We start from the raw sequence: 136,471 nt of genomic DNA on the forward strand, positions 1-136,471 counted from the left end.
ACTTTTTGTGCTACCTTTGGGGTAATTTCCTCTGATCTTTCAGTTCACTAATTCTCTGCTCAGCTTTGTCTAATCTGTTGTCCGACACATCCTTTGAGCTTTTACAAGTATTTCAATGACTATCTTTTTCATTTCTAGAAAGTTCTATTTGGTTCTTTTTATAAACTTGCCTGTTTTTTTTCAGAATATCCTATCCTCTATGATTTCTATTTTTAAAAATCTTTCTAATATTTTTAAATATTAAAAAGATTGTTATATTATTTTATATTATTAGAATGTAAACTAGTTTGATATGTGCTGACTTCCTAATGGCACATTATTTCCTCATGTTGTCTGTAATTTTTTATGTTAGGACAACTTCAAAGGGGATTATATTTTGCAAAAGAATGCTGTTGCTCTCAAGGACATTCCTCCAGAATCGTTTTGTATTTCCTTCTCTTGATACCCCATGAGATTTACTGATCTGGGACCTATTTTTACATTTATTTTCTCAGCTTGAAAATTCCAAAAGTGGAAATCCAGACACTATAGTCACATATGGTTCAGGCCTGGAGCTTCTATTTCTCACAGAAGACTTTTTTTCTTTTCAGAACCTCAGTAGAGACAAGCTTGTCATTACCCTAAGCCTCTGAGTGATATTTTTCTAGTCTTGGTCTCTCTGAGAATGTGTTCCTTATAGGGTCCCAGTTTAGGCAAAGGTCTCCATTAGAGCTGTCTGCCTCTTATGGACTAGAGATCATGTCACCTGCCCTCAGGTCAGCCTCAAAACCATAGTCCCTAGCACGTAGGGCTCCATTCAATGTGACATCACCCATGGAACCATCACCATGGCGTCAACTTGTAGAACTCACCATTCAGAATTTAAGTTCTATGTTTACCTACTGGTAACTTTTTCACTGTGCTTTGCGTTCTAGTCCATGAGTTTCTGCAAACAGATCAAGCACTCCTTGAAAAGCCTAATTCATCTTTGTTTCTCCTACAGTGCCTGGCATGGGGCTCGGTCACAAGCCTCCTTACTTAAGCATTCAAACACACAACATTTAGACACTCACACGTTGACTCCTTCATCTATGCAGAACCCATAAGCCCCGAGGGCATGAGAGATGATGGAAAGAGGGGGCACAAGGAGGGGGAAGAGGAGAAACGGCAGAGTGAGCACATGCCCAGAGCAGGACGCTCCCCCACTCTCTTCCAGGTTACTGCTTCTTTCCTAGGAGGTAGTGCAGGTCCTGGGGAAAGATTTGGACCAAGAGCTGGACCTCCTTCTAGCCTCATCTCAGGCACTTATGAGCTGGGTGAACTTGGAAAAGTCACTTGGCCTCCCTGGGGCATCAGATTCTGCATCTGCAAAGTGGAGGCGGGGCACTGGTCTGGGCAATGTCCAACAGCCTCTTCAGGGCCTTTGGATACTCAAGATCATAAACTAGATATAAGCAGCCAGGTTCTCATTCAGGTCACCTGCCCCCAGGTCAGCCTCAAAACCATAGTACCTAGCACCTAGGGCCCACCCCAAATTACCCACTGGAGTTTCTGGCTCTCCCTTCCCCTCCTCCCTCTGGCACCTAAGCCTCACTTCCCCTAGCCGCCGTTCAATCTTCCCTGCTGCTCTTCCACACCTCTTCTCCCTGCTGAGGCCTTTGCCTGTGCTGTGTCCTAGGAAAGGGGGGTGGGGGCTGTGGTGGCAATTGGTATCCTCTCCAGTGGTGGGGTGATGAGCCTCGCGGGGGATCAGACGGCAAGGCGGATGACACAGTGACCCAGCGCCTGGGTGCGCAGAAGCCCCATCTGCCTCCAGCTTTAGGGGTTTCCTGAGCCTCGGACTGGAGACCCTGTGTCTTAATGAGCCTCTTGAGCTGGTTGAGAAACAATGAATCAAAACCAGCTGGAAGCTGCCCTCCGACCCAGCTAATGACTTGTTTATTGTCAGAGCAGCAGTGCGTCATATAAGGGAATTTCAAAGTGTCACTAATTGGCAGAGGGCCAGTAAATAGCACCATATAAATCTGAAGGCACTTCCAGTAGGGCTGAGGATTGCAGAATAGATACAGATGCGGCGAAGGGAAAAAGGGGGTTGCCCGGCACGGTGGCAGGCACAAGCGTACCTCACCAGCTGCTGCTGCCTCTGCCCCGGTCTCTGCTGCCCCATGGAGATGGGAGTGTGTGTTCTGTGATCAGGGAAGAAGGCAGGGCCCTGCAATGGCCTTAGTCCCATGCAGTCCTACTGGGAGCAGGAACTGAAGATGGGCCAAGATGGGCAATCAATGAAAGAAATGGACATTCCTTCCTTGCCTCCCTGCTCCTCCCACATGGACAGTCTTGTTGTCTGCTCCCACCCAGCTAGAGTCGCAAACTAACAGATAATCTGGAGAAGAGGAAGCAAGAGTAAATGAGAAAGGAGGAAAAGTATAAAGTGGGACACGAAAGAGGGGGTTAGAGGGGAAGACATGAGGTGGGCATTTCAAGTGGGATTAACCTGCTCCAAAATCCAAGCACTGCCCCTTCCTGATGCTCTGTGGGGAATGCAGTGATGAGCGAGAGGGGTCAAAGGCCAATTCCTTGGGGTTGACCACCTTGTGTCTGGGGCAGGATGAGGCTGAGTCTAGGCCCAGCCTACTACTGGCTAAGATTATGACCTGTGACATCAAGAAGCCATGTGGGGAACAGTAAGAAGGCAAGCTCGGTATGCAGTAGAGCTGACAAGTCCAAAGACACCTGGGGTTTCACATTTATGGGGCATCCATCAGGGCCAATGGTGCAGCAGAGCACTCCGGGCATGCCCTAGCTGAGCTCTCACGGGGGGTTCCGTTGTTGCACTCCCGTTATTGCAATCAGGTGAAACGGAGGCTCAGCCAATCAGGACACATCAGGGCCTCTGTAGGAGGCACTGAGGCCTCAAAGCTCCTTCTCACTCACTCATGCACCCACAAGCACTGCTGGAGAGCTCATGGTGTTCTGGGCACTTGGCTAGGAACTCACAGATGTGAGTGAGCTGTGGTCTCTGTCCTTGAGGGGCTTCAAAGCAAAAAGTGATCAGCTGACTCCAAACAGATACTCTTGACCTCCCCATGGCCTTGGGCCCCACACTCCCAGATCTCCACACTTTTTCCCCTTCCAAAGACTCCCTCACAATTAGCCCTTTGCCTGACTCTGGTAGCCAAACACCTTGAGACCTCAAGAATTAAAGCTTCAGGAACTTCCTCTCCCAGTAGACCTACTTTGTCATTTTTCTTAACATTAAAGTTTTTGATTGTATTAATTTTTTAAATTGCCTTTATATGATGGAGACACAGAATAAGAGTCAAAATGACACATAATGAAAAGTATTCCTCCCACCCTTGCAACTACCCACTTAGCTCCTCTTCCCAGTGTTACCAGAGCCTTGCATAGCCTCTCTGAGATTTTCAACCTGTATGTCTTCTTCAAAAACAAAATTAGTTTTCCGCACTGAAACAAACTTTCTGGGCTGTTTTGGAACTTCCCTGCATGGGGACAAAAGAGAGTAGCGCATAATTCCTGGCCCATGGACAATAGCAAAATCCTCAAGACTCTGCTTACAAATGCACCATGTTTGTCCTCAGGATAACAGTAGCTAATGCCATGTGTGTTACGTGCATCCTCTTTTATAATGCTCATGGTGACCTTATGGTCAGTGTCACTATTGCCACTCCCATTTCCCAGATATAGAAGCAGAGGCTCAGAGAGGTTCGGAAACTTTCCCTGTCACCCAGTTAGAGGATGACAGCACCAGGATTTGAACCCAGGCCCATCTGACTGTACACCTATGACTCAACCACTACACAATTGTTTCTAGAAAGAGGAAGGGGAAAGCGCTTGGGATTTTGCAGACTGAAGTCTATACAGAAGGTGTCCTGCACAGAGAAGAACCTAAAATCCAGTCTCTCACTCAGATGTCCAGGGTGAAATCCACCTGCAAAGAACATCCAAGTGTCCTCATGAGATTTTTCTCACCCAGTGAGATTTTTCTCACCCAGCTCAGGGTTTGCACTAAAGTTGAAGGAGGGAGAGAGCCATAGCAGGGAACAGAACCGATGTACACAGAGAAACACCTCTGGGCAGCCTGAGTTACAGGTCGCCTGTTGGCAAATGCCACAAGGAAAGGAACCTCTTTGCAAAGAAGATCAGAGGTGGCTTTCAGGGTGGAGGCACTGAGAGACCCGCCATTCCTGGATCTGACCCATCAGCAGCTGCCTTAGTATGGGCCTGAAAAGACCTACATAAGCCCCTACACCTACAGCCACTTTGTGCTAATGACCACAGGGGAGAAATGCCCTGGCCACTCTGAGGACGCAGTGTTTTCGAGCAGCCAAGGGCCCTCTGGACAGACAAGCTTCTAGGAGGAGATCGGCCATCACTCCACACACAGATGATTGCGCTAACAAGGAGAGAGGTGGCCAGCCAGAGCCCTGTCTTGGCCCCAAGCCTCCAGTTAATGAGACTTCACAGGGAGAAAGACCTCTTGGGTGAGAGGGGGTGGGGCTGTGGGGCTGCAGAACAGCTGGAGGCCAGCAATTGGTGAGGCTGTTTATTAGGAGACAAAGAAAGAACTTTGCTCCCTGTGCTGAGGTCAAACTCAAGGTATCCCGGGGAAATGGCAGGGGAATTTATGAAGTGAGGAGGCAGCTGGTTTGACAAGCTGTTGGCTGGCCTCTGCCCCAGCACTGCTGTCTCAACCCCAACCCCCAAAGTTCTGGAAAGCATTCACCTTGATGGAACAAATTCCTCTCCAGCAAGTGGGGCAAGCATCCAGGGCTCCAGCCATGCGAGGGGCTTCTGGAACACGATGCACACAAGATCACCAGGCAGGTCCTAGAACCACTTGGAAGGGGAGAAGACAGTGACAGCTACTTCCTGGGTTCTCGCAAAAGTCCCAAACATCCACCACACACTTCCCAGATCTCCTCCAACTCAGACTCATGCAGATTTCACCCAGGGCTGGACACTCCCCCGAAGTAAGTGGAGTCTCTCATGGTGGCTGCGGCACTCTCTGCCTTCAAGGACAGGCAGCTGTGGCCCACTTTTGTGACCAAGAGGAAGAACAAGCAGGACTGCCCTGCTTGTCATTCCCACCCCAAAATTCTTGGACGTGTAAGGAAGGCGGGGTGTAGAGCTTGTATAGGAGAGAGTGGACTCTCTGGGACTCTGAGCAGGGGGGACTTCAAGCATTGCATTAGGACACTGGAGAAACAAGTGGCAGGAAAGAGATTCACATTATTACATTATTTAGATTTACATTATTTGCAGAATGTAAATCCAGACACTTCAGGTACACAAGTGGCCAGGTTATCACAGAAGTTAGGTTCCTATTTGGTTTTTTTAGTGAATGAAGGGACCGTGGGGGGGGGGAGGGCCGAGGATGTGACAAGAAATGCAGTGTCTGCTTTGCCTGCATTCCACACCTGAGACCTTCCCCTCCTCAGCACATGCAGCCCGATGCCCACACAAAACACAAAGCCTTTCATCTCTAGGAAGACTGGAAGCACGACCCAAGCTGCACTTCCCTGGCTGTGTCCCCAAAGTGTAGCTTTTTCCCTTCTCCCACATGGGTGCTCTTCCTCTCCTTCTCCCAGCTCTCAGCTGAGAAACACCCTGACACCCACCTGCCAACCTGCCAGCCCCAGCCCCTCCTAAGCTGCCTGGGTCTCCCTCCACCCTCAGCCTGACCCTGCTGTGCAGAGCAGTGGCGGGGGCGGGGGGGGGGGGATCCTGGCCCCCAGCAGGGTGGCTAAAGCTGCTGCCAGGCACATCCATAAGGCCCAGCACGCCCCTACCACACCTGGCCTATAAGTGTCAGTGCTGCCAGGAGGGCCCACTGGGAGAGACCCCAGGGTCTATCTGCCACCACTGCTCCCTTGACAGCCCCCTTGGTGTGACAACTACTGGGCAGAGGAAAGTGAGGCTTCCTCCCCTTCCCATCCCCTAAGGCTGAAGGCCTCCCCCTCCCCCTGGTGACCTGCTGGGATCTAGGAGACCAAAGTGCAGGATCAAAGATAAAAAATGACTGGCTATTGACTAAGGCACAATAAAGGGCCAATTTCCATGTGATATACATAACCAGTTGATGCCAAAATGGAATGAATGCTGCAGTTTTCCTCAGCGGTCCTGGTCCCAGGCCTTTGTCCATTTCTCCATTTCTCCTCTGGGCCCTACAGAGGGTAGGGGTCAGATTCCTGTCCCCAGCCACAGCACGTGGCAAACAGCCCAAAGGACACCTGGGCCCATGTCCTGTGTGCCTCCTCGGCATGTCTCACAGCTCCCTGAGAAAGGCCAAATCCCAGGTTGCCGGCCTCTGCAGCCTCTCGCGCCTCCGCCCCAGACGTGCTGTGCTTGTGCAGGAGCACGAGGACAAGGGCGTGATGAGAGCCTGATGTTCCTGCAGCTCGGCTGTGTTTGGGCTCTGGCAGGGGAGAGGGGAGGGCAGCAGGGCAGGTCCAGAGCGGAGGGGGCAGCAGGAGGCTCGGCCCAGTCGTAACAGCTCACACATGATTTTTCTCCCCGCGGTGTTCTCTGCTCCAACCCTGAAGGCCCCGAGTCAGAAGCTTCCGGGCTGTAACAAGTTAGTTTATACACAAACTGCTGCATTTCCCTACTACTGTTTACTGCTAAGGGCCAGCATCCCCCCAGCTCCTCTTGGCCTCAGTAATGGTCTAAGCTCAGCTCTGTAGGCCTGGAAAGCTGGGACGACTCTATGGATGGGACCGTCACAGGTGGGTCCCAAACTCCCACATCTGTTACTCAGTCTCTGCCTCAGTTTCATCTTTCTCTGGACTTTGGGTTCTACTCTCTCCAAATCCGTGACCTCATCCAGATAGAGAGATAAAGAGTGTAAGAACGAAGGCTGATCATTTCAGATGAAGTCAGATCATGTGCCAGGCAAAGGAACCTCTAGTCAGCGTGCCGTCACCCCATGCAAGGGCAGCACACTGGAACTGTACGTGTCCCCTCCCTTTCCACACCCCACCAAAGCTCTGCTCCCAGGGAGCCTCTCCCAAGGTGGCCAGGCTGTAAAAGGACAGATCTCTGCCCTGAGGAAGGGCTGGAGAGGAGCAGCCCATGTGAGGCAGGGGATGTGGGGAGAGGAGAGGAACCCATGGACAGGAGCTGGACACAGGTAATTGTGAAAGAAACCCACAGCAGACCTCTCTGGCTCCATCCCAGCCCTGGAACTGCAGTGAAATAGTCCAGACTCAAGTTCTATGTAATGTACTAAGGGATCTCACAGCCCCGGAGTCCCCACCAGCCAGTCACCCTGCTGCAGTCAGGCCTGGAAGGTGGTGTGGAGGAGGCAGGTGTGTCCTGCCCACAGTGGGACTAATCTTGCCTCTTCTGATCTATAGGGCCCAACAGTGGTGACCCTACCCCTCCTACCCCAGGCTCTTTGAAGAGGCAGTGGGTGTGGACCAAGCTGGGTCGGAAGTATTCCCCCTTAGGGCTATATGCTCAGTCGTAAGCGCTGGGACACTGGAGGCGGATGCCTGACTTCCTAACTGAGAGAACAAGTTACCCAACCTCTCTGCTTCAGTTTCCCTTCTTATAATTGGGAGACAGAACCTAATTCCTAATGCGTGTAGCAAGGATGAATTATGTCAACCCACGTGAAGCACTTAGAGTGGGACTGGCATGCAGTAGGCACTCAGTAATGGCAGCTGTTGAGATCTCATTGAAGGCGGGGGGGCGTGAGAGGATAAGGTTTGGAGAGAAAAGGACTGGGAGCTTCTTGAGGCCAACTTTGCTGCTCCAGTCTGAGCACTGCTAGCAGCTAACCAGGTACAACAGCCGTGAGCACCTCCAGGCATTTCGTGTCCCCCTCACAATCTCTCTTTAGGAAAAGGCCGGAAGAATCACACTATCTCGTCTCCACCATGGTCCTTCAGCCCCTGCCTCTCGTCATGCTGATTCTGCTCCTTAGCTCATAAGTGGAAAGCCTGGGCCTTAGAGGCAAACGAACCTGGGTTGAAATCCTAGTTCTGCCTACGCTGGCTGTGTGACCTTGAACGAGTGACTCGCATGACCAAATAGTCCTCAGCTATAAAATCACAGCTAGTTGCACCTCTTGTCCCTGGTGAGACCCTGTGCAAGAGTGTACCTGACAGCAGCAGGCCCTTGGGGTGAGGGGGGTGCCCTTCCCCCGCCCCAAGTGACAAGCCACCCAGCCTCAGCCAGGTGGGGTCTCTCTCGATTCTGCTCAGATAAAACATTCAGCGGGCCTCAGGCTGATGGGCAGGCACACTGGACATCAGGGTTATTACAGCTTTTACTCTGAGAAAAAGCCAGAACCCCGTCAATTCTCTGCTCACAGGCAGACTCTTCCCAGGGTGGGCCAGAGTGAGAAACTCCAGGTCCCTGCTGCAGGGAGGGTGGTGGTGCGGAGTGGCTCCCAAGAATGGCATCTTATGCCTTCCAGGGAAAGACTGATGGATGGAACTTTTCAGGCCTCAGTAAATCAAACACCCATGCGGCCAGCTTAGCCACCTGGCAGCAGATGGGCTCAGCAATCGCTGGTGTCTCTCTCACATGCCCAGAGGCACACACTGGCCAAGAGCCTTCCGTGGAGGCCCGATCTGCACACATATGCACACCTGCCATCCCACACCTATTGTTGGGCATAACTGCAGGCCACCTTCAGCCCTGGAGACCCAGGCTGGGGTTCCAGGGCGCAGAGTGCCCCAGGGACTGCGTATGAGACAGTCAGGCAGCCGGCTGCCCTGACCTCTTCCCTAGGGAGTGTGGAAAAAGGGAGGGGCAGCTCAAGTGAGAAAACAAACTTCAGACTCATTATCACGCAACTTTAATCTCTGCTCTCAGCACAATTAAAGATCTCTAATCCCAAGTGAAAAGCAAACACAGCTCTTCTCTTGTCCCCCATTTCCTCTAATCAGGGCCTTATGCCCTGGCTTCTGTTTTCAATACAAATATTCAATTAAACTTTCTTGGAGGTTCCAGTAATTGGGTCCCAAAGGGGCAGTTCCCACAGAGCACGAGACCCCGAAGCAGTGAGACGCAAGAGGTGTAGACATACCCGGAGACAGAGCAGTGGGCAGACAGGGAGATAGAGTGGGAAGGGAGGCTCCAGCAGGGCTACAGATTCACCCTAATGATAAGAAGCACTTTCCTTTGAGCCCTGTGCCTACAAATGCTGGCTTCCTCTGAGTTGGTCTGAGAGGAGATGATTCTTCAAGAACAGATCCCGGGACCTGCTTGTCCATGCCACAGCAACCTTCTCCAGTCAGCAGCTCTTGTCCCATTGGCTCTGAGCTCCACCACCACCCAGGGCCCACATCCTCTCCCAGGCATTCCCGCATTGAAATCAAAACACTACAGTCCAGCTCCACCACCAAATCCTGTTAAGACCCCCCACCTTTGATATGAATTGCCACTAGAAGTAATCCCACCTTTTCCCTGCACTTGTTCCTCTGAAGTGGCTCAGAAGCAGAACTCTTTTATTCTTGTGAAACTTAGACCTGGAGAGGAGAAAAGTCTTGTCCAAAGTTATCCTGCAAGGTAGGGACTGAGTATGACTAGACCCCAAGGCTCCTGGTGTCCTCCAAGTTGTTTCCACCCAGTTACCTCCAATGTAGGGGTAACTGGGTTTCAGCCCTAACACCGTGACTGGAGAAGGGGAATATCTGGGTTCCAGCCCTAACCTCGTGACTGAGCTGCTGTAACACAATGAAACTCCCTCTAACAACTTCCAGGGCTCAGTTTCCTCCATCAGAAACTTTGTCTTGCAAATTCCGAGGACACTTAAAGATCCAAGACACCAGGATTCAAGAAATGAGACTTGGTACAAGGTGATTTTTAGAGCACAGGGAGAAGGTGGGGGTTAGTACTTTTTCTCTCCGTCTCTCTATCCCTCATTCCCTTGGTTCCATCTCAAAAAATCATGTTACAGCCAGGCTGGGGGGTGGGGCAGGGGAACTAAAGAAGGAACCCAGCTGGTCCTCCTAATTACAAACCCTAAAGCTCTCTTGACAGATCTGCCTGACAGTGTGGGACTGACTCCTTTAGACCAGTACAAGCTGCACCTGGAGGTCTCTGCTCATGACCTCTACACGAAGGAAAAGATCTGGAAAAGAAATGAGGGGAGGGGCCAAGAGCCCCCTCAGCAGAGTAGAAGAGAGACAGCCACCTAGACAGCTGGTGTGAGCTGGTGGGGGTCAGCACCCTGGGACAGGCTGCAGAAGGAATGGCTGGACCTAGGTGTTGGGGCCTCCACTTAAGGAAAGGTAACTGTAGGTAAATTTCAACTGAACTTTTCCTGGTTTCCCTCCTCTGTAACCTCCACTGGTTGAACTGATGGACATCTAGGCCCTCTCCAAAACCTAGTCTATCAGATCTTACCCAAAATGTGAGGTCCAGCAACCCCAAGTTTCAGCAAGACTTGAGGGCTACAGTTCAGCTCAAAGATGCTCATCCATAGGAACCCAAGCAGGCCTCAGGCCATGTGGGGCACAGGCTGCCCCACCAGAGCCAGAAGTCAGTGTGTGAAGTCTGTTGGGAGAGAGGGAGAGCAGTTTGGGAGATGCTCTTCATGGCAGGGAGCCCAGGAGGCGAGAGCTGAGCCAGGAGCTTCCAAGAGAGTCTGGCTTGGGGATTTACGAGTCTCTTGTTCCCATTAAAAAAGATTCTAGGCTTCAAGTGCTCTGGAGAGGATTGTCCCATGGAGCCAAAATACAAGGCAGGAGGGAAGCTGGCTTCCTTATGGTCAGATTCATGGCTCCCTGACTCCCTTGTTACAGGCTGGGGCTTAGGACATGCAGAAGAGAGGGAAAGGGCTGTGTTTCCTTGGTCTTGAACCCAAGAAGGAGCTTCAGGTCCTTGAAAAGTGGCAGTGGGTTGCCATGGGTTGCTCAGGGCAAGATGGTGGAACGGACGGTCCCCAGCATCACTGTCTCTCATAAATCAACCTATTTACAACTATAAGAAAGCAACGACAGCCAAGTTGGGGCCACTAGAGCTCGGGAGAAGAGGAGGAGAAACCCACGGAGTGCACGAAGGTGGGAGAAGCCATGATGAGAGAAAGAAAGGATCACTCCCACCATCTCAAATCCCAGCTGCTTCAAGGCTGGAGCTGCTGAGAGCACAGAGCAAGAGTTGGCAAAAGCTGCAGTTGTGCCCTTTCTATGAGTTGCTTGGAGGTGGCAGGGGAGAAGAGGACCTTGGTGGCTCCCAGGCCAGCAAGACCACTAACAGGATTCCCGTGGACCCACATAGGAGTGAAGAGCCACAGACAACAGAAAAAAGGAGCCACTCAGATGCTGGTGAGTCACTGCAAGGGACCGGCACTGGCCTGTCTGCTGGGAAATGTTTGGAGTGTGGGTGGTTGGGGAGACAGGCCACCAGGGGAACACTGGGGCCAGCAAGGACAGCTGATCTACCCTCCAGTGAGCACAGGCTCACTCAGTGGTGACTGGTCAGGAATATAGAACTTAAGAGGAAGCAGTCTGCTGAAAAGACTCAGGTCCAGACCAGAGTTTCTACACAACCCAGGTGTACCAGAACTCATGAGACCCGGAAGTACATACAAAGTCAACAATTAAACCCTGAGCTGCACAAAAAGCCTTCCCCAGGGAAGCAGCAGCAAAATAGTAATTTAGCTCAACCACAGGGCTCAAGTGCTGGTCCCCACAAGAATTTCCCCCATTTTAGAAGTAAGCAAAGGACAACAAATTAGTCCCAGTGCAGAGTTTAAGTAGTGGAAACAACAAATAATCCAACACAGAACTGAAAGAAAAACAAAATACTCACAGAACAGAGACAAAGTTTGATATTAACTAGTAAAGGTCTCACTTCCCCAAAGAATACCTATAAAACCTAGAAAGAACAGAAGCCCCTTGGGCCCCCAAGCCAAGGAAGTGGAGAGGGCCAAGGACCTCAGCCATGCCCCCCCAACACCCATGACCAGCCCAGTGACAACTACCAAGCTGCTGCAGGAAACAGCCCGGGCTCCTAAGCTGGTGCAGTGGGGGTTTAAGGGCTTCAGTGACACACACCCACATCTGCAACCAGCCCAGCGATGACCACCAAACCATCACTGGAAGCCCCCTGGTCTCACAAGCCAGGGTAGTGGGGGGCCAAGAGCTTCAGCCACACACCCCTGCCATCTGCATTCAGCCCAGCAATGACCAAGCTACCACTGGAATCCCCCTGGTCTTCCCTGCAGGAATGAGGGGGATGCCATGGCCCTCAACCATGCTCCCCCTCCTTCATCCTTCTCCCACCCTATTTCCTTCCTCTTTCTCCTCTCCCCCTCCCACCCAACTGCTCTGCAACAACATCTTAGAATATAAAAATGGAGCCAGGGACCAACCCCTCCTCCCACAACCAGGTACACTGCTGCTGCCACAGGGCCTGCCCAGGGTTCTGAGGCATGAAGCTGAGGACCTACCCCTCCTCCCACAACCAGGCAAGGAGCACACCAAAAACACCACTTCCATGTGGGTGGCCCACCACAGCTACCACAATAGCCAAGGCTGCTGCAAAAGTGGCTAGACACCACAACCACCATGCAGATGACCCTCCAGCCACTCAGGGGCATTGACACAAGGAGTGTCACCAGCAGAGACCAAAGAAAAGAAGAGTATGTCTCTCTCCACAAAGCTCATTCCAGAGTGACAGAAGAAGCATCTGCTCTATGATAACAGTGGGAGACCTGAACACACCTCTCTCTGCGCTGGACAGATCTAGGTAACAAAGCAACAGAGTAACTGTTACTCTTTCAGGAGAGAAGAAATCTAGGGTTATCAGAGGTGGGAGTGGGGAGGGAGAGGGGGATGGGGAGAGATTGGATAAGGAGCATAAATAAAAAGTACAATTTATAATAATGTATATGCTAATAATATTGATTTGATCAACATACGTCAACGTTGAACCTAAAAAATATGTATAATCAATTATGATTCAATAAAATAAAGGGTTGCCATGAACATTCAAACAAACAAACAAAAAAACAAAAGTGGCAGTGAAGGCCAGAAGCTCCATAATTCTTATGCCACCTGACTCAGGGTTAGAAATATCTCTATCTGTAACCTTAATGTCTTTCCAGGATCACTTCTCTCAGGTGTTTCAGAAGTATCTCCACGTGACCAAAATTGTACTGGCAATTCCCCTTCTTCTACAAGTTACATGCTAGGACTTGAGTACAATGTAAGCCTTTGGTTTCGATCCCATATAAATTCTGATTTTGGCATCGATTGTCAGACAGAAGAGGACATTGAACTGCGTGGTGTCCTACATAGGCCTTGTGCAGACAGACACTGATTGCTGCTACTGCTGCTGATTTATCTTGCATTTGTTGAAGTTTTTGGCTGAGGATCCTACTTAGGGTCAGTCCCAGGATGGCTGGGACCATAAAAGAATACAGAAGACCCTGATGATCTGTCCTAACAGGACATGAGCTCTCTTTGTGGAGGGAAAAGAGCAACTCTAGGAGGCCCTACAGTAAACGTGAGAAGAACTCTACAGGCATCAATTTATGGGAGCAGGGAGAGGAGCAAGAGAGGAATGGTGATAGCAAGGGTGGGGGATTAAGAGGTTCCCAGCCGTGGTCCTATCAGATAAAGTGCAAACTCACCAGAAGGAGATCAGAACTATTGCTGGAGACTGTTTTTAATGGAATAAAAATGCCCTGGAGATGTTTGAAATCCATCCTATAATCCACAGGCATTACTAACTGCAAGATACTTACAAGAATCTCATCCTCATGACAGAAGAAAAAATTGCAGAAAGAGGAACGTAGATCTCCGGAGTGCACTCTCAGGATGCCACCAGGCCTTTGTGTGAGCCGTTCCATCTGCATACAATGCCCTCCCTCCCCATGTACCTGTTCTGTGCCTCCTCCTCCCACTAAGTTAGGTGGTTCTTCTCCATGCTCTCAGGGTTATTGTGGGAACTGAGTGAGTTAACTCATGTAAAATTCTTAGATGGAACTTGGGACATAAGCACTCAACAAAGATTTGTTGTTGCTGTTCTACCATGGTGCCTTTTGCCTACCTCCATGTGGAACATGTGGGTTAGTAGTCATACTCTTGTCTATTGCACCCACCTGACTGAGTTCTTAGCCATCAGGAACCATTCATTAAATGCTTTCATATCTTTACAACCTGGGATATGGTAAGTGGGATATGAAATAGTTCAGAGCCTGATATCTTCTGAGTGATCATTAAATGTTGAATGAATATATAAATGAAAAAACAAATGCCTATGCACTTTTGAGATGTATTATGAGCAAAACATGTGCCTGCCACCAGAGGTGGTCATATTGCCTTGGACATGTGTTCCTTCACCCCTCACCCACTGGTTCAGGCACTCAGCCAACAGCCTGTGGTCCACTCTCTTAGGAGGGAGTTCCTTTTGCTTTTCTCCAAGGCAGCCAACATCAACAACAACGTGGAGATGGAAAACAGACCAGGACCAATGAAAGTTGTTCCTTCTCCAGCTGAGGTTCCAAACGTTTTAAATCCGCTAATGAGACCCAGCTAGGAGTAATCAGGAAGTGTCTAAAATTAGCTGTTTTAATTTGAGCAAGAGGGAAAGGGACTGACTCAGAAGGGGGTACAGTCTCTAGTGGAGAGAGTAGGATACGAGCAGCCTCCAGAAAAACCAGAGCAACATCTGGTGCTCCGGCACCCAAGAGAATGCCCAGGATGTACCCAGGGTCCCTGTGACTCAACACCTGGTCACAAATTAAAACAATTCATTGGCCATTCGTTTCAGAATCCATTGTGTTTCAAGTTAGAGAACAGAGGCCGTAGGCTACCACCTGGAAAATGTTACAGTTTGATTATGAAAGGCCTTTCTCCTACCCAGCCTACCACTTTCTAACTTCATTATTTTGGTGCTCATTTCCCACCACTAAAAGTTAGGCACAGAGGAGGTGCCTCACTGCCTTTGCCAAACTTTTTCTTACCATTCTTGCCCACAGGCATCCCTATATCCTCTGAAATTCTAAGAGAAACTTATTATTTGCACCATTCATTTATTCATCAAACATTTATTGAGCACCTATTGTAAGCTGGATAATGCGGTAGGGATGAAGGACTCACACAAACAGGAAGAAGACACAGTGTTGCTTTAAGGAGCTCAGTCTGCTGGGGAGACAAACACGAAAACAACTGCGATACTGTGCGGTAATTGCTCTCTGGAAGGTAATGTATGTACCAGGAACGTGGGAGCACTGATAGAGAAAAACCACTTTTTTGACACTTATATATTGCCTTGTGTTACTAGATTTTTATTTCCTTACTCCCCATATATGAGCAACTTACAGCTAAAGAAAGTGTCTTCTAATTCTTTATATACCAACCCGCAGAGATCCTTTCACATGGTAGGAGTCTGGTAGATGTTTTTCACTGGTGATTGCCTAAGAATGTGGGGATCTTTCATTATAGCAAATGATGATGAGTTCCATTCCTCTGAGAATCTACAAAACTAAGCTGAAACTGTAGAGGAAAAGAATTAGGATGAGGGCTCCTGGACCAACCAAGGGTGACTCAGTGAGGTCATAGGATCTCCTTTAGACTGCTTCAGACACAGGGAAGTTTCTCGTGTGCCCACAACAATTTAGATCTAGTGTTCCCTGAGACCAAGAGAATGAATGAAATCAACTTCCAAGGGTCTACTGGCTTCAAGGATTCTCTTACATTCAGACCAAGTCTTGTGAGGAGGGAAATTTACAAGTTAGAGGGGTGGTACAAAGGACAAGATCCAAATGCTTCCCCTGGCTGCCACAGCTCTTCTCAGCTGGTACCAGCCCTCCTCGCAGCCCCACCCGCACATTCTCCCTGACATGCCTACATTGCTGCCACTCTGAACTTCCCACCGTTCCCCAGACTCAACAGGTCCTTTACAACCCAGGATGTCACACATGCCAAGGACACCCTTCTTTCTTCACCTGACAACTTCTCCTTTTCCTTTAAGAACCAACTCAAATGTCACCTCCTCAGGAATGACATTCGCAGGCATAATCTATCACTCATTCTCTTAGCAACTCTAGCATTTTATTTATACCCTAGGTCCCTCCTCTGGGGACTGTCCATTAACATCACTCGCTATTCCCTCTTTGATTCTCAACCCCTCCCTTTTCTCTCTCTGCCATGCAGTCAATTGCACTAAACCCTATAACTTGAGGTCCAAGGTACTTCTCAAGTCTGTCCACTTACCCCTTCTTTAACTGCCACCACCTTAGTCCCAGTAGTTCTCAACCCTGAATCCATATTAGAATCACCTGGGGAGTTTTTAAAACCTTCCAGCGGTTTCCCTCTGCTCTTAGGTCAGAGACCATATCCTTACCTTGGTGCCAAGGCCCTTGTGGCCTGGTCCTCACCAGCCTCACATTTTGCCCCTCTCCTGTCCTCCATCACACTGACGCTTCTGTTCCTTGTGCCATGCCCTTCCCTTCTTGGGGCCTTCTTAGGTGTCACTCCTCTCCCTCCTTCTCCCTGCCTAGGTAGAACCTCCTCCTCCTAGAGGCAGTGGAAGTTAAGAACATGAGCTGTAGAGGAAGAGTGCCCAGATTCAAATCCCAGCTGCAGGACTGTACCTGCTGCATAGGTGATCCAGAGTTTCTTCATCAGTAGGGATGCAGCTTCAGAAGGTGGGCAGTAGAGTCACCTAAAGGTGAATGGCACAGTAATTTATTTAAGGGTCTGTGTCCTCCACTTTCTGCTGCTACTCATGGAAGGGGATCATGATTTCTTTATCTGATACCTTTTAAAATGGCTCACACTTAACTAAGTGCTTTGTTGAGTGAGAATGAATGTCACTGTCTGTGTTCCTCAAGCAGACGCCTGCCTGGAGCTTTCTCCAGTCTTCCAGTATTTGGGGTACTGGATCCATCTCAAGCTTTCCCCAAACTGGGCAATTTACAGCTAGAGAATCGTGACTCACCCCCTTTCCCCGCATAAAAGAGCAGAAAGCAAGTTGGACATCAAAAGCCTCCTGAAAACCAACATTTTGATGACTTAAGAGTAAATGAATGAGAAACATACGGCTTAAATTTCCTTTATGATACACAAGGGCTCTTTCTGGACTCACTTTCCACCGCTGCCAAGTTAATGATGAGCGTAGAAGTTGCCCGGTTCTCACATCATCGACAGATGGCTCCCCATATTTGGAAAACTTTCACGTGGTGGAGGAAGAAAACTGCCAGCTCCTCAAATCGGTTATGTGCCTAGTGGCTCTTTCGCCTCCTTCCATATCTCACCCAGGTTAAAAAGGATATTCCACACCAGTGGCCCAAGACCTGGGCTATAGGAATTGCCTTCTTGGGGTGTGGCATAGCAGCACCTGACAAAGATCACAAGCCAAGATGCTGGTCTGGGACCTGCCAGCCAACCTCCCTCCCTGAGCTCTGGTTTTCTTATTGGCAAGAGGGGGATGATGATCCTTGCTGTGTCTCTGATAGAGTTACAGGGTAAATGAGATGACATAAACTGCAATGCCGGGCACATAGCAAGTAGTCAACAATTATACAAATGTAAGGCCACCACTAGGGGTGAATACAGAAATCAGTAGCTGGCTTCTTTTGAGCCCTTCTAGTTCGGGGAATTGAGACTGATTCAGTGGGATGGAAGGAGAAGCCAAGAGACCTGGCTCTTGGTTTTGGTGCCATAATCCTGCAGGGAAGAACCCCTGGGGACAGGAAGCATACAGGTGGTCACTCCCAGGACACCTTTATTCTCCATGCAGTGACAGCTCCCATTTCCCCAAGGCCCGTTGTCACTTTCAAAGTGACTGGTGAATGGCTGTGATTTGGGTGTAATTTTTAAAAATTTTCCAACACTGACTTGCTATGGCAGACAAAAAATATCTCAGAGTCACAGCAGAACCAAGCTGGCAGGGCTTGAGGCATACGCACCCATTATCCCAAAGCAGAAGGAAGGTCTGGTGCATTTCCACAGGCAGGGTCATGCCCAGGTGGGCACTCACCTTACACTGTGGGTCCTCCCTTCCCATTAGCATTTGTTATGGTGAAAACCAGTTCATGTGAACACCAAGCAAAGCCCAAGCAAGGGAGTGAGGTGGTGGGTGGGGGAGATGGCATAAAAAGATGAGTAGCTGGAGGGAGGGTGGACGGTAGCCCACTGCCTTTCTTAGGAAAGACATGGGAGTTACCTCCCTCCTTTTGCCTCTACCTACTCCTTTCAAAGTTGATTCATTCACTATCTATTAAGAGCCTGCTCTGGGCCAGGCTAGGAGCTGGGTCAGAGTGGCGAACATTACAAACTCTCTGCCTTCATAGAACTTATGGTCTAGCAGAAGCCAGACATAGAAGTCACCACAAGTATGCCAAGCATTTAGGAGATGGGTTGGGGCTCCAGGAACATATGCAGCTAGGCCTGACTGATCTGGATAATAAAGTAAGGCTTTCTGGAGATAGTGATGTCTAAGCTGAGACTGAAGGATCGATAGAAGTTGGCTAGGCAAAGGGACATGAGAGTAGGGGCTGAAAGGCAACTGCATGTGCAAAGGCCCTGGTTGATACACTTGCTTTGAGCGATTCTTTTTTCAGATGTTGCATTTAGCCTTCCTGCACTTAGGGATTTGCAGACGGATACACACATATGTAAATATCTGAGTTCTGTTTACAGTTGGGATAGGCGACATTACTCACTTCACATGCTGGTGTATTAGAATCTGACTCTGACACAAAGAGATCCCTACTTACATATGCTTTTTCATGTTTATCTCCTCAATAGTATTGTCCCTGGGTCTCTCCTTTCCATGATTCAAATGAATAATTTGAATAAAAAACATAGGGATAATATACTGTAGTAGTTAAGAGTATGTGCTGGAATCAGATATACTTGAATTCAAATCCCTGCTCCACAATTTATTAATTCTTGTAGCCATGGGAAAATCAGTTAACCTCCCTAATCCTCAGTTTCTTTATTTGTAAATGGGGCTAATAAAAATGCCTACCTCAGATTGTTGTGAGGACAAAAGGGGAAATAAAAAAAAAAAATCTATGTAAAGTGATTAGATTAGGAAAGTATGTGCCAAGTATATATATAGTGTATGTTGGCTGTTTTGGAGAAAGAGTCAAAGACAGGCATGAGGCTGCAAGCAACCACAAACTCCTTGGTTAAGAAAATCTAGATCTCAATGGGTTAGACCTTTAGGCCAAATCAGTTAAGATAAAATTTAATAAGAAGAATAAATGCAAGGTCCTGTACTTGGATATCTCTCTCTCCTTCCTCTCTCTTTCTCTCTTTCTCTCACATGCACACATATGCACGCACACACACACACATGCACAGAGCTTCATAAGGGTGGGACAGGGAAGCCAGCAGAACATATCTGAGGGGGAAACTTCTGGATTTTGTAAGTTGCAGGCACAGTAGGAGTCGAGTTTTTGGTAGCTGCTGAAAATCTCAGGTTGCATTACAGAAAAGCACTATCCAGATTAAGAAATGTGACAGTGCAGCTCTGCTCCGTGGTTCAAACCACCCTGAAGTATTGCAGTAAGTTCTGGGTATCACATTTCCAGAGGCATATGCTCTAAGTAGACAGAAGCACTGAAAATCATGTTCCATGAAGAATGTTTGAAGGATCTGGCATTTTCAGCCCAGAAAAGTAAAGGCCCTCAAAATGCTATCTTTCATTTACACATGCAAATATTTAGAGAAAGCCTATGAAGTGTCAGGTAACATGGACGTGTTACCATGGCAATCAAAAAGTCTCATCTTCAAGGTGCTTGTGGTGGATACAACGGTGCTTTGCCCAAGTCCCCTCTTCAGGGAGACAGGTCCCACCCCCAGCTACTGGGAATGTCATCCACTGGTGGCTCACACTCTGTCTCTCACTGGGAACAGCTTTGCCCAAAGTCTTACTTCCTCCAAGCGTGTGGCCTGATGCTGGGAAAGAAATGCCTTTCCTCCCTGGCACAACTCTGAAGGACCATCCCAGATCCAGGGCACCTTGTGAGACCCAAAGAGGCCTCAGTTTCCACCACAATGGGATTAGCCTCTCCCTCTGCCCAGTCCCACCACCACCACTCTCATGTTTTTATGGGGATACTCCCATCAGAGTCTGGCTGGTGGAGGTGCAGACAACAAACAGATCATTACAATAGCAGGAGGGAGGCCTAGGGATGGGGTAGCTCAGGTGCTATGTGTGCACCCGGGAGGGCATCTCGCCAGACTTGGAGAGTCAACGAGGCTCCTCAGAAGAGGTGAGCTGAAGTGAGATGCAGCATGGGGTAGAGGGTGAGTAGAAACGATCTTAGCCTCCCGCTAGTCCTAAATGGAAGAGGAAAGACCCACACTCTTTATTACAAGCCCAAGGCTGTGCTGACAGGGCCTCAGAGGAGTGGCCCGGCCCCACCTCTGCTCTTCCGGGCCTCTTGGATCTCTGCCCAGAGCCTAAATGGACAGGGCCCCTCACAGGGACCCAAGACAGGGAGAAGGAGCTCTACTTTTGGGGATTTGATTTTTCTACCCACACCGCCCACCCCATCCAAAGTGAAATTGAGCACGGAGATTAAAAACTCATTCCCTTCCAGGAAATAAAGAGCTGTTGCCAGGACCTCCCAGCCGAGAAAATATGAACAAGATGCCTCGTGCTGCTGATGAGCTCCCACGAGCTCTCAGAGCCTCGAGGGAAAACAGCAAAAAGGGTCCCTATCCCAGGTGATACCATGTCTGTTCTCAGCTGGGCTTTACCCAAAGAGTGAAGTCCCTGGCTGCTGTGGCATCACAGCCATGGGATGCCCTGGCTCTCATGGTTACAAGTTGCCCCATTCAAGAGGCAGAGAGGCATGGGAGTGCACTGGGTTCTGGCCCAGCTTTGCCACCAACTGACTATGTGACCTTGGGCAAGTCTGTTCACCTTTCTGTTTTCTTTATCTGTGAAATGAGATTGTTGGGCTTGTGGACTGCTGAGCTTTCTTCCATCTAATTCTAATTTCTGAGGAAGGAAATGGAAAAGTTTACCAACATGACCAGAATCATACACCCCAACAACTGAGATCTCTAATCTGACAATCCTAGTCTCCCGTTCTCCTTTTCTACCTAGGAGAGTGGGAGACCCAGGAAAATCAGCAAGATGTCTTTTCAAAACTACTCTGGTGTATTCCTCAGGCTCCATGTCAAGACTGAGAAGGTAGATTTTTTTCCTTGCATGTTTAGATGCCAACTTGGGTCACCTCCCATCTGGATTCTCTTGCCCAGACTCCTCCCTGTATATTCTCAGCACCATGAGCACTCTTCAAAAGGACAAAATTGCCTCCAACCATTAGGCCAGACAAATATCCTAAAATTTAGGGAATAGATGCCCTTGATGGAGCTGGCACTCCTTCAATCTTAACTTCAGGAACGGTTGGATCAAATGAATCAGCAAACATTTATTAACCACTAACTGCAAATCTACATGCCAGAGTCTGCTGAGCTACCAAGGAATATGAAACGGTCCCTACTGTGTGTAGGGCATCGGGAACTATGGGATGTCACTTTTCTCTGGCCCTTTATTGTATCCCCATTGCCAAACTGTCAATTCCTAAGTGTTGCCCACTATGCTAGGGCTGTCCCAGTGGTCACATTTTCCAGGACGGCTGCGTAGCTCAGCTTGGACAAGGCTCCCTCAGACAGATGCTCTTAGGCCAAGACGTACACTTCTGTAGATGATAACCAACAGCCTAGCATCTGGGAATATGCTCCATTCTCTGGAAAGAACATCCCTTTTGACAGAGTGACACAGAATCAGGAAGGACTAGTTTGAGAGATGTATTAGTTATCCATTGCTATGTAACAAATTATTATAAACATGTTGGCTTAAAGCAATATCCATTCATTATCTTAAGGTTTCTCTGGGTCAGGAGTTTAGGCACAGCTTAGTTGGGTCCTCTGGTTAAGGGTTTCTCACAAGGTGGCAATTAAGTTGTTGGCCAGGGTTCAGGTCACATCTGAGGCTCAAATGGGGAAGGATTCACTTCCACAAAGGATTGTTGGTGGGATTCAATTCCTTGAAGAATGTGAGGGTATGTGTGCTGGAGGTAAGAACCAATGTGCTGGCAACTCAGGATGAGATGATTCCGTATCGCACACATTGACAGGGAGAGCTGGTGTCAGAAGAAACATAACAGCAGTTAGCTGGGCGACTGTGTGCTGGCCCTGTGCTTTCCCTAAAGAGGGGACAGGATTTAGTCGCTATATGGAGCAAATAGAGGAGGTTATCATATAAAAACTCAGGAAGGGATGATTCAGTTCCACCCTCTCACTGGGTCATTCATGCCTTTTTCAGGCAAGACCCACCCTGCTTCCCCTATAGCCAGGAATCAGCCCCACCCATATCTACTAGAGTGTTGAGATATGAAGCTATCCTGTGGGGTAGGGTGGAGAACTCTAGGCATAATTGACCGTTTCCGAGAATTCTGTGTCCTGCAGAGACATCCTCATTCTTTGTCTTCTCTGAGTCCCCCTTCCCAAGCAGCTTTAATGATAACAAAGCTATAAAACACTCTCTCTCCCCTCTGATAAGTGTCTCCTGCAGCATGATGCTGTAATTGAAACTCATAGGTCCCAGGAGTCCACAGGAAGGTTTTAAAGCTAGCTTCCCTCTGTCCTCAAAGTAGGGCAACCACTAATGTTGTACAGGTACCAGTTGAAGGGGTGGATGCAGCTCAGGGCTACACAGGACTGGAGGAGGGTTGCCCTTTTGAAATCCTCATGGAGGCACATCATGGGCTAGTTGTAGCCCTGCTCCCAAGTCCCATCATGACCTAAAGTCCACCATAGTGGCCAAGTTCAGCTAAGACTACAACCAATCCCTAGCCTTTCATCTTTGGAAAGATCTTGAAGGGGCATCATCTCTGATTTTGATGGATAGCTAAGGGACAAAGCAAGCTAGGGGATAAGGGTCAACTCTCCACTTTTTGGAAAGGAGATTCTTTCCAAAGGACAAGTTCTTCCTTCCTCCTCCAGTTCCTCCAAGTTCTGAGTCCAGACCCCATCCAGTCTTCCTCTGTATTCCTATCTTCAGTGTGAAACCAAATATAAGATCAACCAAACAAGTAATGTCACAGTATCAGAGATAGATGGGCAGTCACAAGAAAGCCCCCAAAGAGGAGTAATCCAGACTGATAAAGAACAGAAAAACAGAAAACAATACTGTACTACCCATCATTGATTGGAACACATACTTTATTCAAGTTATTATCCAGCTGCATTACACTGTCATTAATCCTCACAACTACCTATGAGGAAGTTAATTTTTCCTACATATCTCCTAAGAAAAAGAAGTTCCAGATGACCTTACAAATAAGCAGGGACCTGAGGAGTAGTCCTTGTCACCTCCCACTTCCAATCCACCACAAGTCCAGAAGTCCCCCACTAAGGTATATTTTATTTTAATAACTCATATTAAGTGACAAAAATAATCTGATTAATTGATTGACTGATGGAGTGGGTGAATGGGAGGAGGATTAACAGGAGGTAGATAGGGGGATTCTACTCCAAGGAATCTCCAAGACTTACCTCCAAACTACATAAAGCAGGTGTCTCTATTTACCTCTCTTTGCCTCTCAGAATTAAGTGCAATCCTCTCACTCAAAGAATTCTCTCACTCATAGAAAATCCTCTTCCTCATAGAAAAGATATTTAAGCCCACTTAAGATGCCCGAGCCTCAAACAGTCCCAACACATTGGAGACGCTAAAAAGAAAAAAGGAAAAGCCAAAAGCTACCTGCTTTCATGCCTGGATGACTCAAGATGAAGTGTAAAAGGAAATTCTATTGCTTAGGAAAGGTCCACAAGAGTTAAAAGTGGGAAGGGCCATATTTCCAAAGGCGTACACACTAAACCTTGAGGAGTAGAGGTGATGAAGAAAGCAGAGGTCTTGTCATCTCATCAAGTCCAGCAAGCTGCACCTAACAATGAGTACTCAAACTATTTTGTCCACAGTCCTCTCCATCATCCGGTTCACTCCTCACAACATGTCTTTTGAGACAGAAGTTGCGGAGATGCTCATTTTACAGATTTTCAGAGATGAGAAGACTAGGACTCTGAGACATGGGTGACTTGGCCAAAGTCACAGTCACATGGAAAGGAATCTAGTAATTTCTCAAAGGGAAAACAGAGGACTAACCAATGACTCCACATTCCATGTGCTGGGGTGAGGAAATGGGCAAGAGGAGAGGAGAAGGAAGGTAAAGAAGAATGGAGCTACTCAACAAATGGTGCTGTGACAGCTGAATATTCACATGCAAACAAATGAAGTTGGACCCCTACCTCACACCATATACAAAGATTAACTCAAAGTGAATCTAAGACCTAAATGTAACAGCTAAAACTATAAAACTCTCAGACAAAAACATAAGTTTTTGTGATCTTGGGTTAAGCTTGTTTTTAGATATTCCACTGAAAACTCAAGCAACAAAAGGAAAAATAAATTGAACATCAAAATTAAAAACTTCTGTGCTTCAAAGAACACCATCAAGAAAGTGAAAATAATGCACAGAATGGGAGAACATTTTTGCAAATCATATATCTGATAAGGACATGCATATAAAGAATTCTTACAACTCAATAATAAAAAGACAAATAATCCAATTTTTAAATGACCAAAGGATTTGAATAAACATTTCTCTAAAGAGGATATACAAATGGCCAATAAGCACATGCCAAGATTCTTGACATCACTGACAATCACGAAAATTCAAATCAAAACCACAATGAGATATCACTTCAAACCCACTAGCATGCCTAGAATAATAATAATAAAAAAAGACGAATAAAAGTGTTGGTGAGGATGTGGAGAAATTGAAACCCTTATACACAGTAGGCAGGAATACAAAATGGTGCAGCCTTTATGGAAAGCAGTCTGGTAATTCCTCAAAGGGAAAGCAGAGTTACCACATGACCCAGCAATTCCACTCCTAGACATATGCCCAAAAGAACTGAAAACATATGTCCACACAAAGACTTGTACACAAATGTTCAAAGCAGCATTATTTGTAAAAGCCAAAAAGTAGAAACAACCCAAATGTCCATGAACTAATGAATGAATAAACAAAATTTGGCATATCCAGTAAAAAGAAATGAAGTACTCTTATATGTTATAGCATGGATGATCCTTGAAAACATTATGCTACGTGAAAGAAGCCAGTGAAAAAGAACCACATATTGTATGATTCCATTTATATGAAATGTCAGGAATAGGCCAACTTTTAGAGATAAAAAGTAGATTAGTAGCGCCTCGAGCTAGAAAGAATGGGATGATCGGAGTGATGACTAAGGGGTATGGAGTTTCTTTCTGGGGTGTAGAAAATGTTCTCAAATTGACTGTGGTGATGGTTGCACTATTCTGTGAATATACTAAAAGCCATTGAATTGCACACTTTAAATAGGTGGATTTTATGGTGCATTCTCAATCAAGCTGTCAAAAGAGAGAGAGAGCGAAGGGGAAGATCTCATTTCCTAAGGTAGAGAATCTTAACCTGGGACCTAAGAATGCCCTGAAATTGCAAAATAATATCGTGAGAGCATTTGTGCATTTTCTAAGGCGGCCAGCTGCTTTCCTCAGATTCTCCAAAGGATCCAAGCCACGAAAAAGAATCCTTGCCCTCAGGCTGACTCTGAGGGTTGAGAGGGCCTCCCTTGCTGTTCCCACTGCTGGTACAGGAGGGGCGGGGCTCTGCCCACCTCCCCTGCAGGGCTGGATTCCCTCTCCGCCTGTTTGTTTAACATTTGCTCAGCTGTGTGAAGCTGGGTTAGCCTCAGCCCACCTGGAGCCACTGTTCTAACCACAGCCTGGAGACCCCAGGCTCTAGCTCTTCCCACCCTCTTCCCTCTGGGATCCTTTTCCTTCCCCCAATTGTCCCTTCCCAGGCCACTCCCTGCAAGGCTTCCCCAGATGTGGACAGCTGCTCCATATCCTGCTGTTGCCACTCACTCAAGGCATTACTCAGGAGCGGGGACCCCTGGCTCCTATGGCTCTTGATTCCAATGTTGGAGTGACCCATAAGTAGGGCGACTATAGTCCTGGTTACCTGCAGACAGCCTTAGTCAGAGCTTGTTGTCCTGGTGTGATTACTGAGTGCCACCTTTTGTTCTCAAAAGTATCCTAGTTTGTCTGATACATTTAATTGACCCCTTCCAGAAAGGGGGAATGGCCATGGCTTCCTGGGGTGAGCAGCACTCCAGGGGTCCCCAAGGGCACTGTCCTGCCTGCAGGAAGGCATCATGTCCACTGTTCTCAGCAGACAGGCTTGTTAAGACCTGTTAAGGGGCAGGACAGGACGTCACCGCCCCTCAGAGCACAAGGCCTCACCATACCTCATCCACCTAAGGCCTCTCCTTGCCACCGTACCATTCTATCTAAAGGCCCTACCACCTCAGCCTTCTCCTCCCCAGGCTGAACTATGGAGACCCCTCGGCATTTTATTCCTCCTGCCCTCCGCTAGCAGCTCCCAGGCTCTCTGTTCCTTAAGATCACGAACTGTGTCTATTCCACTTTACATCACTAGTAGCTGGCAAAGAGTAGGAGCTTAATAAATACTGTTATTCTTTTCAGAGAGTAAATTTTGAATGAAAGGAGCACAGGCAAAATTAAGCTAAAGCTGGGCCTCTGGGCACGGGAGCTCCTGGGACCGCCCTCTCCAGAAGAGTGGGACTGAGAGGGGCAGACCCCACCAGATGCAGGCCAGGGCGGCAAGGCAGAGGGACGGGCCTCACCTCTCTCCAATCACATGCCCCAGCCCTTCCCCGAGCCTTACCCGCTTTGAGCCAAACTCAGTCCCTCTGCTCAAAAGAAAAAGGAAAAACTCTTTTGTTGTATGCAGAAGCAAAAAATGAGGAAGGGCCCACCTTAGACTTTGTGTCCAGGGTCCTATTCATTTCGTTCTTTTGACACTATTTACTACCCACTTGCCAAGCGTGTGTTAGGATTTCCTGCACACCAGGCCTATGCCAGCCACTGGGACGTGATCACAAAGACTGAAAGGCGTCTCTGGCCCTGTGGGGTTGTCTTGAGCCATGGGTGCCCAAAGCCGGCCCCAGGGCTACATTTAGAATGAATGCAACCATGATTTCTTGGTTCACTGGATACCTCCATGTTAATGGCTACCTTTACATAAGGTCCATAAAGCTTATTTAATCTCCAACTCATTTGTGAAATGTGGATAAAGCCATCCACCTTGCAGGATTATGTGGGGTAATGCCTATAGAACACTTGGCACAGTGTCTGGCACATGGGGATGCTCAGTAAATGGAACAATGATCACCCCTGAGACCGGCAGTGTCATATCCGTAGGTAGCCGATGACTCTGTTGCCAGATGGCATTACCTTGTGTTCCAAGACAGTGGTTCTTAAACTTGGCTGATTTTAAGAATCACCGTGGTAACTTTTTAAAATTACAGATTTCCAAGCCCAACCCAAACCTGCAGAATCAGAAACAGCAGGGATGGGGCCCAGGAATTTGCATGTTTAGAGGTCTCCGGGCTTACAGTCTATGGTGTTAAGCAATGCCTCTCAACTCCAGCCCCACCCTTTTATTTCTTCTATTTTCCAAAACTCCTATGAGGGACATGGGTGGTGCAGTGGCTCTGTTGATCCGGGCCAGCACCCGGCCCGCCTGCCTCCCCCAGGCTGCGGTGGGTCCTTTCTAAGCGAGGCGGCTGCTCACAAAGCTCCCGATGAAAGGCAAAATGGACAGGGGAAGTCAAAGTTCAAGCAAGCTGCTCCGCCTTCTGTTTCATTTACAAGTGGCAGTCACCTCATTAAACCCGGTCTCCTCCACCCCCACCACCCTCACCCCACAGCTGCCCCCCCCCCCTCAGCTTTGGCCAGCCGGGCGACAATGCGGAGACTGGGCTGGAAACAAGTGGCCCAGAGGCAGACAGGTGATGTCCTGGAGATGCCCACCCACACCCCCTTTGGCAAATCTGTCCTCCTAAACTCACCAATGTGTGGCGGAGAGAATGTGCACAACAGATGTTTGTTAAACTCGGTGTTTGCAAATGCACGAAGCTGGCATTTCATTCAAATGCTGTAGCAAAACTTGTGCTTGGAAATCCACCCTGACCCCTTTGGACAGAGTTCCGGCGACAGAAAAGGCACACTGTAGCTGGATCCTGACACAGCCACAATTCGCTGTGTGCCCTGACTACCAAGATGATTAAATGAAGTGGACCTCACAAAAGAACCTAGCTTATGACCAGCACTCTGTGGATATTCACTAAACGTTCCTCCCTGAGCATGGAGGGCTACATCTCACATCTCACAGGGGACAGAACATCACACAAAGACTTAACTTCAGTCATGCCCACAAGCAGCACAAAGGCCGTGGGGCTGGTAGACCACACAGAAGGACCTGGGGGTGGCCCCTCAAGACAGGGACGTGTAAACCCAGACCTGAAGAGGGGCAATAGCCAGGCCAGGAGCTCCCGCAGGTGAGGCCCTGAGTGGGGAAGGGCCCTGCCCCGTCTGGGGATTGGGGAGAAAGCAGGCCAGGTGACTCAGTGGAGGGGGCCATGAGGCAGGAAAGGATGCACACAGCCACTGGGATGCTTTAGGCGGGGTGATGACACGGCTGGGTTTGCCACCCCTGCCCCTCATTAGTCTTCACGCCACTTTGTGAGCCATCGAAGGATCCCAACTTTAAAGTCGTACCTTAGGATCAGTCCCCAGTACCCTGGTGTACAGAAATGCCCTCTCCTCCCCATACTTGCCCCTGCTCCCCACAACAGGAAAGTGCTGTCTTGCCCACCTTGGGACTCAGTATAGGGCTGATGCCAACCTCTGGGTGGTGGCAGCTTCAGCATTTCTACACAGGAGGGGTCCAGGGCACTGATCTTAAAACATTTGCAGAGCAGGCTCAGTTTGTACTTAGATCATAAGTTTATTTGGTAGGGGAGCTGGTGGAGATGGTCTGGGACTAAAGCCCACCCCCACCCCCACAGAGCCCCCTGGCTGTGGTATGCCAGGGACAAGAGCATCCTCCCTGCTGTGGTTTCTGTGAAGGGTGTCCCCAGGCTGGGACTAGGGAAGACAACTGAGGCTCCTCTCCCATGACCAAGGCCCGGCCCTGCCTTGCCACCCACTCCTTGCCTCTGCCTGCTCGTTCTCCTCTCCGCACATAGGTTTTGGGGGCTAGATGCTTACTGACCCACCTGAACTCTCCAAGGCACTCTCAGGACACTGAGCTCCAGGCGCTAGGGAAGGCGCAAGGTTGGAGAAATGCTCTGTCCCTTCCAGTAGTACCCAACCCTGGTCTGCAGCCCATGCGGGTGGATTTCAGGACAGGCCAGAGGGAGGGGGCAGAACTGGAGGGTTGGGGATGGGGGGACTTTCTTATGGAAAATGATAAGGTAGTTAGTGGAGGTGAGAGTAGTGGTAGATGTGGCGTGTTACTGGTGAGATGTCACATGCTGCTAGATGTTGTAGCACAGGGGAGAGGTTGTCACCAGGCCCCACTCCACGGCTGTGATTACCTGGCCGAATGGCTTTGGAATGAGCTAGGCCGGGGTCCAGGGCCTAGAACGCCAGTCCCAGAACTTTCTGAAGTTCAACCCCTGTAAGGGCCCTGCTTGGCTGGGGTTGTCAGGCCACGTGGCCCAGAAGGATTTGGGGGAAGGCCAGGTCTGAGGTGCTTTCTGCTCTTCTCTGGTTGGGACCCAGCAGGAGAAGACAGAGTGGACAGGTGTCCAACCAATGCCAAAACATTCGCTGTCGCCTGCTTCACCTGGAAGTCTGCTCCTGTCCTCTGCCTTGTGGTCAGTCCACAAGTGGAAGAGGACCCCAGAATTGTCTCCAAGATGAGCTTTCCAGAGAAGCTCAGTGCCTGGCCCTGAGCAAATGCTGGGGGACAACACAGCATGCAGTTGGGAGTGGCCCTAGGCTCCCAGTTGCACAAAGTCAAGGCAGGGGAGGCAGGACAGGGACAGAGCCCCTCTGGCAGGAGGCAGTCTGTGACCAGCACTGACCAGGTGCGCACAAAGGTCTCTGTGTTTCTGTCTGCCTCCCTCCCCACAAGAGGCCCTGGACCCTGCTCTCGGTCCTGTCTTTCCCAGGCGTCCTGAGCTGCCTGGCCTTTCAGCAATGACTGCGACAGGACACCAGCACTGACAGCTCTTGTCACAACTCCCCTCCCCCAAGGCCTTACTCATGGTGGAGAGGCGAGGACAGCTTAATTCCCTGCCTCAGACACAGGGCTGCCTGCCAGATAGGATGTGGGGCCACTGCCGCCCCCCACCCCCCAGGATGCGGGTACCAGGGAACAAAGCCCCTGGTGTCCCCTCTGCTCTCCCCACTCTGATGTCCCCTTCTCCTCCCTCTTCACCAAACAGCAGGCACTGATGGCAGCTAAACTGCCCAGGGATGAGTGATGCCGGGTGCTTGGGAAAGAAAAAAAGAGCTTTTGACGTGGCAACCTCAGCTCTCCCCTGCCCTGCCCCACACTTTGAGACAGGGAAAGGAATTGATGTCATATTGGGGGGTCCCCTTAGTCCCAGTATCCTGGGCTTCTGGTCCCCAAATGAGGAACCAAATGGGCTTCATGGCAGCACCTTCAAACCACCTCACACTGTGCAAGGAACCCAAGACTTGCCAGGAGCTGTCTGTCGGATGGCCCCAAGAGCTGTTGGCTATGCTCTGTTCTCCCCGGAATCTTCCCACTTCCAGGCCAGGGGACCCAGGTTGGGGGTCTTAGCCATGTCCTTCATTCCCTGAGTCCTTGGTCGCCAGCTCCAACTTCGGTGGACAGTCCAGTCTGAAGAACACCTGCGTCCCCCCATTCTTGGGGCAATCTCTCTCCTAAGCTAGCTTGGGGGCTCCTCACATTTGCTCCTGGGACTTTCACCACTTGGACGCTGCCTGGCAACTCCCACGTCAAGGTCACCACACGTCCAGGTTGCAACTCTGGTGTTTACACGTGGTGGGGGAGCGGCTCCCCCTTCCTTTGCTTTTCCTTTTCTACTTCTCCCCAAAACTGTAGTCAGAATAGCACAGTCAGGCTGTTCTTCATTCCCCTCGGGACTCTAGAAAAACAAACTAATGGCCCCAAAAAGCCTAACCATGAGAACTGCCTCCTCTCTAGAAAAATTTTGAGTTAAGAATGTGCACTCAGGGAAAAGGGGGGGGGGGTCGAGGGCCTTATCTATACCCCCTGATGTGACAACCGCCAAGCTGCCACCAAAAACATCCAGCCCAGTGACAACCACCAAGCTGCCACCAGAAACACCCTGAACTCCTGAGCCAGGGTGGGAGGCTGAGGGCCTCAGCTACACTCTCCAACATCCACATCCAGACCAGCCACGACCACCAGGCCACCGCCAGAAGCACCCCAGGTTCTCAAGCTGAGGGGGGCGGGCAACAAGGGTGTCAGACATGCCCCCAACATCTGCATCCAGCCCAGTGACAACCACTGAGCCACTACCAGAAGTGCGCTGGGTTCCCAAGCCAGGGAGGGGGCATTGAGGGCCTCAGCCATGTCCCCCCAACATCCACGTCCAGCCCGGCCACAACCAAGCTGCCGCCGGAAGCCTCCTCAGCTCCCCTGCCAGAATGAGGGGGGTGCCACGGGCCTCGACCATGCCCCTCTCCCTCGCCCACCCTCTCCCCCTTTTCCCTCCCCCAACTGCTCCACAACATCTTAGAATGTAAAAAAAAAAAAAAAAAAAAAAAAAAAAAAATGATAAAAAAACTTACAAAAATTAAATCTAAGACTGTAAATCCATAAACTTCCATGGTAGTAGCCTGTACTCTTCAGATATCGTAGTCTGTTTAGAGAAAGAGGCAAAGCGGAGTTAAGCCTCTGTCTTTTTTGACTCAGTTGTGTCTAAGTCTTCCTTGTTTAAATTGTGAGTGTAGGGAGAGAAAGAATGGTGCTCTTACCGTTCTTGATTTTTAAAAATTATTAAAAACAAAACAAGAAAGAAAAAAAAAAAAAGAACGTGCATTCAAAACTCAGCTGCCTCCCTTCCCAGCCGCGTGCCCTTGGGCACTTTGCCCAGCTCGATCTCCTCCTCTCTGAGATATCGCCCTGTGGATGTGGGGGGGATTTAGAGAGGTCATGCAGGGAAAGCACACAGCACCACACCGTGCCTGGCCTGCTGGAATGCTCAGTGTAAGCCGGTCTTTGTCACTGTAACTGTCCTCCTCAGCAGGGTCAGTGTGTGTTACAGGCTGCATCATGTCTCCCCCAAACCCCTAGGTTGAAGTCATCACCCCAGTTCCTCAGAATGTGACTGTCTTTGGAGACAGGGCCTTGAATGAGGTGATTAAGTTGAAATGTGGCTGCTAGAATGGGCCCTAATCCAATCTGACTGGTGTCCTTACAAGAAGAGATCAGGACACAGACAAACACAGGATGACCATGTGAAGACACAGGGAGAAGATGCCATCTACAAGCAAGGAGAGAGACCTCAGAAGAAACCAACCCTGCTAACAACTTGACTTCAGATTTCCAGCCTCCAGAACTGTGAGAGAATAAACGTCTGTTAAGCCACCCAGTCTGTCTTATTTTGTCAGGGCAGCCCAAACAGCGTGATACAGAGTGACTGCTCACTGCCCAGGATGGTAGGGCCTCTCTCTCCCAGCCCAGGTGCCCGGCAGAATGGCAAGGGCCCTGTGTTCAGATCCCTTCTGGGAAGCTTCACCTCAAAAGACAGTCAGGATTCCTATATTTGGATCCAAATGTTGAGTTACTACACTGCCCTTCCTGAGACACTAAATTTTGATTCCAGGCAAGCAGCTAAGGATATTATTTCTTCTCCCAAATAAGTAATTTCTCAGCATAATCAGACTCCGGCTCTTGGAACTAGAGGGGAACTCAGGGATTGTCTTATCTAGAGACTGAGGTCATAGACGTTGTCTCATCCATCCATTTTACAGACGAGTACACTGAGGTCCAGAGAGATTGTGACACAGCTAGCTAGTGGCAGAATACAGCACAGAACCCGTGTGACTGTCTTTCCATTCTGAGGTGCTCCTCCTGTTCCAAGTACACACCCCGCTCTTTCCTCAGGGCTGCGTCCACGCCCGTTTAGGATCTGGAAAGGCTGGAAAGAGAACAAATGGGACTTCTTTGTTGGGCCCTAAGACACTGGATCACCGAGGAAATGCAGATTAAGAGCATGGGATCTGAAATGAGTCAGGCTTGGGCCAAAACCTAGTTCTGCACGTACATATGTAACCTTGGGAAATCAGTTGACCACTCTGTGCTTCATGCTCATCTGTGAAATGAAAATTAGAAGGAATAGGATATTCCTAACAAGGCTATTATTGGGAGCTTTAAATAAGGTAATGCATTTAAGAGGCTCCGCATGGGCAATGGAGGTTGAATATTGAAATTGCTGTTACTATCAGGTCTCCAGGGGTCGAATAGGAGGAAGGAAAAGAAGGGCGGCCCTGGCTGCGATCACAGGTCTTTGAGCCTTGCTCTTTCTCTTGTTAGCTTTTGGCTTTTTTTTTTGGTGGCTGGCCTGTAAGGGTTTGAACCCTTGACCTTGGTGTTATAACTCTGAGCTCTAACCAACTGAGCTAACTGGCCAGCCACCACCCCTAACTCCCTCCCCTTTTTCTTTTTTGCCTCCAGCTGGTGCACAGATCCGAACCCAGCCCCTCTCTTGTTGGCTTTTCCTCCCAGGCCAGAGAAGTAGGGGGACAGGGGAAATCTAGTTTATAACTCCAGGAAAAAAACACAGGGAAACTTCTGGAAAATCCTGTAACTTTAGACAGGAAAAAGACCAGACTCCCCAGCTGGGCCAGGATGAGCTGGCAGCCTTTCAGGCCTGGCTCGGAGGAGGCCCTGGTGTGTGTGGGGGGGTGCGTGTGTGACTTGGAGAACTGCAAGGACCTCAGGGCAGCCATGGCTCTCTCCCTCCCTGTCTGTCCTCTGTCTTCCACCTCCTTCCCTCGCTGTTCCTCTCAGTCTCTCTTCCCCACCAGTGAAGGTGGGAACCCTTACTAGCTGGTGAGTTCCTTGCAGCTGTGAGTGTGTAAGGCCAGGCTTGGCAGCTGCCTGTTAGAAACAGAGTGGACAGATCCCAGAATCCAGCTGTGGGTCGAGCTCCATGACCTCTGAGGTCCCTCCCAGCACTTAGATTCCCTGATTCCATGGGGAAAATTCTCTTTTCGGACTCTCTCAGAATTGGGTGTTTCATGCATGAAGTGGTTACCACGTGCACCTTAAAATCAACTACAAACGAAGTGGGTGAATGGGTCTGGCCACCGTGTGCCTCTGGACACAGGCTGGAGGTTTGGGACAAGGAGCCTGAAGCTGTCTGCCTGGAGCAGCCCAGAGGCTGCGCAGAGGAGAAGTGGCCCCAGAGAATGGAGAGATGAAAGGGGTGATGAAGACAAGCTGGCGTCTTCCCCGGAAGCCAGCGATGGGAGAGGAGATTGTGCCCAGCAGCCCTCCTGTGGCCCTCACCTCCTGCTCCCTCCCTGACCTCGTGGCTCACATCAAAGTGGGGACTCCTTCCCCTAACTCCGCTCCCTGAATGGGCCCAGGTCATCGCTCCCAGCTCCTTGAAGCTGCTGATGGACAGATGGTAATAGTTCCCAGAGTGCTGAAAGAGGACGTGGGCTTCGGTTTGGAGCTGGCCTTTGCCTGGCTCTCTGTACCAGAAGGCTGCGGTCCTGGCTGCCCCTTTCCTGTGCCCACCCTCACAGCCTCCTGGGACAGTCTGCTTAGTTTGTACTGGGGAAAGGGGGTACACATGCAGCTCTGATGCCAGGGTTCAGAGCCCACAGATGTAGGAGGCAGGAAGTACAGAGGCCTGAAGGGCCCGAGGACTCCTAAATCCACATCAGACAGGCTGTGGGAGCAACAGAGGATCCTGCAGGGAGAAAAGGAGTGAGGCCTGCCCTTGAGGGGTTTATCACCCCAGAGCAATGGAGGAGGAAGGGAACAGCCTCAGCAGACACTCTCGTGCTCTATGCATCTAAAACACATCACGGAAGCCGGGGATTCCTAACTTGTCACCCTAGTTTCCTCCATTATTTAGTAAGTAATAATTCATCTACCCGTTTTTATTTAGTCAAAATTATACATAACCATGGGTGAGTGTGTCTGATCAATAAAAGAGACGGCAACTTTTTACTGCATTGAGCTGACATTAAACCTGCAAACAGCTAAGAACTCTCAATATTCTAGCTAAGCTGTGCAATCATGTGGTGGGTAGATGCACATTTCTATTAGGGTTTCCACAGTTGAGAACAGCTTGATTATACTTTCCACGTTTTTGTAATGAGCATGTAGTACTTGCATAATTGAGTGTGTGAGAATCAAATTCTAATTCAGATTCACTCCAGTAGCCCAAAACATGACTCTCCCTCCTACTTCACCCCTCTACCACCGAACAGAAAAATCCAGGTACAAGCTACCTAAAAAAGTAGGGAGATTTACAGCACTGAAGTAGCCAAAGTCAGGGTATCAGGAGGTTACAGAAAGACAGCAAAAGACTCTTGTAGAGAACAGTCGATACTCGATTAAAACCTAGTCCCACTTTTTGGAATAGTTTAGCTGGAAGGATAAAATCTGGGGTGCTGCTACCATCTGGTGGCAAAACAAGAAAATGCATTTTCATTCACATTAATGCTGTAGAAATTAAATTACTTATGAAATTGTCTATATTTGACCGAGTGTGACCTTCAAAGATGGCAACTTACCAAAAAAAAAAATCCATGAGGGAAATAATATTCTTTTCAACAAATGGTGCTGGAAGGATTGGCAACCCAGTAGAAGCTGGACACCTTCCTTGCACCACACACAGAAATTAGCTCAAAATGGATTATAGGCCTAAACATAAGAGTTAAACTAGAAAACTTTTCCAAGAAAATGTAGAAGGAAATCTCCAGAACTTTGTATTAGGCATTGGTTTCTTAGATATGACACCAAAAGCACAAGTAGCAAAAGGAAAAACAAATTAAACTACATTAAAGTTTAAAACTTTCGTGGTGCAAATGATTTAAACAAGAAAGTGAAATGATAACCCCCAAAAAGGAGAAAATATTTTCAAATAATACATCTGATAAGAGACTGACATCCAGAATATATAAATAACTCCTACAACTTAATAATAAAAAGATGAATAACTCAATTTAAAAATGGACAAGAAATCTGAATACGCTATTCTTCAAAATAAGATATATAGATATTTGGCAAATAAACACATGAAAAGGTGCTTGATTTCATTAGCCATCAGTGAAATGCAAATCAAAACCACAATGAGAAACCACCTCACATCCATTAGCATGGCTGTAATCAAAAGGACAGGTAATAACAAGTGCTGGTGAGAAACTGGAGCACTCACATGTGTTGCTGCAAGTGTAAAATGGTGCAGCAGCTTGGGAAGGCAGTTGGACAGACACAGGAAGTGTTAAGACAGAGTTGCCATGTGACCAGAAATTCCACTCTTAGGCATGTACCCAAGGGAAGTTAAAACATACTTCCACATAAAAACTTGTACGTGAATGTTCACAGCAGCATGATTCACAAGAGCCAAAAAGTGGAAACAGCCATCAGCTGATGGATGGAAGAACATTTGGCATATCAATACAATGAAATATTATTCAGCAATAAAAGAAATGAAATACTGATACACAAGTGAATAAAACTTAAAAACATTATGCTAAGTGAAAGAAGCCAGTCACAAAAGACCACATGTTGTCTTATTTATATGAAATATACAAAATAAGTAAGTAGGCTATGGCTGAGTGTGGGTGGGAATGGGGGGTGACTGCTGAACGGGTGTGGGGATTCTTTTTGTGGGGATGAAAATGTTCTAAAATTAGATCATGGTAATAGTCCAATTCTGTGAATATACTAAAACCATTAAATTATACACTTGATATGGATGAATTTTATGGTATGTGAATTATATCGCAATATATTTTTAAAAGACAATTTAATGTTTCAAACAATTATTACATTAATTGGATTCTTACCATATATCAGAAACTATTCTGGAAATTTAATATGAATAATTTCATTTAATCCTTAAAATATCTGTGTAACATAGGTACTATTATTATACCCGTTTTACAGGTGAGTGAATTGAGGCTCAGACAAATTAAATGACCCACAGTCGTGGCAAATGAATAGAAGAGCCATTATGTGAACTCACACTTGTCTGCCTCTGAGCCCAAGAACTTCCCCACGGTGCTAAGTCTGCCCCTCTGTTCAGTAGTCACTTTTATAGGGCTTACAGGTTTGGGGGCAGAAGACACAAAGAAGAGACCTGGTGCCTCCCCACAAGAAGCTCACAGTCTAGGAGCCAGATACAATTATAGGAGATTAAGATGCACTGTAGTAAGTGCTGAAGGATAAAGAAGGGCACACATGTGCTCACGGCGCTTTGGGAGCACCAGGGTAAAGACCATCCTCTGGCCCTCGCTCATGAATGCATGAAGGTGTCACAGAACTAACGTCAGATTGGAAGGGCTGCCCCTAGACCTGTTCCTTCCTCCACTTATTGTCAACTCACCTCATCTACTTGGCTGCTCAAACACACCCCTGGGAGTCATCCTTGATTCTCCTCTTCCCCATATTCCCTCTGCCCTCAGTTCTGCCCATTCTACCACCAAGCTGTGTTCCAAACCTGTCTACTCCTCCTCCAGTGCCCACCCTAGTGCACACCATCGTCAAGTCACGTGCAGTACTGCACTGGTCTCCTCGCTGATCTCCCTGCTCCTATGTTTACCCCCCACAGAGCATTCTGCGTACCTTTACCAGAGTTCCAGAGTGAGCTGGGAGTAGGCAAACAGCCTGATAGGAGTGAAGGGAGGGGAATTAGTCCTCAGGCGGTGTTAATGTTAAAGAAAAGTGATGTGAACAGTGTGGGGCTCTGGCATGTGTAGACGCATCTGGATGCAGGGTACAGGTGTATAGACATACTGATGTGGGCTAGAAGGTATATCAGCTGTGCATTTAGGGTGCGTTTGAGTACACATCACCGTGACTATGTCGTTACAGCATGTGAAAATACCTGTGAAAGAAAACCTTCATCCCACTGTGTCATCACCCCGACTAAAACCACATTCTCACTGCTGAGCATGATAGCAGAGCAGGGTGTGCAAAATCAGGTGCAGAGAAGCAAGCAAACAGATATATATCTCAAGGCTTCTTGCCTAAAAGGACCCTAAGGCCCCAGCTGACAGGGGCATCTATGCAAACAGCTACCAATGCCAGTCACTTATTAGGGGACAGCAAGATGGAAGGATCCCTAAAAGAACTTCAAAAGATGACTAAGGAAACTGGGGACACAGTAGATACTGAGTGTTGTATTGTTAGGAAAATTAAGGTTTATAGTCCTGTTCAGGCTTCAGAGGCATTAATAAAATAATGCTTCCAAGCATTAATAAAATAACCACAGCTGCATATTTGCACACAAACTAATGTTATCAGTCTGTGGCTGGGTAATATAAGCAGGATTTCTCCAAACCGCTCTCTGAAGTCTCACCTGTGGATTGGGACTCCGGATTGCTGTTCACAGAACTTCCCAGCACTGCTTGGATCTGGATGTAGGTGTTTCCCCAATTTGGTGATGTATATACTGTTTAAATTCTTAATATTCCTGTATAATCTCGCTTTCTTTGCTTACTTCTGTATCTCAATAAATGCCATAAACTGGCTTATTATTGTAACAAGTGGTTTCTTTTACCAACAAATCCTTTGAACATAAACGAAAGTAAAACTTTTGGCAAAACATGTATGTAAAGAATTTGCCTGGCTTTTGTTCATGACTCCCGGGAGGGAGCCTCTAAATCCTTTGGAATTTCCCAAGTGACAGGAGTGTGTCTTTGTTACTCATGATGGGCCCGACAGTGATGCTGATGACGGGACTCACAGGGGGCCCCTGGAGAGTTTCAGGATAGGTGCTGGCCATGGCAAAAGACCATGTGATTAGAGGGTTGAGGGGGGCTGGACATTGAGTTCAATCATGTAGGCAGTGATTCAAATATGACTACATAACAAAACACCAGAGCTTGGGTGATTTTCCTGGTTGGTGATGCACGTCCATGGGTTGGGAGGGCGACATGTCCTGGCTCCACACGGAGAGAACATGGCAGCTTCATGTTTGGAACCTTCCCAGACTCCCTTTGTGCATCTCCTCTTTTAGCTGGTCCTGATTTATATCTTTATTGCTATAAGAAAACTGTAATAGTAAGTATAGCACTTTGCTGAGTGCTGGGAGTTGTTCTAGTGAAAGATCGAACCTCAGGGGTCTGTGGGAACTCCTGAATTTGTAACTCGTCAGTCAGAAATGTGGGTGCTCAGGAAACCCCTAAGCTTGCAGTTGGTATCTGAAACGAGGGGGTTCCTGTGCAGGACTGTGCCCTTGTGACATCTGGCCTAACTCTGGGCAGTTAGTGTTGGAATTACATCGCACTGAGCCAGCAAACCTTGCACCTCACTGGGGAAAGCTTTGCAGGAGCACAGGTCGAAAGCCATGTTTTGTGTATCTTACAAGTCACCCTGGCTAAAAGCAGCCCAGACAGCCAACAGCAGCAGACTCAGAAAACATGGTCAGGTGGTTGTTCTATCTGCCTGTCCTGGTTAAAATAGCTGCCCACTGCTCCAACCCCAGAAACTTGGAGATCATCTCAACACTCCTTTTTGGGGGGTGTCTAGTGGGAACTAGCAGACTGTGTATGGTCCTATTTCTTAACACACTCTGCCACGCCCCGCCCCACCTTTCATATCTATCCCATCATAGTTGAAGGGTGGGGACATTGAAGTTGATGCTCAGGAGACGTCACAGGATAAAAGAGGGGCGTGCACTTTAAGAGAAAGGTTTGAGTGAACTGGCACAGACGTAGTGACTAATTGGATCTGGAGACTGGCATGAAGGAGTCCAGGGTAATTCCCAGAGATACCAAAAAAAAAAAAAAAAAAAAAATAGAGTGAATGGGTGGGTCGTAGAAGATAAGAAGGGAGTTTGTTTATAAGGGGCTTTAACCCTATTAGGTGTTTATTAGCAATGGGGTATTGTGGGACATTAGGGAAAGAAGGATCCCTCAGCCTCACAAAGATGGGAGGGTGATGAGTAGCGATGGAGGGTGAGGAGGTATCCCATGTTATAGGATTAACTTTGACAAGGGGAAAGGGGAGGGGAGAGGTTTCAGGGCTCAGGTCTGGGGTGGCCTGTAACAGGAGTATTGGAGCTGGAGTTAAAGTGTTTATGGTAAAGGTAGCTTTGAATTTGGGAAGGATGTCCCGCTCCAATAAGGGAATGTGGCACTGAGGCTTTATTAAGAATTTGTGTGTGAATTGGGTATGATGTAGGGTACAGGAAAGGGATTGAGTGATCCACGGGCAGTGTTCTGATCCCGTGACCCCTACTATTGTGATAGAGGACGGGGTTGTTGGTCCTGCATATTCAGGAAGGGTACAGTAAGTGGCCCCTTTATCGATGACAAAAGAGATCGGCTTACCTGCCACGAGGCGAGTTACCCTGGGCTCATGCATGGTGATCTCCGTGGGGGCCTCGGGCCCTGGACATCGTTAGTCCTCCTCCTGGGCAAAGCTGAGCAGCTCTGGTAGGGATGGTCATGAAGCCAAAGGCTGTGGGTTGGGGACTAGGCCACTCCCTCTCTGGCAAGTGGAACAGTCAATCCCCCCAGTGACCTAGTTGTTTGCAGTGAGGACAGGGCCCAAAAGGAAACCCGGGGTTAGAACGGGCCCATGCCCAGTGGCCTGGTTGACCACATTTGAAGCAGTTCCCAGATGGCTTGCCCCTAAAGGCAGCCAGCTTTGGAGTGTGTGAGCCTCAGATGGCATTGGCCAGGAGCTGGTATTTGACCTGATCTCTTTTGTAACAATCTTTCTTCTTTTTTTCCCCTATTGTTAAAAATCTTGAAAGCTACCTTGAGGAGGTAGTGTAAAAGGGCCATGCCTGCAGGGGAGTTTGATCTATACCTGTGTATTTATGTAAAGCCTCAGAGAGGCGGGTTAGGAATTAGTAGCCTTCTGGAGGCTGTAAATCAGGTGTGTGATCATGTTATCCTGGAGATCCTGATTCCCGTGACCAGCATGGTAGTCTCAATTTGGGTCCATGAGAGGAACAGCAACGGCTCCTACAGGCCACCTATTATTTTGTGCATGTACTTCATCTGCCTGTTGTTGGGCCACTATCCAGACCTGCTCCCTTTCTTCAGGGGACGGATATGTGTCTGGGTCTGACTGGAAGGATCCCAGTCATTTTTTTATTTTGGAGAGATTGGAAAGAGAAAAGGGGATATGTACCTGGATAGTTCCCTCCATCCCAGTCACTTCACGGAGGGGATGTAAAGGAGCCGGAGCTGAGGTGGAGTTGTCACCTGACAAAAGGGGAGAAGGAGAGGTGGGTTGGGTGGCTGAGGACAAAGAGAGGGAAAAGGTAGAGGGGCTGGTGAAGGATCTGGAGCATAAGAAGGTAGTCAAGGTGGCCCGTACAGGGAGCAGAGAAGTCTGACAGATCAAAAGATTGATTTGTGTCCGGAAAGGGAGATCGGGCATGAGCTAGGAGAATTTGAGACATAGAACAGTTTTGACAGAGAGAAGGACTGTAGTTGGAGATAGAAAAAAGGCTTGAACATAAGAAATCTCCCCAGCTTTTGCCGTTTCGGTGAGTATCTAAATCAAGAGTGCCACCTTGTGGCCACTGGGATCCACTATAATGAGGCATTTGAGTTTTAATGTCTCCCTGGAGGCTGACAGATTGTCCAGGAGACAGCCCAGAGGCGTAGAGTGCAGAGTACAGTAGAAAATGAGATGTTTAGGTTTAATGTCTCCCCAGAGGCCAAGGGGTAAACTGGCCAGGAGACAGCACAAGGGCATAGAGCATGGAGGTTTGGATTGTGAGGATCCCATGCAGTGGGTGAGAAAGGAAACAGGCTGTCCTGGTAGAAGAATGCCACCAAGGAGCATCCTCTTTGGTATGCATCTTTTTGAGCAAAAGCCAATGACTGGCTAATGCAGCATCCTCCAATAGCTGGGGGGAATGAGAAGAGTTCCCTCAGCCAGGAGCCTGGGCTTCATAGAGACTGTAGCTTCACAGAGACTGTAGTCATACAGAGTAGTTAGGGGAACTTGTAGAAGCAGGACAGACCCACTGACTCACACTGAATTGAGGCCAATGTTGGATTCGTTGGTCTGAAACGGCAAAAGGAGAGAGTCCCAGAGGTACCTGGTTTGGCAAGGGCGGCTGAGGGCCAATCACCCCAAGAGAGGGGATCATCCAACATCGGCGAGAACCCTTCTGAGGTTTTGGCACCATAATGAAAGAAAGTGAGCCGAGACAGCAGGTACCGATCAAGCTTTACTACAGGAAAAAATCTACTGGACTGCACTCAAAGCGGAGGGCAGCCCTGGGCTGCCCTCAAGATGGAGGACAGCACCAGGTGTGGGGGCAGGAGAGCTTATATAGGGCACCAAGGGCTGGCTGATACAATCAAGGAGGGGCATTATGCTAATGTGGAAGCTATGTGGAGAATTGCACCCTTGCAGCAGCAAAAGTGTTTCTGTTTTGCAGAAGTCACGGGTCTTCTCATAAAGGGAGGGAAGGGGTTTGGTGCTGGAGTAGAAGACAAGGCTGGTCACTATTTTGTGCTTATTGTGTGCACAGTCACGCCCAAGGTCCATCAATGAGCAGTTTAGGTATGATGTGATAGAGCTTCCAAGAGGAGATGGCCACAGGCAGATAGATGGATGATCAAGAGCTCAAGGTGGAGATCAAGGTCAGAGACAGACTTAACAAATCATCAGCGCACAGGCAGGTTTCCAAAGCTGACCCAGTTCTACTGTTAGGTCACTTGGGAGAGGGGCGGGATGGAAAGATGGAACTCTGGGGGCACCATGTTAGAGCCCTTCAAGGAGTGTGGAAGGAGATCAAATGAGGAGACACAGGAGGAGTTCATGAAATCAAAGTGAGTAAGGAGCCCAGAGTGAAAGAGACCAAATGTGAAGTCATGTTTGATATGAGGATTGAGAGTGCTTTGTGGGCCTAGGTCGGGCGTGCCCAGCCTGGAAAAAAACAGACTGCCCGTGAGCTGCTTTCTGGAGCAGAAGAGCCAGGTGCTGCCCCCGAGGGGAATGCTGGGCAAGCTGCCCTCCAGCTTCCTGAGGACAACGGGCACTTCCTGGAGGCCCATGGCAGACTTTTCAGAGGGAACTAAAAACAAAAGCCCCACAGGGGCAAGGAACTGCTATTTTTTGGATTATTTTTAAATTTTTTTTTCTTTTTTTGGCTGCTGGCCAATATGCGGATCCAAACCCTGGACTTTGGTGTCATAACACTGCACTCTAACCAACAGAGCAAACCAGCCAGCCCTGCTATTTTTCATTATAAGCCTTTAGTCCTTGATTTTTTAATCATGTGCGTGTAGAACTTTGATAAAAATAATAAAAAAACATTTTATTACTATATGACTTAATACTAAATCAAATCTTTTTTTTTTTTTTTTTTTTTTTTTAAAAAAGATGACCGGTAAGGGGATCTCAACCCTTGGCTTGGTGTTGTCAGCACCACGCTCAGCCAGTGAGCAAACCGGCCATCCCTATATAGGATCCGAACCCGTGGCCTTGGTGTTATCAGCACCGCACTCTACCGAGTGAGCCACGGGCCGGCCTAAAAATCAAATCTTTTAACTGGCTCTAATCAATATTTCAAAATAGGTGAAGTTCATTTTAGGAATATTCCAACCTCCTCCACCATGTAACCCCAGCTTCCCAAGCCACAATACCTGGGGTAAAATTCCTCTCAGATTATATTCAATGAAAAAAGATAGCCGCTGTACTGAGCAAAATCCACTGCTCAGGCAGTCCAGATTCCATTAAAGATCAGAGAAATATTTCATCCTTTTTTAGGCCTAAGAAAACACAGAAAAGGAAGAACATCATCCCTCGCCTCTGCCCCAACCACTGCAGCAGTGCTGAATGTTGCAGTGTTTCTGCAGGCTAATCCACGCCTTCCCTGGTTAACACCTGCAGCCCTGGTCTGCCCTGTGTCTAGACTGCGGCACGTGGGCTACTGCCTGGTCCCTGTGGGGCGCTTCCTTTGGTACCTGGGTTTTCTCAAAACACCCACAAGACCTGGGATCAAAATTGAATCAAAGTCAATTATCAGTATTTTCTACGTGTTACACTCTGTCCCTTCATCCCGAGAAGCATGATTTACTAAGAAACAGGAACAACAGCTAAACTACAGCCTGCGGGCCAAATGCGGCCCACAGCATATTTTGTATAACCTGTGAGCTAAGAATGTTTTAACATTTTTAGATGGCTAGGAAAAAAATCAAAAGCATAATATACTTAATCTTAAGAACTGAATGTACCCCCCACCCCAAATTCAAAATTCACATGTAAATGAACTTCACCTATTCATAATCCCCAATGTGACTGTATTTGGAGATAGGGCCTTTAAGGAGGTAATTAAGGTTAAATGACGTCGAAGACTTCCAGTCAAGATGGCAGAATAGACGTTCCCCAGCGTCACTCTCTCCCGCAAAACAACGAATTTACAACTATAAAAATGTAACATCAGCCAAGCTGGGGCCACTGGAGCTCAGATGAAGAGGAGGGGAGACCTGTAGAACTCATGAGGGCGGGAGAAACCACGAAGAGAGAAAGAAAAAACTGCTCTCAGCGTTTTGGGCTGCGGCCACTTTAATGCTGGAGCACATGCAGCAGGAGCCGGCAGAAGCTGCAGCTGTGCACTTTAGATGGAATTACTTGGAGGTGGAAGGGGAGAAGAGGACTTTGGTGGCCCCCAGGACAGCAAGACCACTAACAGGGTTCCTGTGGACCCACACAGGAGTGAGGAGCCAGAACAGCTGAAAAAGGGGAGCCACTCAGAGGCCGGTCAGTCATCACAGGGGACTTGCGCAGGGCCTGTCCCATGGGAAGTGTTTGGAGCATGGGCTGTGGGGGAGACAGGCTCACCAGGAGAACACTGGGACACAGCAAGGACAGCCGATCTGCCCCCCAATCAGTGCAGGACCACTCAGAGTAGACTGGTTGGGAATGCAGAATTGCATGGGGTGCAGTTTGATGAAAAAACTCAGGCCCAGATCAGAGCTTCTACACAACCCAGGTGCACCGAGTCTCAGAGCTGGAAGTACCTATAAGGTCAACCATTAAACCCTGAGCTGCACAAAAAGCCTTCCCTAGGGAAACAGCAGCAAAGCAGCAATTTAGCTCAAACACACAGCTCAAGGACTGGTTCTCACAGGAAGTTCCCATTTTAGAAGCAAGCAAAGGACAAAAACTTAGTTCCAGCCCAGGCACACCATGAATGCCTTGGGACCCACCAGGGGACATGAGGCATGGAGTCAGGGGCAGGACCCCTGCCCACAACCACTCATACCACCAGCAACTCAGGGCCCCACCCAGAACCTGACGATTGGAGTCAAGGACTGGACTCTACTTCCACATACTGGCACACCACCAATGCCTAGGAACCTGCCAGGGACCCAGGGCTAGCAGCCAGGGACCTGACCCCCTTCCCACAACCAGGCATGGTATGACAGTGCCTCAGGGCCCCACCTGGGGGCCCAAGGCATGGAGAAGGGGACCGGACCTCCCTCCCACAACCAGGCACAACACGCCAGTACCTTGGGGTTCGCCCAAGGACCTGAGGATAAAGCCAGGGACCGGGCCCCCCTCCTACAACCAGGCACCCTGTGCTGGTTCCCCTAGGCCCACAAGGAGAACCGGGGCATGGAGAAGGGGATCAGACCCCCGCCCACAACCAGGCACCCCACACCAGTGCCCTGAGGCTCACAAGGTGACCCAGGGTATGGAGCTGGGGACTGGACCCCCTTCCCACAACCAGGCACCATGCCAGTGCTCCGGGTCCCACACAGGGACCTGGGGTATGGAACCAGGGACCGGACCCCTCCTCCCACAACCAGGCACCTTTTGCCAGCACCTCGGGGCCTGCCCTGGGGCATGGAGAAGGGAACTAAACCCCCCTCCCACACCCAGGCACACTGCACCAGCACCTCAGGGCCCACCTACGGACCTGGGGTAAGAAGCTGGGGACTGGACCCCCCCACACACAACCAGGCACTGAGATAGTGCATCAGGGCCCTGCCCAGGGGCCCAAGGCATGGAGAAGGGGACCAGACCCCCCTCCGACAACCAGGCACACCGTGCCAGTGCCTTGGGACCCACTTGGTGACCCAGTGCATGGAACTGGGGATCAGACACTCTCCACAACCAGGCACACTGCCAGCACCACAGAGCATGCCAAAAACATCTCCTCCATGTGGGTAGCCCACCACAGTCACCACGATAACCCATAGCTGCCACGAAGGCGGCTAGATGCCACAACCACCACGCAGATGGTCTGCCAGCCATTGGAGTGAGTTGACACAAGGAGAGTCACCAGCAGAGATAAAGAAAGGAGGAGGATGTCTCTCTCTGCAGAGCCCATTTCATAGTGATGGAAGAGACATCTGCTCTGTGATAGTACTGGGGGACCTGATCATGCCTCTCAGCATGGGACAGATCATTTAGGCAGCAAATCAACAAAGTAACCATTATTCCTTCAGAGGGAGAGAAGAAATCTAGGGTGATTAGAGGGGGTAGGGGGGAGAGAAAGGGGGATGAGGAGGGATTGGACAAGGGGCATAAAGAATAATTACAATTTGTAACAATATATATGCTACTAATATTGATTTGATCCACGTATCTCAATGTTGAACCCCCCCCCCAAAAAGGTTAAATGAGGTCATAAGTGTGGGGCCCTAATCCAGAGTAATTAAGGTTAAATGAGGTCATAAGGGTGGGACCCTAATCCAATCTGACTGGTATCCATATAAGAGGAAGAGACACCAGGGATGCACGTGCACAGGAAAAAGCCACATGAGGACTCAGCGAGAGGACAGCCATCTGCAAGCCAAGGAGAGAGGCATCAGGAGAAACCAAATCGCCTACAACTTGTTCTTGGACTTCCAGCTTCTAGAACTGTGAGAAATAAATTTGTTCTTTCGTTCTTGAAGCTGCCTAGTCTATGGTATTTTGCTATGGCAGCTTGAACAAACTAATACACTTCGTGATATGTGAAAATCACATGAATTTCAAATTCCAGAGTCCATTAATAAAATGTTATTAGAACACAGCCTTGCTTGTTTATTTACATATTGTCACTGGTTGCTTTTGTGCTACAATGGCAGAGTTGAGTAGTTATGACAGAGTCCGTATGACCAGTAAAATCTGAAATATTTACCATCTGGTCCTTTTCAGAGGTGTGTGGACCCCTGCTCTGAGAAACTTGAGAGCACTCATTTTTTAACATAAGAAGTGTCTTGCTCACTTCTGCAGTGTTTGGCACCCAGTGGGTCCCCCCAGCCCCTATGCTACCTGGCTCCAATCCCAGAGGGGCTGGGTCCCACCTCTGTTGCCAATGTCCTGTGTCAAATGACTTGGCTTGAAAAGCAGATCCTACACCTTGACCTCCCTGTACATCCAGAGCAGCATCTGTGCCCACACCAGATCACCCCCAGTAGCTCCGACACTGCTAGTTCTCGCCCTAGACAAATCTACCATGATTCTTGACACAGGTCCCTCCCTCTGCTTGGGAAGCTGGACAGGGGTGGTTTCCTCTCCACTGAGGCATAGATGGCAACTAATTACAAGAGGACTACATCACCTAATATTTGATGTTTCTTATGGTATGTTTAAACAGTCTGTTAACTTTTAAAAAGACATTTCATATTTACAAAAGTTATTTCAAATATAAACACTTATTTTTTAAAAACCACACTTATTATGGCTGGAAACAACATCCCAGAATACTTTAGCTTATTCTGGCCAAATAAAATCATATGGCCTCCCTAATCCCCTGACCTCCAAAGTTGAAGATCTCCAACTAGGACTTTTAGAGCCATTGTCCTGGTCCTTAGGGTACCCCGACTCAGTCGACACTGAAGCCAGGCTTTTTGGGAGTGTGGGGATGTTGACGTTGGCTTCAGAGAGGTCTGGGAAGGCACAGCACAGCAGACATCTGCCCTAGTCTCCAACATGAAGGCCCTGTATCCCAGCACAGCTTAGGAATTCTTAAAAAGCCAACTGTCACTAGCTTGGTAGCTCCCAGCTCAGCAACCAATACAAAACCCAGCACTGGAGAGCTAAAAAGATCACAAAGAATGGCAGAGCAGCCTTCATGGTGAAGCTGAACAGCTAGTTCTCAGTCCAGCTCATCACGCCAGCCTTGGGAATGACAGTCCTGCCTCACACTCATTGGAAGTCACATATTTACAAATGAGCTAATCAAAGCTTCTCAGCTAACAAGAATCTCCTTGAGGTAACTGAACACCCCACATACTTTCAACCTAGCTAATATTCAGTTTGCCAAATTAAAGAATGTAGATTTGCATCAGAAAGGAGACCAAGTAGTATAAGGACATAAATCATACATCACTTTCCCAAGTGTACTGCTGTAAAATCATGCATCATATATCTTTTGGCCAATGACAGACCACATAGATGATGGCGGTCCCCTAAGATTATAATGAAGCCGGAGGTGGGTAGCAGGCTGTACCGCTTAGGTTTGGGTAAGTATGCTCTGTGACATACACACAAAGGCGGAACTGCCTAACCATGTCTCAGACTATGTCCCTGTTGTTAAGCCACACATGATTGACTGTACTAGCTCCTTGTCTACATTTTCCAATTTACCTTTTATTTCCATCATCTGCTCTTCCACAGTTCTCCATTCTTGTGGGCATTTCTGTTCATCTGTCTCCCTGAATCAAAGTCAACATATCAGTATTTCCTGAGCATCACATTCTTGCCCCTTCATCTTCAGCATGGTTTACTAGAAATTGAAATAACAGCCAAAATATTTAGGCCTTATATAAACAAATATAGTCATCTCATCTGTGCTTTTAAAGTTCAACTTATTATGTGGTAATAGGTATCATGGAAACAGGGGAGGGGTGTAGAAAGCTGCGTCATCAATACAGAAGGAACACATAAAGGCTGTCTGGGGCATATCCCTGATTGTGCTGTCACTCCAACTTTCTTCAGCTCAGCCCAAAGTTGAGTGAAGTGTACTGGTCTGCAAGATTGTATTGTTTCCAAGAAACAACATGGGAGCTAGATAGACCAACTGAGCAGGACACCAAGGTAATTTCCACCCCTAGTGCTGTTCAGCACAGCCACCTCCTTCCTGAGACCCAGAACAGGAGGTGTGCTTCCATAACAAAGATTTTGTTTGCTTTTTGGCAGCTGGACGTATGGGGATCTGAACCATTGACCTTGGTGTTAGCACCATGCTCTCCCAAGTGAGCTAACTGGCCAGCCCCCAAAACAAAGATTTCTTTGAACAGCAGCACCCTTATAACCACACATTTTTGGATCAACCAAAGCTACTTCCTATCCTAGAAAGGACAGATACTACATGCAGCTAAAATACCATCAATCCAGAACTTTCAAGATGGCACCTTTCCCCAAACTTCTACACCACTCATTAAACACAGATTACAAACTGGTAATCTGCAGACCAAATTCAACTTGCAAATATTATTTGTTTGGCTGCCTGTCTTTTAAAATTTGATTTAGTTGGCAATACACGGGAGATGTTTATTCATATAAATATCTGGGTTTCCTGATTCTCTGAAAAAAGTGAGAAAATTTATTTCCATATGAAAACAACCAGCTGGAGCTAAACAATTGTCAGACTGTCTGTGTACTCCTGGGCTTGCTATCCCCACCACTGCCTTATACCTTGCCAGTTTCCCTCAGTTATGTTACCTGCCTGCCACTGACACCTCCTTGATACATGTGTTTAACCATTATGTTCCTTCCAACCACGAGAACCTTCCTGATAGCTCAAGAGCTTTGCTGTTGGATGAAAACAGTTCGTGACCATATCTGCCCCAATCTGCCTGAGCCTGGGCTCTCTTCCTTCTCAGTAAAGAGAGCCTGTGGCAAGGAGACTTTCAGCAGGCTTTTCCACAGCATGGCCAAACTGTCAGTACATCAACTTTATTCTCCATGAAAATCTCTGAAGTAGCTGAGTCTCTTTAACTTATCCCACGTGGCTCTTCTGGAGTCTGTTCTAAGGGAGAAGCCAGCAGAGTCCATTAAACAAAGGGAAGGGTTTGGGGCCAAACTGCCCAACAGTCTTCACTGTGCTCCCAGCAGCCCAGCTTCATTGCCCCCATTTTGATCCTGATCTGGCATCTCTAAACCCAGACGCCTCAGGGAGTGTACAAAGAAGCGAGGAAGCTTGCACACCAAGTTGAGTTCCTCCTTCCTGGACCCCATGGCAGGTAGGACCAGTTGCCGGGCATGCAGGTGAAGGGGGACGTGGCGGGCCTTCGACTGTTGCAGCCCCAGCCTCTTTAGGATGCCAACAGACAGCTTCTATACAAAGAAAAGACAGACCCTTGAGAGCAAGGCCAACAGTCCATCCTGGACCAGCGTGCAGGGTCAGAAGACTTCCACTTACAGGGAACCAACACTAACCCCTCAGAAGGCACAGTAATGGACAGCCTGCTTCAGGGGCATATCTAGGAAGGGTTCAGAACCCAGGTAGGAGAAAAATGTCCACACAAAAGATGCTCCTATCGGCCAATACTCTGGCATTCCAAGAAAAGGGGCTGTAACATCAAAGGATGAAAGAGTCCACCATGGTTCTTCAGCAGTAGCACAAAAGGCTGCTTTCAGCCTTCAGAAAGACTCCTCCCCTTGCCCACAACCTCCCAACAAATCCTGACACTAAACAAATGAAACAGTAAGGTTTTGCTAATAGATCCTGCAGCTCCGTGAAGACAGTAACTAACTGCTTATGAATTTCTCTAAAAGCTAGATAACCAGGATGGTACCAAATCAATACATCTTTGCAGATTCACTTCAGGGTTTTAACCAAGGGAAAGCGTACATTCTCTCTCTTCTTCTGTTGCACATCGGGTCAAACCAATATTACCTGTGGGGCCAACTTATTCCAGTCTGAGTACTTGTGATCACCAAGGACTGGACAATCCAACCCAAAAGACAGGTGAACTCGAAGCTGATGTTTTATTCCTTAAAAAAAGAAGAGACAGAGAGAGAAAACTTAGAGGAGCTACAGGAACAATACCAGTGCTGGCATCTGCTTCAAATCATACTAAAACAAAGCAAAGTAAACTGGCAAAGTCCCAATCACAGTAAGGTATAAAGAATAACATGACAAACTATAAGCTATATACCACCAGCCAGCTTAAGAAATATTATAAATACTCAACATATCCCTTGCCATCACAGTTCCCTCTTTCCACCACAGATAACCATCATCACGAACTTAGTGTCCACCATTACCCTAACTTTGTAAAAATAATTTTACTACATAATGATAAATAATATCGTTTTGCACATTTTTAAATTGTAGTAAAAAATACATAAAATTTCCCATTTGAACCATTTTTAAGTGTACAGTTCCATGGCATTAAATACGTTCACACTGTTTTGCAACCATTACCACCATTCATCTCTAGAACTTTCTCATCTTAACAAACTGAAATTCTGTACCCACTAAACAATACTCTCTATTCCTCTCTGCTTCCTTCATGCCCCTCACCAAGCTTTTGGCGACCACCACTCTATTTTCTGTCTCTATGAATTTCATTATTTTAGGTACCTCACATAAGTAGAATCATACAGTATTTTTCCTTTTGTGTCTGGCTTATTTCACTGAGCATAATGTCTTAAAGGTTCATACATGTTGTACCATGTGTCAGAATTTCCTTTCCTTTAAAATTCTTTTAAGGCTAAAAATAACATTCTATTGTACATATATACAATATTTTGCCTCTCCATGCACCCATCAATAAACATTTGGATTGTCTCCACTTTTTGGCTTCTGTGAGTAATACTGCTATGAACATGAGTGTACAAACATGTGTTTGAATCTCTGCTTTCAGTGCTTAAGGTATATATCCAGAAGCGGACTTTCTAGATCATACGGTAATTCTACATTTAATTTTTTGAGGAACCACTTGGCACATTTTTTTCCTTTTTTCTTTTTTTAACTCACCACTATAAAAAGGAGGACATACATTTTTTTTTTAAATTCACCATTATAAAAGGAGGATACACATTTTTAAATAAAGATATTTAAACTTTGTATTCCTCTGCTACCTACAATTATTCCTATGGGAGCTCTGGCCTCAGATTAGTATCAGAAGCACAGTCTCACACAAGTCAGCTGCAACCGCAGCCTACCCACAGTGCCAGCTGCTCAGAACGAAGGCAGAACCCAGCAGGGGCAAAGCTTGGAAGCACAGGGTTTTGCCATCCCACTGCAGAGTAGTGGCATTCTCACCAGTAACAGGCTGGAGCTCCACAAGGGCAGAGGACAGAGTGCTGCTTAGCACCTGGTACTGAGTTACAGCGAGGTGCGCATTCCGGCTGGTCCGTATTTTCACCATTTTCCCATTGTCCATGCGGTAGCTCGGGGACAGTGTCATCTGAAGTCAAAGAGATCAGGATATGATTTCCAAGGAAAAGCAGAAACCCATGCCTTGGGGAGGCAGTTCACCCACCTTGTGGTGTTGCTGCTGGCCTTGCACCTCTTTCTCAATGATGGGGATATCCACAACTCCTGCTGAGGGCACAGGGACACGCACAGTGATGGCCCTGAGGGTGACATGCAGATCACTGCTTTAGCCACAGAATCAAGAGAAGAGCTCCATGGATTTGGCCGCTTAGAGAATTTCACACTAGACCTTCTGTACTAATGCAGTCATTTCTTATGATTGGACGGTCCCAAACAATTCTCTTGGTATAGTGCTTAGCCTGAGAGCTGGATATTTCTTAATTACAAGCATATCTTTTTACTACTAAAGTCATGCATGCTAATTGTACAATATTTGGGGACGGTGGGAGACAAAAAAATATATATTCATAACATAGTCTTTCATTCCAGCCTTTAAAACTGGATATATACAGTTAAAATAAAGTTAGGAAAATATAGTTTTGTACCTTGTTTTTCTTTTTAAAATAGAAGATGGTAGGTTCTGATGGCACACTAAATGGACAAATGAATAAATGAATGAATGAACCTACTGAAAATTCACAGGGCCACTCCTTCCCTACTTGCCACGTAGGTCAAACAGTAAGAAACTATGCCCAAAGAAGTCACAGAAACCACAATCACAATTCAACAACTCGTTCCAAATCACTTTTGTTAGTGGTCTCCCTCTCATCACATCCCAGGCAGGTAGAAAACTGTTTTTAACCCATCCTTAAATTTACGTCTCTTTTAGGTCAGACACAAAGGAGTCCTCCTGAGTACCTGGTGGCCTATGGCAGAAGCACTGACTGAGGGGTCAAAAGCCCACTTGTACACACTATTTCAAACCCTGGACACCCCGCTTCAGGTTGGTGGCAGTTTGGACTGCTATCTGATACAACTTATGTAACTACTAGATTACTCTTCCTAATGACATACACTACCGCTCAAAAATGTTCAATCAGTGAATATTCTTGAATGGGTAAGGCACTGATTTAGGTAGGTATTAGCTCTATGTAGATGAACAAGACAAAAATCCCTGCTCTAGCAGCTGCCAAAAAAAAAATCCCTGCTCTCAAGGAATTCAAATGTTAGTAAGAAGATTCAGACATGTAATTATAATAAGTCTGCTATCATAATAAGTCAGCAAATGCTAATCATTTGCTTACTATGTTCTACTTTCAACTTCTACTTCCTGCACTCAATATTTAAAACCCTCATTAACTGGGTTCCGGACTACCCTTCCAGCATTATCTCCTACCATCCCCACTCCAAACTGGACTGCAAGCCTAACTCCTTTGTGCATGCCACTCCCACAATCTAGAAGACATTTCTCCATCTTTCCTATCAAACCCTATTCATTCATCAAGACCCAATTAATTGATTTTAACTCCTTCATGAAGACTGACACCAAGAATGGCTACCAATTTTGAACCTTCATGGACAATTTTCACAAATAGTATAACATATTTTTTAGCCTTATATTTTGATTACTTGTATATATATATCTCTATTTTCTGTGTTCTTACTATGAGCTGGGAACTGTGTTAAACACTTCACATGCATTATCTCATTTAGCTATCTCATCAATCCTATTATTCCCATTTTTTATATAAAGAAAACAAAGCTTAGAAGCTTAATAACTTGCCCAAGTTCCCACAGCTGGTAAATGACACAGCTAAGAGTGGAACACAGATCTTTTGGAGCTCTTAACTACTATATTAAATTCCTCCATTATCCACAGATTCTTATTATAGTTCTTAAATTTGATTGTACATGAGATGCATTTGTGGAACTTTTAAAAAATATAGATGCCAATCCCCATACCCTCCAGACTTATGAATCACAATACCTATGGGTATATTAAACATACAGATTTTTAAAAGGTTCCCCAGATCACAAAGTATATGCAAAATCTGTAATACAAAAAGGACTAACATCCAAAATATAAAAAGAATACTTATAAATTAAATAGAAAATAAACAACCTAAGAAAAAAATAGGCAAAAAGTCTATTTCCAGAAAGGGAAACCCAAACAGCCAACAAATATGAAAAAAGACACCCAGTATCACTGTTACATAGGGAAACAGAAAATATTTTTTTTTACCCAGAGTGGCAAACCTTTTAAAAATGCTTTGGTCAGCTGAAGGGCAGGTGGGAACTCACTACTACTGGCGGGAGTATAAACTGACATAATCTTTTTGGAAAGCAATGTGGGTACTATTAAAATTTTAAACACGCAAACCCTTCAACCCTGCAATTCCATTTCTAGGAATTTATCCTAAAGATATATTCACATATTCTTTGCAATAGGCTGTGAAAAATGAGAAATTACCTACACATCCATCCACAAAGTGGAATACCACAGAGCCATTAAAAAGGAGACAGCTATAAATGTACAACGCAAAATGCTCTCCAAGATACATACCATCCAAGTGAAAACAGCAGTGTGCAAAGCAGTGTGTAAAATATGTTGCCATACAATGATATGCTTATAAATGCCCAGTAAATCTCTAGAAGTTTACGCAAGACATTGGAAACAGTGACTGCCTCTGGGGAAGGGTATTGAGTAGATGGGGAGTTTCTTATTTGTTGGTGTATCCTTTTTCTATTAAAAAACTGAGGTAGACCAATATCCACTAATGTAGAAACATCACCAAGACATAGAGTTAAGTGCGGAAAAAAGTACAATGTAAATTGTACAATGAGATATATATAAATACGTGTGGGTGTGTAGATACACACATACTATATATACTAGACACACATGTAAATGCACTGAGTGAGGACCAGAGAAGTAACAACAAAACTGATTCCAGTGGTTGCTGCCTTAAGGGAAGGGACTAAAATGGCAGAGTGGGTGGATTCTCTGGGGGTTTTTTGCTTTATCTTTGCTGTTCGGCTACTTTAGCACAGGAATGAAATCATATATTACTTGTACAATTCATTTTTGATAATTTTGTTGTACAGCCAGATTTAAGAGCCACTATCCTATCAACTGTCAATATTCTAAGTACCAAAGCTGTTTCATATCCTCTTTATATCCTCATGGATCCCAGTGCAGTGCCTTCCATTAACAGGAGCTCTGCTGTGTGACAGATGAATAGAGGAAACAAATGCCTCCATTACACCCCCTCTACTGCATGGGCCTCATACCAGTACTTCTTTGACACCTGACGGGTTCTAAACAATTCTTGGACTTGATGTGCCACTTCCTTCTCCCAAGCCAACACCATTACGCCCGTGGTCTCCTTGTCCAGCCGGTGGCACAGATGCAAGGGCTCTGCCTTGTGGCCATGAAGCATCTTTGCCAGGATAGGCAGTACATCACTGATGCAGAGCTTGACTCCAGGGCCACCTACGAAAGGAAAAGCCAGAGGTCTAAGTGGCCAGGAAAAGATCTCACCAAAGAACTCTTCTTGGGGGAAAAAAAATCCCTTACTGGATAAACTGTCAATGTTTTCTAAAGCCTTACTACTAAGTGTGGACCAGGGACTAGTAACCTAGGTATGTACACAGAGCCTGCTAGAAATCAATCTCAGGCCCTCAACCTAAGTCAGAATATGCATTTTAACAAGCTGTCCAAATGATTTATAAACATATTAGTTTGAGAAGCACTGTCCTAAAGCATGTGGCTTTCTCCTCAGACATACTTTGCAAAACCACGAGGTCCTCCTGAGGCATTACAGAAGAGTGGTTAACAGGCTGGGCTTTGGATTTAGACATTATATTCTATGTACTGTCCTAACTAGCCATTTGACAATGGAAAGATTACTTACCTTTCCTACTTTGTTTTCTCATCTATAAAATGTAAATATCTGGTAAATAATTTCACTGGGGAATGGGAAGGCAAGTAGCTGTTGTGAGAATCAAGAGAAAAAAATCATATAAAGCACCTGCTAATGTCTGATTTAATTTCTGGTCTTTATGCACAAACTTCTCCATAATCCCCCAAAAGCACTACTATGGTGGACTGAATTATGTCCCCCCAAAACTCATCAATGCTTGAATTGTGTCCCCCAGGCTTTAAGTATTAGAAACTTGGCCCCCACTGTGACTTTTGAGACGGTGGGAAATCCTATTATGGTAATTGAAAGGTGGAGCCCTGAAGAGGTTATTAGGTTGTAGGACCATGCTGTAGGGAATGGATTAAAAATGGTGGTCAGGGGCATGATTCTGAGGACTTTAAAAGCTTTGGAACTTAGAATATTGAGAGTTGATGGGATAGTGGTTCTTAATTCTAGCCTGTACCACACTTCTGTCTCTTGCTCTCTCTGCTCCATTCGCAATGTGATACCCTGCCACCACCAAGGCTCTCACCAGATGCGTTCCCTGGACTTTGGACTTCCGAGCCTCAGAAACTGTAAGCAGTAAATTTCATTTTCTTATAAATCACCCAATTGCAGGTTATTTTGTTATAAGCAATGGAAACGGACCAATACAACTACCTTCTTCTAACTAAAATATGCATTTACCTCTGCAAAATTCTTTCTCAAAAGTATTTTTCCTATCAGTCTTTCTTGACTCAACCTCAGCTGTTCTAACAACTACACTCAACAATTATTCAAAGACATGTGAGTGCCCGTTAAGTTCCAGGCACTGTGAGGTTTGTTAGATGTACTCCAACACCCTCCTTTTTTTCTTGCGTCTTATTTCCTATTTCCCAGTTTTGATAGGAAATAACCTGAATACAAGAACCACACTGTCTCTGTATTTCTCTACAGCAATCTCAGTGGGAGTCTGCACATAGAGCATTCAGTGAATCACTGCTATCTGTCAGATGTTGGGAAGGTGGACACTGTATTATTTATCTGTGTCCTCAGTAGTGCCTTATATAGGATAATACTCTACAGGGTTTAATCAATTTGAAGTCAAGGCTTCAGAGTGCCGTACAAATAATGTCAGAGTTGCCCCTAGCTGTAGCGGAAAGCAGCAGCAGATTCCTCTCCCTTTGCCACCTAGTCCTTACCATGCACAGGGAGACCGTAGGGCTTATCGATGACCACAAGGTCCTTGTCCTGGTGGAGAATCCCTCGGCTCAATGCCTTAGCAAGCACGTTGGGGTGGACTCGCTGCAGCTGCTGTGTGAACCGCACTAATTCTTGCACCCTCCGCTGAACAGGGTTTGTGGGTACCTACGGGGAGAGAAGGAGCGGTGAGAAAGGCCTGGTGAAAAAGCGGTAGGGAAAGCTGTGAAGAACCTTTCAATAAGGTCTGGCTGAGAATTGGGGTAGGGAATGACTGTATCTTTGCAATCGACTCGCGCCTTCCTTGAGTAATTTGGGAGTAGCGGTACGGTGGTTTGGACCCAGCCCACTGGAAGACTCCGTACCCCTACTGACCTCTCCCCTCCGCTTTCTTTCCATTCTCCCACCATATGTGCTCGACATTTACCTACTTGCCACCAGAGAACCTCCTACCTCACTGCCCGCCAAGGAAAACAATGCCTCTTGAAGTTATGTTCCTCTCGGACTCACCGACACGTTCTCGGTCTTTTGTTCCCGTTTCTGGGCTCGGAGCCTCTCCGCTAGTCGCCGGGCATCCAGGGGCCTAGAGGCAGCAGCGGCGGAACAAAATGGCTTTGAAACGAGAGTGAAGAGACTCCCCAAACGCTGCCCGGTACCCCGGACCCAGAGGCACGGAGCACTGCAGCCGGGCGCTGCCATCTTGCCGAGAAAGGAGGGGCTAGCCAAGACCACGTGGCGAAGAGCGACCAGCGGGAGGCGGGAATGGGCGGGCTCTGCGGATCACGTGGGAGGGCGGGACCCGGGCGATCACGTAGGGGCGCTGCGCGCTCAGTGCGGTTGCGCTGATCCGTAACTGCAACTGGAGAGGTAGCGTTCGGAGGAGACGCGGTGAGTACGTAGGGAAGCCCGGCCGGGGCTCGGAACCTCAATGCTTTAACGTTTTCTCTGCTCCAGGATTACCGTTCTCGGAGAGTAATGCCCTGGGAAGCGTTTCTCCCAGAACACGATCCCACTCGAAAACGCCCTCGCGCCCTGTTAGAAGAAATACCCCATAAGCGCTCGCCCCAGAGCCTTCCTAGACACCTACCTCGTCCCTCTTAGCAACCGCATCCCCGGTGTTCGGCCAGTCCTCTTAGGGAAGTGTCGTGTCCCCTCGCGTTTCCTTACCACTCGACCTCCGGAGATGCCCGGATCGCTCGCTTCTCCACCCCTCACCTTCCACCCCCAACCCCTTTGTTTCATGTTGTAACCTGTTCTTTCCCAAGGAGGACGGCCCTTTCCATTATACAGGGCCCATATTTCCCACCTAGGGAGCACTACAGGTTTCTTCTGTCCTTCCTCAAGAATTCATTTCTTGGGGTCTCCTCCCCACTACTCTCCTTACACTTCCCAAAGAAAAGACCTCTTCTTCCTTTTGCCTCCTTGATTTTTCTCCTCCATGGTTTGTAACCGCCCCAAACCCTGCCCACTAGATGCGATGTTGGGACGCCCATGTCCGAACTGCAGGCGACTTCCCTCTGATTTCACTAAGGGGTAGCTGGAACGATGAACATCTGTTTGGGATGGTAATGTTAAAAATAGCTTGGGATACGCCTGCCATTTGTTAAGAAGAAAGCTAATGCAGAGTTCTGAAAACTAAGAGATCTGTACTGATGATAGAGGGAACAAATTTTTAAGACTGCTTAGAATGAAGGTTGCCTAAGGAGTAAGAGAGGAGGTAGTTGAATTAGGTTTGGGTCCTACTCCTCCAAAAGGGATTGGCAGAAGGGAGCCGTGGTGAGCATGGAACAAAGTTGAACAGATGGAGCTAGCCTATAGAAGACTTTAAGTTGAGGAAAAGTTTGAATTAGAAGCGATAAGTAGTGGAGAGTCTTTGAAGCTTCTTGAGTAGAGCAGAGATCTCTTGAAAGTGGAATTCTTGAAATGAATCTAGCAGTTGAGTGCAAGACAGATTGAGAAGGAAAGGGCTTGGTAGCTGAGAAATCAGCTAGGCTGCTGCAGTCTAGGTAGTCAGTAATGAGGTCATGCCCCATTCATGGGAACATTCAGTGGTCTTTTTTCACCTGCATTGTACTGTCTTTTGAATTTATGAGTTGTGCAGGTCAAGATGTACCTTTGGCAAATGCTGTTGTCTCTTGAGGACTCGTTTATTTGTTTTTTTAAATCTCCACACCTGGCACATAGTAAACTCACAAATATTTGTTAGATGGCGGAAGTGCATCATGGGCGTGTGTTAGGTGTGTCTAAACATTTTGAATTGTCTTATTTCTGTCAGTTTGGGGCCCAAAGAATGAAGGTAGAGGTAAATATATTCGTAAAGAGTGAAAAGGAAGGCTTCTGTATATTTCTGTAATAAGGCAGGTGATATGGATATAAATGCAGAGAATTCCAAGGGAGATTGGGAAACAACCTCTGTTTCTCCTTCTGTTTTGTTTTGGGTTTTTTTTCCTGCAAATTCACGTGTAGGGCATAAATCTATAAAAGTTGAGAAAACCTTTTACAAATGTGCTCCAGACCCAGGTTCTAATTTCACTGAATAGTTTGCACATCACATATTACTTGGGTACATGAAGCCCCTTTTTCCAAGGACCCTGAAATTTGGACATCAGGACTTAAATTTGTATCATTGTATTAATTATAAACTTGTTTTGGGTACAGGACTTTTATGGTTTTGTGTGGGGGCTGGGAGAACCTGTTTCTACCTTAACCTTTCCTTATGGCATTCGAGAAACTACACCTGTCCTTGCAGAATTTGTGGCAGAAAACAAAATGAAGAAACAATTCAGACATCATTGCTAGTGACACATCTTGTGTTCTTGAGTTTCACGTTACCCAAGGCACACGTCACTTCTTTCTGGAGAAGGAATTGTTAGGTTTTTCTTGTTGAAACTTTGTAAGAGAAGTTTGAAGAACTCATAGTTTTTTGTTTGGTACAAGTACAGTACAGTTTTAGCCAATGTGAGTACAGAAGTTACAAGTCCTTTACTGTTTCTCCTGTGAGTCTACTGGGCACTTGGTAATTTAAGGTAGAATTGCTCTCAGGGTATAAAGAATTCATTCAAATACCATGTCTTTTGTTGTTTTATCTCTATATGGATTCTTCCCTTTTCCTCTATCAGTTGATACTATTTTAGGCAGTTCATTTTTCCACTTCCGCACCAATCTCACATTCTCATTCTAGTTGAGGACGCCGCTTGTCTGAACTTTTTTCTAAGTACAAGGAAGGAAATTTTATTAGTCTTCATTTCATTGTTATAGAGTACAGCTCTGTTTAAACATAGCATATTTACATAGATTTTGATATATCACCATATGTGCCCACAAAATAACCATATTAAGAATTTGATAGTTTGTTTTTAAGGATATTTCCTCATCTATGCAAGAGCAAAAAGGCTACCTTAGTATTTCACAAATATGAATAAGGACTGACTAATAAAGGAACTTGTGTTTAAGTATTACAAATTTAAGGTTAATTAGTGGCATAAAGTTAAATTGAGGCTCCTCAAACTGATTTGGTAGTTGTAGATTAACCAGAGATTCCCGTTTCCTTGAAGAGCAGGAAGTACTTAGACATTGTTTTATGGTTTTTAGAGAGAGTAAAAGAAGCAATTAGCAGGAACTCTCTGGAGGTGGCCTGGAAGTGCAGTCTTTGGGAGACTGGAGATCTAGTCCCAGTTCAGCCACTGTAAAGTTAAGAAATAATTTGGGTTCCAGTTTTTTGTCTTTTAAAAGATCTTTACAGCTCTAAGCTTCTAATCTATGGACCCTAAAGTATTTCTCTTTCAACTTTAACAAGTGGGATTTATTTTTTAGATTTATCTTAAATACATTTAGCATTGGCACAGAGAATCAGATTCTGCTCTTGTTTCCAGAATTTAACTTTGTGCCACTGAGCTAACATTTATATTTGAGGTTACTTCATTGAGTTTTGTTGGAATATACCTTAAGATTTCCTAAGTGGGATGTGGGAAGGGGTGCAGATAGAAAATATTTAGCAATGGTGTAGACCTATAACATGAGTGTTACTTCTTTTTTCCATAACCAGCATTTTTAAAAGATTCCCTTGTACTGTTTGTTGCCTTTCGTTATACTTCTATTTAGCTTTTGAGTAATGATCAACTCAGATCTAGCTTAAACTAGTACTCCCCAAACTTTTTTTTATATCATGGCACATGTATAAATAATTGTATCACTGGGGAAAACTGGAGGCGGCCCACAGAAGGCAATTTGCCTGGGAGCTGTTGGTCTGCAGTCCCTACCTGGCAGCTCCAAAGGCTGAGGAGATAGATCCCTATCCTGTGTCCTATCTGACCATTCAAGGTCTTTAACCCAAACTCTGCCTAACTCTGAAGAGGAATGCGTCACTGGTTATTTTTGCTAAAGTAGTCTCTAATCTGTTTTGAGCTTATGTGAGTTTGTGCTTTTGGCTAGTTTATATTTAAAGACCATAGTTGTCCTTACAAAGTGGCCTTTCTAAAAATGTGTGAAACAGTAGTTAATTGATAAACAGATGGGACATGCTTTTGTCATGGTGTTTTGACCCCCTTAGATTATGGGCACACTTGTTCTGCCTATTTGGAGAAGTTAGGTAATATCCAGAGTCCAAGATTAGTATACAAGGAATATGTGCATTTCTTTAAATACTGCGGTTTATTTTATGTTTTCCATTAAAAAGGCAATACTTATAAGGGCTGGCCCATGGCTCACTTGGGAGAGTGTGGTGCTGATAACACCATCGCCATGGGTTTGGATCCCTATATAGGGACGGCTGGTTAGCTTGCTTGGGAGAGCGTGGTGCTAACAACACCAAATCAAGGGTTAAGATCCCCTTACCGGTCATCTTTTTTTTTTTTTTTTTTTTTAAAAAAGGCAATACTTATAGAAAATGTGAAAAATACAAAAAGCAGAATGGAAAAGAAAAATCATTCGTAGTTCTTTTCCCCAAATATGTTAATATCATGGGTTTTTTTCCCTAGTCTTTTTTATCATACTTTTTTCTTTTTTATTTTTTGGAGGCTGGCTGGTACAGGGATCAAACCATTGACTTTGATATTATCAGGACCATGCTCTTTTTAAAAATTTTTTAAAATTTTTATTTTTTAAAACCAGAACATTAATTGCATGACGAATCATTGATATTCTTAAGATGAACTGGGTGCTGCAACAGCTGCTCTCTTGAGTGTAGGTGTTGTTCCTTCTTGGAATCCATGCCCGAACCTGCAGTATACAATTTTTAGGTGCCTCATTCGACCAGGCTCAGTGGTATTTCATCTTTTAGCCTTGGCATTCCAGTTATATTTTCTCTTGCACTTGGCAGGGTAGCCACATTTGCCACAGGTTGACTTCTGAGGGTGATAAGCCTTAAAGCCACAGTGGCGGTACAACGTGTGCGTTTTATTTTGACATTTTCCAGACGATCACATTGCCTTCATCATCTCGCTTCTGCCACCAAGACCAAAGAGATAGGACCATGCTCTAACCAACTGAGCTAACCAGCCAGCCCATATATATATATTTTTTTAATTGTGGAAAATTTTAGACATTTAACAGAAGTAGAGAAAATACTCTAGTGAATCCTCCCCCCCGCAGTACTCATTAGCCAGCTTCTACAATTAACCAACACAGGGCCAATCTTGTTCTACATCCCACCCCTACTTCCCAGATGGTTTTGAATCACGTCCCAGACATACCATTTCGTCTGTAAACACTTCAGTGTCTTTTTGTAAAAGATCCAGACTTGTTTTTAACATGACTACAACTATCACACCTTAAAAAAAATGCATCCCTTAATATCACCAAGCAACAGTCAGTGCACAGATTTTCCTGTTTGGCTCTTTTTTCTTTTCTTTTTTGTAGCAGTTGATTAGTTTGAATCAGCATCCAAGAATGATCTGCACATCATGCATACAGTTTTCATTAGAAGAATAATACCATATGGGCATGTGGAGGAGACATGTGGGCTGTAAATCTTGAGAATGATAGAGCACATGGCTAAGAGCTCTCTGGAGTCAGATGGGTTTGGTTGTGTGAAGTGGCTAGCTGTGTAACCTTGTGCGGGTTACTTAACCTCTCTTTAGTTTTTTAATCCTGTGAAATGTGGATGTTTTATACTTTAAGACTGCTTGAGGATTGAGTGAGTTAATGCATGTTAAAGCACTCTTGTAAAGCCTAGCACATAATGATCAATAAATATTAGCTATTCCCAGCACATAGTATAGTACCGAGTACATAAATATTTATTGAATAAATTGTAAACAGAGTAAGAGTCAAGGGATATGGAATTTAGTTTAATTCTGCCATTTAGGTAGAAAGTTTTGACCCTTTAGTTCTCACCCAAAAAAGTAGGTGGGATGAACAATTAGACGGTCTCTGAAATTCCTGTGCTTGCCAGAAGTGAGGCAGCTTGGTATTTAGAAAGAACCTGAGCTTTGAAAGCAGACTGGGGTTGCTTTACAAGCATTTAAGCTCCCATGCTCAGTTTCTTCATATGTAAAATGGAGTTAATAATACCTACGTAATAAGATTGTTGTGATGAGCAACAAGATAAATATGGTGCCTAGCGTGTAGTAGGTACTCAAGTTATTAGTTATGACTGCAGGTTAAAATAAGATCGTTACATTGGAGCATTTTCAAAACTGTAAAGAGCTATATATTTTAAGGCATTATGTAAATGAAGATGATCAAGGTAATCATGTGGGAAAATCAGTATACACTGGAAGGTGGACATGGTTTCCAGAGCATGAACAATGGAAAATTGAGGGACTATTAAACCATGTGGTTGGATAAAAACCAGAGGCTGTCAGGTCCCTGGAGAAATTCAAAAAGGTATTTGCAACAGATAGTTGCTTAAGTAGAATAAACCTATTTTCTGAGTTATTTCACAACTTGAACAAGAATAAGTTAAAGATGTGGATTGTTTGCGTACGTGTCTTAATTGTTAAAAGTTGGCACACTCTGTTAAGTTTGCTCTAATGATGTGGTTAATTTAATAAAAGTGACTTTCACTAGGTGGTGGTAGGAGAGCTGAACTATTGTTAACTTATTTAGAAAACCAGATTCATACTGAGTTTCCTGATCCCAGTGTGCTGTTCAGCATTGCCCCAACTTGCTTGATGATGAGAATCACCTAAGGTGGTTTTAAATGTAGAGATTATCAGGTCACTGCCCTAGAAATTTTGATTCAGTAGATACTGAGTTGGGGCCCAGCAATCAATTTCCCTCCCTCACATCTGTGCAACAAGCACTCTAGGGGCTTGGGCTAAAAGTTCTTTCATTTATGGATATGCTAGACAAAAGGTAAGGTTACAAAAAAAATGTAGAGAGAAAAATGGTTAATTTTAAATGTTGATAAGTTTCCCCTTTTTATTTATTTTTTTATCAAAGTCATTCGTATATATGGTTTAAAAAGTCAAAAAGTACTAAAAGACATACAATGGAAAAAAAAACAAACACCAGTTCTCTCAGGCCCTCCCTACCTCAGTCTCATTCTTTAGAGGCAACCACTCAGTTATTTTCCTCCTTCCTCTGGCATTATCTGCATATTTCTAAATCATTTGGTGTGTTATTGTTTCTCCTGCACATACCCCACCCCCACCCATGTTTGGCCTGTCATTTTCCTGCTGTGATAGATTAGTTCTTGCACCCTACCATTTCCCTACTTTTCCTCACCCTCTGCCCTCTAACATGTTATAATATTTGACTGAAACAGGCAGTTTTTATGTATTTACACGTCTAGTAAATATTGTTCACTGTTGAGCCAGATGATCTGTTATAGCTGTGCGCCTCCTTGCATTTCAATTGGCCTTCACCTGTTTTTTTGTAGCTACTGTTAATTTTTTCTAAAATGCTCCAACATGTTTGTCACATTCTTATCAGTGACATTTTCTATGAGCGCACATGTATCACCTCATTGGTTTATTGGTGCCCGGCCTCTTCCTCCTCCTGCCTTTACTGTTCCTCTGAAGAACTGCCCTTCACTCGTCTCCTTCCTGGGCAAGAAACATATCTTCCTCTCTCTGGGCTTACCCCCTTATTTTCCTGAAGCACATACTCCTATAATTTCCTAAGTATTTGAATGACTTTATTTTGTCCACACACGTGTTTGATAGCTTGGCAGTTATGGGTTGGAAGTAATTTTCCCTCAATTTTGAAGGCATTGCTGTACTGTGTTCTGATATCTGTAATTGCTCTAGAGGCATGGTGATTTAGGTCCTTTTTATGTGACCTAGGTTTATTTGTTTTCTTTCCTCCCTCCCTGGAATTGTTGAGGAAATTATCTATACCTGGTGTTTTGCAGTTTGATAATGGTGTAGCGTGATGTGGGTCTCTCCTCATCTATTGTGCATGGTTCTCCCTGGGCCCTTTTATTCTCAAATTCATGTTCTTCAGTTCTGGGATATTTTCTTGTACTATTTCTCTGATGTTTCTTGCCATCTATCTTTTTCTTTGATCGTTTTTCATGACATCCATTCTTATTACATGGATATTGTGTTAGTCCATTTCTTGTCAGTTATAACAGAATACCCGAACCTGATTAATATATAGAGAAATTAAATTTATTTCTTAGAGTCTGGGAAGTCCAAGGTCCAGGTGGCACATCTAGTGAGGGCCTTCTTGGTGGGGACTCTATACAGAGTCCTGTGATGACACAGGGTATTACATAACAAGGGCAGGGTGAGAGTGCTTGTTAAGGTGCTCACTTGCTCTCCTTGTAAAGCCACCAGTCCACTCCTCTGATAACCCATAAAGCCATTAACACATTACTCCGTGAATGGATTAATCCATTCATGAGAGCATAGTCCTCACAATACAATCATCTCTTATAGGCCCCACCTTTCAGATTTCCTACCATCTTAACACTGTTATGGTGGGGATCAAGTTTCCAACACATGAACTTTTGGGGGACATATTCAACCTGTAGCAGATATGATAGGCTCAAAGAGGGCTCGTTTTAGTTTTTTAGTTTTCTTCTCTTTGCATTGGCTCCATTTCTTCCAGGTGATTCAGTGCCTTTGCACTGGTACTTCTCTCTGCCTGGATGTGTGTTCCCTCAGATATCCAGTGACTTGCTCCTTCACCTCCTTTAAGTCTTTGCTTCAGTGCCACCTCAGTGCACTAAGATTTAAGTGCTGACCCCCATCTTGCTTCCCTGCCTTGTTTTTCTCCAGGAGCATTTATTGCTGTCTAGCATACCACAAATTTTATCTTCCTCCCCACTGAAATATAAATTCCATAAGGGCAGGAATTTTTGTTTGGTTTGGTTTGTTCACCACTATAACTCCAACATCTAGAATAGTGCCTGGCACTTAGATGCTTAATGATTTCTTTAAGGAATGAATGAACTATTTTGGGATTTCTTCAAATGTCTAAGTAGCTCTTGTTCATGTTTTTTGTTGTTGTTTTGTTATTTTAAGAGAGAAATACTAGGATGGGTTTTGTTGAGTGGTGGGCATTACTGCAGGGTGATTGGTATGTATGGACTTTGTGTATATGGTTTTGCGAATATATGTATATGCTTGTATTACTTCAGCTGACAGGGTTTTGTTTGCTGGGACAAGGATGGGAGCTTGGAGAATTTCATTTCAGTATGCACTTTCAATGTAATCTATTTTCACTTCTTTGCCCCTGCAGATGTATTCGGTTCTGGAGCCATTTCAGATTTCACTTCATTTTTCTCTCAACCTCTGCATTTGGAGATGGAGAAATAGATGAAGTAGTTCTCTGGCTTAGCAGGGGACGAAGAAGAGACTTTGTGCATTAGTTAAATAGACTTAATGCCCATCCACATTTTAAGGTCTGCGTTTAAAGCTTTTCATCTGCAAAAATTTATTGAAAAATCCCTCATCCACTGAAGTCTTCTCTCCTGTTCCTCTCATTCTCAATTTTGTACCTTTAAAAAAATTTTTCTATTATCATTTTAATAAGGTGCTTGGAAAGAGTAAGAGGTAAACATTTGGGACAGAAGTTGCTAAGTTTTATATTCTAAGCATCATGGAATGCAGCACAGTAACACCCATACATCAGACAAGGAGAAACACAAATTACTCATAAATTTCCTTAATTATTTTCAGAAGCTTATCCTTCAGCTCTTACTTATCTTCAGGTGCCTTAAGGGTCAGCCGTGCCTAAGAGATGCTCTGTTTTTAACTCCCTGGCTAAGGAGCAGGTTTGAGATCTGTAGCCAGAACTTAGTGCTTCTCCATGGTTTTACAGATTCCACAGGTGTCACATCAACCGGGATGGGGAGCATCTAGCCCTCTGCTGTCCCCCCTCCTAGGTACACACTCAGCCCGGAGCCTCACTCCCCTCAGTCACTGGAAATGGACTGCTGGCTTTCTTTGTCCTGCCGCAGAGACTGCTCTTTTGATGAACCCACAAGCTGTTTGAGTATTTTAAAAAGTTAATTTTACTAAGACAGTAAGGTAAACGAAGGAAGAAGAATTAAAAAACAAAAAAGGAGACTTGTACTCATGTGTAAGAATTATGATGTAAAAGGGGCAAACTCTAATGAATAAATTTTTTTGAATTGATATGAACATGAACCCAGAATGCTCAGGCTTCTTTCTAAGAGTTCCTCTTAAAAACTGTTTCTCTGACATAAACCAAATGTCAGTAGTGGTTATCTCACGTGTGCTGACAAGGTGGTTTTCATTTTGCTCTTTCTACTTCACTGTACTTTACATATTTCCTGCAGTGTGTACATGTGATCTGTTACTTTGCTACTCCGGGATGAAGCGTCTGCCTGCCTTGGGCCCACACTGCCCAGCACTCCGGTGGCTCCTGTGAGTCCTCCCTTGGTGCGCCACTGACCTCCTTCACTCTTCATGAAAGTATGTTTTTAGGTCCCCCTCACCTGCTTTTCTAGTACCTAGTTTTTTCCACCTTGATTATTTTCACCGGCCACTTTTTAAGACTGATGCTACCTGCTCAGCAGAAGGATGCTTTTAGAGCTATTTTAAGTTAGCCTAGACTTTCTAGTTGTTATGGTGGCCTCTGTGGCAAATAACACTCCTTTCTTTGTAGCTTTCAGATTCTTGTTTCAAGTCTAAACAATGCTTTCAGCTCTCAGCTCATATACAGATCAGAGAGAATATTAATTTTTCAGTTAATTTTTATTAGCAAAAAAGGATATCCTGAAAATATTCTAGTGTAAGGTTACACATTTTGCCACTTTCCTACATTCCCTTTGGTTTATCATTCTCTTGTTTGAAACCGATCCAAGGGGTATACTTAAAAATTTATTGCTAAAGTAAAGGTGGTTCTTTCAAAATCAAGAAAAAATTTTTAAGCTTATGTTGGTGCTTAAAACAGGAAGGAGGAAATAATGGCCTGTAATTTTATTGCCCAGAGATTATTTCTACCATTTAGAGATCTATAACACACGATAAGGAGCAGTTGGTTGAACTGTTTTTGTCCTTTAAATTTGAAGTACTGTCTTAAAATACCTTTATGTATTGGAGGACTGTCTAACTGAAAGTTTAGGTAGGTATTTCATGGACCTGAAGCACAGCAGAGATCTGAGCTGAAGACAGAGGTTTGGGAGTCATTAGCCTTTAGTTGGTATTTTAAGCCATAGGAGTACATGGGGTGGGGAGGGGAGGTGACATATAAAGTGAACTGACAGGTGAGCCCTGAGGACCTTCAGCATTAGGGAATGAGTAGAGGAAGATCTTCCAATAGAAGGGTGGGAGGGAAACCAGGAAAAGACAAGAATGGAATTAAGTGTCAGGTGCTTCCAGGAAGTAAAGGAATGTAAATACTAACAATTTCATTGAGTTTTACTGTAAGGGTATTTATCTCCCATTAAGATTTCCGAGATCTTCAGGCACAAGTGTTAATCTCCATACCTCATACATGCCTATTAAACTTGGCACGAACATGTTATAAATATTTGTTTACAGTTCTATTTCCCCTAAAGGTATAGAATTTTAAAGGGTGTAGCCCATGTCTTATTCATCTTTGGAGAGACAGTTGTGTTGTGTGTTAACAACTTGAATGCTGATTGCATGTCTACTGTGTAATAGCTGTGTGACCTTTTAGCAAGCCACTTAACATCTGTGCGCTTCAATTTCATTATCTCTGGTATTTGTGGTATGAGACGATAATAGTTTCTATTGCACAGAAGAGTGAATGTGGAGAAAACAGTGCTTGGCTTGTTGTAAATGCTATGTAGTGTTTGGTTTAGGTGAGCTAGGTGCGGGTGATATTCTCAGCACAGTACTTGGCATTTAACCGGTATTTGAACATGAAAATTCAACAGCTCATAACTAATACAATTTCTGTCATTTTAAACTCTACAAACATATACAGAATATTATCATGGCCAGGCCATAGGGAACCTACAAAATAGAAGTAGAATGAGAGTAAAGTGCATGTAGCTTTGTTGCATAAAACAAATCTATAGACTTTCAACAAAAGTGCTATATGATCTTGATTTCTTGTCATATGGTTGGCAAGGAGAAAACTGAAAGATCAAGGAGACTCCTCCAAATTTTATGAGAATTTTATGTGTAGGGATAAACATTAGCATAAACAGGGACGTGGTGGATATCAGCCACAGAAGTTATTTGTTTGGCATAAAAATAAAATACTACATACAGCTTTACCCATTCATCCTGGTTTTTACAGCTCAGAAAATTAAAAGTATCAGTTGATCTCTTAGACTTTAAATGAATTTATGGTAGGTACATACTCATTCAAACCGCAAATATTTGAACATTTACTACGCAGTGTAAACATTTACTTTATAATAGAAGCTGTGCTAGGAGCTGGGGACAGGATGATAAATAAGGCACACTGTACTTATCCTTAAAGTGCTTTTATTCTTGTAGGAGAGGCCAGTAATTCCAAGTGTTAAGAGATGCAAATTAGGAGCTGAAGTATAAATGAGGCACTTGGGGTGAAGGGGGTGGAAAACCAGACTAAAGACTCTAACATTTAAACTGAAACTTCACCGCTGGGGGAGGTAGTTGCAGATTATATCACTCTGAGCAAAGGCTGTGAGCCAGGAATGTGTGTAGCCCTAGAGCCCAATGAGTGAGGGAGGGGGCTGGACGGATGCTGTGTGGATGGCAGATGCCGGTTCACGCCAGGTCGTGTAGCCATGATGAGTTATTGAACACAGTGGGAGCCATGGACTGGTTTTAAACTGTGACTTGACCCAATTTGTGTTTTGAAATCTCTTTTGCTGCTACATAAGCTTTTATTTTTCTGTAACTGTAAAGTACCTTAGATAGATTTGATATGTAAAATAAGGGCCTGCCAATTAAGTCCATTGGTTAGAGCACAGCCTTACAACACCAAGGTCAAGAGTTCAGATGCCCATACTGAACAGATGCCAAAAAAAAAAAAAAAAAGAAAGAAAGAAAGAAAGAAAAAGAAGAGAAACTGATTTGTTAGTCTTGAATATTGATTTCCTTGATACTTTTGCCAGAAAAAGTTCTTCCCTTTAAGAATCTACCCTTAAAAAATCAGTTTTTAAGAATGTATCCTTAAAAAATTAGTTTACAACTTAGATATCAGAAACTTGAGCTATATGTTGTTTAACGTTTTAGGGAAAGGTTTTTTTTGTTTGTTTTCGTGGCTGGCCAGTACTGGATCTGAACCCCTCATTTGTTTCATTTAAAAACTGAAATTGCTTTTTATGGTCTTTGCTGCATTAATGTGTTGTTTCTTTTAATTGGAAATGCTTTCTCTTGTTTCACAAGATATTTCTTTCTTGTAATTCTAATTATGAGCAACATTGTTCATTTGTTAGTTCACTAATAAATATCTGAATGCCAATTGTGTGCCAGGCACTGTTCTGTGATCTTGGGATATATCTACGAACTAAAAAGACAAAATATCCCAGTCTTTGGGGGAACTTACATTCTGGTGGGAGGAGGCAGACAGCAAATAATAAATTAATTAGTATAGTCATTATACTACTAATAAATATAATTGGTATGTTAGAGGGTAGTAGGTGCTATCATATAAAAAGTGGAACAATACAGTGGGGGCATAGCATGCAGTTTTAAATAGGATGGTTAGGGAGCATTGTTGAGAAGGTATGATTTGAGAAAAGGCTTGGAAACTGGTGCAGATTCATGGGGGAAGAGCATTCCCAGCAGAAGAAACAACCGATATAAAGAAAGGCCCCAGGGCCAGAATGTAAGGCCTGTTTGAGGAACTGTAAGAGGTCAGTGTGGCTGGATGGAGGGAAGGAGCTTTCTAGGAATGGGTTTCTCCTCAATTTAAAAATGCTTATAAGCCAAAAAAATGTTTGCAGATTGTAATTTCTAAACACCCATACTCATGTCTTAACTTGAATTAGGTAATTCCAAAGTAATGTAGAAGTTTCTTAAATTCAGTTTATAGAGCAGCTGAACAAAGATCTTTTCCTGTGGATAAGAAACTGAAGTTGGATCGCATGATTGTAGTGAAAACTATAAAGATTTTACTATTCCAGTTTATAGATTTCCAGGTTAGAAGCCAAAAGGCTCTTTTACAGCAAAGGATGGCAAAGGCACCAAGTGCACTTGTCTCTAAGGGAGGCAGTGATGGGGTGAAAACTGGGCTTTGTTGGGGAGGAAACTGCTCTTTTAAGAGCAGGTTTTATTATGTCCCTCATTTCTTTCAAGCTCAGTGGCACCAACCTCCTTTTAAAATTTTTATTTGCCAGTTCACATTTTGTGGTCTTTGACTCAGTGAAATTTTCTGTGTGTTCCTTAGGTTTCAGGTTTTAGGTTGGGCACAATACTTTCATAAGGTCCTAATCGGTGACCGGCATAATAGAATGTTGTCAAAGTTTTAGATATATCAGTGTATTCTTTGGGTATTCAGCATCATCTTTGGTTCAGATGCTCAATACTCTGTAAAGAACCACAGTCAGCCTATCCAGTGAGGTCGCCAGAGCTGTTCTAGCCAGACTTGCCTATGGTTAACCTTTTCCCATGTTGTTTCTCAGTTTTATTTTATTCTTCATAAGTAGAGTATCCTTTTGTAGGTTCTTAAATTTCTGATTGATTCTTTTCCAAATTTGTCATAGTTGTTTTATGTTTGAATCCTATTCTGTGAATTTTTCATTGTTTATAGCTTAGATTACCATGAAGTTGAAGCTGAGATAAGATTACTAAAGAAAATGTTCAGAAGCATGGGCCTTTAACTGTCTGAGGCAAAATATTCTATTTTCTTCTTCAAAAAAGAAAAGGGCATGCATTCATATAACTACAAGTTAGAAGGACCCTTTAGAAATTTAACAGGCCTTTTCCCTCCTTCCTCTAGGCAGGACTGAATATAAATCACCCCAAAATCTAGTTGTCTAGTCTTTTTCTCTTTAAAAGGAAATGTGACAACCTCTTTGGGTCTCCAGCTGCATTGCCATTCTAAGTAGGAAGGTCAAGAGCCTAGCATTTAGTAGACATTTACTAGCAGTTGAATGACAAAATTAAAGGAGAAATTGCACTCAAAACAAGCTTATTCTTAAATTTCACTTTATTGGGTTTTAAGTATAAAGAACCTATGGTGGGTATCTATCAATTTTTTTTTTTTATCCATTATATCTATTTATAATATTGTACACTTGAACACGAACTTGGAAGTAAACTTGAGTAAGCTGGATTTGAATGATTTTTTTTTTCTTAATGTTGCAGAACATTTTATTTTCCTTTTAGTTCTTACAATATTAATTGTAAAACAGATTTACTTTTTATCTTTCTTACACGTTTGTCCTTGGTTTTGCTATTAATGGGGTTTGGATTCCATGTGCACAGCGTGGAACCTCCAAGATGTTTCATCTGGTGGTGCCAGTGAATTAACTTTTCTACTGACATTCAGCCACACTTGAGGGTTTTTAATCATAAAATCTATCAATTTTCATGTCATCAAAATATGACTCATTTTAAAAAATTTTCAGAACTATTCTTTATTTTCAGTACTATTTAAGTTGGAAATCCTCAAGTAAAAGGGTGAAAATGAGGGATATACTTACTAAACATTTTGATTTTTATTATGACAGGTAAGTCTTCGTTAAGACTTGACACATTTCAACTTATAGAGTTATCCTCTATAATGATGGTATCTTCTGTGATTCCCCCAGACTTGGAAGAAAACTACATTTGTACGCAGCACATTATGTATGCTCTGTTGGCATGAAAAGTAAGCCATTGAGGGTATCACCATACATAACTCATACTATTTTAATAGTGGGATTTTAATTTTTAAGGACTCACTAGAACATAAAATCTTGCCCTTAAAGATTTATTTAATTTCATTTTTAGTGAATAACCTGTGTCATTTGTGATGAAATTGTTTGTATGGTCATAGTGCTTGATACGCGTGTAAATATTTTTATTAAATTAAATATTTTTAAAGTTTCCTTCCTTAGCAACATGTGTCATTGTTTTCAGGATATATTTTCTCAGAAGCTTTACAGGAGGGAAAGCTGTGACAAAGAAAGAAGTTGTCATTCTTTGCACGGTAAAATCATCACCTCCAGTCATCCACTTCTTATTCAAATCAGATTTTTAACTTGGATGTTCCATTATTATGTTTTGTGACAGTTTTATTCTCTACACATGATGTGTTACTTTGGCTTTATAATTGAAAATAACTGATACAAACAACATCTGAACTCTTGAGTCTGGAATACCAGGGCAGTTTATTGGGGGACTTGAATTGAAGGGTTTTCTAGAATTTGGGTTATACCTCTTAGTCATTAAGGTCTTTCAGAAACCCTACCTCCAATGAGACCATTCTTCTCACATCGTTAAGACGTGGGTCATTTTGGTTGGCAAAATGACAAAGATAAGTGCCATCAACCTTGCATTTTGTCAGTAACTGTGTTAAAGCAAATTTTTAGGGAACGAGTGTGATGCAGATCCTACCTGACAGAAGGTAGAGGGTGTCAGGCACATTTAAGAATAAAAGTAGGGGGCCAAGCCCGCGGCGCACTCGGGAGAGTGCGGCGCTGGGAGCGTGGCGACTCTCCCGCCGCAGGTTCGGATCCTATGTAGGACTGGCTGGTGCACTCACTGGCTGAGTGCCAGTCACGAAAAAGACCAAAAAAAAAAAAAAAAAAAAAAAGAATAAAAGTAGGAGTTGACTAAGTTATCCACAGAGGAAATAACTTCAAGACTGAGGTACACAGAGGAATCACATCCTGGCCCAGCTAGACATAATTCCTATCTCTGTGTGCACTGAAAAGCAGAAATGACACGTTTTCTTTATTCACTGATAGGAAAGGCCACAGTCTACATTGTGGAACTGAATTCATCATCTTCCCAAGCAAAATATTTTATTCAATTTGTTCATTGTCAGCAAGCTTGTTGAGTGCCCTTTTGTAGTACCTCATACCGGGTATCTTTTCCTTCCTCCATCCCCCCATAGTTGCTACAAAACAGATGTGTTGGAATCAGTCCAAGAGCCACAATTAGAGAGGTTTGGTTTCTTCTCAAGTCAGAGATGACTCTCTTTTTTCCTTCAGAAATGAAGTTAACCCTTTTCTGTGTTTATGCTAGAGAAATAAGCCATTCTCTTTTCCAGTCACTGTTTTATTTTTTTTTTAATAGAGGGGGAAGAGCTTGCTGAAAATAGAGCTGATCCTTTTAAAACAAGAAATGTACCACCTTTTCAAGCTAGTCATTTGCAGATCTTTTATTTCCAGGCAAAAATGCTAAAAAACGAAAAAAATAGAACTTTTCCCTTGATGTATGCCCTCTACCAGTATACCGCAGTGTATTATTATGAGTTCCTTGTGGCGTACCACTTGTTGGAGCTGAAGACTACACGCTGGGAGCACAGGAGAGACACAAGCTCAGAGTGAGGAATACGGGCTGGGGACGTATATAAATAGAGAAGGGCTAGATTTTGCTGTCTTTGCTAGCACCAAGATTTCTTTCATGTTTTCAAATCCACAGATCCTCCAGTATGCACAAACTTAATTTCATTCAGATAATCAATCGCTGTTCTTTTGTCCCTTTTCTGTGTTTCTTACTGGAGGTTTCTTAAAACACTCACCTTGATTTTTCCCTTTTTCATCCTCCACATTTAAGCATTTTATTTCCTGCCATGCTGACCAGTGTCAAGTATAAGTGTTTTATCTCATATGAAGACTTCAGCCTTACAAATTTTGTTAACAGGGTTGCTGTTACTTTTCTCAGAATTCACCAAGTATCTGACTTTTATTTTGCTATACTTTGTTGGCCTTGAAGGATTTCTCAGTGCCTTAGCAGTAATTGGTGTGATGAAGACACTGCCGCAAGTAATTGTCTTCGTTTTCTTGTGGCAGAAAAGCTTTTCCCACTTCTGCTATACATAGCAAGTCCCACTAAAATGAAAATTCATATAGTGATTATGTAAAGAAATTAATGTGTGAACTAGCTGGTGCATGTTAGGAATTATGTGTCAGACTTTCACAGTTAGCTTTGAAGCCCTTTATCAGTAACTGCATATTATTTAGGGTAAATGCTAAAATAGGTTTTTTCTCTGAAAACAGTGCTCTAGAAGGAATAAAATATGGTTTATGCTTACATGCCACTGTGCTATGCATGTGAGATTCTATCAGATGAGGCGTCCTTTAGACTGAAGGAAAGATGTTATTCTATTAGAAAACAGGATGAATATATGATGAAATATGATATGGGCACATTGAACTACTTCTCATTCACTTCCTAAACAAGAGAATCCTCAGCATACCAGTCAGGAACTATTGGCCGTATTTAAGTTTCATAAATTATAGTGGATGGGTTGTCCCTTCAGAAGTTGACTGTAGGGCCGGCCCGTGGCTCACTCGGGAGAGTGCGGTGCTGATAACACCAAGGCCCCGGGTTCGGATCCCATATACGGATGGCCGGTTCGCTCACTGGCTGAGCGTGGTGCTGACAACACCAAGTCAAGGGTTAAGATCCCCTTACCGGTCATCTTTTTAAAAAAAAAAAAAAAAAAAAAAAAGAAGTTGACTGTAAAGAAAAAGGTATGAACATCAAGAACTGACCATCTGTCAGAAATGGAATCCAGCAAAAATGATCTTGCATATTTTCCAGGAGAAAATGATAGGACTGATCTAGGGTTCTGGTAGATTAGTGGTGGTGAGTACATAACAAATAGTGTTTGTCAGTAGAAAAAGTCATTTCATTTAGCTTCTGAATTTAGCTGACTGCCATGATAGCCTCAGTGGAGCGCTTAGTTATAAAGCAGCTATTAAGGATTACACAGAATTCTTTCAAGTAAATCTGCTTTTTATTTTTATTTTTATTTTTTTAAAAAAGATGACCGGTAAGGGGATCCTAACCCTTGACTTGGTGTTGTTAGCACCACGCTCTCTGAAGTAAGCTAACCCGGCCATGCCTGTATAGGGATCTGAACCCTCCCAAGGGGTTATCAGCACCACACTCCCAAGTGAGGCACGGCTGGCCCTAAATCTGCCTTTTAGAATGTAGGTGTTTTCTTTTTTGATAGTTTTGAACTTCAGGTTTAAAAAAAAAAAAAAAAAAAAAAACCGAAAAACTGATACTTGGAGAACGTTTTTAGTTAGTAATAGTGTAGCAAGGACTCGGGAGGCAGAATTGCCACGATTTGAATCCTGGTGCTACCAGGTATCAACCCTTTTGTGTCTCAGTTTTCTCACCTGTTGTGCCTCATAAAGTTGTGGGGATTAAATTCATATTTATAAATAGTTCATGGCACGCGGTAAGCACTGTAAGAGAATGTTAAATAAAACTCTGGTTTAGTAAGATGAATTGAGCATTGAATTCTGAAGATGTTCATCTTCAAAACTTAAACATTAATTTCCCTCTACATTTTACTTCCATCTCTCTCAACACATTGTGTTTTTACTTTGGTGTAATTTGTTTACATGATGGGTTTGTGCTGTATGTGGTAAAAAATCATTCTTATATCACTAGTTCTTCAGTCTAGAGCATAGACTTTAGAGTAAGAAATGACTTCATGTAAATTAAAACTTCATGAAAATATTTTAATGACATTTAATCCTGACTATTGGTATTAGCAAACTGGGAAGCTGTTAGGCAATAATAAATGATGCATACATGTGAAGGGAGGGTGGCATAATGGTTTATCTTGTATATATTCTACATTTAACAAAATAGTTGGGACCTAGAAAAATTGTTTGCATTTCATTTAGGTGTTTTCTGTGCAACATGGCATAAGAACCCCTGAAGATTCTGGTTCAGAAATTTTAGATTAAAGCCTAGAAACATATATATATATTTTTTTAAATTAATTGACTTTATTTTTAAGAACATGTACTTTTAACATGCATCCCAGATGATTGAGTTAAGGCAGGATTTTTCTGAGTGAAATGATTCATCTGTGTTCTCCTGATCCCCAGCTTTCTCACCAACATAATCAAAGATTTGACTAGAAAAATGGTCTATTTCTAACTCATTTCTGTGACTTTATGATTCCTATTTTCCTCCGGAGTATAATACCAAAGAAGAATTCTATTACGTACGATAGAATATGGGGTGAAGAACTGAGCTTCTGTTTACCAGAAAAAAATAATTCTGCAAACTTAAAAGTTTTAATAAAGCTTTCTAATAAATAAGTAAACTTCTAATAGTTATTAGTAATTTGGTTCTTTGTAAATATTGACAATGAAATGTAATAAAACTTTGGTAATATATATTGTCTTCTATATTTTGTGTTTAAAATATTACTGCTTTTTAAAAAATTAACAGTCCCTAGATTTAGCAGGTTTGCTAAAGTTTTGAGCAATTAAAATATCTCTCTATACTTCTCATTCTGATCCGTGGTGATTCTCTTCTTCTTTTTGCTAATTATCTGAGCACCTGAACATAATTAGGCATTTTTCATAAATCTTTGCTTGATAATACCTTTACCATTTATCACAGTGGTTTAATTTAAAAGTTCACTTCATATTTAGCTAGAGAGACATGCCCCACTGCCTGTGAAGACACATTTGTCCAGCCACAAGGAATGTCTAACAATCAGCAAATTAGTATTAATTGTTCTATTCTTGGCCCAGTGATTTCTTCAGCTGAGAGTAAATGGATAATTGGTGGCTGCTGACACACTTAACCATGGGTTATATTCATCCCCTAAGTCTAACCCCAAATGGGTCTCATGTGGGAGAGTAACAGGTTCTTTCTTAGCTACACAAATTGATGGCCAATAATTGACACTCGTTGGCATTGTTATTTTTTTGGTGGGGGGTTGGAGGGAGGCATTTAGGAATACAAGCAAGATGGCAATATGGAGCATCAAAGTCCTATAATTTCAAGGTTACTTCTTTCAGACAAATTTAATTCTTTAAGTTTGGAATGCTCTTTAATTAATGAATTTCTGTTCTTTTTTTGGCAGGGTGGAGGAGGGCAGCTGACCAGTATGGGGATCTGAACCCCTGACCTTGGGGTTATAAGGCTGTGCTCTAACCAACTGAGCTAACCAGCCAGCTAATTAATGAATTTCTGTTAAGCAGGTGTATTAATTAGTCCATTTCTGTTGCTTATAACAAAAATACCTGGAACTGGATTATTTTATAAGAAAACAAAATGTATTGCTTACAGTTTTGGAGGCTGGGAAGTCCAAAGTCCAGGGAACACATCTGATGAAGGCCTTAGCCCAGGGGTCTCACATGGCCAAAATGGCAGAGCAGAGAGAGGGAGATAGCTCCTCATGTGCTGTCCTTTTAAAGGCCTCAGAACCACACCCAAGATCACCATTAAACCATCAAGGCCTCTTAAAGGGCCCACCTTTCAATTACCACAATAGAATTTCCCACCCTCAACAGTTACAGAGGGGACTAAGTTTTGGGGGGACATTCAATCCAAGGCAGCAGGGAACACGTCTAAAACACCTTTAAGGGTATACGGCTTATTAAAACTGTTTAATGTATGTACTATTTTGAATGATAATCTTTACAGATCTAATTGTCGTCCATGGTGTTTAATCTATTTTAGAAACTGGATGGCTTCTACAGGGAGCCAGGCCTCTGATATAGACGAGATTTTTGGATTCTTCAGTGATGGCGCACCCCCCACCAAAAAGCCAAGGTAAATAAGAGAAGGGAATCAGGAACAGAATAAATTACCGTTAGTGGGAGATAAAGAAAAATAACACATTTACCTGTGTTCCACTTGTTTTCACTTATTGATATTGTCCTTAATTTTAAAAATTATTTTTATTTTGGATTCAATTTTTATTTTTTATCAAGGTAATACATGTGCGCAGTTTTAAAAGTTAGTACTTCAAGGCTCATAATGTGTCACCCATCCTCAAAGACAATCACTTTCAACTTTTTTATCTGTTTATTCTAATGTTGACATCCATATTTTAAAATACCATATTTGTACTGCTCCTTTTTGGTTTTATTTATTTCCAGTTATGGAAGATAAAGATTTGGTTTGCTCTCATGGCTTCTCCCCACTTATCGCCACCCTGCACACTCCCGATGTCCTCCCAATGTGTTTATATCACAGTGTTTAGTTCAATTTTTAATATTTACATTATTATGACTATATAAATAGTATTCATAGCTGAGCCTGAATAATGTATCATATTCCCTTTATTGACCAGTATTTTCTCTATATTGTTCAAGGTTGTTTCATTGTTTTGTTGCCTTGTTTACTATGTGCCTTTCAATTTATCCTCAAATGCTGTGACAGAAGAATAAATCTCATAGATATGCTGAAACACATCAGTAACTTGCTGGTTTAACTTGTTTCATGGATTCTTCCCTCTGGACTCTATTTCACTTGACAGTTGTTCTCGAGGCCTGCTGCTTTGCTGGTATTTGCCATTTCCCTTTCTCATCAGAGAGTTCCCTTTATGTCTCTTCTGTACTGGATCCTCTGTTTCCTGGATCTCATGTTGTCTTTCTTGGTGTACTCCTTTATTTTGCTGAAGCATATCCTCATGTAGCTTCTTTAGTGAGGATCCATAGGAGAAAATGTTTTGGAGACATTTGAAATCGTCTTCATCATACTCTTAAATTTATTAGGTGGTTTGGCTGAGTATAGACTGTTAGGTGGGAAAATTTTTTTTTTTAGCCTTTTGAAGGTATCACTCATTTCCTGCTAATGTCTAAGTATTCCTGCCAAAGTAACCACTCTATTCTTATTCCCAGTCCTTTGTATTATATGACCTCTTTTTCTTATCTCATTAAAAACCTCTAAGGATCATTGCTTTATTTTCAGTAACGTGAAATTTCACAGTGATATATCTTCATATGAATCTAGACACTGGATGGCTGTTTCAAACCAGCTACTAGTAACTTCACTTTGGAGAAATTTTCTTGTTTTACTTCTTATTTGATACTTTCTATTATAATTTTTTCTCTCTTCTGTCTTGTAGAACTTTCATTATTCAGATGTTAGACCTTCTGATTCTCTAATTTTCTTACGTTTTTCTTGATTTTTTTCTGTCTCTTGCTTTTTTAATTCTACTCTCTAAAGGCTTTCTGTCTTGTCTTGGGGATATTTCACTTATATTTTTAATTTCCCAGAAGTCTTTTTTTGCCTATTTCTTTTTTATAGCACTCTGTGTTTCATAGTTGTCATTTTTTAAAATCTATATAAGTATATCATTGTTTTCTTTTAGATTTTTCTCCTCTTTCCTGTATTTTCTCGTTTCCTCCAAATTCCTCTCTACCTGATAGTTTGTTTTGGTATAACTCTAGTGTTGGCGGGGTTTCTCAAATGTAAGGTGCCCCTTGTTTGTCTGCTCATATTTAAGAGAAAGCACTGGAAAGCCAATTGGAGAGTCTGTGTGTGTGTGTATGGGGCTTGATCGCAGGTATAAAACACGGACCAGGCTCTACAGTTGAGGAACTCCCATGTGTCAGAATCTGTGGGTTTTTTCTGTCATACTGGTTATTTTCCCCAAAGAGGACTCCTCCTGTCTCCTGACTGGATGGGGTTTAGGCTTAAGGTTGAGTGAGTCCCAGTGTCTGGGAGGCTCTTCCCCTGGGAAGGAGGTTGGGGGAAGTCTTATATTTAATATACAGACTTTTAGTTAACCCCACCCCTCAGCTGTGCACTATGTTCTCTAATATGGAGTCCTCTGGTTCATTCATTCCAGAAGGCTAGCCTCCCATCTTAGAGTTCTGACTGCTTCCAATACAGATTTGCAATAGACTCTCCTATTTTAGTCCCACCTGCCCCTCTGCCTTCACATGTACCCGAGCAGTCCTGAGGTTCTAAAAGGGAATTGGCTTTTATGTTACAACTTCTAAAATTTTGTTGCCATCTGACCTTTGTTGTCTTCTGCTTTCTTTTCCTATCCTACTTTTTACACGTGTATGCCTTCTTTAAAAAAAAAAAAAAAGACTAGTATTTAGTGGTTTTAGGAAGTACCAGAAATAAAGCACAGCTGTTAATTTTTTCCTTTTTAACTGAAAGTCTTAATTAGGAAAATAATGACTCAAATCTGTACATGGTATGGTAAAAAATTCAAATAGTACATCAGTTTAAAGTGAAAAGTAAAAGTCCTTGTTCTCCCTAATCCCCAGTTAACCACAATTGACAGTTCCTATGAATCCTCCTAGAAATATTCTATGTGTGTATATGTTTGTATATGTGTTTTTGTGTATGCATCACTATCTTGATTCTTCTGAACTGAAACTCATTTTTCATCATTTGCTTCTAATGTCTATTATTAGTCTTTTCCAGTCAACTAAACTTTTGAGATCGGGGATTCCATTTTGTTCATAGATACAACAGTAGTGCTTATCACAGTGTCTGGTACTTACAGGTTTTTCATATTTGTTGAATGGTTAAATTCAGGACCTGGGGATAGGGAAGGCAATTCTAGAGGTTGTTTTCCCAGAACCAGCTTTCTCAATGTTTACAGGTATTGCTCCATTTTTGTGTTATGCCAAAATGCTGATCCTGTTTCTGTTTATTTTATTATTTGGACAAAAGGTTGGGAAAGGCAATTTCTTAAGAAAAAAAAGCATGCCATCAGCAAAAATTAAAGTGAAGGAACATATGTTAGACAGAGATTTTATTATTGTCTCCAGAATGAAAGGGCAGTGGGAAATAAAAACTTGTATCCATGCTGTCTCACATATGAGCTTTAGAACAGAACTCTGTGCTTACTATGGTAAGAAAGGAATGTTTTTCGCTTTTTGTCATAACCATTGAATAATTATTTATTTAGGTGTGTGATGCTCCTGTGTTTTCAGAATTGTGTTGGACACTTTTTTTTGTTTGTTTTTTGGGATTTTTTGCCTGAGAATATCTAGAACAAAATCAAGGGCAGATTTGTTACTATATTTGACTATGTCATGCTCGATTTTATCTTAATGATATTTACAGAATTTGGAATTAAATTTTTTACTGACTCTCTCCTGTTTTATATTTCTGAACAATAGAAACAAGTTTTATGGGGTTCTTTTCTTTCTTTCTGGAATATAAATCAAACATTCTTTTGAAATTTAATGTTGGTTTAAAATATAATTTAGACGGCAGAACTCAGCTGAGCTGTAATATATTTGGGCTTTTTTGTAACATTAATGGGTTTTCTTAAATTGAGAGGACCATAAGGGAGAAAATTGATTTTAAGATCGGTTTTTAGGATTCCTGAAGTAGGTCTATTACTTTGCTTTTCAGCAAGCACTGGCACAGTATTCTGGTCTTTTTGATTAAGCTACTTTGGAGAAGTGTCAGAAACTGGTATTCGTCATCTTTGTAACTATAAAAGTTACAGCTGGAAATCGTGGTTTTAGTCAGATTGTCTTTCCAGTGTGCCTCATAGCTATTGGATGTTGTGATTTTCTCATTTGTTTTACTTTCTCAGGAAGCTCCTTCCAAGCTTAAAGACTAAGAAACCCCGAGAACTTGTATTGGTGATTGGAACAGGCGTTAGTGCTGCAGTTGCACCTCAGGTTCCAGCCCTAAAGTCCTGGAAGGGGCTAATTCAGGCCTTAGTGAATGCTGCCATTGATTTTGATCTTCTAGAAGATGAGGAGAGCAAAAAATTTCAGAAATGTCTCCATGAAAACAAGAACCTTGTCCATGTTGGTCATGACCTTATCCAGAAACTCTCTCCTGTGAGTACCCTCCTATGCCAGGGTTTTTTTTTAATTTCCTAAAACCGTGACTAGCATACTGAGTGTAACAGGGATATTTGCATAACATTCGGCTCCTCTGCAAAATGGCTGTTTATGGGCCCTCTTCAGGTTAATTATCTTGACCTTATTTCACTGTGTGTTTATTTGTATGTGTGTGTTGATGATGATGTTGAGATATTTATATGTACAAAAATGAGAGTACTGTCCCATTATCGCTGTGTTTTCAATTTACTTTTTCTGTATTCGCTAATATAAAAGCTGTGTTCCCTGGCATCTATGCCTGTCAGGAAACTTTAGAAAGATCAGAGATACTTTTTATCATTGTATGGATGAATCAAAATCAGTTTTTAATGTTCTTTTTAAAAATAATTCAAAATATGCATAAGGAATTTTGTCTTTTATCAAACTGAGTTGGATAAAGAGCCTCTTTGTCTTGCTTTTTCTTAAAAATCAGGATTCACTTGAGCTATATTTGGAAATTATAGAATAGCCAAAGCATGTTCTAAATCTTAAATCCAAGTGCACCTTGGAAAAAACATAACTTACTCTTTTAAAAGTTAGCTAATTGGGCTGGCCAGTTAGCTCAGTTGGTTAGAGCGTGGTGTCAGTAACACCAGGGTCAAGGGTTCAGATCCCCATACCAGCCAGCCACCAAAAAAATCCCAAAAAATTTAAAAAAAGAAAAGCTAGCTATGACGATTTTCTCCCTAGGATCTAGTCCTATAGGAAAGAAGTGTCACTAAGAGTTAGCCTAAAAGACTGGCATTTAAAAGTAAATTCCTGTTGGTTCATGACTCATTGCATAACCTAGGGCTTTTCACTTTCTCTTTTTATTTCCTTGTCCTTGATGGGGATAAATTGATACTAACCTAGAACAAGGTAAAGATTTAATAAGTTTTAAAAAGCTCATGGGACGTCCACCTCATACCATATACAAAATTAACTAAAAATGGATCAAAGACCTAAATATCAGAGCTAAAACTATAAAACTTTAAGAAGAAAATATAGGTTTAAAACTTCATGTCCTGTCTTCACTCGTAAGTGGGAGCTAAGAGAGAAAAAAGGAAGGAAAGAAAGACCACAGTGGTGTGTTGGACTTGCAGAGGGAGAGACCATACCTAGCATTGCGGAGTGGGGTGGAAGAGGGGGAGGGAGGTCAAAGATTAGTTGGGTGGGGAACATGGGGAATAATTGCAATTTGTGGTAATGGGAATGCTGATAGTATTGATCTGGCCATCACATCTTGGGCACCCTATGAATATGCATAATCAATTAAAAATAAACAAAAAATCTTCATGACCTTGGGTCTGTCAGTGGTTTTTTTTTTTTTTTTTTTTTTTTGACATGAAACTAAAAGCACAAGCAACCAAAGAAAAAAATAGATATACTGGACTTATCTCAAGTTAAAAACTGTTAAGCTCAGTTTTTTTTCAAGAAAGTGAAAAGAAAAAAAAAAAAGACAGCCCCCAGAATGGGAGAAAATATTAGCATATCACATATGTAAGTGTATAGTACCTAGCATATGTAAAAAACTGTTATATCTTAACAGTAAGAAGGCAAATAATCTAGTTTTAAAATGACAATGGTTTTGAATAGACATTTTTTCAGGGAAGATACACAGATGGCCAATAAGCATATGAAAAGATGTTCAACATCATTAGTCATTACGGAAATGCAAATCAAACCATGAGATACCACTTTACGCCCACTAGGATGACTAGAATCAAAAAGACAATAACAAGGGCCAGCCCGTGGCTCACTTGGGAGAGTGCGGTGCTGATAACACCAAGGCCACGGGTTTGGATCCCTATATAGGGATGGCCTGTTAACTCCCTTTGGAGAGCGTGGTGCTGACACCACCAAGTCAAGGGTTAAGATCCCCTTACCAGTCATCTTTAAAAAAAAAAAAAAGACAATAACAGCCCACAACCAGGCACACCACCAGTGCCTTGGGGCCCCATCCGGGGACCCAAGGCATCAAGCCAGACATCCCCCCACAACTAGGCACACTGCCAGCACCAAGAAGCATGCCAAAAACATCACTTCCATGTGGGTGGACCACCACAGTAACCACAGCTGCCGTGAAAGTGGCTAGACATCACAACCACCACGCAGCTGGTCCGCCAGCCACTGGAGTACCCTGACACAAGGAGAGTCACCAGCAGAGACCAAAGAAAAGAAAAGGATGTCTCTCTCCACAAAGCCCATTCCAGAGTGACAGAAGAAGCATCTGCTCTATGATAATATTGGGGGACCTGAACACACCACTCAGCATTGGCAACAAATCAACAGAGTAATCATTACTCTTTCAGAGGGAGAGAAGAAATCTAGAGTTATCAGTGATGGGAGTGGGGAGGGAAAGGGGGATAGGGAGAGATTGGACAAGGGGCATAAAGAATAAGTACAATTTGTAACAATATACATACTAGTAATATTGATTTGATCAGCATATGTCAACATTGAATCCCCAAAATATATAATCAGTTATGATTCAATAAAATAAATGTCAAGACAAAAAAAAAACAACAACAAGTGTTGGTGAGATGCGAAGGTATTAGAACCCTCATACACTGTTCATAGGAATGTAAAGTGGTGCAGCTGTCTTGGAAAACCATTCCTCAGTAAGTTAACAGATTACCATATGACCTAGCAATTTCACCCTTAGGTATACACCAGAGAGAATTGAAACCAAGTTTAAGTAAGAACTGTAAACAAATGTTTGTAGCAGCAGTATTCATAATAGCCAAAAAGTAGAAACAACCCAAATGTCCATCAGCTCATAAATGGATTAGTAAAATGTGGTGTATCCATACAATGTTATTCAGCCATAAAGAGGAATGAAGTACCAATACATACTACAACATTGATGAACCTTCAAAATATTATGCTAAGTAAAAGAAGCCAGACACAAAAGGCCATATATTGTATGATTCCATTCATATAAAATATCCAGGATAGGAACATAGAGACAGAAAGTAGTTGCCAGGGCTGCAGGGAAAGGAAAATGGAGAATAACTGCTAATGGAATAGGATTTCCTTTTAGGGTTATAAAAATGTTCTAGAATTAGGTAGTGGTGGTGGTTGCACCTTGTGAATATACTAAAAACCAGTGAATTACGCATTTTAAAAGTGAATTTTATGATTAAGAGATTATACTCAATTAAAAATCAGTGTATGGAACCATATTTTAATTGAAGGTGCTAATAACATTTTAAAATTTCTTCTTAAATTTAAAAATTATTTCAAAACTACTGCAAAAAATAGAAGGGGAAAGAATGCTTCCAAGTCATTTTATGAGGCCAGTATTTTACTGATAACCAAAACCAGACTAAAGGATATCACAAGAAAAGAAAACTACATATAAAAAGAAACATGACCAAGTGAGAATTTTCCTAGGAATGTAAGGTTGATTTAACAACTGAATATCAGCGTAATACATCCTATCAATAGAAGAAAGGACAAAAACCACATGATTATCTCAGTAGATGCAGTAAAAGCATTTAAAAAAACACTCAACAAACTAACAATAGAAGGAAACTGCCTCAACATGATCAAAGCTATGTATAAAAAAAGTCATAGCTGACTTCTGGTCAAGATGGTGGAATAGACGGTCCCCAGTGTCACTCTCTTTCACAAATCAACTCATTTACAATATTAAAAAGCAACAACAGCCAAGCTTGGGCTACTAGAGCTCAGGAGAAGAGGAGCAGAGACCTATGGAGTACATGAAGGTGGGAGAAGCCATGATGAGAGATAGAAAAAACTGCTCTGGCCATTTCGAATCCTGGCTGTTTCCAGGCTGGAGCTGCTGAGTGTGCAGAACAGGAGCTGGCAAAAGCTGCAGCTGTGCCCTTCAGATGAAGTTGCTTGGAGGTGGCAGGGGGAATAGGGCCTTGGTTACCCCCAGGCCAGCAATACCACTAATAGGGTTCCTGTGGACCCACATAGGACCGAGGAGCCAAAACAAATGGAAAAAAAGGAGCCACTCAGAGACCAGCGAGTCATTGCAAGGGATGAGAGCACGGCTCATCCCATGGGAAGTGTTTGGAGCATGGTTGGTGGAGGAGACAGGCCCACCAGGAGAACACTGGGACACAGCAAGGACAGCTGATCTGCCCCCAATCAGTGTAAGACCACTCAGAGGAGACTGGTCAGGAATATAGAACTACATGAGGTGCAGTTTGATGAAAAGACTCAGGCCCAGACTAGAGTTTCTACACAACCAGGTGCATCAGATTCCACTAAACCCGGAAGTACCTATAAAGTCAACCATTAAATCTTGAGCTGCACAAAAAGCCTTCCCCAGGGAATCAGCAAAGCAGCAATTTAGCTTTTTACTGGTCCCCACAGAAAGTTCCCCCACTTTAGAAGTAAGCAAAGGACAAAAAATTAGTTCCAGTGCAGAGTTAAAGTGGTGGGAACAGCAAATAATCCAATACAGAACTGAAAGAAAAGACAGAGTACCCATTGGGGCCCTCCAGGGGTCCTGTGGTCTGAAGCCAGGGTCTGGACCCTCTGCCTACAACCAGACACACCGCCAATGCCACAGGGTCCACCCAGGGTCCTGAGGCATCAAGTTGCGGAGTGGACCTCTCACCCACAACCAGGTATACCACCAGTGCCAAGGGGCCCTCTGGGGTCCTGAGGTATAGAGCCAGGGACTGGACCCTCTTCCCACAACCAGGCACACCGCCAGAGCCACAGGGCCCACTTGGGGTCCTGAGGCATGGAGCGAGGAGCCACCAGCAACTAGGTAAGGAGCATGCCAAAAACATCACCTCCTCTGTGTGGGTGGCCCACCACAGCCACCACAATAACCATGGCTGCCGTGAAAGCAGCTAGAAGCCACAGCCACCATGCAGATGGTCCACCAGCCACTGGAGTACATTGACAAAAGGAGAGTCACCAGCAGAGACCAAAGAAAAGAATAGGACATCCCTCTCCACAAAGCCCATTCCAGAGAGAGAGAAGAAGCATCTGCTCTACAATAATAGTGGGGGACCTGAACTCACCTCTCAGCACTGGACAGATCATCTAGGCAACAAATCAACAGAGTAACCATTACTCTTTCAGAAAGAGAGAAGAAATCTAGGGTTATTAGAGGTGGGAGTGGGGAGGGAAAGGGGGATAGGGAGAGATTGGGCAAGGGGCATAAAAAATAAGTACGATTTGTAACTATATATGCAAGTAATATTGATTTGATCAACATATTTCAGCATTGAACCCCCAAAATATGTATAATCAATTATGATTCAATAAAAAAATTTTAAAAAGTCATAAATAACATATTTAATGGTAAAAGATTGGATGTTTTCCCCCTAATATCAAGAACAAGACAAGGCTGTCTGCGCTCTCCACTTCTATTCAACACTGTACTGGAGGTTCTAGCCAGGACAATTTAGAAAAAGAAATAAAAGGCATCCATATTAAAAAGGAAGAAGTAAACTGTCTCTGTTTGCAGATGAGACATGATCTTGCCTATAGAAAATCCAAAGGAATCCACTATTAGAACGAACAAACAAGTTAGCAAGGTCAGAGGATACAATATCAATTTACAAAAAACTCAGTAGTATTTTTATACACTTACAATGAACAATCCAAAAATGAAATTAAGAAAACAGTTCCACTTATCATCACATCAAAAATAAATAATTAGAAATAAATTTAACAAAAGAAATGCAAAACTTATACTTTGAAAATTACAAAAGAAAGTAAAGATGATCTAAATAAATGGAAAGACATCCCACATTCATGATCACAAGACTTAATATTGTTAAGATGGCAATACTCCCTAAATTGATCAACAGATTAAACACAATCCCTATCAGAATCAAGCTTATTCTAAAACTCATATGGAGTTTCTAGGAACCCAGAATAGCCAAAACAATCTTGGAAAAGAACAAAGTAGTAGGATTCACACTTCCTAATTTCAAAACTCACTACAAAGCAACAGTAATACAGACAGCATGGCACTGGCACAAGGGTAGACATGTACCTCAGTGGAATAGAATTTAAAGTCCAGAAGTAAAACCACGTGTCTGTGGTCAACTGATTTTCAACAAGGATTTTCAAGACATTCAATGGGAAAAGGAATAGCCTTTGCAACAAATGGTGCTGGGACAACTGGATAGCCATGTGTAAAAGAATGAAGTTGGCCCCTTACATTACATCATGTGTAAAGGATGACTCAAAAGGCCAAAGTCTTAAATGTAAGAGCTAAAAGAATAAAACTCTTAGAAGAAAACATAGATGTAAATCTTCATGACCTCAGATTGGGCAAAGGATTCTTAGATGTGACACCAAATGCACAAGCAACAAAAGAAAAATGGATAAACTGGACATGATCAAAATTGGAAACATGCTTTAATGGATGCCATCAAAAAAGTGAAAAGACACCCTATACTGGCTAGCTGCAAAAACAAAGTGAAAAGACAACCCAGAGAATGGAAGAAAATATTTGCAAATCATATATCTGATAAGGATCTAGTATACAAAATATGTAAAGAACTGTTACAACTCAATAAAACAATCCATTTAAAACAAGGGCAAAGGATCTGGCAAAATAGATATTTCTCCAAGGAAATATGCAAATGGCCAGTAAGCCCATGAAAAGATCCTTGACATCGTTAGGAAAATGCAAATCAAAACCACACAAGATACTACTTCACACCCACTAGGATGGCTAGAATCAAAAAGTTACATAGTATGTGTTGGTGAAGATGTGGGGAAATGGGAACGCTAATGCTGGGAATGTGAAATGGTGCAGCCTTTGTGGACAGCAGTCTGGCATTTCCTCAAGTGATTAAATATAGTTACCTTATGATTCAACAATTCCACTTCTAGATGTATACTCAAGAGTAATGAAGATATGTCCACACAAAAACATGTAAACAAATGGGTTATAGTATTATAATAGCTAAAAGGTGGAAATAACCCAAACATCCATGAATGAGCAAATGAATAACAAAATGTGGCATGTATTCATGCAATGGAATATTATTCAGCCATAAAAAGTAGTGAAATACGAATACATGTTACAGCGTGGATGAATGTTCAACATTATATACTGAGTAAGCCAGTCACAGAAGACTACATGTTATATTAGTCCATTCATACAAATTGTCCAGAATAGGGAAATGTGTAGAAACAGAAAGTAGATTGGTAGTTGCCTATGGCTAGAGGGAGATACGGGGCAAGAGGGTGATAATCAGAGGGTGCGGGGTTTCTTTTTGAGGTAATGAAAATGTTCTAAAATTGACAGTGGAGATGGATGCACATAGCTGTGAATCTATAACCATTGACTTGTACACTTCAAATAGGTGAATTTATGGTGTATGAATTATATCTTAAAGCTGCTAAAAATAAAGATAAAAGATTGAAAAAGGTACATTATTCGAACACTAATGAAAAAGAAGTTAGAGTGGCTGTATTAATATCTGAAGACGTATATACTTCAGAGCAAAGAGGAAAGGAAATGTAATATTTTTAAATGTCAAAAAAAATTATAAAATTGTTGTATTAAGAGATAACTTAAGAATATACATCCCGGGCTGGCCAGTTAGCTCACTAGGTTAAAGCATGGTGCTGATAACACCAAGGTCAGGGGCTTTGATCCCCATTCCAGCCTGTGGCCAAAAATAAAGAATATACATCCAGAAGCCACAGTATTTAAAAGATGTGTTAGCCAGTTAATTAATTTTAAAATCTGATTTTTCTGGTAAAAAGGAAAAGAAACAGCTTATGGGGAAGAAGAGTACTATATTAGTCCAGAAAGTCTAATGCGTGGGTGAAGAAGTTCTCTTAAGGTAGGACCTGCCGGGTGCCATGACGCCCTGTTACCTTGGCTGTAGCCCTCACTAGTCCATTTAAATGGTCTCCTAAGTAAAGAAAGCATGATTTTGCTAGTTGGATTGGTTGTGACTGAAAGTAATGAGAGAGTTTAAAGTCAGTTTCAATAAATGCATGTAATATAACAAACTGGAGTCAATATCTGTGGACAAAGATTGATTATTAACCTTAAAGTACAGTTGTTGATTAGTGTTCCAATAAAGTAGTCAGTATCAAATATTCTGGTCTCAAGACTCCCTTACACTCTTATTGAGGATCCCAAACAGCTTTTGAGTTATATCAATATTCGCTGTATTAAAACCAAACATTTTCTAAATAGTTATTTTAAAATAATAAATTCACTACATATTAACATTAAGTAACATTTTTATGAAAAATAATTGTTTCCCAAAATAAAAATAAATTAGTAAGAACAATAGTATTGTTTCACATTTTTGGCAATCTCTCTAACGTGGCTTAATAGAAAACAGCTGGATTCTCGTATCGGCTTTCTATAGTCTGTTGGTGTGTTGTTTTGGTTCAAGTATATGAAGAAAGTCTGATCTCACACATATATGTAGTTGGAAAAGTGAGAAGTATTTTAATCATCTTTTCAGATAATTGTAGATGTTCTTTATTGATACTACACCAAAAACTCAGTAAGTGGTAGATTCCTAAATGTGAATAGCAGTATGGAATCAGAAACCATAATAAGTATCAATGCACTTTCATACTATGTTACATTAAAATCCATCTTGGATTTAGAGTGAACCTTTTACCCATGGTTGATTTTGTAACTGGTCATTTGGGAAACACTGGTTCCAGATCTTGATACATTTCACTACACAATTAAAAGAACTGCATTCATGAATATCACTGCCAGTCTCAACAGAAGAGTATTTGGAAACTGTTAAGTTCATGGTGGCAAATAAATGTTTTCTAAACATCTGATTTTTGCTTGAAAGCTCAGATTTTGTCCTTGGCAACAGTGACAGCAGTCATCAGTTCTTTTCCTTGAAATGACAGACTCACTTCATTCATTATTGGGAAGATGCCTAAGAATACCCAAATCTGAAAATCCTTAATTTGTCGGTCATTTTTTTCAAATAAAAATGGTGTTTGCAGGACAAGGGTAGCTAGTTCAGCTTGCAACTCAAATAATCACTTAAGTAATTTGCATGAGACAATTATTGTACTTGAGTATTCAGCAGAAGTGTTTTGTGCTTATTTCCTCTCAGAATATTAAAAGGATATGTAGTCAAGGGTCAAGATTTAATAAAACTAGTAATTTTTACTGCTTTATTAAGGACATTCTTAAGTGAAACTGGCAATTTTTTGTTTTTTTACCGTAAGCCTTTGAAGAATTTAGTAATTACTAACACAGTTTGGGTCCACTGCCTTGATTCATGCTAAGGCACTAAGAGTTTTACCTTCCATTGCTTTTGTACCATCACTAACAATGTCAACACAATTTAAAAGACAAATATTGTCTTAGTATTACTATGAAAATAGTTTTGACTTTGCCAGCTCCTTAAAGAGTGTGACGCTGTACTGGCCAGTGCCAAAAGAAAAAAAAAAAAAAGTGTTATGTATCTGTGGGGTCCAGTGGCCACATTTTGAGAACCACTGCAATAGAGGATATGTAAGAAAAAATACAGGCTACACAATGGCTAAAAAAAAAAAAAAGATGTCTGGGGAAACCTGAACACTGATCATTTGATATTTGATACCACATTTTTTAAAGGTGTGATGGTGGTATTGCAGTTATGTTTTGTTTTATATTTAAAAGAGGGAGGTCCTTATCTTTTAGGGAACATCTTAAAGTATCTATGAATGAAATGATATATGATGTCTGGGAATTGCTTAAAAAAATTCAGGGAAGTGCAGAAGAGGGCATGGTGGAGAGGAGTTTAGGTCAAACAAGATTGGCCATGGGTGATAATTGTTAAAATTGGGTGATAGGTACATGGGAGTTTTTTTTAATACTTTTACTTTTGTATATGTTTGGAAATGTTCAAAATAAAAAAGAAAAGAATCAAATGTAACAATCAGTAGTAACATGGGAGAGTTAATAGGCCCATTCGCTGAGCCAGGTTCATGTAGGAGGGAATTGACATTGTAGATTCAGTGCAAAGAGCTTGGGTTTCAGAATCAGAAAGACTGCCATTTAAATGCACTGGGACCTTGATCAAATTGCTTAACTTCTCAACATCTGTTGTTGCACTTATAAAACTAGGATATTACCTGCCTCTTAGGGTTTTGTGATAATCATGTATATAAAGTGTCTGGCACATAGTAAATGCCCCTGAAATGTTAGTTATGTTGGTAAAAAGAGTCAGCGGTTTTTCTGGGTTTTGTTTGTTTGTTTGTTTTTTAAAAGATGACCGGTAGAGGGTCTTAACCCTTGACTTGGTGTTGTCAGCACCACGCTCTCCCAATCGAGCTAACCGGCCATCCCTATATAGGGATCCGAACCTGTGGCCTTGGTGTTATCAGCACCACACTCTCCCAAGTGAGCCGTGGGCCAGCCCTTTTTTGTTTTGTTTTTAGTGTGTCTGGGACTAGAAAGATAAGAGTTACAGGATAGAGGGAAATGAAGTAGCATTGGGTTCAGTTCACTGTTTTAAATGAACAGGAAAAGGTCCTTAGAAATTGTGTGGGAGTTCAGCATTTCCTTTTGACTGCTGAACTTCCCTGTTTATGTTTTCATTCCTTTGTCTTTATTTGTAGAAGCCACTGGTGGGAAATTTAGTCCTAGGGTCACCTGCTTTAAGAGAGAAAAACTTTCATTTTAAGTCTGAGGAAATCAGTGCACCACTTCTTCCCTTCCTTTGTATGTTGATAAGCAAGATTTAGTAACTTAAAGAAATAGGACTGAAAGATATTTAGCTAAAATAAGTGAGTCACTGAATTTATTTCTAGGTGTTAACTTTTTGTATTCCTTTTTATAGAAGCAAGAAAATATATTTCACACCAGTGATTACGAGATTGTATACATAGGCCTTTTAATCTGTGTGCGTAATAACTAAACTGGTGTTGGAATATGTATATATGGTTGTGTGAGTCAGGGTACAAAATGAAGTTATAAAACATAACTAGGTTCTTTTTTTTTTTTTTTTTGGGCAGCTGGCCAGTATGGGGATCTGAACCCTTGACCTTGGTGCTGTCAACACCACATTCTAACCAATTGAATTAACCAACCAGCCCAGCTAGGTTTTTAATAGGAAAAACAAGGAAGTCACCATATTCTTAATTTAATTTTAAACTTAATTTTGCTTTTTTGAATAGGTGGTGTTTACATACATTGCAGAAATGATGTTAAAAAAGTTTAGATATATTGAGACATTTCACTTCCACTTATGTCTTTGTCTCTTCTCCACAAACCCACCTCCCATACATAGATCACTACTGTTACAAGTTCTTTGTGTATCCTTTCAGTGTTTCTTTTTCAAATACAAGTAAGTAGGACTATACTTATCTCACTACTTCCATCCCCCAACTCAGAAGTTAGCATTCTAGACATACTGTTTCTCAGTATGTCCATTGTATTTAACAGTATATCTTGGAGATCTTTTCTTGTATATATGGGTACTTGGCTATCCCAGTCTCCTATGTGTGGATACTTAGCTTGTTTCCAGTCTTTTGCTATTACAAATAACGAAACAGTGATAACCTTGTATATACTTCACTTCATTTGTTTGCAGTTATTTCTGTGTGATACATTCCCAGAAATGGAATTGCTAAATGGTTTTGTAAATTCAATAGACATTAAAGGGGCACTGTATTTTTTATAACAAATCTAGAAGATTGCCTGGCACTCAGTAGTAGTTGACTTTTGCATGTAGTGAAATTCAGTAGAGTTATAAATTCTTCACTGTTTCTTTCTGATCAGATTGTTCATTCTGATTAGATTGTGTTAGAATCCCTAGTTGGTTGCCCGTACACCATTAATATGTGATGTATTTATTTACGCCCTTACGTGATAAGAATGGATAGAAGTTAAAAACCATGACCCACATTTTTAGCCACACAAATTATGGGTGGTTCCATCTATTTAGTAGTAGAAAAGAATCTTTGAACCCATTGACAGTATGGTACAGCAAGTAGCCTGTCTAGTGGTGGATACAGCGTGGAAGATTGATGGACAGAGTCCAGATAAATTACAGGTGTTTCATCTCTATGCTTTAAGTTTCCATTGTGAAAATACTTACCATTTATTTGGTTTAGGTATGATTAAAGAATAATTTTATAAAATACTTTGACAAATTAGGGAAAGAGTTTGGCAAATTGAAATGTGTTTTATGAATCTGCTTAGGTGGTTCCATGGAAACAGATCTTTATCTGAGCATTGCACAATTAGAAAGATACACAGAGGAAATTAGGAAGATAGGGGGACTATTTTGAGAAAAAGCAGGATTGCTAAATATTTACTCCCTAGCAGCTAAGTGCAATAATTTGTAGTTTGAATGGGAAATATTGGAGCCTTTAAGAGTTAATTCTTGCTCTGATATTATCTAATGGGATGGTATTTCACTGCTAGGCTAGGGATCATATATTTATTATAGCACATTACATAATTACTTTCCCATTTCAAATTCCTTTTGTCCCAGGGGTCACTTTGTGCTTTAAGTTTCAACTCCAACTTTACACCTTAGGGTGGCGTTGTATTTCTTCATTCATCCTCGGGGATATTTACATGTATTCAGAATGAATATGGGTCCCCATACTGGCCAGCTGCAAAAAAAAAAAAAAAAAGAATATGGGAAGGAAAGCATTTATTTAAGTAAACCATATGTTAAGAAATAGGGAGTCTATGTAGAACTGATTAGTTTTTTATATTTTTAACAATTGCAAAATGCAAGTTTTAATTATAAAATTTATTAAATTTTGTATAATTTTATTATATGCTAGGTATTCTTTATAGCAAACCTGTGAACAGATTGCTGGATTATGCCAGGGAGATAACAGGCAGAGAGAAGTTAAGTGTTTTTTTTCTAAATCCATAAGCAGCTGTACAAAACCTGAGATTAGAAAAAGAAATACTAAACCACACTTAGAGCTGTTAGTAGTTATTCCTAGATAAAAAGAGTGTAACAGAAAGTGTTGCCTTTTTACCTGGGGATTAATTAGAGGGTAGTTGGTGCTGTGCTATCTACCCCAGCTCTCCTTTAGTCCCATAGTAAATTCACATCTCTTAGCCATGCCTATTTTCTTCATTCTATAAAAATGCCTCTTTAGAGAGCTTATGCTTGTTTGCATAAGGTGTAATAGTACTGATCACTTGCTAGGTATTGTGATAAATACTTTGCATGTATCATCCTATTTTCTATTACAACCCTATAAAACAGATAATATCTCTATTTTAAGTACAAAGTATTCTTCAAACATTTATTACTATAATTAAGTCAAATGACCTATCAGAACATCTTGGATTAATTTTCCTCTTTCAAATCGCTCCCCCAGCGTACCAGTAATGTTCGATCCACGTTTTTCAAGGACTGTTTATATGAAGTATTTGATGACTTGGAGTCAAAGATGGAAGATTCTGGAAAACAACTACTTCAGTCAGTTCTTCACCTGATGGAAAATGGAGCCCTAGTATTAACTACTAATTTTGATAATCTTCTGGAACTATATGCAGCAGATCAGGGAAAGCAACTTGAATCCCTTGACCTTACTGATCAGAAAAAGGTAAAAAGTCTATTCTTTGGGCTAGTGGGTGGTATCTTCATCAGAAACGCTGATTTCCAGTTGATATACTGGTACTTATGCAGAGTTAGAAAGGAATATTCTTATCCCTGGTTAGATTTTGGGGGTATGTTTTGTTTTTGAGGTAAAATTAATACACAGTAAAATGCACTGATCTTAAAAGCATTCAATTCTATGAATTCTGGCAGTTTCATCCAGTTTTAAAACAAGATTAGAGGAAATCATTTAAACTGTAAGATCTCTTTAGCACTCAAATAGTATCTTTAGCACTTGTTGGTATGATACTGATTTAGATTTCTTTCCTAGAATACATTCTTTATGCCATCTATTAGGAAAGTAGGAAAACTACCTTATGATGATTGGAAGAGCAACTTCCAGGCCAAGTGATAGCTGGGTTGAAGTTAATGATTAGCACAAACCTCAGTAGACTTTTTTTCTTTTTTCTTAACATAACCCGTATCATATCTAAGCTGTCTGCCATAATATTGAATATTGATCTATGCCAACTAATAATATAATATTGATCTGTATCAACTAATGAGATGACTGCTTAAGGTCTCATTTATCCTTCTCTGTGGTTTTTGTAATCTTCATTCTACACTTTGTTTTCCTCAGGAACCTGTCTTTGTGTCCAACTTAGAGCTCAGCTAAATGTTTTAAGTAGTTAATTGATTCACCCATTGGCATTCATTGCCACAGTACTGCCTCTGCCAAAGGAGTAGCTATAATAATACCACTCTTGTGGTTTTGCTGACCTTGACGCCAGATTTTAAAAGGGAATCGAATTTAGAGAAATGGTGCCCTGATGACTGGTTTTCTCTAGCTGGAATGTTTTCCACCTGCTCCCTCACACTTTGCATGGCTAGCTTGTCCTTCACCTATAAATCTCAACTTAAGTATCACCTCCTCTGACAGACCTTCTCTGACAATCCTTTTTATTTTATTTTATTTTTTTTTAAAAGATGACCGGTAAGGGGGTCTTAACCCTCGGCTTGGTGTTGTCAACACCACGCTCAGCGAGTGAGCGAACCGGCCATCCCTGTATAGGATCCGAACCCATGGCCTTGGTGTTATCAGCACCACACTCTCCTGAGTGAGCCACAGGCCGGCCCTTGACAATCCTTTTTAAATTAGACAGTTATTTTTTGGCTCATTCTCTTGTCCATTTCCGTCACAGCACTTTCTGTAACTTGTACTTTTTATTTTGGCTGTTCATCTGTTTGTTTTCTTACTCTTTACCCCACAGGAATAGCAACTCCATTTGGACAGGTATCATATCAGCCTTACTCTCACGTCTCAGAGAGTACTTGGCACATAGTGAGTGCTTAGTAAATATTCTTTAAATTAAGAAATGATTGAATGAAATTCAAAAATGAGTGGCTAGAACAGCTTCCATGCTGTTTCTGACATAATTTCCAAAGACCACAACCATTTATTCATGGGCATCGGAAGCACAAGGCCTTTTCAAAGCTTCAGGTATCTGTCGGACTTGATATTTTCTTTCTCATTTCGTCCTTGAACCTCAAGATCTCCTTTGTATTTTTAGCTCACATTAGGGGCAGTATTGAAGTCTAATGGTTAAAGCCATTGGCTGGTAGTCAGAATGGGGCCTAGTAGCATTCAAATTCTGAATCTCCGAGCCTCTTAACTATTTTTCCTAACCGTACCCTATTTTTCCAAAACGTGATAAGAATAAATTTATACTCTCTCAAGTCCTTGGGAAAACGGAGCCATAGAATCCAGGTAGCTATGGTAGTCACTGTCATCTAAATGATTGCTCTTCATTGGCAGCCTTTTAGGTTTCTTAGAGGTGCCTAGAGTGATTCTTTTATCACTCATCTATTGCTACATAAGAAACCACCCTGAAACTTCATGGCTTAAAACAGCAAACATATTTGCCCATGATAAAATGAATTAGCAGTTTGAGGTTGGCTCAGCTGGGCAGTTCTTCTGTCGGCTTTGTGGCTTACTCACGTGGCTCTAATCATCTGGTGGCCATCCTGTGGCTGGATGATGTAAGATGGCCTCACTTCCACATCTGTAGATGCAGGGAATTGGCTGGTCTATATGTCTCTAGCAGGCTATGTCGGTCTTCTTCATATGGCATCTGGGTTCCGAAAGCAACAGAAGAGGGAAATAAGACTTGTTATGCCAACAGTTTAAAAGCTTGTGCTTGTGTCATGTTTGCTAATGCCCCATTGGCTAAAGTATGTCAAATGGCCAGCCTGGAGTCACTGTGAAAAGGGACTACACAAGGGCCTGTACACAGGGAGGCTTGATTTCTTAGGGCCATCACTCAAGCAGTCATCCAAAGATCCCATGTATGTCTCCAGTGAAAAGGGTCCTTATTGTTTCTGCAAATGATGACATATAAGTTCTAATTTTTGATTATTATTTTCAAAGAGAAATCATTAGACTTGCTGCTATTATTCCTAACAGTCATTCCTGAAATGGAAACTTTGACCACAAATGGTTTTGCATATCCTATGATACTGTGATGCTGGAGAGTTATGTCAGAAGTCTAGTCCTCAAAACAGCCTCTTGCCCATTGCAACCATTAAGCAGGTACTCAGCCCTGCCAACCTGGTTGAGCTATACATGTATTGTGCAGGTTCTAGAGTGGGCTCAGGAGAAGCGGAAGCTGAGTATATTTCATATCCATGGGGTCTACACCAACCCTAGTGGCATTGTCCTTCATCCAGCTGGATATCAGAACGTGCTCAGGAACACCGAAGTTATGGTGAGTGATGCTGATCTTGCTAGTCTCAGGAGCTCCTTCTTGGGAAGCTTCTAAATGTGCCTTAGGTCTTAAAGAGAGAAAGTTTCCTTTTCATTAATCAACAACTGGAAGGTCAGCCATTCTTCTTGTGCTGCTTAGCCGGTCGGTGTGCATGTCGTCCTAGGAAGTGCAGCACTTCTTCTAAGGTGACAGGCCATAGGCTCTTTGAGAATTGTGTGTTCTGGCTATTTTCAGAACTGGGTCACATGGAACATTAGCATCTTTACATGATGCAACAAAAGAAACACAAAGAAAATGTGATGTTTTCTAAAGTGTAAGGGACTTTTTTTCATCTCTTCTTTCCTTGACATCTGCTGTAACTGCATCCATCACTGACATTGAGTGGTCCCTGAAGCAGAATCATTTCTGATTATATATGTGTTGTGTGTGTATATACACACGTGCATATAGACATGTATGTACACACACAACACACATGTGCACACATACATATTGATGTTTTAAGTGTCAGACTTCCGTTGAGCAAATCTTCTCTGGTGACCCTTGGTTCACTTTGTATGGCAAGAAAAGGCAAATATGGTCCAGAAAATGGAAAGAGTAAAATATAGTCACATGCCACATAATGATGTTTCAGTCAGCAACAGACTACATATACAGTGGTGATTCCATACGATTGTAATGGAGCTGAAACATTCCTATCAGCTTCATTATAGCTATGTAGCTGACACAACATCATAGTATAGTTACTTAATTTTTTTCATAAATGTAGTGTAGCCTAAGTGTACAATGTTCATAAAGGCTACAGTAGTGTAGACATTCACTCACCACTCACTGACTCACCCAGAGCAACTTCCAGACCTGTAAGCTCTGTTCGTGGCAAGTGTCCTGTACAGGTGTACCAGTTTTTATCTTTTTATCCTATCCTGTACCTTTTTTTTTTTTTTTTTTTACCATATCTTTAGTGTACCTTTTCAATGTTTAGATGCACAAATACTAAGTGTTACAGTTGCCTGCAGTATTCAGTCCAGTAACATGCTGTACAGGTTTGAAGCCTAGGAGCCATAGGTTGTACCATATAGCCTCGATGTGTAGTGGGTTTTACCACCTAGGTTTGTGTAAGTATACTCAATGACATTCACAAAATGATGAAATTGCCTAACACCTTTCTTTAGAACATATCCCTCTCATTAAGTGATGCATGACTGTATTGAAGAATTACTCATTGACTGATGATCTCTGGGTGCTTAAATCTAAAAAATAAACCACAATACCAGAAGACCAGTGCCAACCCAGTGAAACCCTGATTAGAGAACCCAGAGAAGAATGCCAGGTAAAGAAAATTTTAGACCAATCACGTTATAGTAATAAACAGGAGATCAAACATATCTGCCCTCTTAAATCTTGGTTAATTGGTCATCACAGTCTGCTAAGTGTAGCAGTTGTGAACTCATTGGCTTTTTTAGTTTCAGACATGCCTTGTGTGTATCTTCACGGTGTCATTAATACATTTTTTCTTTTCTTTCAAGAGAGAGATTCAGAAACTCTACGAAAACAAGTCATTCCTTTTCCTGGGTTGTGGCTGGACTGTGAATGACACTACTTTCCAGGCCCTTTGCCTGGAGGCTGTAAAGCATAAATCCATCTTGGAGCATTTCATGCTGGTTCGGAGAGGAGACATAGACGAGTTCAACAGCCTTCGAGAAAACATGCTGGACAGGGGGATTAAGGTCATCTCCTATGGAAATGACTATGCTGATCTTCCAGAATATTTCAAGAGACTGACATGTGAGATCTCCACGAGAGGTAGATCAGGTACGATGCATTTTGAGACTGAGGGAGATCAGAGAACAGCAGCTCTTCAGCCTTTTGTGTATTTGTGATGGGCAAAATAATTACCAAGATGAGGAATGTAGTGCCTGACCAAATTGTGAAAGGAGGTCATAGTCTTTAGGTTAGACTAAAATGCCATTTGGATAATAGGAGAATGGACAAAAGGTGCACTCCAGCAGTTCTGTATAGAAGTAGGAAGAATGAAAAAAATACAAATGCTCCTTGACTTACAATGGGCTTATGTCCCAATAAACCTGTTTCTAAGTTGAAAGTGCATTTTCAACTAACAATTGGTCTGAGTGTAGCCCCATCATCAGTCGAGAAGCATACTGGATGCGTATCACTTTCACACCATCGTAAGTCAGGGGCTGGCTGTGTATTAAAGATGTTCAACCTCACTAGTTATCAATGAAATGCAATTAGAATTTAGATTTCAAAATAGAGATAAATATCACTCAGTTTTGGCTGAGGCTATGAGGAAAGAAATTTATTCATGTAGTGTTGGTGGGAAGGTAAAGTTAGTACAGCTTTTAGGAAGATAAATTTAGATTATGTATCAAAAATTTTAAAAACCTTTGACCCAGAAATCCCATCAATACAATTTATCCTAAAAGAAATTAAACTAACTGTGGTTATCGTGTGTTGGTTTTTTGTTTCTATGTCAGCATTTTCTACAGTGACTTTGCATTATCCATAAAACAGAAAACCTTTTAAAATGCTGTTTGGAAACTGTTATGGTGGTATTAAAGTCAAAGGATAGTGGTACCACTCACTTGGTATTTTATTTTCAGGTTCTAACAATCAAGAACAAAATGGTGATAAAGGGTTTGGTTAGTTAATGGCTACAGGCAAATTCCCAATAACCTTACAAAATGCAAAATGTTTTACTATTACCTAAATTGAAGCATGCAGAGGGCTGGCTGGTTAGCTCAGTCGGTAGAGTGTGGTGCTGATAACACCAAGGTTAAGGGTTCGGATCCCCGTACTGTTCAGCTGCCAGTAAATGAATGAATGAGTAAAATTTGAAGAATGCTTTTAAAAACCATACATTGGATAAAGCCAGGCTCCAAGTATGGCCATTCTGGCTCACCCACCCAGTTCCAAAGAAACTTTGCTGTTGTACACAGAAGATGTTCCTGAAAGGTTATATATTAGTAAATATTTTTGTTGTCAACCTGAATGCTTCTTAGGGGACCTATTAAAGTATAGGTAATTTAATATGTAAAGAACTTTTCCTAAGTCTAATCATTCCCAGATTTCTTTTCTGAATCAGATGGCTTCAAGTAGAATTCACCTGTAATGAAAAATTCCACAAGCTCTTCCATGGCTATGCTTTGATGGAACAAGGTTTTGGGGCAGGGGGGCGGGGTGCAGCTTGCTGGTACTGGGATTCAAACCCTTGACCTTGGTGTTACTAACATGAAGTAAGCTAAACGGCCAGCCTTGGAACAAGATTTTTAAAAGCCATCACCATAACTAAACACTGCAAACTATATCTACTCTTCCTCAGAAGGTTTAGAAAATCCTTAGGACATACCGTCTGGTTTGTCTCTTTTGTGAAAACTATTTGCTATTCTTTCTCGGGGATAAGTTTTTCTGGTGTCCTGCAATGTTCCAAACTCTTCTGCTGTTTTCCCACCCTTGAGACTTTTGAGATTTTATCTGTAGGTATACACTGATAAGAGGTAAGAGATCTTTTGCTGCTGTTTTGTTATTTAACACTGAGCATTTGCTGTGTGTCTGGCATTGTGTTGTGTACTCACTTTTACATAGTGAACATGACTTGACTTCAAAAGATTCTGTAGGATTTAGTACATATATTTCAGAAAAATCAAGTAATGGGAACAAGGAAAACAATTCTCTTATAATTCATTATCACACAAACAGTTATTTTGGTATATTTCTGATTAACAGTTTTCCCTATGCATTTTTTTATAGTTGTAAATAAAGTATACATACAGTTTTGGTACCTTTTTTATTCCATAGTACATCATACATTTTCCCAGTTGCTGCTCTTCATAACTACTATTTTTAATTGTTATATTCCAGGGTAGATGTTATAATTTAACTGAATATTCTCCTGTTAGAAAATTTCTGATTTTTTTTCTACTTTTCTCTATTATAAGTAATATTGCTTAGTTTTTCCTTTTGCCAGTAATTTCCTGGGGGTGTGTTCTCAGTGTAATTAGGACATCAAAGGACATGAACATTTTAGTGGTCACTGTAATGCTAAATTGCTTTCCAAGAGGGGAATATCAATTTGTACGTCTATTTATACTCTAATTGACCATATTTCTGATTATTTTCTTTCACATTTTTTCTTTTTTCTATACCGTTATCTATCCCAGTTTTGTCCAATAGAATTTTCTGCAATCACAAACATATTCTATAATCTTGACTGTCCAGTGCCATAGCCACATGGGGCTAATGAGCACTTGAAATGTGGCCAGTGTGACTGAGGAACAAAATTCTTAATTTGAAACTAAGTAGCCTTATGTGACTTGTGGTACCATATCAGGCAGTGCAGATCTAGCCCATTTTATATTGTGGAAGTACCTGCTACTTTTCAGTCTTGGTTGAATTTGCTCAGTCACATGCTGCTCCCCATCCCTGGTGAGACTGAATGTTTTTTTAACCTAAATTTAGCCTTCTAGACTACTTAGGAATAGCAGACACTTTGCCTACATAAAATGTTTTGTTTACAAGCAATCTGAATGCAATAAGGAATCTTACTGTTGCCGTTATTTAATGCAACTCTCTGAAGACTAGTCCAGTTATTCTCTCCACCTTTGTCTTCTGTTTGACTTCTAAATTCCATCTGTCTTAGTTGTGCCCTCATCTGCCTTTAGTTGGTTTTCTTTTTGCTGTTAATAGTTTTAGCTTTTCAGTCTGGTACTCATGTACTCTATATTTGGCAGGGATGGTGAGAGAAGGTCAGCTAAATGGCTCATCTGCAGCACACAGTGAAATAAGAGGTATACTGTTTTCTATTATTTATCCATCTGTCAGCAGAAAATTTTCCTTAATTAAGACTGTGGAGAATAGTTATTTACCTTTCCCACGTATTAAGGGTCTATCTTTTCCTATCAAGTCTGTTACAAGATTACTAGCATCTCCTATGTCTTGCCTTCTGAAAGGTTAAGATTGACTTAAATATCTGCAACTTTAGATGCATTAACTCGTTTTGTGAAACTTCATATTATTCTCTTTTCTTTCTCTCCACAGGCTGTACGGTACATGAACAGGCTGGAGAAATCACCATCATCAGACCAAGCTATAAGGCCCTACCATGGACAGTGTTTAACAAGTAAACTTAAAAGAACCCAACACAGCTAGCTCCCAGGCAACACATAGAGGTTGAAGGGTGGTAGTAGAGTAGGGGGGGCGTGTTCCAACTTAATCCTTCAAGCTGTCTGGTTCTTGATATTCTGCTGCCTGTTCCAGTTCAAGACTACTCAAGTGACAAGGGGACCCAAATGCAGCCTACACCCTACCCCCCAGCTGGACATGCTTGTGTCCACACAGCAGATCAGTGTGATACCTCCATTGATTGTGACTGCAGCTCTGCATAAAGGACTTGGGGATCCAGATGCCATGAACCGACCTTGGCTCCTGTTGCAGTTTTGTACTCTATACTTGGTTTTTCAATTAAGTTAATGGCTTTTTAAAAAATGACTTGAAGCTCTAGTTTTCTAGATCTTTTACAGTGTACAGTATTTTACATAACTGAGCTGTATTAAAAGCTTGTTCATTTACTTGTCAGGGCCCTGGCTCTACTTTTAGAGCCACTGTAGAAAACTCTAACTTGCATCAAGGTACTAATAACCTAATTTTACAACTCAAAATTTTAAAGGTTCTGTTCTTTCACCTTGGGATGGGGCAGTCTTATTCTCGGGACAGCCATTACTTACCTCATTCCTTGGAGGCATATCAGTTCCTGCCTTGTTGCCCTTCTTAACCATACATAAGCCCTAGAACTTAGTATGTGGGATTTTAGTTTTGAATCTTATATAAAATAACTCCAAGACCTAAAAGGCAATTTATTTATGAAATTTATTTTCTTATATAAATTATGTATTTCTCTGGGCAGACAGCCTTCACCTTATTGCACTAATAGCACATCTGTAATACCACACTACAGGACAAGTCTTAACAAGAGGTTCGTATTCTTCAACGTAGCACTCGTCTACCAGGCACTGTAGAGGATAGGGATGAGGAAAAGCCAGGACCCGCTCAGGAGGTGAAGAACAGGCTGGAGGAGGGGGCAATGTAGACCCTTCTGATAGTTGGTTTTCTCCCAACAAGGGAACATGCAAAGCTTACATGTGGATTCCGGGAGTGGGGAAGAGCTGGAAGGCTGAGAAGCTCAATGCAACAGTGCAGCTTGGCTCCCCTTATTTCTTAGGGATGCAGAGACTCTTCTTTTGCTCATTTGTAACAAATCACTCTGGCCTAGCTGATGCTTTGGGGGAAATAATGGGGTAGGGGATGATGATCAGAATTAGGATTAGCAGCAATTAAGAACAGGCCATACACTACCACAGTGAGGTGGGTATCATCCTGGCCTCAGGGACCTGAAAGCTGTGTATCCCAGGGAAAGGCGCCATTCAAGACCCAGAGCTGGCTCTGGAAGTCTCTTAACCTGATGGAGCCAGGACTTTAAACTGCTCCTTAGACTCAGATGGCTCTATGATCATACTAATTAGCAAAGCTCTGGTGTTGGATCTTCCAACCATTGGTCAAAGCTGTAATGAGACTGAGAGTCTCTAGGCAGAGTAAAGAGGATGCCTGAGTAGGAAGGGAGAGGCCGGTCTGGGGTCAGTGGGCAGTGACTGTAACATGATTAGGTGCTCCTTGTTGAGGGAGGCTGGGCTGAGCAGGGAGTGGGGTTACGAGGAGCTGAAAGCCCCTGGAGCTCCGCTCACTCTGTCTTAGAACTACACTGAAGACAAGTTGCTCACATACTCTAAAGCACATTCTTGATATAGGAGTAGGTGCTTATGGGGGGAAGCAGTGATTTGGTATCGGGCAAGAGCTGTGTTAAGCCTTCATGAGGGCAGCCACCACAGCCTTGGCATTGAGACTGCGTAGGTCACAGTAGGTCTGGCCGGTGCCCACAAAGACGATGGGTTTGCTTGTGATGTACGTCATAGAAATAGCAGCTCCCACCTGAAGTGGAGAAAGGGGATAGGCAATCAACTCTGGCCCACTTCTGTCAATAGCAGGAAGCTCTGGAGCCACCGTATGCTGACAGCCTCAACTCCCGTGTGAAGGGTGCCCATTCCACCCTCCAGTCTCACTGACCTGTGTCATCCACATTTACCTTGTCATCAATGGTATCAAATTTGGTAAGGACAATGCCATCAATGAGCCGAGGTGTTTGAGCCATAGAATGGTCAGCCAAGGCTCTGTTGAACTTGACCTGGAAAGGGGAAAGGTATTAGTATGAGAACCATCTAACTGGCCAAAGCTTAGGTTGTAAAGGGAACTAGGCCCAAGCCCTCACCAGCTGGTCCACGGCTTCGTTGCCTACTAAGGCCTCCCCCACAAACAGCACCAAGTCAGGTGTATTGACAGTAATGAGTTTGGCCAAGGCAGTCATCAGGGGGACATTGTCTTGCATGCGGCCAGCTGTGTCCACCAGCACCACATCAAAGCCTTGGTTACGTGCTAGAGAGAGAAAATAGTCATCTCAAAAATCCTCAATTGTCACTTATGCTCACGTCTAGCTTCCTCTTAAGAAGTCCTAGTCTGGCTGTATTAAGAGCCTATCTGTTTACTCTCTTGGACTATAGATTTGGCTACAAGGTAATATGAGAAAAAACCTACTCTGTGCTTGGCCAGCACCAAACATATTCGAGAAAAGGATGGCAATAAGATAAAGATGATCAAATTCAGGTTTCTTTGGTTACGATATATTAGCTTTGCCTGCAGCTATGCACTATTACCCAAAAGCAGAGCATGGCAAGTAACTAACCCTGGCTTTTCCCTGTTATTGAGCAGTAAGTTTATAAAAGTATAAACCTGATCCTCTGCAAAATACAAAGGAACCCGAGGAGGAGCCCCCATGCTTCTCGGGCACTGTACCGAAGGCAATGGCTTCCATAGCAATGCCAGCAGCATCCTTGCCGTAGCCCTTTTCAAACAGCTGCACCATAGTGCGGCCACCATGGTTCTCTGGGGGGTGCAGGGCACTCAAGCGCCGGGTGTGTGTCCGCAGCTGCTCCACAGCCCCAGCACGAAATGTATCACAGGCAGCAATGAGGACACTGAAGCCATTCTCCAGCAGCCAGAAAGAAATCTGTGCAAGTGAGGTAAGAAAATTGTCACCTAGAACCAGGGTTCTAAGACATGAGTGGACAGTGAAGAAATGTCAACGATGAGCAGGGGAACCACACCGACCTTGGCAAGATTGGTAGACTTCCCCACTCCATTAACACCACAGAAGGTAACGACGTAAGGGCGCTGGCGACGCTGGGCATCCATGATATCCCGGAGCATGTCCACACGACGCTGAGGCTGCAGAATCTGCACCAGGGACTCCTGTAGAGCTTGCTTTACTGTGGAAGTCACCGCTGAAAAGAGATGTGGAGGAGGGCACAGCTATGAAACTCAAGGAATATACTCAGAAATGCCCAACACCTTTCGCTGCTCAGGGCACTAGAACGATACTAGGATCTTGTCCCAGGAATCCAGACCACACTGTTCTAAGCACTTTATGAATATTAACTCATTTAATCCTCTTAGTAACTCTTTAAAGCCTTCGTTATATCATAGAGGTTTCAAGGTTAAATGAATTTGCCAGAAGTCACATACGTAGTAAGAATGGAGGTATATGTGTGTAATCTCTTGGTATGCATAAGCACATTCTGGCTCAGGGAGATACTTACTACTGAATGTCCCCATCACCTTCCCTTCCAACTTGTTGGCAACAGATTCACAGAGCTGGACAGCAATGTCTGCAGCCACATTCTTAGCTAAGGAGAGAAAGGTGTGAGTTCCTTGTCAACGCTATCAATCTATATGGTACAGCTGAGAGACTCTAGGTGGTTCTTCTCTCAACCATCCCTACCCCCATGAAAGTGAGTCAGCCAGGTCCTCAGAACCTACCGATGAGATGATCACGCATTTTATCCAGCACAGATTCCATGTCTTCACGACTCAAGCTCTTGGAACCCACAAGGCCCTTTAGCATCCCAAACATGCCACCCAGAGTTCCCTTGGTAGCTCTGCAGGCACAGATCACAAATACACATAAAGCACACAGGCAAGCTGTCATCAACTTTTAGCCATACATACCACCACCCATCTGAAGTCCCCCTACCTAGGTTTGGTGGAGTTTTGAGCTGCCACTTCATCATCTGAGCTGCTGCAGTCCAGACCCTGAAGCTGTCCCCCATGCCCAGTTCCTCGAATCTGTAGGATATGGGGAAAGGAAGGAGATGTCCACCACATTGCTCTCTTTGATTTGAAGAAGCTTCAGATGTAATTCACTCCCTCATTCAAAGAAACCCAGGTATCACCCACCTAGTCTACTTACTTCCCAGCTTCTTATGAATGGTAACCTTCACTCTGGCCCCTGTTGCCTCTTACCAAGTTGATGTCCTCAGACAAGGCAGCCTCAGGGGTTCCATTGGTGGTGGGAGTACTGTAATCCAAGACTTCCTTGTTAGCACAGCCACCCAGTTCCCACACCCGAGGTGCTTTTTTGCCCTTCTCCTTTGGAGCATCTGACTTCATGGACTTGCTGCAAAGGGTTACGGTGGAGAAGTAGGAAAGGAAACATGAGCCAGAGACAAGAGCTCCCTTGCCTCCAACATCAATAGACGGTATTTAAAAGTCAGAATGTTCACCTGGACTTCTCCATACCCCTCCCATGCTTCTGAATGAACTCTTCTCGCTTCCTGCGTATCAGCTCCTCTTTAGAAAGTTCTATTCCATTCTCAGGCCCCATTGGGAGACCTGACTTTTCTGCAGGGACTGCTTTGCTGGTAGCCAAAGGACCATCAGAACCTGTTAGGAGACACCTCACTGGAGGAAAAAACACCAACTCCCAACCAACTAGACAATGGCTAAATGTCTTCCAAATCCTTAAGAGGAAACATTTCGGGGACCACAAGGCCTAGAGATGACAGGGTGGTGAGCATTTGTGCAAGAGGGAGGCAAGCAATGACAAAAGGACGGGCCATCTCAGTCCTTAGCATGTTACACCTTTCATGCCTCAGCATGTCCAAGGAGCTCAAACTAACCTTCCTTCTTGGCCCCCTTTCTTTTGCTGTTCTTTGCTTTTTCCTTGGGCTTTTCCCCTCGTGTCTCAATCATGGACCTCACAGGTTTCTTGGCCTTTTCAGAATCTTCAAATTTCTTCATGGTAGTGGGAGCACGGATCTTACTGCTCTCCTCTGCTTCACTAAAGAGAAGAGAATGGTTGAACTTTCTACCCCATGCAGGAGGAAAAATCAAAGTCCAGAGAAAGGACCGTAACACCAAGAGGACAATCAGAACTGGGCAGCAAAAGAGAAATGTCTTTCAACACAATTTACTACTACTGAAACACCTTCAGGTAGAGAATTCATCAAGTCATGGAAACTGATTTTGAAGAGGGGAAGCCTCTCACCGAAGGAGCCGCAGGAAGTCATTCTGGAAATCAAAAGTGCCATTCAATAGACTTAAAGCACTTTGTTGTTGGATCTCTGTGCGGTACTTGTCCCGAAACAGCCGGTGCACATCATCTATCAATTTGTCTACATACGTCAGTGTTAGAATCTTCTGAAAACCAACCTGTTTGGGGGGGAGAAACAGTCAACAGATCTGCTTACATGCTAGCTCGGAACGGAGGGAAGCCAACCTCAACCCAGGCCTTCAGAGGAAGGCTCAGCCGCCTGGCAGTTTTCCCTGTCCTGATAGGCAGCCAAGCTCTCTGCCTGGGCCCAGAAGCTGTTTCCTTTTCCCCCCTCCACCTTCCCAGTTTTCTCAGTTACTACATCATGTACCCTGGGTGCTCTTAATAATCAGGACTATATTGAGAATGTAATCATTGTCCCTCTGAAATACCCTCCACTTACCACAAACACCAGCTCAAATTGGTTGTCCAGTTTATACTTGAGTGTGAGTGCCTCATGGGTGAATGAGTTGTTACCTCCCCGTTCCTGAAAAAAGAGTATGTCTCAGAGTTCAGACTACCTCCCAAAAACCCAGATGTGGGCCCCTCTGAGATTACTTCTGGGAAAGAACCAGACATTTCCCTGAAAGTAAAACCTGTCGCCAGTACAAGAGGATGTTGAGGCATTTCTCTTTGGCATTCCACCAGGGAGAGAAGGAGATACCAAGTTAGAGGAAGGGGAAAAAAGGTGAGAGGGGGAAGGCAAGACACATTTATATGACTATATAAACAATCAGATCTACCAGCAGCGGTACACTATTTACAGTTTTTAAAAGGCCTTTTCCCGTACATTATCTCACTCAGCCTTGAAACAACAGAAAACCAAGCTGCTGGGGGTGGTGACTGGAGGGAGCGAGAGAAGTCTCAAGAGGGGCTGGGATCCGGCTACAGTCCCAGTTACCGGAGATGAGGGGGGTCTCAAAGTTTCCGGATAGTCTGAGGGGAGCAGGAGAAAGAAGTGGAGTCCGGGTTATTGGTGAGTGGCCAGTCTGAGGTGGGCGGGAGGGAGGCGCAGGATGATCAGTCGACGGGGACCATGGATGGGCTCAGGGAGGAACAGCCGGAGTTCTGATCCTGCGGGGGCGGTACCTGCAGCAGCACGGAACGAATCAACGCGTTAACGGGCCCCGTGCATGAGTCGCTCACGCCCTGGAAGCACCAGAGCACAAGCCCGCCCTTGGAGAAAATAGTGAAGAAGTCGAGCATGGCGGCAGCGGGAGAGGAGCTGGGGCCGGCGCCGGGAACGCAGGCCGCGATCGCCGCCGCTTCCTACTGCGCCAAGCTGGGGACACGTCACACCAGCGGCCCCGGAAACCGGCTTAGCCTCACTTCCGCTCACAGCCTCCGGGTTCCCTCCCCGTCTCCGCCCATGGGCGCACAAAACTGACGTAATGCAGGGTTAGCCAATGGCGGGTGGGGGCGGGGTGGGGCGGCTCCCCAGGTTTCTTACCGGGGAACGACTGCCTATAGCGTGGGGGGAGGGGGGCGGGGCCCGGAAGGGACCGCTGGCCAATGGGAGCGCTCGTCTCAATGGCCTGTGGCGCGGGGCAATGACCGGAGGGACAGCAGCGGGTTCAGGCTATATTTCTCAGAGGGGCCATGCTTCGGACTGTGCTGCAGCTCGGCTTGGCCCGGAACCTCTTGATCCGAGGGGTAGGCACGCGCAGAGGAGGCTCTACTCAGGGTAAAGTTGAGGGCAGCAAAAGGTATCGTGGTTCCGGGGTGCTCCCAACGCCACAGCTTGTAGGGCCACGTAGGTGTGTGGATCCCAAGGTGGCCCTTCTCAGGTGACAAATCCCACACGTCTGTGCCTCAGCTTACCACCGAATAACAGGGACCCAGGCTGGTTCATTGGTGGCAGTAAGATGTGCATTAAGTCTTGCCCGCGTTCCAGATGCTGTGCTTAGTGCTGTGTCGGTGAAGGAGTGGAGAGAGGATTCACTATATGTTCTAGAAATTCCTGGAGCTAGAGGGGGAGAACGTCAGTAGACGATAGACCAGTTCAAAACTGGATGGAACTCAACTTGAAGAATGCCCTGCACTGCTACACCTGAGACTACTATAACATAGAAGTACATGAAGCTAGTATAACGAGAACTGAGATCATCCTTGAAGGATGTTTTGGTTCAAGGGCGGTATGTGTTTCAGTCTCTGAAGGACTGAGCACAAGTTTTTGGAGAAAAAGTATTGTTCTTGTGCGAGGAACTAGCAAAAGCCATCTAGATAGAGAATTTTGAGTAGTAGCATGGAATGTAGTGTAGACAGGTAAAGTAAGGCCATATCAAAGAAAGATTCCAGTACTGCTGAGAGGAGTTTGGAGAGTCTTCAGTTAGGTATGAAATGACAAAAGGATTCATTTATTCAAGACACTTCCTGAGCACTTAGGATGTGCCAGGTGTTGTGCTAGGTAGGAGATCTGGTGGTGAAGTTAAAAACAGTCTGCCCTCACGAATCTCATAGTATGAAGAAAGCACAAATAAACTCAAAGTTGCAAATGTGTCGCATACTGCAGGAGAGAGGTTCACAGAGCCAAGAGATCATGTAATTGGAGAATTTGACAGTCTGTGGGGTTAAGAAAGACTTTCCTGAGAAAATGATACATGAGCTGATGTCTAAAGGAAGCAAGGAGTTAACTAGGCAAAGAAGTGGACACAGTTTCAAAGCAGAGAGAACATATGTAGATTCCCTGTGGTGAGAGGAAATAAGATACCATCAAGGAACTGAAGACGCTGGAGTGTGGGAGAGGAAAAGGTGAACAGGAGCCAGATTGTGCAGTACCTTACAGGCCGCATTAAAGGTTTGGGACTTTTGTCCTTAGAATAATGGAAAGACATCGGAAGGTTTTAAGCAAGGTGATATGAGATTAAATTAGTGTTTAGGAAAGACCATTCTACCTATGATGTAGAAAAGTTAGCAGCAGGGGTGGGGTGGCTAGAAGGGGAATGAGTGGGAACAGTTAGGAGGCTTTAGCATTCATCCAGGTGAGAGATTATGGTGGCTTGGCCTAATATGGTGGTGGCACAGATGGAAAGAAAGGGGACAGATTGGAAAGATATTTGGGAGGCAAAGTCTTCAGAATTTTATTATACATAGGGCATCAAGGTATGTTTGCTGGTGGCAATGGATAAGGATGCCACTTAGAGGTACTATGCTTCAGAAGGCACTACAGCTTGGAGTTGCTGGGACCTCTTGCTCCGGGAACTGGGACACCCAAGTGGAAATGACAGTGCAGTTGAATATGAGTCTGGGGCTCAGGGGAAAGAAGTCTGTATGAATCACCTAGCCTAGTGAGGAGAAGAAAGTGCTAATTTTAGGAAGTTGAATTGTACATTTCTGGGCATGATGCATGAAAAGGGAGACTGATTGTATAGAGACCATACAGCAAAGTTGTGGCAGGACTGCTGGATGCCAGTTGACCTACAAGAAGGGATGATGGTGGGGACTGCCATCTCAAGTGTTATTTAGCCCTTTTCCTGTGCCCATCCTCCAACCCCCCGCCATGTGGGAAGGAAATGTATGGCCCTCTGACCATAACTACGTCCCACAGACTGGGATGGACAGGTGTCTGAGATTAAAAAGAAGATCCAGTCAGTTCTCCCTGGAGGGTCCTGGAATCCACTACATGACAGCAACCACCTGCCCCCTGAACACTCGGATGTGGTGATCGTAGGAGGTGGGGTGCTTGGCCTCTCTGTGGCCTACTGGCTGAAGAAGCTGGAGAAGCAACGAGGAGCCATTCGGGTGCTGGTGGTGGAACGGGACCACACGGTAAGGTCTGGGGTAGAGCAGAGAGTCACGAGTCGAGCAAGGAAGATGACTCATTTTATTTAGGACTCTAGGAATAAGGGAAGGGAAGGAGAGGAAAATCCTCAATCCCTGGGGGTGCAAAGGGCAGAGACTGTGCTTTGGACCTTGTTCAGAATAGTCCCAGGCTCTTCCTCCCTTAAACCAGAAACTTTGGCAATAAGGTTTGTGCTTTTGAAAGCAGATTGCATAATGTTGGATCTTTCAGGATCTCACAGGTCTGCCCAAGAGATCCTGCAGGCAAACTATAATTAATGCAAACAGCTGTCTCACCCTTCTTTTAGGTTTCATTACCTCTGATAGTTTTGCAATTTAGTTGTTCCTATTTGCCATCACCAGCTAGCCACGAGTCTTGTTACTTTGATCATATCCTTTCATTTTCTAATTAGTAGATCAAATGTTAATCTCATGCCCTTCCGACTTCTAAACTATTACCATTTTGTACCACTGTGCCTAGCCCTTTTTAAATGACTGACTTTATCTGCTCTGCACACTTGCTGATAATGATTGTAAACACTGTTGTCTTTGGGCTGCCGGTTGACTTGCAAACAGGTTTATTCACCTCAACTCATCTTAGATTATAATCTTGCAAATAGGACTCCCCTTTTACTTTAGGTATATAACAGCTTCCACTGCAGTATCCTATTCATGTGTGATGGTGTGCTGGTCTACCTCAGCTTTCCTTTTCTTTTCACAGTATTCACAGGCCTCCACAGGGCTTTCTGTGGGAGGGATCCGTCAGCAGTTCTCATTGCCTGAGAACATCCAGCTCTCTCTCTTTTCGGTCAACTTTCTACGTAACATCAATGTATGTGCAATGAGATTTGGGGGGTTGGGGTGATGACCCCTCCTTTAGCCCAGAAATAGGAGCAGCCCAGCTGGCAAGGGGATCGAGGGAGCAGGAGCAGTTCAGGCGACTAGGAATTGGGACCCCGGCTTTTTTTCTTCCTGATGGTGGAGTCTGGAGGGGGCTTCTCTCTGCTTTGGAGCACTGAGCCCAGGAGCTGTGGGTGGGGAAGCCAGGAACGTTTGCCCTCGCTTCTTTCTGTCAGCCTCTCTGAGGAGCTTTCCTTTGCATACAGGAGTACCTGGCGGTGGTGGATGCCCCTCCCTTGGACCTCCAGTTCAACCCCTCAGGCTATCTCCTGCTGGCTTCAGAAAAGGGTGCTGCAGCCATGGAGAACAATGTGAAAGTGCAGAGGTGGGTGCCTGGCAGGGCCTCTGAGCGGCTTCTCAACCTCGCACATTTGGTGACTCACATGCCAAGTTAGGAACTGGGAAGATGGAGTTGATATGACAGGTCCCTACTATCTAGGGGCTCAGTCTGTCAGGAAAGACAGACACATATAGACCTTCCATGCCCTGTGGAGAGTGCTATCACAAAAATATGGACAAAACGTGGCTGCAGTGGTTCCTAAATTTGCCAGATCATAAGACCCACCTGTGATGCATCCGGACCTAATAAATCAGAATCTCTAGGGAGGGGCCCAAGAATTTGGGTTTTTAACAAGAACCCTAAGTCAGGGATCAGCAAACTTTTTCTGTAAAGGGCCAGATAGTAAATATTTTAGGCTTTGCTGGCCATACAGTCTCTATTGCAACCACTCAACTCTGCCCTTGTAGCACAAAAACAGCCACAGACAAAAATATAAATGAATGGGACTGACCAGTTAGTTTAGTTGGTTAGAGTACGATGTTATGACACCAAGGTCAAGGGTTCAGACCCCATATTGGCCAGCCACCAGAAAACAAACAAACAATATATATATGAATGTGAATTAGTGTGGCTCATTTACAGAAATAGGCAGCAGGTTGGATTTGGCAACCCCTGCCTTCAGTGATTCTCATCATCAGTCAAGGGTGGGTGTCTTTGTGTTACATTATGGCTGGAAGCTCTCTTTGTTTTATATTTATTTAGCAAACACTCTACTTGTCTCACTAGTGACATCAGGTAATGTCCTAAATACTTTACAGACAGTAACTCATTTGATCATCAGAACATCCCCATTTTATATGTGGGGAACCTGAGGCAGAAGGAGCTAGTAATTGGTGGCCCTGGGATTTGATTCGAACCAGGCAGTCTGGCTGGCGAGAGTGTTCTTTTAGCACCTATGTTATGCTGTCTTTGGGGGCAGTGTCCCAGAGGGGATACGTGGGGGTGGAGAGGAAGGCCGTTCCAGTGGAGGGGGTGGAAGGACAAGTTTACCCACCAGGTTGTGAAAGGACATGGAACAGGTTGGGGGGGACAAGGAGCTGAGTATGCTCAAGAGAGGCGAGGGCGTAGGAAAGAAAAGAGGAAGCTGATGCTGAAGAACCTTGACTAGGAGGCTTGGTCTTTCCTCACTCGGCAATGAGGAAAAATTGGGGAGTTTGGTGCAGAGAAGCGACATGAATTTGTGGAGCTGGGGGTTTATACTCCTCCCTCCCACACACTCACCCTCTCTAACACACATACACAGACCCACACATTTCTTTCAGGCAGGAAGGAGCCAAGGTTTGTCTGATGTCTCCTGAGCAGCTTCAGAAGAAGTTTCCCTGGATAAACACAGAGGGAGTGGCTTTGGCATCCTATGGTGAGGCTTGTTTGCAGAGGTGACAGCTTTTTTCCTGCAGATAGGGATTGAGGAGCACTTCTCAGGTCAGAAGTCTCAGCACCCCACAGCCAAACTGAAGGAGGAACGATTCCCTCCTGGGTAACAGGTCTTGCCCCAGGCCATGCTAGTGCTCTGTCCTTCCATAAGACTTGCCTCTCTGGTCCAGTTGGTTGAGATGGCATTCCCTGGCTTACAAGCCCTAGGGAAGAGGTGGGGGTGCAGGAAATACAATAGGAACAGAGGAGTCCTAATCCCTCTTTGTGAGTTCTCTTTTTCTCACCACAGGGATGGAAGACGAAGGTTGGTTTGATCCCTGGTGTCTGCTCCAGGGGCTTCGGCGCAAGGTCCAGTCCATGGGAGTCCTTTTCTGCCAGGGAGAGGTGACACGTGAGTCTTAGGCCCCTGCCCACTGCTTGTTTCCCCTAGCAACCAGGGCACAGGCCTAGATTGGGTCTTATCCTTTCACTCACAGGCCAACCAAGGGTTGATGGGGAAAGGGGTTCTCCCCTGAGGCTGGTCCTAAGCATCCTGACTCCTAGGCCACTTTGTGACCTGTGATCTGCTTGACAGTTTCAGCATTGTCTTGTTCTGAGTGTGGTCAAGTTCATCCAGGTTATCTGATTTTGGTTTGCTTTGGTGTCTCTGGGAAAGCTCCCATCCTTCCAGCTTTCTTTCCTTACGAAACCAGTGGAATCCCCATTTCCTTCCTCTTTGGGGCCTCAAGGGCTTATTCATTACTTACTTTCCTGCAGGTTTTGTCTCTTCGTCTAACACCATGAAGACTGTAAGTGGGGGAGAGGTGACCATGAAAAGGATCCATGAAGTCCATGTAAGTTCCTAATCCAAGTATGTTCTTTACCAAAGTGGAGGGACAAGAAAGGGAATGTCTGTTCTTATTGTCTTCTTCTACCTGCTTTCCAGTATGGGTTCACTGAGACTCAGGAAGAAGTGCACCTCTCATGATGCCCCGTGTGTGGTCCAGGCCCTCCCTTCCCTCACCCTCTGGTGTCTGCAGGTGAAGATGAACAACAGCCTGGAGTACCAGCCTGTGGAATGTGCCATAGTGATCAACGCAGCAGGAGCCTGGTCTGGGCAAATCGCAGAGCTGGCTGGTATTGGGAAGGGGCCGCCTGGCACCCTGCAAGGCACCAAGCTACCCGTGGAGCCCAGGAAAAGGTAACTTCCCTCAGGGCAGCTGAAGAGGTTGGTGAGAAGGAAAGAAATGATACAGAAGTTGGTTAAATGTGTGCATTCACGTGTGTGAGGGCAGGGGTGGGGAGGGCCTCTGGCTGTGCTGTTCCTGTGACTTCCTAACCCTGCTGGTTATGGCAGGTATGTGTACTTATGGCACTGCCCCCAGGGACCAGGCCTGGAGACTCCATTTGTCGCAGACACCAGTGGAGCCTATTTCCGCCGGGAAGGATTAGGCAACAACTACCTAGGTGGCTGCAGCCCCACTGAGGTAAGCCAAGTGGGGTGGAACAAGCTGAGGAGACATAAGCCAGTTGTCATGAAGGACTTAGGCTTTTTGGGTGGGCCCTGTGCTAGGTTATTGATGTTGCAACCCCCTCCAGGTTGGAACTGGAATCATTCTCCCCATCCTCCACCTACCAAGGGGATTGATTAAAAGGGTCATTGAGGTCTCGATGTGCCCTCATGTCCCATGCAACATAAGCCTTGTCCCCACTTCTCACCCCAGGAGGAGGAACCGGACCCAGGGAACCTGGAAGTGGACCATGATTTCTTCCAGAACAAGGTGTGGCCCTGTTTGGCCCAGAGGGTACCAGCTTTTGAGACTCTGAAGGTAACGAGCAGGGGGTGATTTGTTCTGTTTATTTTTGGACACTGGACAGGATGGATGATCCTGGAGCATCTTGGTCCCCTTGGAACTGTCCACTGCCGTATTCCTACTACCTCACAAGTGTTAAAGAATCTATCTGTTGGACCCATCCCATCCCATGGACCCCTCTGCAGTGGGTAGAGGGGACTTTGTGCTGACCCCTGACCAGGAGTGAGGGCTGAGTGTGTCTGCAGCTTTCCTGAGACCCCCATCTCATACCCCCGCAGGTTCGGAGCGCCTGGGCTGGCTATTACGACTACAACACCTTTGACCAGAATGGTGTGGTGGGCCCCCACCCACTAGTTGTCAACATGTACTTTGCTACAGGCTTCAGTGGTCATGGACTCCAGCAGGCCCCTGCTGTGGGGCGAGCTGTGGCAGAGATGGTGCTGGAGGGCCACTTCCAGACCATCAACATGAACCCTTTTCTATTCAGCCGCTTTTACTTAGGAGAGAAGATCCAGGAACAAAATATCATCTGAGCTTGTAAGCTCTTCGCTGGGCCCTACTGGCCCATCCTTCAACCTTGGCTTGCATTCTTTCCTGTGTTCACAGTCCTCACTGCCCACATCCTCCCAGCATGAGCACCATGTCAGGTTCTCCTCCCTGAGGACTGCCCAGGGTCTCATCCTCCTTCCTACCATCCTCTCCTCTCATCTAGTCCATTCTGCCCCCCTCTAGCTGGGAAGTCAGGCGGGCATGGGTGCTGAGGGCTAGACCAACAGAAAATGCTACCCCCCAAGGGGTCCAGCTGCAGTGCTAAGCACTATGGCCCCAGACTGGCTCCTTCCGAGTACTGACCCAGGAGGGCTGCCTCTGACCCTCTTGGCAGAGCCCTGGCAGGGAAGCATTCTGGAGCATCCTGGCCCAGATTAATTGACTGTATAGTTTACCCTGTTCACCAATAAATAAATGTGATGAACTCCTTCCCTTCAGTCTTCTGTCCCTTGTACTTTTCATCTCCCAGTAGTAGCTTTTAATGCACCCCACTAGTCTTTGGTACCAGGAGCAGGGAAGCACAGCCTCCTCCTGGAAGCTCTCTTAGAACCTAGGTGATAGGCATCTTGTTTGGAAGCTAATGCCTTCTGTTCCCACGTTCTTGCAGGGAGTTTGGTTGTAGAGGGAAGGGATGGGTTTGTTCATTTATTCAGCCCCAACTCTTGGACAAGATCAGGACTACGTGTTAGGGATACACCAGCAAGCAGAGCATAGTACATGTCTTCACTGGAGCTGTCACAGCTATGTTCTGCCCTCTCCCACCCCCCTCACCACCTAAGTCTGATACAGTGTGAACACCACAGTGCTGGAGTAAGCATAGGACAGGGATACCTCATCCAGGCAGGGGGTGGGGGCAGGAAGGGGATTTCTCCTAGAAGCTTCCCAGGGAAGCCGAACTCTGAGCTGAACCTAAAGGATGGGCAGTTTAACAAAGTGAAGTCATGGCAGTATTTGAGGAGGGGGAGAGACATAAACAAATGCCCAGAGGCAAGAATTAACAAGATTCAGGGATTTGTAGTAGTCCATTCAAGTTGCTATAACAAAATACCTTAGACTGGGTAATTTATAAATAATAGAATTTATTGCTCACAGTTATGGAGGCTGGGGAGCCCAAGATCAAAGTGCCAGCAGATTCAGTGGCTGGTGGTGGCCTGCTCTCTGTTTCAAAGGTGGCGCTTTCTTGCTGCCTTCTCAGGTGGCAGAAGGAATAAGGTAGCTCCCTTTCAATCTCTTTTATAAGGGCACTGATCCCATTCATGAGGGCAGAGCTGTCATGACTTAGTCATTTCCCAAAAGGTCCACTTAATACTATTATATTGGGCATTAGGTTCCAACACAGGAATTTGGGGGGGACACCATTATTTAGACCATAATAGGACATGTTTATTTATTTTTTGGTTGCTGGTGGTAAGGGGATCACACCCTTGACCTTGGTGTTACAACACTGTCCTCTAACCACCTGAGCTAACCAGACAGCCTATAGCAGGATTTTTTTTTTTTTTAAAGATGACCGGTAAGGGGATCTCAACCCTTGGCTTGGTGTTGTCAGCACCACGCTCAGCCAGTGAGCCAACCGGCCATCCCTATATAGGGATCCGAACCTGTGGCCTTGGTTTTATCAGCACCGCACTCTCCCGAGTGAGCCATGGGCTGGCCCTCTATAGCAGGATTTAAAGATATTCATTTTAGAAAAATCACCCTGACTACCTTGTGGAGAACAGATTAGGATGTCAAGGCAAGAGGAAAGGAGGCTTTTGCTGTAGTCCATGTGGCAGAGACAACAGGTGCCCCAACCATCATGGCAAGAAGCAGATGGATCCAAGAACTGACAGTAACAACAAGAAATGGGGTCAAGCAAGATGCCCATGTTTCTGGCTTGGACAACTGGATGGAGTAACGCCACTCAGAGATGAGGACACCAGGGAGGAGCAGTGTGAGGGACAAAAGGAGTAGTGCTGTCTGGGACATGTTGAATGAAGGGTGCCTGTAGGATGTCCAAGTGGAGCCGTCTAACAGGGATCTGGGTGCAAGGGAAGATCGGGGCTACTGATAGAGACGTGGACATTGTGGAACAGGACAGCATCACCCTGGAAGTAGGAGAGTAGGGGCCAAGTAGGGAAGCTGGAGGAAACTCACTGACATTTAAGGGACAAACCAAAGAAGAGGAGGCTGAAGAGGTGCCCAGAGAGGAGGAGAAAAGCCAGAAGAGTGTGGCAGTGGAAGCTGAGGAGGAAGTGTCAGCAGTATAAAATGCACACACGTTGGCTTGATTTAGTCTCAAGTAGGTCAGTGGTGACCTCAGAGAGAGGAGTTCAGTGGAGTTTGAGATGTTGACAGTTGTAGAGAAGAAGTGAATGGGAGTAGAGACAGCTGGTAAAATGCCCACTCCCCCTCAGAAGTGGCCTTTGGGGAGGAGAATGAAACATGAAAGATGGAGGTGGGCCTCACTGACGGGAGGGAGGGGGAGGCAGAGCCCTGCTGCCAGTGAGGGCAGTGAGAGTAGAAGCCCCTGGGGTGGGGAGCCAGGACTAATGAGGTGAGCAGGAGGAAGAGCCATCCACCACGCAGTGCTGAAAGACAGGAAGGAACTTGCCAGAGACAAGGGAGAGGGATGGGTCAGGTCAAAATCAGGCACCAAGTAGTCACCCTTCAGCACAGACATCCCAATCTAAAGGTTAAAAGAGAAAAGGCCTTATCTGGCTCGCTGCCCAAAGCTACTCCCTTCAAGACAGCCAGTGCTACATTTAAGAATGCATTAGGGAATCCTCTGTATTCCCACAGGGCTTTATTCAAACACATGGCAGAACACTTAATGCTGTCTTCCCCATTAAGGGGCCAAGCCTTCTTTGTCTTTGCCCAACACCCAGCCATCTCAGTGCTTGTCCTACACTGGGCTCTCAGTCAATGCTTGTTTACCTGAGTGCCCCTCTGCCCCGTGCTGGTCCCTGAAGATCAATCCCTGGCCTCAGAAAATTTTCAGTCTAATGTGAGAGCTAAACAGCTTGAGCACAAGCTCCTTACAATACAAGGTAGTATGGGGAGTTGAGGCAAAGAGGAGGGCAGGGCAAGGTTAAGAAAGGTTTTCCTAAATAAGCTGCAAAAGTGAAGACTGCCAGAGGGGGGCATGTTGCAGAGCTGGGTTGTGCAAAGGGAGGGAGGGCCCTGTGGGTGGAGGAAAGAGCAGAGATGTACTTGCTAAAGTGTAAAAGCAAACCTTTACTGAGGGAAACGTTACATGTTATATTCTCTTCTGGGTGCTTCACAATGCCCATTAACATTTGAACAGCTCTAAGAAGTGGGAGGCAAAGGAGTCAACTTTGTTAAATCCAACACTTGCCGACATCTTGCCCCCATCACACTTTATGCAGCAGATCCGTTAGCATCCTGCAGAACTGTTTGTAACGCCCCATTTGGGAATCACTACCTAGAGGAGCAAAACACTAAGGAATCAGACATTGTTTCCAGTGTCACTGGTACTAACATCCGGGCTTGGATCGTGCAGGAACTCCAGTCTGAGAAGGTCTGACTTCTCAGCGGCCACACTGGGCCCCATCTCCTGTTTTCCAGCCCCATACTACCACTTATGTATTTGAAAAAGCCATTTAATCAGAGCCGCACTTTTTTCAATTGTAGAAAAAGAAAAATGTATGAACACACTTCCCTTACAGGGCCTTAGGGGGACTGAGTGAAATAGGGTTTCTTTCCTTCCCCCCACCTACAAAGAACCGGGGCTTTCATGGTGGGTTTCGGGGAACTCAGGCGTAAAGGCCCATCTCCAAGTTCCTGCCGGGTTAGCTGGGTGGATGGCTACGTACCCACCTGCAGCGGGGACGGTCCCTCTCCGCTGCAGGGAGGCCCCGACTCCGCCTCACCGAGGAGACGGGCGCCCGGAGTGACGTGGAAGCCGGGCTGGTCCGGCTCTCGGGCTGCAGGGGGCGCCGGGGCTGCCCGCGTCCCGCACCTTCCCCAGCCCGACCGTGCCCGGGCGCCTGCAATGTCGGGGCCGGGCGGTGTGGAGGAGGGGCGGGTGCCCGGCCGCCCGCGGCGCTTCCGGGGAGCGGGGCCTGCGCTGCACTTCCCGGCCGGCCGGAGCCCGCGCGCAGGTGAGCCCGGGGCGGAGGCGCTGAGGCGCGGGTGCGGGGAGGCGGCTGGGCCCGAGGGTGGCCGAGGCGGGTCCCAGGGGCGGGCGGGGTCTCCGACCCCGACCTTGAACCGCAGGAATCCATCCTGCCTTGGCCCGGCCCTGCGGTACCTCTGCCCCTGAGTGACCGCCTTCTCCTCTCCTGCTCCGTTTACCTGGCTGCCTCTAACACCCTGACCACGCAGTCAGCATGAAAAGGCCCTCCGAGAAAGCTGTCCCCTTTCCTGTGGCAGAGGAGCCCGCGGGGAGAGCCTCTCCTTTAGCTTTGCTGAAAGAGCCTGGCTCGGTCGGTTTGTTTCAATCTTCGTCTAACTGAGGTTGGTCAGTTAGCTCAGTTGGTTAGAGCTCAGTGTTGATAACACCAAGGTAAAGGGTTCAGATCCCTGTGCAGACCAGCCGCATTAAAAAACAAACAAACAACAACAACAAAAAAACTTGTCTCACTGTAGATACTGTTTCACCCAGTCTCCTTACATCCTTCTCTGCTAAGGTTTTTGTGACACTGATTCACCAAGTACATGGGTTAAGGACCAATCGAGGCATTCCCACCACAGTCATTTAATGAGCATATGCCGTGGGCTAGGTACTGTGCCAGGTACGAGTGACAGCATTGAACAGGACAGACTCAGTTCTCTAGTCCTCAAGGAGACAGGTGAACTAGAATCACAACACACCCGAGAAGTGAAAGAGGGGAAGTATGGAGACACCTTCCCCAGGGGGGACACAGGGTCAGGGATGACTCAGTCATCTAGCTGTTTTTTAGACTTTTTTTTAAAAGTTCGTATATAAGTACACAGATCATAAGTGTACAGCTTAATCATTTTTCACAACGAGGTTATTTCCTGCACAGCCTGATCTGATAACAATAAGCAAAACATTACTATTATCCTGGCTTCTAACACTATAAAATAGTTTTGCCTATTTTCTAGACTTTCAACCCATGGAGTTATATATTATGTACTCTTGTGTATATGGCATCTTATACTCAGTATGCTTTGTGAGATTCACCCATGTTATGTTTAGCAGTAATTCTTTCATTGTCACTGATGTGTAATATTCCACTGTATAACTCGATCATAATTTATCCATTCTACTGGACACTTGGGTTGATGGACACGGTTGTTTCCACTTTGGGGTTATTTTGAATCCCGCTGCTACAGTGGAATTGCTGGGTGTGTGTATATGTTCAGCTTTAAATTAGTGCCAAACAGTTCTCCAAAGTGGTTGTACCAATTTACACTCCCACCAGTAGTGCGTGAGGTTCTGTTCCTACACATCTTTATCAATACTTGATGCTGTCTCTCTTTTTCACTGTAATTGTGCTGAGTGTGTATCAGTGATGCATTGAGGTTTTAATTTGCATTTCCCTGATGACTAATGAACTGTTCATTTTTTAATGTATCTACTAGCCATTTGAATATCCTTTTTATGAAGTGCCTGTTCAATTTGCCTATTTTTCTAATAGGTTGTCTTTTTCTTACTAGTTTGTTAAGAGTTCTTGAAATATTTGGATATGAGACATTTATCGGATATGTATTTTTTTCAACCTTTCCCCTCTCTCAGTAGATTGCCATTTCATTCTCCTAATGTCTTTTGATGAACAGAACTTCTTCATTTTAATGTTTTCCAACTTATCATTTTTTCCTTTATGGTTGTATTATGCATATCTAGTTTTAAAAAATCTTTGAGGTCCGGCCCATGGCTCACTTGGGAGAGTGTGGTGCTGAGAACACCAAGGCCGTGGGTTCGGATCCCTATATAGGGATGGCCGGTTAGCTCACTTGGGAGAGCATGGTGCTAAGACCACCAAGTCAAGGGTTAAGATCCCTTTACCGGTCATCTTTAAAAAAAAAAAATAATAATAATAATCTTTGCCTATCCCAAAGTCAGGAAAATAATTTCCCATATTTTCCTCTAAAACCTTTATTGTTTTACCATTCACATTTATACCTACTGTCCATTTGAAATTAATTTTTGTATGGTGTGAGGTGTGGGTCAAGATTGATTTTTTTCTCCACAAAGCTATCTAAATTGATCTAACACCATTTATTGAAAAGACCATCTTTCCCCACTGCACTTCAGGGTCACCGCTGTCATAAGTCAGCAGATTGTACAGATGTGTGTCTGTTCCTGGACACCTGTTCTTCCATTGATCTCTTTGTCCACCCTTGCATACTGTTTTAGTTCGTTTTGGGTTGCTATAACAGAATACCTGAGACTGGGTCAATTATAAGGAAAAGAGGTTTATTTGGCTTACGATTCTGGGTCAGCTGCATCTGGTGTGGGCCTCAGGCTGCTTCTACTCCTGGTGGAAAGTGGCGGGCAGCCGACGGATACAAGCAGATCACATGGCGAGAGGAAGCAAGAGAGAAAGGAGGTGCCAGGGTCCTTTAAACAACAAGCTCTCGTGGGAACTAATAGAGCGAGAACTCACTCATTAATCCCCCCTCCCCCAGGGAGAGCATTAATCCATTCATGAGGCCCCATGACTCAATCAGTTTCCAACACTGCCACATTGGGGATCAAATTTCCACATGAGTTTTGGTAGGGACAACACATCAAAACTCCATCACATACCAATGTCATGCTGCCTTAATTACTGTTGCTTTATGATAAATCTTTATTATTCTGGTAGTGAAAGTCCTCAGCATTGTTCCTCAAGATCTTAGGTATCTTTCTCCAAACTTCCCTCCTAAAGCCTTTTTAAAAAATTTAGAAAAAGTAGTCATTTTACAATCTCAAATGGGGACTAATGTACAAGGGTATATAATTAGCACAATTTGTAACTGTATCTGGCAATAAACTCACTGCTGACACAATCTGTATTACATTCAGTGACTACATATTTACATGAGACTTACAGCAAAGTAAATACAAACTAATTCATCATGTTAGCTTAAAATAGCCGTTTATATATTGTTTCAAAACAATGGCAATTTTTTAAAACTAAGAAATAAGTTTTCCAAGGACCAGTTTGCTATTTTTTGAAAATACAGCAACATTATTTATAGTGCTTCCCATTTATGTTTGGTCAGTAAGATCATTTTCCTGTGTGGCTGAAATACAGCTAAGGTTTTAGATCTTAACAATCAAAGTAACAATACTTTTGATCTGTGATTGAATTTAAAGTATTGGGTGCTTTTATTTACACACTCACACACACACACACACGCCTTTTCACATTTGTAAGTCTTCAAAATGTAAAATAATGTAGTGCTGAAAGCATATTTGCCTTGCCGTATATTCATTAAATATGATTTATTTTAATATGGTTCATAAGACTTTAGTTAATTAGCTAGAATTCTGTGACTGTTTCCTGCCTGCTAGAATTCAGTCTTAAATTTGACCTTATAGCAAAATCAGTAATTTGGAATTTATTTCACAAAATCAATCCCAGGATTTCCTGGGCATTTTTGAATTACTTCACTACTTTAAAATATAAGTAACAATGTAATAGGAAAGTGGTTACTTGTGTCACAATTACCTGGGGTGCTCTTTAAAAATGCAGATTTCTGTCCCACTTCTGAACCACTGAATAGGACTCGCCAGGGTTATCTAGGGTTTTTTGTTTGTTTGTTTTAGGGGAGTCTTTTTTTGGTGCTAGCCAGTACAGGGACCTGAATCCTTGACCTTGGTGTTATAACACCGTGCTCTAACTGAGCTAACTAGCCGGCCCTCCATATTTTGTAAAAACTCCCTAGATGATAATAATATGCAGCTTGGTGTGGAAACCACTGATGCCTACTAGACCAGTCTTTAGGTATGTTAAAATCGTGGGGTACTAGTTTGTTTGTTTGTTTATCGGCAGCTGGCCATTATGGGGATCTGAACCCTTGACTTTGGTATCATAACACCACACTCCAACCAATTGTGGGGTATTTGTTTAAAATGCAGATTCCTAAGAGTCACACCCAGAGATTTTATTCAGTAGACTTGAGATGAGGCACAGAAGCCAGCATTTTAAACCATCATCATAGTTGATCCTATATTAGTTTTCTAAGCTACATAACAAATCACCACAAATTTAGTGGCTGAAATCATCACCTAGTTATTATCTCAAAGTTTCTGTGGATCAAGGGCAATGTTTGACTGGGTCCTCTGCTCACAATCTCACCTGGCAGCAATCCGGGTGTTAGCTGGGGCTGGAGTGTCATCAGAAGCTCAAATGGGAAAAGATCCATTTCCAAACTTCCTCAGGTTATTGGCCAAATTCATCTCCTTGCAATTGTAGGACTGAGGTCTGTTTCCTTGCTGGCCATCAGCTGGGGGCCACTCTCAGCTCCTAAAGGCTGTCTGCAGTTCCTTGACATGTGACCCTGTCACGTGGCAACTTCTTAAAGTCAGCAAGGGAATCTCTCTCTCCCTCCCGCTAATAAATTGGAGCTACACACACACACACACACACACACACACACTTATGCATGCATGCTCACTTGCATACACAATATTCGTATATATGTTATATATTATATATACATATATAGTATATATCCTGTGTATGCAGGTATATAGACACTCACATACATCACCTATAGTAATGTAATCACGTGAGTGACGTCTCATCACCTTTGTTATATTCTACTGATTAGAAGTGAGTCATGAATTCTTCCAACAGTCACGAGTGTGAGCAAGGGGGCCACCCTAGGGTCTGTCTCCCACAGTGTGCAAACCACTCTTTGAGAAACACTGTATTGTGTGTGTCAAGCTATAGATGAATTATATTCAGTGTTTTAAATGGCATTGTCCTGCAATCCCTAATGAATCCTGCTTAGACAAATGTTTTAGCAAGTGTTTGAGACCAAAACTTAGCCTTTTGAAACCAAAATTCTTAAATAGAAAATCAAAGTCAGGTGAAGTGATAATTCATTCATTTAAGGGTGTAAAACCTCTTTCAAATAATTTAAATCTTTAAACAGATCAGTTTTTAGCACTCAACTTAAATACAATGCTTTTTGGTTTGACATACAGTGTATTAGTTTCCTATTACTGCTGTAACAAATTACTACAAATTGAGGGCCCTCACACAACACACATGTATTATCTTACAGTTGTGGAGGTCAGAAGTCTACGATGGATCAGCAGGGCTGCATTCCATCTGGAAGGTCTAGGGGAGAAGCCATTGACTTACCTTGCCCAGCTACAGAGGCTGCCCACATCCCCCTGCTCCTGCTTATGCATGGCACCGACCTCTGCTTCTGTGGTTATATCTCTCTCTGACCCACCTGCCTTCCTCTTATAAGGACTCTGGTGATTACATTTGGACCACCTGGATAATCCAGGATACTCTTCCCATCTCAAGATTCTTAATTGCATCTGCAAAGTCCCCTTTTGCCATGTGGTAACATATTCACAGTTCCAGGGATTGGGACGTGGGCATCTTTGGCAGACCATTATTTTGTCTACCACAGATAGTGGTTCCAGCTTAACAGGAATCTAATATGAATTATAAAAGATATGTATTCTAACCATATGACTTCACAGGCTTCAGTACATTCCCCATATAATAGAAATTGGAAACCAGTTTGATATTAGACAATACTTAATATACTTTGGATTTTATACAGCAAAACTTCGTAACATTTCCTTCATATAAGTTCCTACGTATAATATTGGAAAAGCATTCTAGAAACCACTAAAAGTAGCATGCTGCTTCTTTTTTGAAGAAGCTCTTTACTACTTTTTTTATCAAATCTTAGTTATTATCTACAAAATATGTACTTTGGTATATATCGTTCTACTTAATTAATTTTTTATTTTATTTTTATTTTTTATTATTATTATCGTTTTTCAGTGGCTGCCCAGTATGGGGATCTGAACTCGTGATATTGGTGTTATAAAGCTGAGCTCTGACTATGAATTTTTTAAAAGCACTAGAAAAAAGTGGCTAAATATGAGGCCACACAGCAAATCAGAGAGTAGACAGAGTTAGTGATTAGACCTTCCTGTTGGGGATTTGGGTACATTATCTTGTCTGTGTGACAACTGTATCTCGACATATGACAACTATTACTAAGTCCTGGAAAGATTAAAGTGTGTTTAAGTGTGTAATAGCTCTACAGCCCTGGCTGCACAAACAGTCGACTTTTGGTGTCCTTTTGGTGGCTTAACAGCTGCTTTGCTCTTTCAAATGTCTTCTATGCTTCCTGTACCCATTCCTGTTGTTCTTTCTGCCCCCTTTGCTAGTGCAGTTGACATTTTTTTGTTGTTGTTGTTGTTTTTAACTTTGATATACATTCATGAATCATCAGCATCTCATGCTTATATTAGTCAGCTTGGTAAAATAGTGGTTAGCATCAGTGAACAAAGCATTAGTGTCCATCATAGAATGATATTCTTTAAATTTTGAAACCTCTTATGTCAGTGTGTCTAATAATACAACTTGTTTCTGTATGACTTCCCAGAAGGTTGGTTTTGACTTCTGCAGATCCAGCAGAGTGAGAAAGCAGCCCTCTGCCAGCTGCTGCACAGCTCTAGAGCCAGTTCTCCACCAGCCTTTCATCTAAAGAAGTGTCAATAGAAAACTACAGCTCCCTCTTGGAATGGGGCAAGTTTTGCCAGGCACATTCTCCCAGAAAGGCAGGCCGAAAGAGCCTCCACCATCAGGGACATCCCCTGTCATTGTGGTGGGAAGAGAACATGGCAAGTTGCCCATCTCAGGAATTCTTGGTACTTTGCATTTCCATTTAAATTTAGAAGCAGTTTGACAACATTTCCACCAGAAAAACCCAAAACCAAAACCCTCCTGGAATTTGATATAGCATTGAACTAAAGATCAGTTTGGGGAAAATTAACATTGTAATATTGAGTCTTATAGGCCATGAGCATAATATATCCCGCTTCGATATCTAGAATATTTTAAACACATGTAACCCACAAAATTTTCTGAGCATTTATTATATGGCAGGCACCATTAGCACTTTACAGAAATTATCTTGTGTAATCTTCACAATGATGCTGAGAAGTAGGTTCTAGTATTATTTCCATTTTGCAGATAGAGAAACTGAAGTTTAGCAAGATTGCCAAAGGCCAAAGGCCATGATTGAGAATTCAGGCATCCTGCAGTCTGCACTCATCACGTCACCACTGTGTGATACTACCTCCCTGAGCTGACAGCTGAGGGGTGGATAGGTGGATGGATGGGGTCATTCGGGGGGGACGCAGACTTGGAGGAAAAGTTTCCCAAGATTTACTGCATGTGCTCTGTCTCTACTGCTCAGCGTCTGTCGACTGGATACATCATTATTTGTCCAAATAGTAACTGTCCTTCTCTCATGTTAGAATATATGCAGGAAGTCCCTCAGCTGCCTGCCAGCTGCCCTTTCTCAGATCCCGCATGCACTCCTGACCAGGTAGAGCAGAGAACAGCCACTCAGCTGGCCGTGCTGAGCTCATACACTGTATGTCTGACCACACCACACAGACCTGGGTTCATCCATAAACCAGTTCCAGTCACAGTGGTGCCTGTCACTAACCCCTAGGGATGAAGGACCCATTTAGAGACTGATCCCCTGTCAGGCATTAGGAAAGAACTTCCAGGAGCCCACCCACTGGGTAAGTACAGCTTTCATGATTCTCTTTCTGTCCCTTGTAGGATGGCTGTTCCATGAGGTCAAGACGGGATCTCCTCCCTTCTCCCGCTTCACCAATGCCTGGACTCAGAGGGTTAGATTTGAGCCCTTCACTATGGCATCATCGACCTCCCTCCCAGCTCCTCGCTCCCAGTCCAAGAAGCCACTGGGCAAGATGACTGGTGAGTGGAACCAGACTGCTAATTCTGCTCCTGTTCCTAAGAATGTCGTCCTCACTGTCCATAGTAGCGAGGTGGGATGCCTGCCTGGTCCGAACACAGGGGAGAGATGCAGGAAGGCTGATGATGGGGGAAGCTCCTGACTTGACGTCAGTGCCTGGATGCTCTGTGGATAGTGTGGAAGGAATGCAAGCATCAGTGGAATCTTTAATCCTTTTTTTTTTTTTTTTTTTGTCATTTTTTCGTGACCGGCACTCAGCCAGTGAGTGCACTGGTCATTCCTATATAGGATCCGAACCCGCGGCGGGAGCATCGCTGCGCTCCCAGCGCAGCACTCTACCGAGTGCGCCACGGGCTCGGCCCATCTTTAATCCTTTTGGCTCAAAGGTTTTCCAGTCCTGCTCATCTAATTTTCCTAGCCTGGAAATCACTATACTGAGTCCTTAACATTGTGTCTCTTGTCATCTAAATGTTTTTTCCAGAACCACTCAGAGGAAGGAGCCAGGCAGACAGAGAAAACTAATCAATCTCCAGAACACCAAACTATCCTTATCAACAGCCAGGGAAGCTAAATGTTAATATGATTATGGAGTACTCACAATATATTGGACACTGCATTATCTCAGTGAACTTTCAACAACTAAAATGAACCCATTAACAGATGAGGAAATGGAGACATAGACTCACTTGCTTAGAGTCATATAGAAAGCAAAGAGCAGGCCGACAATCGAATGTGTGTGCCTGACTCCAGAGTGCAGGCTCTGAATCACTAAGCTCTGTGCTCTTCAGGAGCTCTGAACAGTAGTGCTCTTCATACTTCTGTGTTGCCCATTTTGCAACAATCTAGGATTTCTCGGGGCCTAACAGATGCCACTCCTCCCCACCCTTTCCTTCCTATAACAGGTAACCCACCTTAATCTAAATTCACCCCCCTCAGTGCTAGAAGTGGGCATTGGGACTCATTGATCCTTAATAGGATCATGGCTCTACTTACAGACTCACAGGTGGTTGACTAGTCAGCTCTAGTGGAAAGTTCTGTGTAAGGTGGGCTGGGGGTACCAAAGGTCCTGGAGTAGGAGAAGGCCATCTCTCTTAATCAGGCTGGTAAAAGCGTCCCACATAAGGAATATTCCTGAAAGCTTTAAAGACAGAGGGAACTTTTAGACAAGTTCTGAAGAATGTACAAAATTAGCAGAGTAGTAGGACTCTGAGTATAAGAAGGTGTTTCCCAGTGCAGGAGATGGACTGGAGTCCTGTCCATCCTCCCTTTGCAGTGGGGCTCCTCCCTGCATGGTCAGCCTAAGCAGACTGTTTCCTCCCACACTCCCGCAGACTGGTTCAGGCAGGCCCTGTTGAAGAAGCCCAAGAAGATGTCTCCTGAAAGCCCTTCCAGTGATGTTTCACAGCCAGTCTCACAAGACAGCCCCCCACCCCTGGGCCTCAGTTCAGTCATGTCTCCCACCCCGCCACCAACAGCACCAGCAGCAGTGGCCAGCAGCAGCAGCCGCTGGAGCAAGGACTATGACGTCTGTGTGTGCTACAGCGAAGAGGACCTGGTGGTCGCCCAGGAGCTAGTCTCCTACCTGGAGGGCAGCTCTACCAGCCTGCGCTGCTTCCTGCAGCTTCGGGATGCAGCCCCCGGTGGTGCCATCGTGTCTGAGCTGTGCCAGGCACTGACCGGTAGTCACTGCCGCGTGCTGCTCATCACCCCAGGCTTCCTTCAGGACCCTTGGTGCAAGTACCAGATGCTGCAGGCCCTGACTGAAGCCCCGGGGGCGGAGGGCCGCATCATCCCCCTGCTGTCAGGCCTGACCAGAGCCGCCTACCCCCCAGAGCTCCGATTCATGTACTACGTGGATGGCAGGGGTCCCGATGGTGGCTTTCGCCAAGTCAAGGAAGCTATCATGCGTTGTAAGCTATGGGAAGGGTAGGGGAGGGGGATTCAGCCACAGTGTCTGATCTACCTGGGCTTTTAGTAGACAGCTGCTATGTAGCCTAGTAGTTAAAAGTGGAGGCTTTGGGAAGTGTCTGGGTTTGTATCCTGGCTCTTTTACCTGTTAGCATATGAGAAGTTATTTAACCCCTTCGTGCCTCAGTTTCTCCATTGGCCATCAGGATTCCATGACTGTAAAATGGGAAAATAGTATGTACATTAATTAAGTGTTCAGAACACTGCCTGGCACATGTAAATTATCCAATAACAGGTACAGCATAGCACATATCAAGACCTCATTAAGTATTAGCTGTAGTAGTAGTAGTAGTAGTGGTGGTATGTTTCTCTCACTGAGATCAGGTTGGAGATGTCCACCAAGAGTTGGGAAGATATCAGAAGTGACATTGGTTTAAGGCAAAATGGTGCAACATTACAGGAAAGAATTGCATATGCTAAGTGTATCCAGGGGAGGGACATTGTATTACAGTGGGTTTGGAAGTAGCATAACAGATAAGGAGGTAGAAGAGGCAGGGACATGTGGGAAGGAACAGAGATGCTGGGTTTGGGGGGCGTGCCAAGCGCTCTGATTGGTGTCTTTCAGATCTGCAGACACTCAGCTGACACTTCTTATATCACCGTGGGACCCAGAAAGTTGGAAGAAAGCTGGAAATGAAGAGCCCATGCAGGGCCCTGGATTCCAGCAGATGTGAAAAGAGGCATCAGGAGCCAGTGTCTGTGGCACTTTGTGTGTGACCTGGGATCAGTTTACCCATTAGGCTCCCATTACTGTGGGCTCCTCAGGAAGGCCATGGGGAGGGCTGGGACTCCCCCAGGAAGGCCATGAGGAAGCTGGGGACTCCCCCAACGAAGGCCATGAGGAAGCTGGGGACTCCCCAGGAAGGCCATGAAGAAACCAGAAATTGGAGGTGGTGCTGATTCCAGAGGGTCACTAGTGCTGTGCCTCCTGCCTAGTGGGGCAGAAGTCTGCACACACCTATGTCTTCTTCCCCTGGAATTGGGCACTGGTGTAGACAGGCGTCCCTCCCAAAGAGGGAACTCACCCAATTGATGAGCTAGAAGCCTAAACTGGAAGCCTCAGGGAAGGTTCTCCCAGTTGCCTGGGAGGTCAGGCAGAAAGCAGCAAGGACCAAACCCTTCAGACTCACACTACTGCTGCTTTTCCCAGAGGTGGCAGGTCACTTCAGGAAGGTGTATGAAAGACACATCCAGCACTGCACTGTTTTATTTATTGCATGAGTGTTGTTAAAGACACAAACCTAGAAGCCATTCTGAATGTACAGGACAGGGGAAGGGGCAGGTGGAGTGAAGAGAAGAAAAGTTAGGGCTCATTCCCTTCACCTGGGATCAAAAGCCCACCTATGCTGTGACATCTGGGGGCCTCACATGGGTCTGGCTAGAGCCGATGCTTTTCCAGTAGCTGTCTTCTCCTTCGGACTGAAACGAATTGGCATTGACTGTGTTCCTTGTGGGACAGGGAAGGTTTCATTCACCTGTTCTCAATAAGTCTGTTGTTGAGCTGAAATGAATTTCATTATTTCTCCCAATGTATACTTTGGGCCTCTTCTCTCACTTCCCCCTATCATGTCCCCTCTTTTTTTATCCTGCCCCTCCACCCCCAGGTCCCCCCTTTTAGTGAAAAACTTATTTTTTTAATTATGTCATTTTATTACATACAAAAGGACTAAAGAATAATATAACGTACACTCACGTACCTACCACCCAGCTGAAGAAGTATAACCTTATCTCCACGATGCTCCCTTTGTGCCCTTAATTATATTCCCCTCACTTCTCTAGCCAGAAATACCACTATTCTGAACTTTGAACTTTATCATCCTCAGCCTTTTTCTACAAATTTACTATGTATGTATGCATCCCTACCAATATATTGTATAGTTTCATGGTGTTATACTTTATATAAATGGCATTATAGTTTGTATTCTGCAGATTCCTTTCTTTGTTCACCATGTAAGATTTATTCACGTTGATGTATGTCACTCCAGTTAATTCACTTTCATTCCATTATGTACCATTATATATTATATAATATATAATGGTTTATATACCATTATATATTATATAATATATAATGGTTTATATACCATTATATATTATATAATATATAATGGTTTATATACCATTATATATTATTCCATTATATACTTCCCTTCCATTATATACACTATTAAGTCACACATTTTTCTACAAATGGATGTTTAGTTGTTTCTAGTTTTTTGCTATTAAAAACAATGAGCCTACGAATTTTTTGTATTTTTCCACGAGCAAGATTTTCTAAGATTTAACCTAGATGGGAAAGAGCTGAATAGTAAAGAATATACATCTTGTTTTACTAGAAGATAGCAAAATTTCTTCCAAATTGGTTGTGCCAATTTACATTCCTGTCATCTGTGTATGAGTTCCCACTTTTTCATATTATTGTCAATACTTAAAATTATCAGATTTTAAAGTGTTTGCTAATCTGGTGGATGAAAACTGGTATATGGTCATATTCTTTTTTTTCCTTTTTAGCTTTTTTATGAAAAACTATATATGTATCATATACTAGAAGGAAAAAGGCTGATGAATCCCCATAAGCTTATTACCCAGCTTCAGCTTTGTGTGTGTATGTGTGTGGCTGGCCAGTAAGGGGATCCAAAACCTTGACCTTGGTGTTATCAGCACCACGCTCTAATCAACTGAGCCAACTGACCAGCTTCCAGCTTCAACAATTACCCCAACTTTTAGCTAATCTTTTATCAACAACAGCCCTACACATTCCCTAACTCCCAGATCATTTTGAAACAAACCCCAGGCATTATTTTATTCTTAAATATTTAAATATGTATCCCTTGTAAATTATTACAAGTTTTTAAAAAAGCACAATAGTATCTTTTAAAGAATAGCAGTTTTACTCTTCATTTTAATATAAAATATTTCACCTATTACTTTGTAGTCTGTGCTTTTTGCGTCTTACTAGGAAGTCCTTCCCTACAACTGTATTTTCTTCTAGAAGTATTTCTTTTCCCATTTAGGTCTTTAATCCACCTGGATCTTTTGTTTGGGTTGTTTTTGTTGCTCTTGGTTAAGTCGGAGATCCAGTTTGGTTTTTTTCCCCACTAGAATAACCATCATTCACTAAATGACTAGTTCATACTTCCTCACTAATTGTGAAGTCACCACCGTCATAGATTGTCATATGTGGAGACCATTACTGCTCCATTCTCCTCCATTTGTGTTCATGTATCCCTGTTTTGGTGCCACACTGGCTTTCTACTACTGTTTTTAATAGGCCTTGATAGCCTGTAGGTCAATTCTTCTTGCTCTTATCAAAATCACTTTGCCTCTTCTTGTTCCATTACTCTTCGAAATATATTGTTTATTCAGTTTGTTGGGTTCTAGGAAAAAGCCTGTTAGTATTTTTATTGGGCTTACATGGAATTTATAGATTTAGGAAGAACAGGTGTTTTTACAACGGTCTTCCTACCCATAAAAATATGTCTCCATTTATTTATGTCCTTAAGTGTACTTCAATATAGCTTTAAAATCTTTTCCACATTGATCAGCCTCATCTTTTATTAGATTTCTTCCTTAGTACTTTGTATTTTCTGTTGCTACTATAAAAGGTATTTTTAAAATTATATATTGTCTATGTTTTTTAATCTATCAGTGGTGTAAACAATTGTAATCTATTTTGCA

General features: G+C 43.9%; 5 protein-coding genes across 8 annotated transcripts; 3 read left to right on the forward strand and 2 right to left on the reverse strand.

Moving 5' to 3' along the window:
• Nucleotides 1-49,914: 49,914 nt before the first annotated feature.
• Nucleotides 49,915-58,103, reverse strand: RPUSD4 (RNA pseudouridine synthase D4). Its single transcript, XM_063095517.1, has 7 exons — nt 57,914-58,103; nt 57,406-57,571; nt 55,593-55,794; nt 52,468-52,561; nt 52,248-52,392; nt 50,874-50,971; nt 49,915-50,311 (listed from the first exon to the last, which is right to left on the reverse strand). The coding sequence occupies exons 1-7, from the start codon at nt 58,100-58,102 to the stop codon at nt 50,072-50,074; spliced, it is 1,134 nt and encodes a 377-aa protein (XP_062951587.1). The 5' UTR covers nt 58,103; the 3' UTR covers nt 49,915-50,071.
• A 146-nt stretch (nt 58,104-58,249) lies between these two features.
• On the forward strand, nt 58,250-105,504 carry FAM118B (family with sequence similarity 118 member B). Of its 3 annotated transcripts, none has more exons than XM_063093821.1 (8): nt 58,250-58,291; nt 79,321-79,413; nt 83,159-83,411; nt 96,723-96,950; nt 99,580-99,708; nt 101,235-101,520; nt 104,457-104,513; nt 104,764-105,504. In XM_063093821.1, exons 2-8 carry the CDS (start codon nt 79,328-79,330, stop codon nt 104,847-104,849), a joined length of 1,125 nt encoding a protein of 374 aa, XP_062949891.1. In that variant the 5' UTR covers nt 58,250-58,291; nt 79,321-79,327; the 3' UTR covers nt 104,850-105,504. The 3 variants fall into 3 exon arrangements, with proteins under 3 accessions (XP_062949891.1, XP_062949893.1, XP_062949892.1); XM_063093822.1 differs by lacking the exon at nt 58,250-58,291 and adding an exon at nt 68,154-68,232; XM_063093823.1 differs by lacking the exon at nt 104,457-104,513.
• Nucleotides 105,505-105,573: 69 nt separating this feature from the next.
• SRPRA (SRP receptor subunit alpha) lies at nt 105,574-111,505 on the reverse strand. Its single transcript, XM_063093820.1, has 14 exons — nt 111,290-111,505; nt 110,604-110,687; nt 110,156-110,319; nt 109,788-109,948; nt 109,392-109,551; nt 109,132-109,285; nt 108,863-108,954; nt 108,649-108,767; nt 108,429-108,515; nt 107,941-108,113; nt 107,626-107,839; nt 107,045-107,208; nt 106,862-106,960; nt 105,574-106,707 (listed from the first exon to the last, which is right to left on the reverse strand). The coding sequence occupies exons 1-14, from the start codon at nt 111,404-111,406 to the stop codon at nt 106,579-106,581; spliced, it is 1,917 nt and encodes a 638-aa protein (XP_062949890.1). The 5' UTR covers nt 111,407-111,505; the 3' UTR covers nt 105,574-106,578.
• A 254-nt stretch (nt 111,506-111,759) lies between these two features.
• FOXRED1 (FAD dependent oxidoreductase domain containing 1) lies at nt 111,760-119,368 on the forward strand. Of its 2 annotated transcripts, none has more exons than XM_063093673.1 (11): nt 111,760-111,884; nt 113,748-113,968; nt 114,702-114,812; nt 115,087-115,205; nt 116,483-116,577; nt 116,884-116,985; nt 117,351-117,427; nt 117,614-117,774; nt 117,931-118,060; nt 118,298-118,402; nt 118,666-119,368. In XM_063093673.1, the coding sequence occupies exons 1-11, from the start codon at nt 111,800-111,802 to the stop codon at nt 118,918-118,920; spliced, it is 1,461 nt and encodes a 486-aa protein (XP_062949743.1). In that variant the 5' UTR covers nt 111,760-111,799; the 3' UTR covers nt 118,921-119,368. The 2 variants fall into 2 exon arrangements, with proteins under 2 accessions (XP_062949743.1, XP_062949744.1); XM_063093674.1 differs by having other exon boundaries at nt 111,760-111,853.
• Nucleotides 119,369-122,968: 3,600 nt separating this feature from the next.
• Nucleotides 122,969-134,695, forward strand: TIRAP (TIR domain containing adaptor protein). Its single transcript, XM_063093449.1, has 4 exons — nt 122,969-123,039; nt 130,669-130,827; nt 132,157-132,735; nt 133,359-134,695. The coding sequence occupies exons 2-4, from the start codon at nt 130,761-130,763 to the stop codon at nt 133,376-133,378; spliced, it is 666 nt and encodes a 221-aa protein (XP_062949519.1). The 5' UTR covers nt 122,969-123,039; nt 130,669-130,760; the 3' UTR covers nt 133,379-134,695.
• Nucleotides 134,696-136,471: the final 1,776 nt, after the last annotated feature.

The sequence above is a fragment of the Cynocephalus volans genome, chromosome 4 (genome assembly GCF_027409185.1).
Source record: "Cynocephalus volans isolate mCynVol1 chromosome 4, mCynVol1.pri, whole genome shotgun sequence".
NCBI lineage: Eukaryota > Metazoa > Chordata > Mammalia > Dermoptera > Cynocephalidae > Cynocephalus > Cynocephalus volans.

What these genes read in the sequence shown, in the direction of transcription:
- RPUSD4 (XM_063095517.1), bottom strand. Translation starts at nt 58,102, where the DNA reads ATGGCAGCGCCCGGCTGCAGTGCTCCGTGCCTCTGGGTCCGGGGTACC. An exon ending in GCCAGCAGCAACACCACAAG is followed by an intron (nt 52,393 to 52,467) that starts GTGGGTGAACTG and finishes CTTTGACTTCAG; the next exon opens with ATGACACTGTCCCCGAGCTA. An exon ending in GGAATAAGTTGGCCCCACAG is followed by an intron (nt 50,312 to 50,873) that starts GTAATATTGGTT and finishes TTCTTTGTATAG; the next exon opens with AAGCTGTCTGTTGGCATCCT.
- FAM118B (XM_063093821.1), top strand. Translation starts at nt 79,328, where the DNA reads ATGGCTTCTACAGGGAGCCAGGCCTCTGATATAGACGAGATTTTTGGA. An exon ending in TTATCCAGAAACTCTCTCCT is followed by an intron (nt 83,412 to 96,722) that starts GTGAGTACCCTC and finishes TCGCTCCCCCAG; the next exon opens with CGTACCAGTAATGTTCGATC. An exon ending in AGCACACAGTGAAATAAGAG is followed by an intron (nt 104,514 to 104,763) that starts GTATACTGTTTT and finishes TTCTCTCCACAG; the next exon opens with GCTGTACGGTACATGAACAG.
- SRPRA (XM_063093820.1), bottom strand. Translation starts at nt 111,406, where the DNA reads ATGCTCGACTTCTTCACTATTTTCTCCAAGGGCGGGCTTGTGCTCTGG. An exon ending in TTCGTTCCGTGCTGCTGCAG is followed by an intron (nt 110,688 to 111,289) that starts GTACCGCCCCCG and finishes CTCTTTTTTCAG; the next exon opens with GAACGGGGAGGTAACAACTC. An exon ending in GGTGATGGGGACATTCAGTA is followed by an intron (nt 108,114 to 108,428) that starts GTAAGTATCTCC and finishes ATCTCTTTTCAG; the next exon opens with CGGTGACTTCCACAGTAAAG.
- FOXRED1 (XM_063093673.1), top strand. Translation starts at nt 111,800, where the DNA reads ATGCTTCGGACTGTGCTGCAGCTCGGCTTGGCCCGGAACCTCTTGATC. An exon ending in CAGAGGAGGCTCTACTCAGG is followed by an intron (nt 111,885 to 113,747) that starts GTAAAGTTGAGG and finishes TACGTCCCACAG; the next exon opens with ACTGGGATGGACAGGTGTCT. An exon ending in ACTTTCTACGTAACATCAAT is followed by an intron (nt 114,813 to 115,086) that starts GTATGTGCAATG and finishes CTTTGCATACAG; the next exon opens with GAGTACCTGGCGGTGGTGGA.
- TIRAP (XM_063093449.1), top strand. Translation starts at nt 130,761, where the DNA reads ATGGCATCATCGACCTCCCTCCCAGCTCCTCGCTCCCAGTCCAAGAAG. An exon ending in GCCACTGGGCAAGATGACTG is followed by an intron (nt 130,828 to 132,156) that starts GTGAGTGGAACC and finishes ACACTCCCGCAG; the next exon opens with ACTGGTTCAGGCAGGCCCTG. An exon ending in CAAGGAAGCTATCATGCGTT is followed by an intron (nt 132,736 to 133,358) that starts GTAAGCTATGGG and finishes GGTGTCTTTCAG; the next exon opens with ATCTGCAGACACTCAGCTGA.